Here is a 144179-nt window from a genome sequence, read left to right as displayed (position 1 = left end):
TCATTGTTACACAATCTTCCTCCCAAGTCACTCCACATGACATTTTTATTAAACATTTTAGCATGGAATAACATGGGCTGTCACTTTTCCAGCCTTTGAAGAGGTTCCTTGTTATCTTTTACTCAATTCCTAAGAAAATATCATATATTTAATGGCAGCATTGTTTCCAGGTACTAATTTCTATATCAATCAAGATAGGTTAGGTTATGCTGAGGTAACAAACAAACCCAAAATTTCTGTGGCTAAAACTAAAGGCTAGCAAGGATGCAGAGAACACTTGTATACTTTTGGTTAGTATGTACATTTGTACAGCCATTATGGAGGTTTTTCCTCAAAATATTAAAAATAGAACTACTATGTGATCTATTTATCCCACTTCGGGATATGTATCCTAAGGGAAAGAAATCAGCTTCTCAATAAGATATGTGTTTTTCCATTTTAGTTGTAGCATTACTCACAGTAGCCAAGAAAAGGAATAAATTGATATTCTGTTTCAGTAAGCTTTGGTTTGCTGAGACCTAAAGACCTAACAAGAACAACTTGGAGGAGGAAAAATTTATTTTGGCTCACAATTCAGAGTCCATAGTTGACCCACTCTGAGGTGAGGCAGAACATCATGGTGGAAGGATATGGTGGAAGGATATGGTGGAGGAAAGCAGCTCTGGACATGACAACCAGAAAGCAGAAACAGAGACATATAGAGAGGGAGTGAGCATGCTCTGCTTATCAGGTGCAAAATATAAACCCCAAACATACACCCCTGATGACCTACTTCCTTCAGCCACACCATATCTGCTGACAGTTACTGTCCAGTTAATCCATTCAAGTGGATTAATCCACTGATAAGATTATTGCTCTCATGATCTAATGATTTTACCCCTGCCCATTCTTGCATTACCTTACACATGAATTTTCAGGGAACACCTTATTATCCAAACCAAAACAGAGTCCATCAGCAGATGAATGGCAAAGCACTTTTGCATTCAATCCCTCAGTACCCCTCCCCTCCAAGAAAAAAGAATTGATAGGGTTTTTTCCAAATGTCTTATTCTAACCACTTCATTAGAGTCACCAACATTGTTTATTTACTAGGATCCACCCCAGGATATTGAATTACAGCATGTATAATTATGCTCCCAGAATCAGATTTAACTAATTCTCCAGGGTGATTCTAATGCATGCTGAGAGTTGACGACCACTTCCTGACTTGCTCATTAACTTAGTCACGAGGAACTTCTGATATGTCTCAATGAATATGGATTATGGTAAATCTAGCCTCATCAGAAATAATTATGACCTATAATAAATACATAAGCCCTTGTGTATTTGAAGAAACAAAGCTGACCACTGTTGTTTCCTGAATTACACGGGTTCCACTTTTAATTCTCCAGCTTCACAATGGTGAGGGCGATATGTTTTCTGTAGGAGCTATTCTTTGAATTCCCATCTTTTCCTGGGAAGACAACATGCAGTATCACACTTTCTGGTGAGATGGGGCAGTGGCAGGAACCCCCTGTTCCCAGGCAGTACACAACCTTAGTCCATTCATGAGGATGGAACCCTCAGGACTTAACCCTGCCCACAAGTCCCCATCTCCTAGTATCCCACAATGAGGATTAGGGTTCAACATGAATTTTGAGGATTTTTAACATCATTAAAACATGAATCCAGTCCTTTTTTAATGCTTAATTTGAATTTTTAAAAATAAAATGGGTGTTATGGTTTGGATATGAGGTGTCCCCAAAAGCTCTCATGTGAGATGATACAGGAAGTTTCAGAGGAGAAATGATTGGATTTGGAGTCTTAACCCAGACAGTGAATTAATCCCTCCTGGGACTAACTGAGTGGTAACTTAAAGCAGGTGGCATGTGGCTGGAGGAAGTGGTTAATTGGGGGCATGGCTATGGAGTGTATATTTTGTATCTGGAGCTGGAGTCTCTCTGCTTCTTGACTACTATGATATGAGATGCTCCCCTCTGCCACACACTTTGACATGATGTTCTGCATCACCCAGAGCCCCTGGGAATAGAGCTGGCCTTCTCTGGACTAAGACCTCTGAAACCATGATCCTTCAAATAAACTTTTCCTCCCTTACAGTTGTGCTGGTCAGATCCTTTAGTCACAGCAGCGAAAAAGCTGACTAAAACAATGGGTATCACTTAATTCAATTAATCTATTCTTGAATCCCAAATTGCCTGATGGGCATGTTCTCCAATTCTAGCACTTTTCCAACATTACCTCTTTGTCCACCCAAGATGAAGAAATATTTGTTGAATGAATCATTCAATTTGGTGTTCAAAAATTCTTAAGTAAGGGCAAAAGAATTTGAGTACCTCTTCATCACTAATATAATCATTCTAACTGTGTCATATTTGATCAACATAGTGTAGATGTGAAGTCTCCATCTATCCCCACTAGAAGTTCTCTTCATTCTTTTCCCCTTGCAAAATACAGAACTCTCCTCCTTATGCCAATCAAATACCAGGAACATCATGTGTCTTATGCAACTAAGCCCAAACCCTCCCTTTCACCCAGTGGCATCCAAAACCAGGTTACAGGAGTCACTTGTTAAATATTAGGGAATTTTATAAGTTTGTTTTCAAGTCTTTATGTTAACTTGAAGGCAGCCATGGTAAGAGTATTAATAACATGGAAGTTGGCAAATGGTACAAATTATGCTGGCAAATGCTCTTTTTGATGATTCTGTTTTAATAAAACCAATACGCCAAAAAGGTACTGTTCTTGCGTAAATTTATTGTTCATATAACCAGTAAGAGTTTATAGAATTTTAATTTCTTTATTTTAATTCTCATATAACACTTTGAAGACTCTGCATAAAGAAAAGTGAAGCTAAAATGGATATTATATCTAAGGTTCAAAACAGATCTGGTTTCCATCTGGTTCATGCCTGTTTCTACAGCACTAGTTTATTTAGAAGGTAAATAACCTACAAACCTAAGGCAAAAGCTATCAATTCTTTGCCTGATTCATCCATTCCAGTCTTTCATTCATCAACAAATACTTATTAAGTAACTATTGTGTGTCAGACTCTGTGCCAGGCACTGGGATTACAAAGATAAATAGGACACAGTTCCTGTCCTCAAAGACCTCCCTGTCTATTGGGATAGAAAGATATCCCAACAGATAAATTACAACAGAGTGAGGCATAGAAAGCACTGGGCCCTGGGCCCAAAAGTCTTCATTGTGGTTGGAAAGAAATAGTGTGTGTGTCAATGAACTGTGCTCCTAATGGTAATGAAGATCAGTCCATTGTAGGAAGATGACTTTTAAAACCTCATGGCCTCATCCATCCCTATATATGAAGCTGATGACATGACAATTCTACAAAACATGTCATTACTTATATTATATGCCCAAAGATCAGGGACAAAGGAAAAAAGCACCCATTTTTTCCCTCTTAGATGTACATCCAAGCAATGCAAACATACTATCATTGGTTTCCTTACATCTGCCAAGAGGCAATAAGTCAAATAAATAATTTAGCCCAGCTGAGGCACCACAAGCAAACAAGGCCATCAGTCATCTCAGCTGCATTATTGATTGCCAATAACAAGATACTTGCTAAGACAAATGACTCAGCTATTATACTAGTGAGGTTTTAGCCTATTCAACTACATAAATCATATTGAACTTTTTGTTGTTTTATGGTGTACAAACATATTCATAATAATATTACCCCAACCTTGCAATTTATCTAAGGTGGTTCTTCATATGCAAAAGCTAAATAGGTTATTTGCCCAATTACACAATTTTTCTCTTTCTCCCATTGGGAATTATCACATGCTATTGCATCTACCTAACGGAAAACTACCTGTGTTTATCTTTACTCCTGTAAAACCTAGGTATTGTTTTTGGAATAAAAAAGAAAAAGTACATTATAATGACTTTAATAAAATTAATTCATGCCAGGTTAAATCAAGGTGCAATAGAATAAACATATAGCAATTAGAGTCATAAGGTCCAAAGGTAGCTATTGGTTGTATAAACCTGGACATCTTTTTCTTTTCATCTATCTTTTGACTTCTTTACAAAATCGGGATAATATCACCTGACCTGCCCACTTCATGAGGCGGTTGGGAGAATAAAGAACATGATGAAAATTTGAAAACTTTGTAAAACACTCTTTATACATGACAAAGCTGTTTCAACATAAATATGATCTTTCATTAATTAATTTATCAAGGATAGGTGTATGTATTTGATATTCTCAGCAGAAAGAGATAAAACACTCAAATTAGGATAATTCCAGGGACACAGATTTACCAAGAGACTAGTTACAAAGGTGTGAGAGGGAGTGGAGATGGATGCCATGAGGGATAGTTCAGGAACCCAAGGCCAGAAACGGCATGACTATGATTGCCCCGAGCAGGAAATTATGTAAGGTGGGAGAGGTTACCTAAAGAATACAGAACAGCAGAATTATGAGGATCATGAAGATCAGGCTTCTGGGGAAGAACAATGACCTTGTCTCATAGATACAGCCAACCTAAAGGCCTCCAGTAAAGGACAGAGGTAAGCATTCTCTTCCCTCCCCATTGGCCACACCCCACCAAGGGCCAGCAAAACAATGTGACTCACAGGGATTTGGCTTCTGAGCTAGGTGGAAAAGGGAGGACAGTATATCCGGAGGGAATGAAAGAAATCTAGCCCAATGGGAAAAAAAAATCGGTCATAATTATTCTGCCACTCAAGATATGGACCCCAAAACCATATTCTACTTTTCCTCTCCAAAGCCCCACTTTAGCTTATAAAATTATGTCAGCTTTCTACCATGTCTTTCATATTCGTCAGATATTCATGTCCATTGTGGTGCTAACACTTACATTAAGCAAGAATATTTTTCCAGCAAGTGGCAGAGACCAGCTCAAAATGGCTTAAGCAGTGAAAGGAACTAATTGGTTCACTAACTGGAAACTCGATGCACATGATCTCCTCAGCCATGGTCTGACTCAGGAGTTGATCATCTCAGCAGGAGGAAGTCTGTCTCTGCTCTCTGCATCATCTTATTTCTCAGGCTGCTGACACCCCTTTTGGGTAGTCTCTCTCTCAATAGACATTTCAAGTTGCTTGAGCACAATTAATATAAAGTTAGAAAATTCACGGAAGTTGTTCCTTTTTCTCAGAAAAATTACCAAGGTGGAGTCTCATTGACCTTAATAAACCCAGTCATCGGGTCAGTTCTTTGAATCAACCACTGTGACCCAGATGAAGAAATGTTGTTGTGTCTAGGCCTCGGTGAAGAACCTTTCCCAGGAACCAGTAGATCAGGTATCAGACATAGCTAAGCAGAAGGGAAATGCATTATAGCCCTGACACTGTCATTTCTGTATTCCTCCACAGTGCTAACCACTGGGTCTCTCCCATTCTTGAGGGACTTGACTTGATAAAGGCTTGGTAAAATAATCCAGATATTAATCAGTTTTATACCAGTCCTTGAAATACAGATTGAATTCCCTTCAACACTTAATCCTACCTTAAAAGAGAATTCAAGTATCCTTGATATTTCTGCAAGTTTTTAGGGTCTTCCTCCTTAATATCAGACTCCGTTATTCAGCAGCATTAGAGGCTATCCCTGCCTTGAGCAATTTTGACCCTGAAAAATTCAGTTACTCTTGGTTTCCAGAATACACACACACACACACACACACACACACACACACCCAGCACACATGGTAAAATCTACTCAATATTTTTCTAAAGCTATATGAAGCCGGGCACCATGGCACACACCTGTAATCCCAGGGGTGCAGAAGGCTGAACCAGGAGGATTACAAATTCAAAGCCAGCCTCAGCAAAAGCAAGGTGCTAAGCAACTCAGTGAGACCCTGTCTCTAAATAAAATACAAAATAGGGCTGGGGATATGGCACAGTGGTCAAGTGCCCCTGAGTTCAATCCCCAGTACCCCACCCCCTCCCACCAAAAAAAAAAAAAAAGATATATGAAATGTTATGAGAGTTTTATATAGAAACAATCCACACTACTCTAACAGATGCTTCAAGGAACCCCTCCCAAATTTACCAGCTCCTAACTCTTATCCAGACTTAATTCACCTTATGGCTCCTAGCTCTCCATTCCGAACTTTTCATAGAAAACCAAGATTCCCCCCTAGATCTCCTGTAGGAAAATGACTGACCCATTCTTACCTCAACTTTAATTCCAGTAGACACCCACAACATCAAAATGATGTGAAGTGGGAGCAAAGAACCGCAATTTGCTACCTGCATTAAGCATTTCCAAAAGGGTTCTTCCAAAAAGGGCAATGCTCTTCCTATAAGGAATTCTGAGCAATAAAATGGCTATGAATCTGTGCCAATTTTAGATCTGTATTGCTTCTCATAATCATCTCCTCATACCATATTCACCACCACTGTTTATGCAAAAAAAGATTTATTGTTTTGGAAGGGAACTGAATAATAGGCTTGCCTTTGCCAACACTGCTTAATACTGCTGAGTAGGTGCTTTTTTCTACGCAGAGCAAAAGGGAAGGAAATGGAATTCCCTTTCTCAAAATTAGAATAGACAAATTAACTCCTGAATCACTCAAGTGAAGAGTTTACCAAACTGCAGGCACATTCTATCTTCTGAGAAGAAATGTACAAGTAAACAATAATTATGACTCAGAGCATAGACACTGACCCCACAATGGCCATCTTAGGGACAACAGGAGGGACTTATGATCCAGTCTTAAGGTGTTGGAGGAGATTTGCTGGAGGACAGTTAAGAAGGGCATTTAAGGATGGCTGTCTCAGGCAGAGGAGCAGCTTGTTCATGGGGAGAGAAAGCATGATGGTTCAGAAAACTGCACAGTGTTCCAGAATGGTAGGGAGGCAGGTAACATAATATGTCCAGGAGGACATAAACCTGGACAAGTAAGCACTGACCAAAAAAGGCAGGCTTGGTAAACTGCATCTAAGATTTGGGTTTTATAAAGAAAATAATGGAGACTTCTCACAAAACCAGCTCTCAAATCCAATCAAAGTTATGTTAATGCCTCCTTTCCTCTTAAACCCAAACCAGAAGGGCAGAAACTAGAATATAGTCCCCAAACAGTCAAAATTATTGCATCATGACACAATTGCCTCGAGTATACCTAAGGAAGGATAATTACACATAAATCTGAAGAAAATGTTCCCAACACTACTCTGTTTTCAAAGAACTGCTCTTCCAACCAATCTATACCTTCATGGTGGTCACTGTCTCCGAGGACTGATTAATGGCTGCTGTGTACACAGGCAGCTGTGCTTGGGCATTCCGTCAAATCATTTGGTATTCAGGATAACTTAAGAGTTTTCTTTTCCTTTCCCTTCCAAGAGACAATCAACTTGTCATAAACCATTACCTTTTTCAATATATGTGCATTTCATTTTCTGAAACACACATACACATGCACATAATCTTTCAAAAATAGGTGGCTTCCTACACCAGCAAACACACATGCCAGTTTTAAGTGGATGCATATATCAGAATGGCACTTCCAGAATATACAACAGTAATAATTCCTTATATTTACATAGTGCTTTTTATTTATAATTTATACACAGCTGCTCCCAAAACGGATGTGAGACAGCTACTGCACTTTATAATTTATGAAGTGTTCCATCTTTTGACAACTTTGGGAGGTAAGAAGAATAAAGATTAGTATTCTTGTCAAGAAGAAAAGTAAACTGAGGCTGAAAATCTAAGGTGACTTCCCCCAATCTGATCCCAGGTCTCTGAAAACCTTAAGCTACACTCTTTCAAATGAATTAGGCCATCTTCTCTAGCAACTTGTACAACCATCAGTTCTTCTAAAAACATGCTGAGAAATGGATAAGTAGGAGATCACTATTATGAGAACATATTCCAAACACTTGTACCTCATCTCCATGTCTCTGCTCTCAGTCTTTCCTGTTAAGAATAATTGCTAACATTGACTAGATGCCCAGGATGTTCTCAGTTCTAGTGTAAGTGGTTTATATTTATCACATCATGGAAGCCCTACAAAGTAATTAGTATTAATTCCATTTTAAAGGTGAGAAAGTGATGAGGACATTGAAGTAAGAGAATGGATAAATAAGTTTCCCAAAGAGACCTGTGCCGTAGTCCGGCTGGGCAAAATAACCTGGAGGTGACAAGCAACTTGTGAAGGTTGAAGTGGGAACTGCTTTATTGCGGGACAACAGCAGAGGTATATATACCTAACTGATTACACACAGCTTGACTCAATTAGCATCATCTAGATACAGCAATCAGCCAATAAGGAATCCTCACCATCTTAATGGCTCGGTGGCGTTGCCTCACAAACCACTCCTCCTGGCAAACTGCCAGGTGCCATCTTGACTTGTTTTGTGGTCCCCAACAGACCTGGATAGCAGATTTTAGAGCCGGGTTTCATGTTCAGACAGTCTTAACTAAGGGCTCACATGCTAATCACCAGCTATTCTTTGTCCCAGAAATCGCTTCAGAAGAGATTCATCACAAACAATACATTCTGTGCTACAAAAGAGGTTTACACACACACACACACACACACACACAGTGTAGGGTGCCTCTCTTCCCACATGATTCAGTGGACCAATGACTCTTCCAAATAATCCACCCAATCTTCTCAGGATGCCTATAAACTTTTATAACATTACGTGCAAATGTACTTCCTTCCAGAGTTCTGCTCTCCCTGGAATGCAAACATGTTTCTCTACCATAACCAATCAGACCGGTGTCACCACCTAAGGTGGACAATTTGGCTTGTCTGATAAATTATTTTGAAAAATGAGATGTCTGGAGATTTTGTACTCAAGAATATATATTATCCATATAATGGCCCCAGACTTATTGTGATGCCCCTTTATATTAGTATCTCTGCCACCACCAATCCTGCCTACTGCCATATTGTCTAAATCCTTACCTTTCCATCTACATCCCTCTGGGCCCATGTGCTGTTATCTGTAATTCTAAATATTTACTGTGCCTTACAACATGTATGCTGCTTCTACACCTGTGCCTCTGATTCTTGCTACCCAATTGTACTTGAGATATCGTAACTAAGTGAGGAATTAAGTGATCACTGGAAACATCAAAGGAAAGACTAAGAAGTTAAAGTATAAAGGAAAGGAACAATGTTCTTGAGCAATAATTGATACTAAAATATCTCAGGAGGAAAAAAGAACAAAATTTATATTGGTATTATATATATTTATGTATGTATCGTATCAGGTAGTCCCCATTGCCAAAAGGAAATCAAAACTTACTATGGCTAAAATGTGAAATGACTGAAGAAATATTTTTAAAAATTGGTTGAGTATGACAGAGACTGTTGATTGCCTACCCAATATCTATTCTCTTTTCTTGCTAATTGGATGCAAATTTTGTTGGGAGTCATTATATGCTATATAAAAGAAGGGAGGAAAGAAACAATAAGATCAGGAATAATGATTTAAGATATGTATACATAATGACTTTCCAGTGTGCTTGAAAATTCTAACATGCATTTGAAAATTATAATTCCTTCCTTCAAAGTCACAGGTTTAGGTGTTAAAGTAGCGTATGTACCTTATGTCCCTTCCCCATTCACATCCTTCTCTGAAATTACATTATATTTATATACTCTGTCTAATATATGGATCATTTTCCTAAATATATAGGATATTGCCCCATTATTAGACAAACAAGACAGAGATGTTTTGCAGATCATACTACTACTGATTGATGAAGATCAACCATCACCAATTCACATCCCTGCATATAATTTCTATTTAGGATTCAGGCCTAAATGCCATTAAGATATTCTATCCTTGTAGCAAAGTTTTATGTTGGGCACCAGTTCAAACGGCCAATTTCAAAATCAAATGCATGTGATTGAAAGAAATCTTTTCTAGTTCCACTTCAAATATCCTTGTTTAACTAGCAAAGGAGTAATTTAAATATGAATTGGTATTTCCAAAAGTCAGTACTTACCCAACAAGCCAAAGAGCCATGTACATAATGTACTTTTTATGTAATACCTGGGAAAAAGACAAGAGTGATTAAAGGAAAAAAATGGAAGAACCAGATAGCTTCACTAGCAGTGTAAGATATTAATAATAAAAGAAAATAAACAAAATGTTCATATTTAAATATTTAGAAACCACTGATAAACAATACTGAAAGTCACTGTGTCAAACATTGTGTAAACACTTCATATTGTCTCATCTTTTTCCTACCTATAGGTAAGTATATTTTAGATTGTTCTCCAGCTTTGAAGATAAAATATTTGAAGTTCAATTAGATAAGTTTTCCAGAGTCACACAACTATAAAGTCTAAGCAATGCAGGTATCTGGTTCCTCAGTGAATTCAAGCATCTTGCTATGTACTCTATGCAAACAAAAGAAAATTTGTTAAAAATTATTTTAACAATAAAAATACACTAAAATTTTAGCCAATTGCAATATGGTTTTTAGTGGAGTAAGGATCAAAAGAGAGAAGTAAAAGCATACAACGTTTCACCTTATTTGATAGATCTAGATATTGATGAACTTTAAGGTTGTTAGCAAAATATACATAAATTACATATACATATATAAATCCAATGTAGTTATTAGTAGGATAAATAATAATAAATTAGAAGTCAGAAATGGGAGAAATTAAAATAAAACAGACCATACTGATTTGGTAAAATATAGAAAAGAAGTGAAAAGTAAAAATATACAGATATGGCAGATTGTATTTTCCAAAGGTGGTCACTTCATTATATTTCCCACCTTGTATGTCCTTAAACTGCATGGACGGCATATCTCTGTTGAGGGGTGGAGTCCATGTTCCTTTTCCTTGGGCTTACGCAAAACTTTATAAAGGCGTCACCTAATACAATTCCATGAATATGATTGATGTTCATGACTTCAGAGGCAAGGTCTGGCCCTTTGAACCCAGTCACCATACTGTATGGAAGAGCAAATGACACAGAGAGGCCATGTGAACGAGTCCAGGCAAATAGCCCCAGACAAATTCCCAGCCATCACCAACATCAACTACCAGACATATGAGCATATGGGTTCTCAAATTATTCCATAATTCAGTCTTCAAGTCACTGAGTTGAGAACTAAAGCATCACAGAAGACAGAAAAGCCATCTCTGCTCTACTCTATCTGAATTACTAACCACCTAAACTATGAAAGATGATAAAATAATTATTGTACTAAGCCAGTAAGCTTTGGGATAACTGGGGGTATAGCAATAGATAACTAATAAAGCATAGAAAAAAAATCCAAAGTTAGATTGCAAGAACAACTTGAAACTTATCAGAAATTTAATGCATTAAAAAATTAAACTCACCTACTAAATGAATAAGAAAAAAATCAAAGGTGGATCAAAAATGAAAGAATTACATAAAAAGTAACAGGCAAATAACCCCCTTCTAAAAACAAGATTCCTGCAGCAATACATATATGAATCCACACAGAACTAAAACAAAAAACATACTAAATTTAAAATAATACTTCTTATTAATAGAAAAATTATGCAAGTTATAAAGCATAAATATGTATTCTACTATCAACGTAGTTTTGTAAATATGTTAATATTTACATATATATGTATATATAAGATCATAGAATATACCTAGACATCTATATTCTAATCATAATTATGTTTATATGTGTCATAAAGATGAGAGTATTGGATTTGCTGATATCAAGTAGGTCTAAATGTTCCACTTTGCACAGCATGTGCACACACACACAGACACAATTGAAATGACAGGTAAAAATGTACAAAAGCTAGAATTTAGCATATTACAAAACCACACTGTTAACAACCTCATATGCCTACCTAAGTTGCCATATGTTAGGTAAGTAGATGAAATTACATTGAGATAGCTAACCCATATTTCCAATATTACTTTTATTCCAGCAATTTCCCAGTGAGATAACCCAAAATAAATGAAAATAAGAATACACTGACTCAGACATGACAAAAAAAAAAAAAAAAAACACATAGTCCTTGCACTATAAGCACTTGTTGTTCAATCAGTATTTGGAATTAAGCAATAGACCAAATACCATGTGAGGCACTAAGCATACAAAGGTGAATCTGGCATCTCTAGTCCTTTTGAAGGTTATTGTTTAGTAGAGGAGATAGGATCTGAACAGAGGAGCCATTCGGCTTTGAACTTTCCAATTGTACAAGGATAATAAAGGAAAACAATTAAAATGTTTTTCAGACATTGAGCATGAGACAGCACAGCAAAGTGACACCTGCTTGGGGGTGGGGCATTAATTAGGTATGCCCTATGATTGCTCAGCTTATTGCCTTGAGAAAATTTCCAGGTCTCAGTACAGGAAGGAGAAAACCAAATGGAGCCCCATAATCCTCTTGAGTTGGGGAAAGAGACTTGGGAGTTCGAAGAGACCCTGAAGGCTAGGATTCATCAAGCAGAGCACTAAGGAAGGGACAGTTGTACTTAAAATACTTCAGATATATGCAGAAGGCTCCCCTTAGATATCCACCTGAGCACTAGTCAACACATACATGTGAGGACGCTATTCACAGCCAGGTGAAGAACACCTCAAAGGGCTGAGGTCGTCACCTCCAGAGGGCATATAGTGCCAGAAAGGTTTTCAGTTCTCACAAGCAGGGAAAAAGCACCTCTGTAATTAACCAGGCATGGGATAAGGTACTCAAATGGCTATCGGCTCAGTGATGAAACAAAATTAGTTCTAGAACAGACTATTATGGTCCTGCCTAACAAAGATTCACAGAAAGTCCTACAGGCACCAAGCTAGTTCAAGGTCAATTATCTACACCTCAGGGAAAACAAACAAACAAACAAAAATCTTCAAGAATATTTATAAGGATCCAAAAATGTTCTGAACTTAACAAGGTAAAATTCACAATGTTTGTCATCCAGAGGAAAAAAATTAACAGGAATATGAAGAAGCAGGAAAATACAGCCCATAATTAGACAGTAAAATAGCACCTTTAAATTAATGAAAGAAAAGAACAGTCAACTGCTAATTCTATTCCTGACCTCCTCCAAAAATCTTTTATAAACAAAAGAAGAGACATTTTAGTGATAGAAAAGCCCAAGAATTCATCACCAGCAAATCCATACTATAAAAATATGATTTTAAAAGTCCTTAAGGTAGAAGGAAAACTGTAACAGAAATCTGCATCAACATGAAGTCAAAGAGCCCTAGAAACAGCAAAAATGTGGAGAAATATTAAAAATTTTTCTCTAATTTAAAAAACCTTTCTTTCAAATATCTCATTAAAACAAAATCATAACAGTGTACTAAGAGGTTTAAAACATATATTAAAGTAAAATATATGACATACATAGCACAAGGCATGGGAGGAAGAAAACAAAATTATGCTTTTGTCAGTTTTTATACTATATAAATTAAAGATGTACAATATGACTCTAAAGCAATACCTAAATAAACAAACAAATGGTAAAATGGGATAATAAATATAGTCAGTGAATCCAAAAGAAATGCAACAAAAAGAAAAGGGAAAAGAAAATAAAGAACAGACAGGGAAAGTAGAAGGCAATAGATGATGACCTAAACTTGACTCTTTGGATAATCACATTAAATGTAAATGGTGTAAACCTCCCAATTAAAAGACAAAGACTGTAAAACACTGAATTGTAAAATAAACTAGTCTTCCTACAAGGAATAAACATATTAGAATTAAAAAGATGAAAAAAATGTGCCATGCTAACATTAATTAAAATGAAGCTGGAGGGGTTACAATTATTTTAAATAAAACATATTCAGACATTTATATATATATATATATATATATATATATATATATATATATATATATATATATATATGAGAGAGAGAGAGAGAGAGAGAGAGAGAGAGCCAGAGCCTATAAAATTTCTGGTTGCTGTGCATCATGACCAACATATGATACAGTCAATCTTTTTCTCTTTTCTATTGAGTGAGAGTATACTACTTTGTAAATGTGCTTTTAGTTCACACTTCCCTAATGACTAGTGATATTTTTAAAGGCTTATTTTCCACTTGTGTATCTTCATTGATGAATTCTAGAAGCCAGCCTTTCAGTAGACTCATGTTTTACAGACATTGAAAAAAATTTTCCCTTCAAAGATATTGTTCCAAAAAAATGAAAAGGACTAAAACATATGAATATATATTTTATATATTTTCATATATTTCTAGAATATATGAAAACTCTTATGACTCAATAATAAGATTTTTAAAAACTGAGCATATTTTTTGAAAAACTACTTAACCAAATTGCATAGTGGGAGAAATAACAGAGTATCTTCACTTTTAAACATCCCAATACAAGAAAGATTTTGATATGGTTATGGAACTGAAAAGAAGGCCTGTGTCACTTGAGGTAGATGCCATGAAATGAGGTTGAGGTAGGCAGGGGACAGGATCAACTAGGACTTTAAAAACATTGTGAGGAGTTTTCTAATTGTTCAAGTTTGGGTAACTTTCTTAAATTTTGTGTTTATTTTTAAAAAAGCAAAATTAGAATTTTTTTTTAACTTATAAGACAGTTGACAGAATTTCATGAGTTAATAAAAGTTAAAAGAGTTTACAATGGTCCCTGGAATGTAGAAGAAGCCCTAAAGGACTTGTTCTACAATTTCCACTACAATACATAACAGGTCATAATAACTATTTCATCCTGGTCTAGAGTTTAGATACGTAAACAATGGGATTTACAAATTTATATTTTTTTGTGTTCTGAATGACACATTGAATTCTCAGCTATGTCCAAAATGCTAGCACCAGTGATCAAAAATTATAATGAGACAATGACAGAAAAATCTGTATGGCATGGTTCCTCCTCTCTTTCCTTTCCGGACAAGGAGAGTCTCAATTCCGTTTGTGCTTTGGGGCATTTGCAATTGTTGCCATAGAGATTATTCTGTGACCCTATTGTTAAGAACATCTTCCTCTGCCATGGCCCAAAATGAAAAGGAAGGTATGCTGTTCTTTATATAACTTGACTCTCATGAGTTAACTCAAATAAAAACTCTGAATTTTATTCATTCCATGGCAACTATTTGTCCATTAAAATGACATTTTCTAATCATTTTTGAAACCCATTACATTGCTTTCTAAAATAATTAGCTTGATTATGCTATTAGTACAAATTATACTTGGATAATGAGGAGACAGTTTAATATCATAAGTATCATTGTAACCACCCTCTAGATTGTTAAAAATGAAAAATTTACAAAGTGGTGACCACTACAGGTGTCTGCTTGTTCCTGTTTGTCTGTTCCCTGGCCCCTTGTCAACCATTATGCTGAATTTGGCCTTTATTCCCAAGCATGTCCTGGCCCATTTCCTGTGCATGCAGGCCTCCACAAACAACACATATGATTACATTGCAGATTTTAACTTTGCATAGTTGGCAGCATTCTGTTTGTCTTTGTGTAGCCATGAAAATGTGCCATTCAGATTTCATGTTTTAGTGAGCATAATTACCTGGCTGCCATCATTGCTACCCTCTGATTCCATCCCTACCTTATGTCATACTTCCTACAGGCTGCTCCCAACTGATGACAGGGGCTATTGATGAAGGAGGGCCCACCCATAAGATACAGGATATCTTTCATGGATAACTTTGGTTCTTGAACTCTTACCAGTCTAGCTCCTCTGCATCATGATCTGAAAGCTCCCCCATCTTCTCCTTCTTTTCTCCTCCACAGTCATTTTCCCCCAACAAATTTCTTGTACATATAATCTTGTCTCTGTGCTTGCATTTTAGAGGACTTGAACTAACATAATATTCTTTTGCAATTTTCTTTCTTTACTTAGCTTTATGTTTTTGTGATTTATTCATATAGATACATTTATCTCTAGTTCATTAGTTTTAACCACTGTAAAGTATTCTGTTATATGAATATACTAGAATTGATTTATCCTTGTTCTTTTCAATGGACATTTATGTTGTCTTCGATTTTCTCACCATTACAAGCAATGCTTCAATGGACATTTTAATACGTAGGTCATAGGGTAGGCATTCCTTTACCAACCTATTGTCAATCGATTTCCCAAGTCATTGTATCAATTTGGACCTCTCTCAGCAGTCTATGAGAATGTCCACTGTTCCACTTCCTTGCAATTCTTGAAATCGGTCATTGTTTTCATTTTGTCAGTCTCAATGGAATCATACCCATTGTAGTTCTAATTTGCATCTTCCTGAATATTAAACACTTTTTACATCCTTTCACATTTTCTATTCAGTGATTTGTCTGGTCATAGTCTTTGCTCATTATTAAATCACATCATTTGTATTTATCCTCATGTCTTCTAAGAGTTCTCTGAATACACTGCACAATAATCTTATATCTCACTTTGTTTCAAAAAAACCTCCCTCATTTTATGACAAATACCTTCTCACTTTCTTTCTTATATCTTTTGATGTGGAGATATTTAAATATTTAATGTAGATCATTTATCAATCTTTGCCTTTATAGTTTTGCTTTTCATTTTCTAAGGAAATTCTTCTCCATAACAAATCCACATAGTTATTATCCAATATTGTCTTCTAAATCAGTTCAGTTTTGTTTTTCATGATTTCTTATTTCAAATAGAACTGGTCTTCAGATATAATATATATATATATATATATATATATATATATATATATATATATATATATATATATATATATAAAATATATCAAGAGTAGTTCCACTATCCCTCTTTGCATAATGGGGAATAATCATCTCAGAACTATTTCTTAAAAATTCTTTCCTTTCTCCCTGAATGGGCAACATCACCTGTGTCCTGACTCATGTTTGTATATATATGTTTCTGATATAAGTTTCTTTTAGCATTCCAAGCAGTGTTACTAGCACACTGTTTAATTGGTAAAACAATGGGAAGATTCTTAATAGCTGATAAGTTGAGTACCCTTTCTCCTCTCCCCATACTGAGGACTGAACCCAGGAAAGCTTGACCACAGAGCTACACTCTCAGCCTATTTCATTTTTTTGAAACAGGTTCTCATTAAGTTGCCCTTGCTGCCCTCAAACTTGTGATCCCCCTGCCTCAGCCTCCTGAGTCATTGTAATTACCACCATACTCAGCTGAATATCCCATTTTGATCTTCAAAATTGCCCTGACCATTTTTGGTCCCTTGCTCATTCATTTAAAGTTTAGAATCAACTTGCTAAGGTTGGTAGGAAATTCCAATGGAACTCTGAATGGAAATGGTAGGAATTTGTGGATTAGTTTTCAGAAAAGGAAAGTTTTATGACTTGAAAATTTCCATCACAATTATATTATAGTTCTCTAATATTTGGGTACTTCAGTATAGATTTATAATTCCCTCCATTAAAAATGTATATTATTTTATTTTGATGTTGTAAATAGTATTTTAATATTATTGCCTAACTCTTTAGAGCTGATGCAAAGACTAGTATAAATAGGTTTGTATCTAGATGCTGTATTGAACTCCTATTAATTCTGTTGGTTCCTCTATAACTTTTCTTGGGTTTTATATCTACAACAACAGTAGAATCTGAAAAATAAGGATAATTTTATTTCTCCCTTTTCGATTACTTTACTTTTATGGGATTTTTGTGCGTTATTACACAGGATAGAGCCTATTGTATAAAAAATAGAAATGATGATATGTGCATGTGTGCCTTGTCATGGTCTTTATTTTTTTAGAAGCATTAATTATTATTTATTTGGGTAATAAGAGCTAACATTCAACAGAAGCCTTCAATGTGCCATTTTACAAATGTCATGGTCTTTAAATGAAACACTTATAACATTCTCCCACTAAGCCATGTTTGCTTTCTGTTTCAGTTACATACCTTCACACAGTTAAGAAACTTCCTGTTACTATTGCTAGTTTGCTAAGAGGTTTAATCATTGTTGCTTGGTTTTTACTATCTATAGTTAATATGTTTCTTTTTCATTTCATCTATTAAGATGATACATTAATGAATTCTCTGATGTATTCTTGAAATAAACACAGATGGCTCATCATGTATTCTTTTCTTAAACATGCATTAGTTCATCTTACTCTTTAAAGGACCATTTAATCCTCATGTGTTAATGAGATTAGTCTCTGATTTTTCATTCTTGCATCTATTTAAATATCAAGATTATGCTTGACCCTTAAAATAAGCTGAAAAGCATTCTGTCTTTTTCTGTTCTCTAAAATGGTATGCATAAACTTGGAATTAGCTGGGTTTTTTTTAATTTGTTCTAATCAGTATTTTGACACATTGTACACCAATGGAGCACAACTTCTCATTCCTCTGGCTGTACATGGTGCAGAGTCACTGGCAGTGTAATCATACATGTACATAGGGTAATAATGTCTGTCTCATTCCACCAACCTTCCCATCCCCACATCCCCCACCCTCCCCACATTCCCTTCTGCACAATCCAAAGTTCCTTCATTCTTCCCTACTCGCCTCCCCCATTATAGATCAGTATCTGCTTATGAGAGAAAACATTCGGCTTTCAGGTTTTTGGGATTGGCTTATTTTGCTTCGTTTGGTATTCTACAGTCCATCCATTTACCTGCAAATGCCATAATTTCATTATTCTTTAAGGCTGAGTAATATTCCATCCTGTATTTGTACCACATTTTCTTTATCCATTCATCTGTTGAAGGGCATCTAGGTTGGTTTCATAGTCTAGCTATTGTGAATTGAGCAGCTGTAAACATTGATGTGGCTGTGTCCCTGTAGTGTGCTGATTTTTAAGTTCTTTGGCTATAAACTGAGGAGTGGGACAGCTCAGTGGTTTCATTCCAAGTTTTCTGAGGAGAATTAGGCATTTTACAAAGATGTGCTAGCACTTACCTGTAAAAAGCCATCAGAAAAATATGATGTTCTCTTTTAATTTTTAGATAGATTTTAAATGTAATTTCTTGAATTCTTGTGTACTTATTCAACTTTTCCATTTATTCTTTATTAGTAAGTTATAGCTCTACAAAAATAGTTCATTAACATACATTTAAATTTATTGTTATAACACTCCTCATATTTCTGCTTTACCTATATGATGTTGTTTTTAAATTTCTACTATTTTATGTGACCCTCTCCCTCATTCTTCATCAATCTTTCCAAACTTTATCTATTTTATTATACTTTCCAAATAACCTTATTTAACCTTGAGCTATTCTTTTGTACATTATTTCCTTATTATTAATATATGCTACTAAGTATACTCTTCCATATACTTTGAGTTAACTCATTTTATAACTGAGTTACAAACTTAACTCATATGATTTTGTCTTTTTTCTTTTATAATATAATCATTGAAGGCTGACTATATTGATATAGGTCTTCGATGTACATTATTTTTATTTATAGTCAAGTTTTAATATTCTCTGTTAATTATGCTCTATTCTCTGTTCTATGAATTATTTACAATGATTCTTTTTAACTTTTTAAAACTACATTTAGAATATATGTGAGTATGTATAGATGTACTATAGATTTATATTCTTTTGCTTGGTGTGTCTTTTCCCATCATTTTATTCCAATTTTTTTTTCTATTTTGAGACTAATATTTTGAGTCTGTTTTACACCATTGGCTGAATCTGTTTTAAAATGACAAACACTGGCTTTAACTAGTAAACTCAAACTGCTTATTCTTTATGCCTTGAATTATTTATAGCATTTCATTTTCTATTATGCTTTCTTTTCTGTGGTTCTTTCCCCCTTCCTCCCAAATCTGCCTTTTTAACGCATCTTTTGGGTCCACTTCAATAGTTCAGATGGTGCTGTGGCTGGGGGAGGGAGTTTTTGCACAGTGGGTAAAAAGTTTCATATACAAAAAATGGACAATTTGCAGAGGTCTACTATACATCACAATGCCTATAGTTAACAGCACTGTATTATGCCCTTGAAATTTTTGTTGAGAAGATCTATCTCATGTTGTGTTCTTACCATAAAAAAAAAAAAAGGTCACGAGGAAACTTTTGGCGTGCCAGATATATTTTTTACCTTGATTGTGGTGATGGTTACATAAGGGTGTGTGTGTGTGTATGCTTGTGTGTTTGTGTGTCCAAACTCATCAAATGATATGCATTAAATATGTGTAGGCTTTTTGTAAATAAATTATGCCTCATAAAGCTTTTAAGATAAGATGCTGTGGAAGCTTTCTATGGAATTTGTATTTTTTAAGCAAAAGGAATTTTTAAAATGTTTAACGAACTACACATGCCCCTCTTGCCCACATATTCTGATCTATTTCCAGGAAGCAGTCCACTCTTGTGGATCACTATTTGAAAGGTAAAAATTCCAACCTCTCTCACAAACTTTTTACTTTCCTCCTCACACTTCCCTTTCCAGAGTGAAGCACATCTAACACTGCACAGTGAATCCTACAGGCCAGGACACAATGCCCTATTCCCATTCACCCTGCAACTCCAGGAAGTGTGCATTCAGTTTTGGTAGCAGTTAAGGGTTAGAAGTTGGATTCGGAGCCACAGCTGGACAGTTCTAAGCCTAGACCACTTTCTGATATTCCTGCTTGCTCTGGTTTTTCTAGAATTAAATATGCCTAGAACAATTCCTGTTCTGAACTTAACTCAATGTTCATAGTACCATCGACAGAGCTACATGGGCAGAGGGGAGAGGAGAAATCAGTACAATCAGAAAACTGATGAGATGTTCAGACTTTCGAAAAATAGATCCTGAGATTGGAGCTGATCACTTGAGAATGCCTAGATGTTAGATTTGCCCCTTTGCTACTTTTAAAAAGGACTGAGGAACTTGGCGATGAGACCCCCAGGCTTTAGGAAGACAACAATAAGCTTGAAATGAAGACCCATACAGACGATCTGCAGGCTGAGCAGCTGTGCTCACTAATCAGAGTGTTATTGTGCTCAGATTTCATCAGTGTCATCTCATTCGTAAATTCTCCACATGGATTTGACCCCCCACCCCCTTAGCACAGTTGTCCTGAATGCAGTGTGTTGACCTGCATGCAGTGTGTTGACCTGCATATGTTCTATTATGTTTGATTTCATTTATTCCTTGGTTGTGAAATTCAATTGAACCCATTATTTAGAGCCTGAACAAAGTAGAGAGTAGAAGTTTAAGTCATTTTCAAAGCCTCTAGTTTACTACTTCTGCTAAGTCACTTAAAATGACCGCTCCTAACCACCATATCACTGTCACCCATCACATCTACTGCCTCATCATAAGGAGGCCTCCCTTCCTCAGTCCAGGTTGTGAAAACTCTATATTCTGAATACTCTGGCTTGGGGACATTATCCCTGACTTTTAGGTCTGGGTATAGTAGTAACTTTGGCTGAGGATGTGTTTCTGATACCCACTACACAATTAGTCCACAATTAACATGCACAGTCTAAGCTTCCTCTGACACCCCTTTTGAAATGGTGGACAGATCAGTGAATTCACTAGCAAGCTAAGACTTCAGGTAATAACAGAGGTACCCTGTCCAGGAAAAATACCCACGGAAGAAGCTTGGTGCTCATGCATGGGAGGAGAAAAATGGCAACGTGGGAGAAAAGAAAACTAAAGATAGTCAGATAGTTGTCCCTCCTTCCTCCAGAGAAATCATATCTGAAGCCATGTCACAGATTTTAGAACTGGTCTCCAGTACAACAAGGATGACTGAGCCAGATGAGCCTTCTTTAAGTTTCTCAATGCAGGTTGAAAAAGTAAGATTTGAATCTAATGCTGCAATTTTTCTGCCCTCATGGGCTGGGGAAGAGGATTTAAAACCCTGGAAAGTTGTTAGTATCTGCAATAAATGGCAGCAACTAACTCCATGCTGCTATGGCCTGTTCACTCCTCACCCAAACACTTCTAGCATAATTGTGTGCAATAAGTACTTGTAACAAGTTGATTCTACTAAACAAAACAAATGAGAAGAAATGTTTACCTAGGATTTTGTGGTAGTCTCTCTCTCTCTCTCTCTCTCACACACACACACACACATACACACACACGCAATTGAACTAAAGATTTCATTTCATGGTATTTTCAGTGCTTCGTGGCATACAGAACTATGGATAGAAGACACAAAAACAGTCCTTAAGGAACTAAAATTTCAGTTGGAGCATATAATACAAAATAATACTCTTTGTGTTTTTTTTAACAAGTTTTTGCTCATTTAATATGCATGCTCAGTTCCTTGGTCCATTTATTGATTGGATTGTTTGGTTTTTTGGTGTTAAGATTTTTTAATTCTTTATATATCCTAGAAATTAATGCTGTATCTGATGTGTGTGTGGTAAAAATTTGCTCCCATTCTGTAGGCTCTCTATTCACCTCACTGATTGTTTCTTTTGCTAAGAAGCTTTTTAGTTTGAATCCATCCCATTTATTGATTCTTGATTTTATCTTGTGCTATAGGAGTCTTATTAAGGAAGTTGTGGCCTACTCCAACATGATGGAGATTTGTGCCTACGTTTTCCTCTACTAGACACAGAGTCTATGGTTTTATTTGTAGGTCCCTGACCACTTTGAGTTGAGTTTTGTGCATGGTGAGAGATAGGGGCTTAATTTCATTTTGTTGCATATGGATTTCCAGTTTTCCCAGCACCATTTGTTGAAGAGGCTATCTTTTCTCCAATGCATGTTTTTGGTGTCTTTGTCTAATATGAGATAACTGTAGGTTTGTCTCTGTGTCCTCTATTCTGTACCATTGGTCTACAAGTCTATTTTGGTGCCAATACCATGCCATTTTTGTTACTACTGCTCTATTGTATAGTTTAAGGTCTGGTACAGTGATACTACCTGCTTCACTCTTCTTGCTAAGGGTTGCTTTAGCTATTCTGGGTCTCTTATTTTTCCAGATGAATTTCGTGACTGCTTTTTCTATTTCTATGAGGAATGTCATTCCTCTGTTATATATAACAAATTAGAATAAATAAAATAATTTTTTTTAAAAAAAGACATGCACGATATTGAGAAATAAAAAATGAAATCTCCCAACCAGGAAAAAAATCTCTCCAGAAGGAAAACAATTTTATTATGGAATAAGTTTAAACCAGAATCTAGTGTACATTATAGGCAATCCACTAAGAGAATGCAAGATAGGAAAGAAATCTCACCCCTTTAGAGAGTCAAGCACACACAGACCATTAAACACTTTTACCCCCGAAGATAAACAATAACTAGTCCTCAAGATAGAGGACTTGGCAGCACCATTTGTCACATGTAGTTCATCCTCAATTCTTTTGTAGTTGGTGTGTCCTCCTTCATTTGCTAATTGGCTTTACCAAAGGAAATATAAGCTTCTCATAGGTTTTTAAAAAGAAGTAGTTCTGAAACTTGAAATGAGGCACTGCTCAAGGTAAAGTCCCTATCTTTTCATGAAATCTGAGAGATAAGAGTGCTATTTTCTGTGCTAGCTTTTCAAAGAGATGGCTCTTAGGTCCTTGAGAAAAATATGTCTGGTTTGTAAAGCTGAAAAAGAGGTTAAACTTTCATAAAGATTGACATTTAATTCAAAGAGATGGGGAAGGAACTTATAGATGTCTGAAATAATTACTCTTAGACAAGGCTGGTGAGAATGAGTCTCCTCCTCTATGCTCAAGAGAAAGAAGGTTTAATTCTTATTTACCCTCACAAGGAATAAACCCTGTGCTGATGCTTGAACAATCTAAGGGAGAGCCAGGCTAAGCTTTCAAAGGAAGGGAATGTCAAGTTTCCCATCAGGCTGATGTTTTTAGTGTCTCTCTACAGTCCTGGTACTCTCAGTTCTTCATATTCTCACATGAAAATTCAGATGCTTCTGGCAAAAAAAAAAAAAAATCAGTGTTTAGCTAAAAACAATATTGTACAGATGAAACTCTTATATGCTAAGAATACTTTGACCATTTTTTCCTCATTTTCAGTCTCTAATTAACTGGCACAATCACAGAGTTGCTATTTCAACTCCAATAAGTGATAGCTACTTCCAAGAGGTTTATATTCTGTGAGTGTAACGACAAACCTTATGTTAATCTACTGTATATAATTAAGCATGCATATTATGGGTGATACCATTTAAATACTGAATACACTTTTCACTAATAAAACACAACAGTTTTTATATGAATTATAATGGGAATTAAAAGTTCACTGATAAGAATTCTTACCTGCAGGTGTGTGTGAATGTGTGTGTGGCAGGGGGCGGGGGTCTGGAATGGATCATATTCACAGATTGAAATATAAAGTGCACAGTAGAACATGAGCAGGACATGAGCAAATCATGAGCAAATTGATGGTTTGAAGTAAAGCAGGCTTGCAGTTCAGTCTCAGCTTGCCCACAGATCTGCTGGTGGAATCCCACCCAAGTCATTTCACATGCACACTTCAACATACACACACCTGTTTCTTGGAGCTTGGTTTCTTTATTTGTTAGTGGAAAGGAAAAAATCTATACTATTTGTTTGATGAGGTTACTGAACAGAAAAATAAACTCATAGATACAAGAGAGTTTTGAGAAAAATAAAAAAGTGTGATAAAATGAAATTATTCTCTATTATGTAATAAACCATTATGGATGGACACAAGCTAAATTCTATAAGATTTCAGAGCAGGATTCACATGGGATTTGGGAGAAGGATCAGGGCAGAATGATCAGGGTAGGCACAAAGCCTAGTGTATACCAAGGATCACATTTATTATTAAGACTCAACTGTCAAGGAAGTATTATGATATAAATGACTTTGCTTGAGACTTAAAGATACCTTGATTCTAGAAGAACAGACAATCAAAGGAAAAGAAGCTCCCAAAGTAGTGAATAACTACAGCCAAAGAGAGCACATCATTTGCATGATTTGGATGGTGAGGAAGAACTTAAGAGCCAACTATTGTTGAATACTACCCAGGTCTCAGCAATCTCTGAAGGGACATGAATTCACTTGTCTGGGTGCCTGGGTTACAGCTCCAAGCCTGAAGAGCAAAAGGCCTAGTTATCTGAATTCCATTAGCAGGAATAAAAGGCCAAAAAGGGCCTTCAGGCAATAAAACAGGGATTTAGGGGTTATCAACCACAAGGTAGGACTCAGGGCTGTGTAATAGCCCTAAATCCAGGCTACTTTGCCACGAGTGTTTTTCTTGCCTCCTTCCTAATATAAGTAGTAAAGCATTTAAAAGAAAAGTCTTGTGTGATTATCTTTGGCACAGCAAAGAAGGGAATTGTGAAGACTAAATCTGTCTGCAGCCAAGCTTGCAGAAGAGGAATTCAGAGGAGGCAGCCTGTAGCAGGGGAGTCAAGATGGTTGTCTAGGGCTTGTGACAAAGATAAAAAGGAGGAAAGCACAGAAGGCAATCCAGAACTGGGGAACAGCCAGGGTATCTTAGCAGTGAAGAACTTTGCTGATCCTTATGTTGCTAGAGGGTTGAAGAGGGTCCAGGAACTAATGGTTGGGTGTATGCATAAATGTTGTCTTTCTTTAATGATTCCTAAACCCACTTTATATCTGGAGAGAAGCGAATGCCTACACTTATGAAATCATGCTAAGCCAAGACCTTACTGCTATTCCTCACAACCCCCATAAACACAGTTATTATCCCTAATTTGCAGATGAGGACAAGATTCACAAGAGTTTTTGCAGTATAAAAATATGGGTGTTTGGTGTTTTTCCTATGCTTTATCCTCAAAATTCATCCCTTGCTCACAAAGACTATTATTATTATCATTCTACAGGTAAGGAACTAGGACCAAGTCCTCAGTTATCAAAACTATCATATTATATCAGAGCTAGTATTCCAAATAAGGTTTGCCAACATCCACTTTCTGTTAATTGTCATGAATGGAAGTGCCTAGTTCTAGGAAGCAGAATATGATTGATAACCTCCATTCATAGGAAAACTTGCAAACGCCTTCTGTACTCTGTATCTCTACCCTACGCTCCCACAATGCTGTCCCCAGCCCTCATACCTTATGTACTAGGGTTGGGCCCTGATCCTCTCTTACCATGTGTCACTCTCAAAGTTGTCATGGAAACCAGGAAGTTTCCACTGACTCCTAATAAAAGTTTCATTCTTGTCCTCATTTTGCAAGTTACAGTGTTTTACAAACATAGTTAAAAAATAAAAAAGAGCCAAAAATGGTCCATAGTGGGATCTGCTGACATCAAAAAGATTATAATGGGAAGAGACAGTGACAAAAAATTAATTTGTTCTTGTGACACAGATAATGATAGGAAGAGAAGTAGCTGCAGATCTACTAAAGGAACTATTACAGACATGAGTGTTTTGGAAAAGACAAATCTTTTCCTTAGTTTTATTTTAATTGACATATAAAAATACCTCATGTATGTTTATGAAGCACAGTGTGATATTTTGTTGTATTTATGGACATCATATAATGGTCAAATCATAATATTTAACATTCATCACACCACACATTTATCATTTCTTTGTGGGGAAAACATCCAAAGTCTTCTAGTCCCATGTTTATTACAGCATTATTTATAATAGCCAAGAAATGGAATCAACCTAAATGTTCACCATAGAATGAATGAGTAAAGAAGATATGGTACATATGCACAGCTGTAAAAAAGGATGGAATTCAGTTACCAGCAGCATCAAGGATGACATGATCTCCTTTCTTTACCCAATAAATCTTGGGTAAGTAGGTAAAGTTATTAACAGAGCACCTCATGAAAGAGCTCAAGTATAAGAGTGAAGCTTTGGTGTATTTACACTGGGTAGAACGAAAGATATTGGAATATTACTTGACCTGTCACCTTAAAAGAGTTGTGCCCAATATTCATTTGCCATCACAGATTTACAGAAACTGGTTCTACTCTTCCTAAGAATAAGAACACATCATTACCATCTTCAAAATTTGAAGATGAAGGCAGGGGTGCCTACCTGTGATCCCAGCTACTCAGGAGAATGAGGTGAGAGAATGACAAGTTTAAGGCCAGCCTGGGCAAATTAGCAAGACTCTTGTCTCAAAGTAAAAAGGAGCCAAGAATGTAGTTCAATAGTAGAGCATCCCAGTACCAAAAAAATAAATAAAGTCCATATCCTTGTTAACTTTCTTTCCCTAGGCTTATTAGAACAATTGGTTTGTTCACAGATGGGATAGCTTTTTAATAATGATCAAGTTAATTTAATAGAGAATGGGCAGGCATTGTTCCAAAAGGGAAGGAGAAAGTAAATTTTAAGTTTTCATATGTTGACACAAAGAACAGTCTTGCCTGCCACTTAATTAAACTCCTAAACAGATACTTAAAATATTCTGGCCGTCAGCTTCAGCCTTTGCATTCTGTGATCCATCAGCTGGTCTATTTTCACAGCTCCCTTCCCTGCCCAAGCTTTGATCCAGAAGGATGATTTCAAGTGGTCTGTATTCCTGTCTTTAATGTTTGCTTTCCTAACTACATTGTCTTATTCAGCAGCCTGTTATTTGCTGAGCAGTTGAACCTACTTTGTCTTCAATTAATGCCTAATATCTGAGAAGAGATAGCATGTTCTTTAAATGTAAAGCCACAGGAAAGGGTAATGCAATGGTATTCTGAACAGGTGGCTGAGAAGGTCAGTACCAGCAAAGAAGAAGAAACCAATTGGATAAAATAGGAGAGAAGAACACCTGATCCTTTTTTTAACCTGATCACCAGACTCAATACATGAGCTCTGAGGGCTGTTTACTCTCTTGTGTCAGTTTCCTTGTTCCCTCTGGAGCATACTCACATCCTTCTCAAATTCACACTATATTCCTATCACAGTGGTATCTCCACTTCACACATGAGCAACCTGAGGCTCCAAAGAGCAACTTCCCCAAGGCTGTACAGTCAGTAATGGAAATAAATCTGGGGTATAGATGACCAGGAATGGATGACCACAAAGAACCTGGCCTACCTCATTCTACCACACTCTCTTCCAAATTAAGATGAAGTCTCTGATAAAGATATTCCACTCCCTATCAAGGCTTTTTTGGTCAAAGGTAACATTTCTGGGCAGCTACTAAACCATCAAGATTAGAAACCTCAGCTGGATGGACCAATCTGGATTGTCCTGTTCCTCCTTTGGTTTTAGATGCACACAGATATTTTAGTCCGCTTCTTTACTGTTGTGTCTAAAGGATCTGACCAGAACAACTGTAGAGGAGGAAATGTTGGAGGGCTCACAGAGGTCTCAATCCGTAGAAGGCTGGCTCCACTTCTCGGGGATCCAGGTGAGGCAGAACATCATGGCGGAAGAGCGTGTCACAGGGAAGCAGCTCACAAGGTGATCTGGAAGCAGAAAGAGTCCACTCTCCAGATAAAAAAACATATGCCCCATAGCCACGCCCCCAGTGAATCACTCCCTCTAGCCACACCCCCCACCTGCCTCCAGTTACCATTGTTAACCCCATCAGGGATTAATTAACTAATCAGGTTAGGGCTATTACAACCCAATCCTTTCTCCTCTGACTCTCGAATTGTCTCCCACACGAACTTTTGGGGAGGCACCTCACATTCAAACCATAACAATAGATAAATATACACAAATTCAGATTTAGCCATAGGCATACATATGCACATAGATGGTGTAGATGTAGATGTTCAGAGGTAAGTGAAGAATTCCTATGCTTATAGATGATCATAGAAATATCCAACATATAAGAGGATATCAAATTTCAGCTCTTATATTTTTCTTTTTAAACAGAAATTAATTGTTCATCTTTTATATAATAGATAAAAGCAGAAGTGACATAATATTTGTCAATATCTTGGAAAAGAGTAATAATGGGGAAAAGAACACATACTTTTAAAAAAGAAGTAGAGTGTGTACACCAATCTCTTCTCCTGCTTTATGGACTTCCAAGCAAAGCAGTTATAAGAATTCCTCTAGCTATAGATTTATTTTGCAAAGTCAGTCCCTGAGACCTCAAAGCCATCGTCAGTCACCCACAGATTCTGCCTCCAATCTTACTTCTTTCGAGTCTCCACACCACAATGTCTTGAAATTGTTTTAATGTTCAGCTGTCATTGTGACTTTTGAAACCAACTCATTTCCTTTGTACAAATGAAGGTCAAACACATCTGAAGCAGACAAGCCTATAATAGTGTGTGGCCTCAAACTCTATGTATTATGTGATGAGTCTTTTAGCAGCTTTGATTTTTATCAGGGGCCTAACAGTACAGAGTGGAAAGTTTTCAGACAGCAAATGAAGCAACATCTATTTAGATGTTTATCTCCGTTTAGGAAAAAAGAAAGTTTTCTTTCATAACCCACACATTAGTATGCATATAGTCGTCAAGTCACAGATTACCTGATTGCTTGTCCAGGGGTGACTTGCCGAGTGGGACACAAGGATTAATCCTGGAGTGGTGTCATTAGTTTAGAAGTAAGAAGAAAAATTTATCATAGGGCTGGGGATATACTTCAGTTGGTACATTGCTTACCTTGCATGCATAAGGCTCTGTGTTCAATCCCCAACACTACACACACACACACACACACACACACACACACACAAGCAAAGTTTTGGTAGTGCTCAGGCCTTAGGTTTTCTCACTGATCAAAAGCCAAGGTGGTGTGTAATGATCATATTTTTCAAATTGGTTTCTATTCTTCCTCTCTCTCTATTCATCTGCTCCTCCAAGTTCAGACCTTCAAAGCAGCCATGGCAAGAAAACTCACAGAACTGGACCCTTTGAGGTCCAGTCTCACATGGGATGGAAACAAAAAACAAACAAGGCAAAGTTAATAACAATTCCATATTTTTAAAATCCAAACTGAATAATTACACAGAGACTGAGAACCCTCTTCAGCCAGATTAACCAAATGAAAATGATCTGACCCAGTGAAAGCTTTCACTACTTTTGATAAGATGCAGCACAGGGACAAAGAAGAGGACTTCCAGGATCATAATGATGAAAAACATTCCTTGTCAGAAGTAGGACCGGAAGTTTCTCCTTAACTACAAATGGCTGAGGATTTCATCAGGACCCAGTATTTCAATGCAAAATAATATTTGTGATTATGAAATGATTGGAGAGATATCTCTATTTGTGGTTTACTTTAAAAACAGTTAATTCTATAATATCATTTAACAAATACCCTGGGCAGGTAAGAGAATCCTCCTTAGAGTAACATCAACCTTAACTTTAATATCTTCCCCATCAGGATGCAATAACTTCTAGTTCTGCTAAGAAGTCACTTCCTCTTGCCAAATTTGAAATTCAGATTATCCATTATCCATTATCCTCTAATCAGCAACTCCTTCCCAAAGAAACTGAAGGAGAGAAGAAGGCAGAAGTAAACAGAAACAGGAATCAGCCCTTGATTACACAAGGCTTCAGTGAGTATTCTTAACAAAGGTGACAATAAAGGATTTACAGTAACAAGCAAAGTCCTGCTGTCCTGGGTAATTGTGTCACCAGTCCTCCAAGAGCCAGTGCCTTAAGAAGATGTTCTGCTTTGAGTGTCTCACTATGTCTCCAGAACCTAGCAAAACCCCAATGTCTGGAATGAAGAAAATGCTCAATTCTTCCTTGTTGCACAAATTTAAAAGAGATACTTTTATCTTCCTGACCTCAATTTAATTATGTGGAAAATGTTGGTAGCAAAGGGTTTCATAATATTTTATTAAGCAATTAAGCTTAATTTCTTTTTTAACACTTATGCAGAATCCCAATATATAAGACAGAAAATGTGGAGGGTGAAAGCAAGAAAAATAGCTGAATCCATCCCCTCAGCTACTTCCCATTTCCACAGCATATCCACAGAACTCTAGGATCCCAGGGACTATGATCCTCAAGGTTGTTCTTCCCCATTGTTATATTATACAGTGACCTCCATCCCAAGACAGAATACTATCCTTAGAGAAATGAACAATTGCCTTATGCAGGAAAGGTAGACTTTGACCTGGAAAATGGGAATAAAAATATATTTTTCAAACTAATATTCCACTCCCTCTCTCCCACCTGACATCATGGGCATGTCAAACAAGAGCAGTTTCTGCCCACCATAAACCTCAGGAAAGCTCAGATGTAATCAGCTGCGTTCCTGGTTGTGTAATTGCTCAATATGATTTAGGGCCTGAGATATTGATGATGGTTGCAATCAAACCAAATCAATGGTTTCATTTCAGATGAAGTTTCAACATACACCTGAGGCTAATGTCAAAGAATAAAATTACCTTATTAAGAAAAGGTCAAAGCAAAGAACTTGGGGCTAAGATATGCACAGGGTACAGCTGAGGATGGGAATTAGAGGGAAGAAGTGGGAGGGAGGAGGAGGAATAAGCTCTTCTGAAGTTTGGAGACCAGGATCTATTTTCTAGAAAAGATGTAGAGAGGCATGAGCTTTCCCTGTTATGTGTACTAAACAACATTATTGATAAGAGTCAACACTTATTGACCCCTTGCTAAGTACCAAGCTCAATCATGAGTGTCTGATTCTACTATCACATTTAATTCACCCAACTCTACGAGCTCGGCACACTTTTATTTTTTACCTCCATTTTATGAGAAAAATGAAGCTCAGCTGGTTAAATAAATTCAAGGACATGCAGATAATAAGTAGTAAAACCAGAATTCAAACCTGGGCCTGTCTAAAGTATAAGCTCATTCGTATAACCCCTCCATTCCGAGCCTTTATGGAATCTACTTTGGGTAACAAAGGTACCCAGTGGAATGCTGGCCTCCTCTCATCCTGACACCAAGCCCTCTGAAGTCAGGTACTCTCTTACTGGTAGCTCTATTTCCATCAACCCTACCTTTTCCTGCCACTGATCTTCTGCCAGAGCCAAGTACAATGGCTTCTCAAAAAGGCTGGGAAGCCCTTTCTTGTTCCCTCATTAGTTCCTCACTTGCTTAGTTTTATCAAGCAGATAACAACCACACATACAGCCACCTGAATTCATCCATTAAAAAGGATTTAAAATGCTATAGCTGGTATGCCAATTAGATACTCAACTGAAAGATAACGGTATTGAACCAGCCTGAACATAAAGGTAGCATGGTATAGGATATGAAAAAAATAAATAAAAAATCAGTTCAAACTCCAGCTCTGCCATGCAGAGCTAGATAGCATGGAAAAACCACCTAAGTGCTTTCAATTCAGACTTCTTATCTTAATAAGGGCAATTCTGCCAGCCTGTGTACATTAAGAGAGTCAAATGAGATTAAGTGAGCCTGTTTCTAACCTTCAATGGATGCCAGTGAACGGGACTGCCATTCTTGAGGTTGGTGGAGCACGACACAAGGCATTCAGCCTTGAAAATAGGCTGCCTCACTTTAAAACTCAACTTCATCACTTAACTGCCTTTGACCATGGGCCAATTTATTAATGTCTCTATCCCTTGTCTCCTTAACTACAGAATGGCTATGGTAGTGGCAATACCACATAGGGTTGTTAGGAAGAGTAAATTCCCTGACCAGGAGGCACAATGCTAACGAAAACTTATTAAGCTCATTGTGTAAGGTGTTATATTTACTTTGTAAAACATCGTATAACCCATGGTACATATTCTTACATATTCATATATCATACGTTAAAACATTATCATTATCTATCCTAACAGAGTACTGTTTTGCAATCATTTCAAAACTCATTCCATTGCCAACTCAAAGAGAAAACTGTTGTAACACTTCTTATAGAGGGGAAGGCAGTACCACTGTCTGGAAAGTCATCACATGCTAAAGTTTCTCTTTTTCCTCTCTTCTCTGCTCCTTTTTGGCTTTATGTCTCCTCCTCTTTGATGAGGATGCTTCCTTCATCTCTCTGTAGTCTCATTATTCTTAGCTTGATCTCTGGAACAGACCTGGGATTCCAAATGCTCTCTCAGTCCCACCAAGGGTGTTTTACTCTTACCAGTTCACCTTCCACAGCCACTTGCTCAATTGATCTGTGTCCTGATTTCATAATCTACAAGGGAAAGAGTGCCTCATTGGCTCATTTTTGAACAGACATCCTCACCTGGTTCAATAGGGGGTGGTATCACATGAGAACTGGGCTGCATTCCGGGGCAGTGAAGGGTCAGGGCCTCTTACAAGTCAACAGCAAGGGTGTCTCAGGTTCAGACCCTCGGAGATGGGCCAAGAAGTGTACACAGTCTAATCTGAGCCAGTCAGCACTAACTCCCTGCTCTGGCTGAAAATCCAGGGCAAAGGCCAGCCTGGAACTTAAGCAGGCATGATCCTAGGGCTTCTGCCACGTAGAACCCTAAAAATGAAATAAATAACTACAATGGAACAAAGATGGAAAGAAAAATCCTGATATCACCTGAGCCCTTACACAAACCAAAACTGTTGCCAGACCTACCCTGACCCTTTTGATGTTGTGGACCAATAAACAATTAAAGCAGTTAAAATTGTGCATTCTCTAACCCAGAAAGAACCCAAACGGATAGAACTGAATTCAGTCAAATGAGCAGTGACTCTCCAATTGTGACAACTGACTAAAAAGAAATGACAATCCAATTGTGGTTTTTCCTTTCAGCCAGTTTTGAAATACAGCTCCGGTCACTGACATTCACCAGCTGGTGAAAACGCTAGAGCAAACACATGTGACAAATGAAGACAGATCCTATGTCCATGTCTGGCTGAGGCCACAGAGTTGTTAAGGAAATAGTAACACCATGATGTACAAAGCTGAGACGAATGTGTAAGTAGTGGTTTATAATAGTTGAATGTCTTATGGGAAAACCATGCAATAGAGGCTGCTAAGGGGATTTGCAGGTTGAATCCAACAACAGGGAGAGAAGGCACCCTTGGTCCCAGGTGTAAGAGCACACCCAGCTCAAGCAATAGTCCCTCCTCACTCCTGAAGTCCCATTAAAGCAACAGGAAAGGGTTATTTAAAAAGGCATAAACCTAAGAGGACAAATAAAATGGAAGGAGAAGCCACCACAATATAGTATCCTAATTACAGAAACTGGAAAACCAATAAATCAGAGGAAAGTGATTTAGCACAACCAGGGGAATTTAGCCAACAGTAGGAAAAGAAAAGAAGCATGTCATTTTATACCTCAGGATCCTCCAAAAGACAAAGAAACTAGCACCCTGGGTATCTTTGGAAGTGTGGGCAAAAGTGGGTTTAAAAATAAACTGGAAGATTTAGCTGAATGTATATTTAAATAGCAGTTAGAGCTCAATATTTCCTCGCTTATCTCAACACAGAGGTAAGGTTTGTTCTCTGAAAATGCTAAACAATGGGGTGTGGAGGTTCAGAATCCTCAGGTGTGATGAGCCAGGGCTATCATAGTGAAATAGGGATGTGGGAGAGTAAAAGCACACAAAATGAATTTTGAGGCCTCAGTTTTTGTTGGTTTTTTTTTCGCTATACCTACCTCTTCCATGATGCTGGAAGCCAGCCACATCCCTTCTAGGCAGGGGGTACTGGTACTTGCTTTACTGTGGAAATTGACCCATCCAAAACAAGAGACTGGAAATGTGAACAATGGAAGTTCCCCAAGGAAATACCCTAGCCCTGTATGGAAACCCAGAGTTGACAAGCCTCATTATACACAGAGCTTTCTAACCTCTTTCTGAACGTCTTACTCCTAAATATGAGCAGAGAGTCAAGACTCACCAACTAGTAATGGTGTGCCTCCAAAATAACTGACAGAAACTAATACAAATGAAAAAAATAAATAAAACTTGGATGAAGAATAAGAACTGATGGTAAGGGAAGGACTGTTGAGCCAACCTCTGGCTTTCCAGTCATGGGTCTGGAAGAGAAAATATTGCATTGATGTGTGGTACAAAATGTGAGAATATTTTAAACATGAGAAAAGAAACTCTTAAAATAAAAATACCAGATGAGAAAGGAGAATAACTCAATAGAAAATTGAAAAATTGGAAGGAAGCAAGAAGGGAAGAAAACAGGAAATAGAAAAATAAAAAGAAATAGATAGTAGAAGATCCATACAGTGGGCTCAATTATAGAGAACAGACTTTCTAAAAAGAAAAAAGAGAGACCAAATATAATTGGGGAGGAGTAATAATTTTTAAAAATGGTGCACAACTACAAGAACAGGAAGAAATACATTTTTACAGAGCAAATGGGCATCATGTGACCAACATAGGAAATAAAAACCAAAACCATTCCAAGGCCTATCTTCATCAAGATTGGGGGCACTTAGAATAAAATAAACATCTTGAAATCTTTAAGAGGGAAAAGAAGGAAAGTTTTTCTATGAAGACTCCAGAATTAGAATGGCATTGGACTTCCACAACACTGCAAGCCAAGAGGAAGACATGGATTAAGGCTTTGAACTCAGGAGAGGAAAAAAATCATTTCCAACATGGCATGCTGCCAAACTGTCAGAAAGCGTGGATATTGTACAGTTTTTTCCAAACACACAAGTTCACCAGAATTAGCTTCCTGCGCTCCTTTCCTAAGGAAATGATGGAGGCCACACTTCACCAAATAAGAAAGCAAACCAAGAAAAAGGTACATGGAGGCTTTAATGAAAGAGAAGGTAGACTGCAAGGCTTGGGAAAAAACAGACTAATAGTGAAAGAGGATCCTAGGGTGACCATTGGGAAGCAGATGGGCCAAACTAGGAAAATCTTTATAGAAAGAAGACTAAAACTAACTCTCTATGTATTTGAACATAGTCATAGGAGATGGCCTCCAATGTGTGATCTTAGACAATGACTGAATGAAACAGCAGAACCAAAACAGACCACTAGTCCAAGGGTAATTGGGTGGGAAAGTAAAATAAATCATGTCTGTCATGTGGCTCAACTGTGACTAGCATTTCTATATTCACAGCAGTGTAAATGTCTAATAATGACTGTTCCATGTAAACCTTCCATAATGACAATAAGTACAATTCTGATAAAGCACATTGGAGAAGAAGATGCAGAGATTAACAAGTGCACAGGTGGGCAGAGGTCAAAGGGAGTTCAGTCTTCATTGTGGAAAATCAATAGTGAATTCCTAAAAGTGTAAGGTAAAGTCATTTCAATAAAAACATGTTATTTAAACATATGGAGGTGAGTGTCAAGAGAATCAGCTGAAATAGTTGAAATTGGAGAAAGAGAAGGAAAAAATGATTAGAGCAGGTGACACTCTAAGGACATTTTTTAAATAAACGATGAACCTTTCAAGTAATGGAGGCCATATTTATTCTACTGCTCAAATTGATTGCTGGGATGAAGTTTATGATATTAAAATATTTATAAATATATATTTAATTCACACCATCTCTACTAGGAACCATAATGCAATCTTTAATCAGCATTTTCCCTAACATTTGAAAGGCAATTATAAGACTATATTAACATTCATCTTACACAACTTCTTTAAAAGGCTCGATTGTTTAGTACGACTGCTAAATCATTAAAGCAAGTGCACTGTGTGATACCATAAACGGAACTGTTCTGAATTCACCATTTGCTTTTCTAAAACATTTTCCCAGAATTGGAGCAAAGGAATTACCTAATTATCAAACAAGAGCCAGATACAATTCTCTGATCAGTCTGTTATCTTGGAGAGAATATGGTCTCCCTACACTGGTCAAGTCAGTCATCAAATACCCCACATAAAACTAAATTGTCTTCATCAAATGCAATTTTTATTTGAACTTTCAAGACATTTTCAACAAGATTATGAGAGAAGAAATAAAGTAAGTGGGGAGAGTCAAAGAAATAAACTTTTACTACAATAAGTAGTTGGCTGTTAAGCTAGAACACTATGGAAAATTCCAGAGGGGATCTTCACTGCAGCCTATGTTCAACTTTTTTTTTTTTTTAATTTTTTATTGTGGGTTGTTCAAAACATTACAAATTTCTTGACATATCATATTCCACATTTTGATTCAAGTGGGTTATGAACTCCCACCTTCACCCCATGCACAGATTGCAGAATCACATGAGTTACACATCCATTGATTTACAAATTGCCATACTAGTGTCTGTTGTGCTCCACTGCCTTTCCCATCCTCCACCCTCCCCCCTCCCCACCTCTCCCCTCCCCTCCCCTCCTCTCTCTCTACCTCCTCCACTGTATAACCCTGAGGGTCTCCTTCCATTACCATGCAATTTCCCTTCTCTCTCCCTTTCCCTCCCACCTCTCATCCCTGTTAAATGTTAATCTTCTTCTCCTGCTCTTCGTCCCTACACTGTTCTTAGTTACTCTCCTTATATCAAAGAAGACATTTGGCATTTGTTTTTTAGGGATTGGCTAGCTTCACTTAGCATAATCTGCTCTAATGCCATCCATTTCCCTGTAAATTCTATGATTTTGTCATTTTTTAATGCAGAGTAATACTCCATTGTGTATAAATGCCACATTTTTTTTATCCATTCGTCTATTGAAGGGCATCTAGGTTGGTTCCACAGTCTTGCTATTGTGAACTGTGCTGCTATGAACATCGATGTAGCAGTGTCCCTGTAGCATGCTCTTTTTAGGTCTTTAGGGAATAGACCAAGAAGGGGAATAGCTGGGTCAAATGGTGGCTCCATTCCCAGCTTTCCAAGAAATCTCCATACTGCTTTCCAAATTGGCTGCACCAATCTGCAGTCCCACCAGCAATGTACAAGTGCACCCTTTTCCCCACATCCTCGCCAGCACTTGTTGTTGTTTGACTTCCTAATGGCTGCCAATCTTACTGGAGTGAGATGGTATCTTAGGGTGGTTTTGATTTGCATTTCTCTGACAGCTAGAGATGTTGAGCATTTTTTCATGTACTTGTTGATTGACTGTATGTCCTCCTCTGAGAAGTGTCTGTTCAGGTCCTTGGCCCATTTGTTGATTGGGTTGTTTGTTCTCTTATTGTCTAATTTTTTGAGTTCTTTGTATACTCTGGATATTAGGGCTCTATCTGAAGTGTGAGGAGTAAAGATTTGTTCCCAGGGTGTAGGCTCCCTATTTACCTCTCTTATTGTTTCTTTTGCTGAGAAAAAACTTTTTAGTTTGAGTAAGTCCCATTTGTTGATTCTAGTTATTAACAGGAACATACCTCAATATTGTAAAAACAATCTATGCTAAGCCTCAGGCTAGCATCATTCTGAATGGAGAAAAACTGAAGGCATTCCCTCTAAAATCTGGAACAAGACAGGGATGCCCTCTCTCTCCACTTCTGTTCAACATAGTTCTCGAAACACTGGCCAGAGCAATTAGACAGACGAAAGAAATTAAAGGCATCAAAATAGGAAAAGAAGAACTTAAATTATCACTATTTGCAGATGATATGATTCTATACCTAGCAGACCTAAAAGGCTCTACAAAGAAACTATTAGAGCTAATAAATGAATTCAGCAAAGTGGCAGGATATAAAATCAACACGCATAAATCAAAGGCATTCCTGTATATCAGCGACAAATCCTCTGAAATGGAAATGAGGACAACCACTCCATTCACAATATCTTCAAAAAAAATAAAATACTTGGGAATCAACCTAACAAAAGAGGTGAAAGACTTATACAATGAAAACTACAGAACCCTAAAGAGAGAAATAGAAGAAGATCTTAGAAGATGGAAAAATATACCCTGTTCATGGATAGGCAGAACTAACATCATCAAAATGGCGATATTACCAAAAGTTCTCTATAGGTTTAATGCAATGCCAATCAAAATCCCAACGGCATTTCTTGTAGAAATAGAGAAAGCAATTATGAAATTCATATGGAAAAATAAAAGACCCAGAATAGCAAAAACAATGCTAAGCAGGAAGTGTGAATCAGGCGGTATAGCGATACCAGACTTCAAACTATACTACAGAGCAATAGTAACAAAAACAGCATGGTACTGGTACCAAAACAGGCGGGTGGACCAATGGTACAGAATAGAGGACACAGAAACCAATCCACAAAACTACAACTATCTTATATTTGATAAAGGGGCTAAAAGCATGCAATGGAGGAAGGATAGCATCTTCAACAAATGGTGCTGGGAAAACTGGAAATCCATATGCAACAAAATGAAACTGAATCCCTTTCTCTCGCCATGCACAAAAGTGAATTCAAAATGGATCAAGGAGCTTGATATCAAATCAGAGACGCGCCGTCTGATAGAAGAAAAAGTTGGCTACGATCTACAGTCGGTGGGGTCGGGCTCCAAATTCCTCAATAGGACACCCATAGCAGAAAAGCCTATGTTCAACTTTAAGAAGAGATTTCATGATGCTTTCTCTACACCAATATCACAAATCACTGAGATCTCTCTCAGAATCTTGGTGAACTTCCAAAGAGTTGCCTATCCTGAAAAGGTAGATTCCTGATTATTTCCAGGCACCAAGACTGAAAATATATTGGAGTCATCTTCACCTTTAGCCCACCCTCTCTATGCCTTTGGCATTCCTGGTTGACACCATCTTTCAAATCACTTCCTCTCTATTCTCTACTACTATTTCTCAGTCCCAGATCTCTATCGCTTCCCACTTAATCATTTCCTAATTACTCTCCCTCTAACAGTGTCTGATAGCCACAAGTAAGGTCCCAATGTTTCTCTAAAGTCCAAATTCTTCAGGCTTGCATTTAAAATCATCCTCCATCTGTGTGTCATCCACAAAGCTTTCTTCCCACTAAATCCTCCCCTGCAATAGAATGTAAGCTATATGGCAGAGATTTGAAGCTGCTTCATATACTATAGGCTCTCTAATGCCTCTTAGTCAATGCTCAGTAAATATTTGTTGAATGTCAGAATTAATGTGGCCAACTCTCGCCTTATACTAAACAAACTATTGCACCAAAACACTCATCTTTGAAGCTCTGATTCCAATAATACTGAATCTTTAAAATTCTCTATACTCTTTCAATAATCTGTTCAAACAAAACTTACCCATCACTACCATCTATTATCAGAAATTTTTCATCATGCCTGAAACTCTATACCTATTAAACAAAAACTTCCCATCCCTCCCTCCCTCTGCCAGAAACCTATTCTACTTTCTGCCCCTATTAATGTAACTATTCTAGGTACCTCATAAAAGTGGAATCATATTGGTCCTTTGTGTCTAGCTTATTTGACTTGGCATGATATTGTCAAAGTTCATCCATGTTCTACTAAACATCAAAATTCCATCCCTTTTAAACAATAATAAACATTATTAAATTATTACAATGGAATAATATTCCATTGTATTTGTCACATTTTATTTACCCATTCATTTTTTTCAATTTTTTGAATTCATTCCTGCCTTTTAATTTCTAGGGTAATGCTGCTATGAACACGGCTATACAAATTTCTATTTTAATCGTTGCTTTCTATTCTTTGGGGTACATACCCAACAATGGAAATTGCTAAATTATAGGGTAATATTAAAACCAGAGTTTTGAGATGAAGCCCAATTCTCTGCTTCTGCCAGTGGGTAAAACTGGCGTTTTTCTGCTTCTTCTGGTAGGTGAGGTCAGGGTAAGGCGCTGGCCTCTGCAGCCCAGCAGTGTTGCAGCTCTTGATGATGGGCTATGCCCTTCAATGTTGCAGTAGCAGACTCCAGACACTATAAATTTCTTCTTCTTATTGTCTCTGAATTCGAAGAATGAATGCAACAGACCAGGATGAGTGAGTGTAAAGGTTGGTAGGATTTATTGAAGAAAAGGAACAGAACTCTTGCACTGCAAGAGCAGTCCCATCATAGATTTTCTCCATGGCCAGTGCTAGTCTATGGGTTTATATAGCATTTGGTTCGCTGCTATTGGTCGAAACTTATGCTAATTAGGGCTTGGAAATGTACTGACGCCATTGTTCAATTCTTGAATCCCAACTTTGATTCAAGCCTGCCCACTTCCATTTTCTGGTAACAGATCAGTAGTGGGAGGTTGAGGTCCTCTGATGGGGCTGCAGCTGAGGAGCGTGCTTTTACAACTGCATCCCCAAATGTCCAGGTAAGGCTGCTGCCCAAGGTGATCACTCTGGCTCATTGCACCTTTGGCTGGTGGCACCCATATGGGGTGGTGGGCAGCGGTTAGGACCACCACTGTGCTGCTCCACTGCTCCACTGCTTGACTGCTAATTTTCGGCAAGAACCAGTAGTCCAGCTGAACCCCTGGGCAGTGAGAAAGCCGCCGTGTCAATATTTCATTTTCAATTTTTTGAGGAACTACCATAGTTTTCTCCACCGCAGCTACATCATTTTACATTCCCTCTATCGGTACACAAATTCTCAGTTTTTCCAAACCCTCACCACCATTTTTTTTATTCTTTGCTTATTGTTTATTGGAGTTTTCATAATCGTTATCCTAATGAGAGTGAATCTCTCATTATGAATCTCATTATGGTTTTGATTTGCATTTCCCTAATGATTGGTCATTTGTTTATCTTTCTAGAAATGTCTGTTCAAGACCTTTGCCCATTTTTAAACTGGTCTATTGTTTTTTGTTTGATGGTTTGTTTGGTTGGTTTTAATTGCTGTTGAGTTGTAAGCATTTCTTTTATATATTCTGGATTTGAATCTTTTATCAAATAAAAGATTTTAAAATATCTTACCCATTTTGTGGGCTTCCTTTTAACTCTGTTCACGTCGTCTTTTGGTGCACAAATTTTGAAACTTTTGATGATGTCTAATTAATTTACCTTTTCATTTGTTGCACTTACTCTTGATTTTATATCCAAGAAATCAGTGCCAAATTTAAGGTCACAATGATCTTCCTGTACGTTTTTTTTTCTAAGAGTTTTATATGTTAATAAATCTTTGATTTATTTTTAATTTATTTTATATATGGCATAAGGTAAAGGTTCAATTTTATTCTTCTGCATGCAGATATTCAATTTTTTGAGCACCATTTGTTAAAAATACTGCCTTCTCCACATTGAATGGTCTTGATACCTTTTTAAAAATCACTTGACCATATGTGTGAGAGTTTATTTGGGATTCTCTATTCTATTTAGTTGAGCTATATGTCTATCTTTGTACCAGTCCTGCCCTGTTTCAATTACTGTAGTTTTGTAATAAGTTTTGAAATCAGGAAATGTGAGCTTTCCTACTTTGTTTCTCTTTTTCAAGACGGTTTTGATTATTCAGAGTCTTTTGAGAGTCCATGCAGATATTAAGATGGATTTTTGGCCAGGTGCAGTGTTGCATGCCTGGAATCCTAGCAGCTTGGGAGGCTGAAGCAGAAGAATCTGAGTTTAACTTCAGACTTAGCAAAAGTAAGGGACTTAGCAACTCAGTGAAACCCTGTCTCTAGATAAAATACAAAGTAGGGCTAGGGATGTGGCTCAGTGGTCGAGTGCACCTTTGTTCAATCCCTGGTACCCCCCCCCCCCCCCCCCCGCAAAAAAAATATGGATTTTTATATTTTTTGCAGAGGGGGGTGTTCTTTTGAGGTATAACTGACATGTTGAAAATGTATTTCTATCCATGAACATAGAATGCCTTTTAATTGATTTGTTCCTTCTTTAATTTCTTTCAGCAATGTTTTATACTTTTCAGTATAGAAGTCATTTATGTCTTTGGTCAAATTTATTCCTAAGTACTTTTTAATATTGTTGTAAATAGAATTGTTTTTAAATTTTCTTTTTCAAATTTTCCATCACCACTCTACAGATGCGATTGATTTTTGTACATTGATTTTGTATTCTGTAATTTTACTGAATTCATTTATAGGTTCTAGCAGTTTTATGTGTAATATTAAAGGTAATGCTGTGTTTATAATTTGTTTTCTCTTTTAAGTTTGTTTATGTGTTTTCCTTTTACTCCCAGATTGGATATTACTTGAAACTATAAATCACCTTTCATTGTATTTTCTATTCTACTGTTTTTATGTACACAAATGCATGAATAATTTTTATAAGTCAGTATCTATTTTAAAAGAATATTTATGATCTCAAATTTAAGTCCACATTCTAAGAAGGGACTTTCTGGCATTGACTAACAGAAGATGCCTCGATTGTATTTTTCGTAGACACCCTCTGGTCTCCATATAACATATTTCAGGAATAGAGGATGGGGACAAATAAATAAGACATACTCTCTTCTAGATACAATGCTTATTTTCATACTCACAACACCTCCCAGATGCCAATGAGGCAGGTATTATTCTAACAATTTCCCTAATGAACAGAAGAGTTTCAGAGAAGTTAATTGAGCTTACACATTTAGGAAGTAGAGAAGCCAGAATCATATGGGGGAAACTACTAAGCAAGGAGAATCTTTGGGGTTTGGATGAGTAGAACAAGGTAGAGAAGATGGCAATTTGGGGTCTTGACATCTTTATCATGAAGTCATAAAAGAGAAAAGGCTAGCTCTTTCACTCCTTACCCCACAACATTGAAAATGTGTGATTCTGAGTTGGGAAAAGGAGAGAAATCAAAGTTGTGTTTAGAAGGTATGAGAGTACAAAATCAGCTCCTTTTCTTATATGTGCTGGGCATAAACATGAAGTATTCATGGGAAGAGCTAAAGTTGCATCATCCTGGGAGTTGAGACAGGGGCTGAGAAACACCTCTTGGATGTCAATGTCAAACTAAGTGGTGAATAAAAGTTGTTCAAACTTCTTCAATATCAAGAATTCAGGTTACTCTGCTCCTATGGAGCTCCATGGACCACAAGTCAATACATTCAAACCTCTGGTGTGTCTGACTTTGAGGCCTGCTTTTGCTTCATCACACAGACTTAAGACTCATTATTTCCTGGAAATTCATCTCTCTCATCAAGATACTTAATCCTCAAGACATTTCCAAAAGATAGAATCAACCATACTGTAGCATGTATTATTGAACTTTGCAAAACCAATAGTATTTTTGTTGCTCCCAATAGTATTTTCCTTTATCTCTGCCTACCTTTTGCTCATTTAACAGCAACTTCAAAGGAAAAGAACAAAATAACAGCATTAGTTTTATAGTTAATATAGCACCCTGCTATCATTAATGCTTAATAAATACTAAATAATATGCTTATAAAGGCTGAATATGAACAACTGCTTATGGATCACAGATCTTTTATATGAAAAGTTTTCATTATATTTGTTCAACTGTTAGATGATGCTTCTAATTTTTTTTCAGTTGTGAAATGAATGATCACAGAAGAGAATTAACTGACAATAACAGATTCTGAGGAATACCGTCTATTGCTCAGTCCTGTCACTGTCTAGACTCAACATCACATTTGTAATTTATATATTTTTCTCCTCATTCATTTTCAAGGTCACTTTTTTCTTCAAATGTTTGCTTGGAATGGATAGGTTCCCTGTGCATTTATGCGTATGTGTGTGTGCGCGCGTGTGCGCACACATGCACATGCACATGCCCATTTGGAGATGGAAAGAAAGTAGAAATTAAATATTCAATCTATGTCCAACTACAATCTAAGAGAACTGTTGTTTGTGATCCAAAAGGTATAGATAAAATGAATTTTGGTAAACATCATATGTCCCAATCTGTTTTTTCAATGATGAGAGTTTCTTATACCCAAAGCCAAACTCTCAACAGAAAGACTTAGGAAAACAAAATTCTAACTTGCAATGAAACCATTTTAACATTTTGTATGCTTTGTAAGTTTTCTAAGTTTCTCCTTCCTTCAAACTACTTGTTTATCTTTGATATTTTTAAAATCCTGACATTTAAAAGATAACTTTGCACAAGAACTTCACTCATTTTCCTACAAAAAAATGTTTCTTTCTTGTCTTGAAAAGTGCCAGGGGAGAATTTGGAAATCAATTTTACATACAAAGAAAAAGTTCCTGATTCTCAAGGGGAAAATTGAAGTTTTAGTGTCTTGTCAGTACTGAAGCTCCCCGAAAACCCCAGAAGGCTGAGCTCTCTACATTGCCCTTCATTTCCAGGAGAGATCATTAGCTACCTTTGCATTTTAGAAGTATGGCAGGTGGAAGCTTCATAGAGGGTATGTCACAATTTTCCAAACCCAGGTGGAGGACATGGCTGTCACTGAAAAGCTCTGCTGAGACTGTGAGCTAGAAACCATGTGGTACTAAGAAGGAGGTCTGGCAGAAACTGATTTCTAGGAGAATCCCTATGCTTAGTTCAACAGGGTAGTGCTCTCACTTCAAATAAAAATAACAAAAAAAGAAGCCTGCACAGAGGTGCTGAAGCTTCCAGGAGGGGTTCTTCTATAGGGCTCAGTTTGAGCCTTTTCTTCTTTTGGATTCTTGCTTCAGAGGGAGTAAGGCAGTTCCCTGGGGCTAGGAACTGTTTCACAGCACTGAAGCCTGGTGGGGTTGGGGTTCGGGGTAGGGGATGTGAAGACAGTAGCAACAAAAGCTGTGGATGGCTGATCTGCAACCAGGGGGAGAGTGGTCACCAGAGCAGCAAGTCAGCTCTTAACAGCCTCCACGTTTATCTGAGGACCCACGACTCACAGATTACATGGCAGTGGCTCTCTTCCGGCCTGTTTGATATCTTCTGGTTTGTGGATCTCTTCTGGTTTGTTTTTCTGGTTCATTCCTCTTGATTGACAACGACAGGCCAAGAATGGTACTCAAAACTGAAAATGGAAAAGGAAGACAAATAGAATGGTTTAGTTGGTTTGTTAGTCGTGTGGCTGAAGCTAAATGATAGGCTTGATTTCCAAAGTTAGCCAAAGAAGAAAAATATTTTAATATACAGGGAAATTGAATTGTATTATCTTAGAATCTGGCAAAGAGTATGTGCATATGGGGGAAAAAAACAAATGTGTTAAAAGCAACGGATCATTGAAAAATTCACTTTCTTCTTTGGAAGATGATCATCTGTTAATATTTTGGGTGTCAGATGATCTCATTTACTCATACAATGGAATCATAGATTGAAAAAAAAATACCCTCAGCATTACTGAAAGGAAAGGGAGGTGGGACGAGGATAAGTCAAAAGATAAAAAAGCATTTTATTGCTTACAATAAATGAACTTTGTCTAAGCATTTAGAAGCTCCCTATACATCATCAAGGGAAAATGCTCATTCACTGTGTCTGTGTGTTGTTCTGCTTTCCACACTCAGTTTATTTTTTAACTCTATTCAACTGTGTGGTTTATTAACTGTGTTTGTTTTGGTTTGGTTTTTGTCTTTAAAAGTGTTCAGTTCAGAATACATCCATGAACCCAAAAGGTTAGAACCTGTAAAAAATACCATGTCCTCCTGGGTCAGGTTTCCCAGCTTTCTGGGATTCCATCTTTCTAATTCTAAGTATACATGGCAGCAACTTCTTAAAGCTGATGACCTCTCAATGGAAAAGGATTTACCTTGAGACTGAATCTGAACAAAGACCTGGCAGAACTGTAGAACCTAGTCCAGTTCTATAATTAACTGGCAAAGTATTCTCCAGTCTAAACTTCAAAATTCTCATTTTAAAAACAGGTAGTAGTAGTCTAGGTGACCTCTAAGATCTACCCATCTCTATCAGGGGGTCATGGAATTTCCAAAGCAATGTTATTGTGGTTGGTAATTTCAAACAAACCATAAGACTTCAATATTTTAAAAAAATAACAAAATTCTGGGAAGACAAAACAATGCTATATCGACACAAACTCCTTCTATTCCACAATATATTCTTCCCAGGGATTCAAAATCATTGTTCTGATGCAAGAAACTCAATGTCAAGAATACCTCTGCCTTTGCACTCTGCATTTAAAAGGTTTGGATGCGTTTGTCCTGGATCCTCTGCTCCTGTGCCCCTTGTTGCAGTGACAAGTGTGTTATTGATTGTAGCTTTCTGAAAACGAAAGGAGGAAAAAGAGACTTCTGTTCTCCCATCCAACTGCCATAAGTCGTGCTTTCATAACCAACTTCCCTGCTTTTCTCTGCCTGTGGCCCAAGCACAGACACAGCATTTATATCTGAGCAGGAAACTGTCTCTTTTTCTTGGCCCTAGATTTCTGAAAAACAAAATGTTATTTGCAAAACAGAGAAAAAAATATACCCTGATAGACTTATTTTGATCCAAGACTGAAAGCATGCCTAACAAATGAAAGGGACTTGGTGTGATTTAGTGTAAATGCCAGCAGCAGAAACACAACTGTAAATTATTCTTTTCCAACCTGCTCTCTGAGGCTCAAATTGCTGTTTTGCTGTCTGCATCTTTAATGATGGTTGATACATCCCCTGGGAAGGAAAATACTGATCTCTTCTATCTTGATTTAGCAGCTGAGATGATTTTATATATAGGTATGTATAAAATCATGCACACACACACATTTAGCAGTTACTGAAAAATCAAGGAAGGCAAAAGGAAAGGTTATGAGAAAGAAAAAGTTGGGTTCAATTTGCCATAAGTAGTAAATCACTTCCATATACAAGCAACTTCCTCGTCTCAGCTATTATTTAATCTGCTTTGGATTTAAACAATAAAGAATTCTGGTACTTATGACAGGTTCTTGTGCTGCTGTTGTTTTAAGATCAGAGCAGTTTTATGTTTCTTGTAGTGATTTGAAAGGAAAATTATTTGACAAGACAAAATGACATCTTGAACTAAATGGTGGGATAATGCAGGTAGTGGAGGCATTTGTAAATAACCTGGGATGGTATCCTGACACTTCACATCAGGTCTAAGTTTACACCCTTCAACTCACAGGTAAGTCACCTGACCTATCAAGGTCATGCATCTGGGTGAAGTAGCAGATGTAGGAGGCAAGAAATTCTTCCCAGGCAAAAGGGGCTGAGAAATGCAGAATGGTTGGAAATTAATCAGAGAAGGAGAAGGGCCTGTGTGCTCTCCTCTTGTACAGAGATGTAGAGATACTAAATATCATGGTTGTGTGTAAATGAAGATAGAAGACATTACCAGCTGCACCTGTGAACAAGAAAAGTTAGAGAGAGAAAAGGAAGTGTTTTACAAGAGAATTCTCCAACAAACGACTACCAAACTTTACATCTTATGATGAAATATCATAGAAATAAATGTATAATCCTGAGCAATATTTTTTAATCTAAATACTTTTCTACAGGGTGGGGCAGACATAAATGTTGTTGCATCAATTGAGAAAAAGAACCTTCTGATGTTAAGATATGCATCCTGCTCCTGGGTTCTGTTATAATCAGACCTTTCTCCCAATGATGTGTTATAGCGAGTACCACATGAGACAAGCTAAATAGAATTCAGAAAACCTGGAGCACAATCAAAGAAAAATGACCAAGATTGTTGTAAACTCCACATGATGAAATGAAATAAAATCTGGCGGCAACGCTGTAAGCACGTGCCCATACACTGTCTCAGCTCACCACTTTCCTGTCCCACGTTCCCTCTATTTGGGGGGGGGGGGATGGTGAATAGGTCTCAACTTGTTAAGTGATGAGTGTGTTCCTAGAATGATGTGACAGTGCTGCTGAGGCTATAAGCAAACTTGGCCAAGGAATCAATTAGCAGTGACTGCCACAGTCACAGAGCCAGGAGAGGCCGCACTGAGCCCAGGTATTTATCATCCCTGCCTCATCAGTTACCTTCTCTGTCCGACCAGCAGAAATCCAGTCCTGGTCCTTGGGCTCACCTTCACCTCAGCCTCACAGTGACCCCCTCCGTAAGAACCCTGGTAAATCCTCCTGGACAGGACCCAGGCCAAAATGACCACCATAAAGTCGCCTTTAACGAGCACCAGCGAGACTGCAGGCAAATATTAAATTCTGCCGCTCTCCTTCAGTGCCCTTCAAATGAATTAGGAGAAGCATGTCTGAGCTGGTGCCACATGTAAATTGTCTTTCTGCAGACAGTAGGGACTGAATTCTAATAAGTTTTCCTGGTCCCTGTGAATTTACTCAGAGCAATCCAGCTTTAAAAGATAAGGTGACCCTTTGCATAAGATAGGTGAGAGAAGCTCAGACCTTCTATAGTCTCCATGATGCCTGGTCCCCGTCCCTAGACCCTTTATTCCCAGCCTTCCACTCATAAGCACCGTAAGTCCCAATGCATGGATCCTGGAGAGGCATTAGAGAAAAAAACCATGTGGCTCTGTAGTTGATGGGCCCCTAATAAAAGTGGATATTAAAGAGACTTAAATTTCTGTTCTCTTCATTAAATTAGGCTTGTTGGTCAGGGTGGAATGAGTCAAAAGGCAAGGGTTTGAGCTGTAGTTTTATCAGATAAAAATCTTAAACAAATTTAATCTTATTAGAAACTGGAGCACAGAGTGATAAATACCCTTCACATATAGGATTGTTTGGGGGAAATAAATAATGAATCTCTTTAAATTATTTTTGCTTTGTTTTAAAATAATAGGTGATCAATGCAAAAAGTCAGAACACCAGAAGTATGTATTAGAGAGAGTTAGAATAAATCTCTTTTAATCCTACAATCCAGACATAGCCACCATGAGCATGGCCTTCCAAAATTCATATTCCTAAATTAAGGTATCCCATGTCACTTTTCTCCCCATGGTGCTAAGGATTGAACCCAGGGCCTTGTGCATGAGACACAAGCACTTTACCAACTGAGCTATATCTCTAGCCCCCTGCATGTCATCTAAGTGGACTTTAAAGCACTTTTTAATGTTAGCAAATGCACTGCATAAGAATGAGGTTTTATTTCCATCATGAGCCCTAATCCTGATGAGATGACAGAGATTGGAGGACATTCGTGAGTTATGGAATCCCTGACATGTTACCAGCAACCGCAGAAGTTTCTTAAGTGTTTTATGCCTAGTGTATACCCATGACTACTACATAGAGTTTGATCCCATATCATCAGCTGGTCTTTTTATGTAGTTTGTCACACATGGGTCACTTGTTATTGTGGATGAGTTAAGGTGCTTCTCCTTGTTCTCGCTCCTCTAGAATCACACATCTGACTTCGCCTTGTTGGAGCCCAGCACTAAGCTAGTGAAAGGGATATAAAAAATAGAACTAAATAAGGTCAGATAACCCTTGCAGAGGCAGGACCTATGAGACCCCTGCCCTATATTGACCCATTGGAGAAAATCATAAGCTACCCAACTGCAGCAGATTTACTAAAGGGACAGGAGAGCTACACCATGCTTTAGATAAAACTGTTTTGCATCTCCACTTAATTCTGTTCCTTTGCACATTGTGTTCAATCACACATCCCTGAGAAGGCTTATTCCTTCACTGGCTTACAACTTGCTCATCTTTGAGTGGCAGGGTGTAAGGGGGGAGCCATGATGTCTGAGCTCCCTGTAGAGGCTAATGGGGGCGGGTGAAATCACTGTGATCCTTTCTAACCCAGATGCCATGATTGTGGCTGCAATCTGCTTCAGTCCATAGATCGCTTCCTTGAGAGTGGACTCACATTGCCTGTCAAATAGAATCAATTAACCAATGAAGTTATAATCATCCACAAGGGTTTACCTAATTAGGAATACAAAATTAAGTTCAATGTAGTTCCTTGGCACTGACCCTGACACCAATCCAAGAATAATAAAGTCTTAAAATCAAAGACAGGACTGACCATTTAAGCCGTGTGAACATTTACCCAATTAAGATAGTTTTCTATGCACATTTACCATCAATTCAGAAAAAATAAAAAAACCTGTTTAAAATGGCAAAGTAAGGAATCAGTGAAGTTAGGCAGAACTACCTTTGATGTGCATATGGGCACAGAAGTCGGGACATTTTACAACCAACCTACGTAGGCAGGATCCCTCTTGAAAATTGCACAGACTGACCATAAATTATAGGAAATATTATGGTCTCCAATGCCATGAATGGCATTTATTAGATTTCCTAACTCTCCATCAATATTTTGTTTTTTGTTTCCTCAGTTTTATTTTTGTAATCCTCAAAAATAGCAAGATCCCTACTTTACCCTAGAGAGACTGCCGAAGTGAATCCAGTTATGGATATCAACAATTGGTCACATGAATAGATGTTTTCACTTCAAAACACCAAAAAACATTTTTTTCATAAAATTAACTCTTTAAGATCTCTTTGTTTGCAACACATGCACATTGAATTGAATAAGTGTAGAACCACCAATTCTGTTTAACTTAACATTAAGTCAATGAAGATTTTTAGATTGGATTGTGTGAATTTTAGTTATAATATTAGACTAAAGGGAAAAGACATTTCAGGGTTTATCCTGGATACAACTATGGGCTCATCTACTTTCATTCAGCATTCTAAAGTCAAATGACAGGAAAGCAACCACTTTTTGAATAATAACATAAACATTTACTTTTCATTTAGTTCCTACTTTTAACCAAGCACTACAGTAAGCCCTTACAACAGCCTTTCAAGATTAAGTATTAATATTTCCATTTTTAAGATGAGCTTCAAGAAATTAACTAGTTTTGCTCAAGAATTTGAAGCAAATAGATTGCAGACCACAATTTAAGCCCAGAAGGCTAAAGTTCATGCTCTTCTCATCTGTCAAAAGAAAATCCATTCTTTGAAATGGGTATTTGAATTCCCCATATCTGATAAATTACTGTTCTGCCTTCTGCAAGGGTGGAACTAGTAGTGGCAGAGAGTAAAGCATCTTGTAATTTATCCTGGACGTGACCCCATCTGTAAAGAAGAATTTCTCCTCTTTTTTGGCACTTTCCGGACCTTTGAACTGATTCTGGAAACACTAAGGCTGCAGGGACCTCCTTGCCAGAGTCATCATTCTTCAGTCTGGGAAGTACTCCTTGGTGAGGATCTCACCAAGTGTTCTGAAGATGTGGTCACCAGCCAAGCAGCATCAGCGTCACCAGGGAACTTATTAGGAATGCAAATTCCAGGGTCCAGCTGCAGGCCTGCCAATCACAAACTCTGGGGATGGAGCCCAGGAGCCTGTGATTTAGCCCTTCATGGGATGCTGTTCTTAAATCAAGTTTGAGAACCACTCATCCACAGGAAGAAACTACTCAGATGCACGCCACTCCATGAGTCTCTGGGATACTGAGAGATCCTTCTGTGTGATCCATGCTGGAAGCATTTATCAAGCTTCTGAACTGAAATGATTACAAGAGCACCAGGTCTAAATTTGTTTGTCTATTTTTTTTTCCTTAAACATAAGGACTTTAATTAATCAAAAGGCCTATGTGGAGCAAGATCCCTACTTTACCCTAGAGAGACTGCCGAGGTGAATCCAGGTATGGATATCTGTAAACACAGCTACAGATGCTCTCTCACACACATAAACACTCAGATACACAAACACAAAGGAAACTCTGGCAGTTTCAGGGCAAGCCTGAAATTTCCAAGAAAACTTTGTATAGTCAGAGGCAGTGCTTGATTTAAGAAATAAGGTTTCTGGCCTAAAAACAGACACATGGACCAGGGGAACATACAGAGAGCCTAAAAATAAATCTAAACCTATACAGTCAATTAATTTTTGGCAGGGACACCAAAAATGCACAATAAGAAATTCCCACAAGAAATGCTGAGAAAACTAGATTCAGATCTGCAAAGAATGAAATTGATCCCTTATTTTATACTGCAGACAAAAATCAGCTCAAAATGAAACAAAGCCCTAAATATAAGACTTGAAACCACAAAACTCCTAGAAGAAAACATGGGACAAAAGCTGGGGTTGTGGCTCAGTGGTAGAGCGCTCACCTAGCACATGCAGGGCCCTGGGTTCAATCCTCAGCACCACATAAATAAATAAATAAATAAACAAACAAACAAACAAATAAATAAGTTTTGTGTCTAACTACAGCTAAAAACTAAATATTAAAAAAAAGAAAACAGGGGATAAGGTTCTCATTGACCTTGGCAATGATTTTTTGAATATCACTTCAAAAGCTCAGGCTACAAAAGCAAAAATGATCAGTAGAATTATATCAAATTAGAAATCTTCCATACAACAAAGGAAATAATCAACACTAGGAAAAAGGGACCTACAGATTAGAAAAACAAATTCAAACCATATATCTGAGAAGAGGTTAATCTCCAAAATTTATAAAGAACTCTGTTATGGTTTAAGATATGAGGTGCTCCCCAAAAAGCTCATGTGTGAGACAATGAAAGCTTAGAGGTAAAATAATTGGGTTTAGAGTTTTAACCTAATCAGTGCACTGATCCCCTGATAGGGATTAACTGAGTGGTAACTGTAGGCAGTAAGGTGTGGCTGGCTGGAGAGGATGGGTCATTAGTGGGGCGCAGGTTTGGGATACACATTTTGTTCTTGATGAGCGCTCTCTCTCTCTCTCTCTCTCTCTCTCTCTCTCTCTCTCTCTCTCTCTCTCTCTCTCTCTCTCCTTCCTATTCAATGTCCTGAGCTGCTTTCCTTTGCCATGAAGGTCCACCATGATGTCCTGCCTCACCTCTGGACTGGGACCTCTGAAACCATGATTGCCAAATAAACTTTTCCTCCTCCAAAACTGTTCTTTTCAGGTCTTTTGATCACAACAGTGAAAGAGCTGACTAAAATAAACACATATAATTCAAAGGCAAAAAAACACATAAATTGATCTTAAAATGGACAAAGGACCTGGATAGGCATATCTGCAAAGAAGACATAAAAATAACCAACAAGTATATAAAAAGATTACTATGATCACTGATCATCTGGGAAATGCAAATCAAAACCATCATGAGATATTACCTAATAACTGTAAGATTGGTCTATTTTTTTGAAGATTTTGCATTTTATTGCAATACAAGTTCCTTAAATTATAATATTCAGACAAATAACATAGCAGTGGTGCTTTTAATTATTTTTTATAGAGTACAATTTTTAATATCTCTGTTTGTAAAGTATGTTGACACCAATTCATGTCTTCATACATGTACTTTGGATAATAATGTCCATCACATTCCACCGTCATTGCTAACCCCCTGCCCCCTCCCTTTCCCTCCCACCCCACTGCCCTATCTAGAGTTCATCTGTTCCTCCCATGCTCCCTTTCCCTACCCTAATATGAGTCAGTCACTTTAGATCTGAGAAAACATTCGCCTTTTTTTGGGATTGACTAACTTCACTTAGCATTATCTTCTCCAACACCATCCATTTATCTGCAAATGCCTTGATTTTATTCTCTTTTATTGCTGAGTAATATTCTATTGTGTATATATACCACATTTTTTAATCCATTCATCTAATGAAGGGCATCTGGGTTAGTTCCACAGTTTAGCTATCATGAATTGTGCTGCTATTGATGTGGTTGTGTCCCTACAGTATGTTGTTTTTACGTCCTTTGGGTATAGACCGAGGAGAGGGATAGCTGGATCAAAAGGTGGTTCCATTCCAAGTTTTCCAGGAAACCTCCATACTACTTTCCATATTGGCTGTACCAATTTACAGTCCCACCAGCAATGTATGAGTGTGCCTTTTTCCCCAGAATCTCGCCAATACTTATTGTTGTTTGTATTCATAATAGCTGCCATTCTGGCCGGATTGAGATGAAATCTTAGAGTAGTTTTGATTTGCATTTCTCTAATTGTTAGAGATGATGAACATTTTTTCATATATTTGTTGATTGATTGTATATCCTCTTCTGAGAAGTGTCTGTTCAGGTCCTTGGCCCATTTATTGATTGGTTTATTTGTTTTTTTGTTACTTAGCCTTTTGAATTCTTTATATACTCTAGAGATTAGTGCTCTATCTGATGTGTGAGGGGTAAAAATTTGCTCCCAGGATGTAGGCTCTCTATTCACCTCACAGATTGTTTCTTTTGCTGAGAAGAAGCTTTTTAGTTTGAGTCCATCCCATTTATTGATTCTTGGTTTTAATTCTTATGCTATTTGAGTCCTTATTAAGGAAGTTGGGGCCTAATCCCACATGTTGAAGATTAGGGCCTACTTTTTCTTCTATTAGATGCAGAGCCTCTGGTTTAATTCCTAGGTCCTTGATCCACTTTGAGTTGAGTTTTCTGCATGGTGAGAGATAGGGGCTTAATTTCATTTTGTTGCATATGGATTTCCAGTTTTCTCAGCACCATTTGTTGAAGAGCCTATCTTTTTTCTCCAATGCATGTTTTTGGCACCTTTGTCTAATATAAGATAATTGTAATTTTGTGGGTTAGTCTCTGTGTCCTCTATTCTATACCATTGGTCTACCAGTCTGTTTTAGTGCCAGTGTCATGCTGTGTTTGTTACTATTGCTCTGTAGCTTATGGTCTGGTATAGCAATGCCACCTGCTTCACTCTTCCTGCTAAGGATTGCTTTAGCTACTCTGGGTCTCTTATTTTTCCAGATGTATTTTCTGATTGCTTTTTCTTTTTCTGTGAGGAATGCCATTGGGATTTTGATCGGAATTTTATTAAATTTTATAGTGCTTTTGGTAGTATGGTCATTTTGATAATATTAGTTCTGCCTATCCAAGAGCAAGGTAGATCTTTCCATCTTCTAAGATCTTTGATTCTCTTCTTTAGGATTCTGTAGTTTTCATTGTATAGATCTTTCATCTCTTTCATTAAGTTGATTCGCAAGTTTTTTTTTTTTTTGAGGCTATTGTAAATGGGGTAGTTTTCCTCATTTTCCCCTCAGAGGATTTATCACTGATATTTAGAAATACCTTTGATTTATGGGTGTTGATTTTATAACCTGCTACTTTGCTGAATTCATTTACTAGTTGTAGAAGTTTTCTGGTGAAGCTTTTTGGGTCTTCTTGTATAGAATCATATCATCAGTAAATAGTGCTTATTTAAGTTCTTCTTTTCCTATATATATATCCCTTTAATTTATTTCATCTGTCTAATTGCTCTGGCCAGTGTTTCAAGAACTACGTTAAACAGAAGTGGTGAAAGAGGGCATCCCTGTCTTTTTCCAGTTTTTAGAGGGAATTCCTTCAATTTTGCTCCATTTAGAATGATGTTGGCCTGGGGCTTAGCATAGATAGTCTTTACAATGTTGAGATATGTTCCTGTTATCCCTAGTTTTTCTATGTTGAGTTATGTTTCCTGTTATCCCTAGTTTTGAACATGAAGGGGTGCTGCATTTTGTCAAATGCTTTTTCTGCGTCTATTGAGATGATCATATGATTCTTTTAGTCTGTTGATGTGATGAATTACATTTATTGATTTCCTTATGTTGAACCAAACTTGCATACCTGGGATGAATCCCACTTGGTCATAGTACACGATCTTTTTGATGTTTTTATATTTGATTTGCCAGAATTTTATTGAGAATTTTTGCATCTATGTTCACTAGAGATATTGGTCTAAAGTTCTCTTTCTTTGATGTGTCTTTGCCTTGTTTTGGAATCAGGGTGATATTTGCCTCACAGAATGAGTTTGGAAATGCTGCCTCTTTTTCTATTTCCTAAAATAAATTGAATATTATTGGTATTAGTTCTTCTTTAAAGGTCTTGTAGAACTCAGCTGTGTATCCATCCGGTCCTGGGCTTTTCTTGGTTGGTAGGCTTCTGATGGCATCTTCTATTTCCTCACTTGATATGGGTCTGTTTAAATTGTATATATCTCCTGAGTCAATCTGGGCAAGTCATATAACTTAAAAAATTTGTCAATGCCTTCAATATCTTATATTTTATTGGGGTATAAGTTCTCAAAATAATTTCTAATTATCCTCTGTATTTCTGTAGTGTCTGTTATGATATTATCTTTTTCATCACGTATGCTGGTAATTTGAAGTGTCTCTCTACTTCTTATGGTTAGCATAGCTAAGGATCTTTCAATTTTATTTATGTTTTCAAAGAACCAACTTTTTGTTTTGTCAATTTTTTCAACTGATTCTTTTGTATTGATTTCATTTATTTCAGCTCTAATTTTAATTCTACTGCTTTTGCTGCTGATTTTTTTCTTCTTTTTCTAGGGCTTTGAGATTTAAAGTAAGGTCATTTATTTATTGACTTTTTCTTATTTTAAAGAATGAACTCCATGCAATGAACTTTCTTCTTAGAATTGCTTTCATAGTGTCCCAGAGATTTTTGATATGTTGTGTCTATGATCTCATTTATCTCTAAGAATTTTTAAATCTCCTCTTTGATGTCTTCTGCAACCCATTGTTCATTCAATAGCATATTGTTTAGTTTCCAGGTATTGGAGTAATTTTTATTTTTTGTCATTGATTTCCAATTTCATTCCATTATGATCTGAAAAAAAAAATGCAAGGTAGTATCTCTACTTTTTTGTATTTGCTAACAGTTGCTTTGTGGTATACTATATGGTCTATTTTAGAGAAGGATCCATGTGCTGCTGAGAAGAAAGTATATCTGCTTGATGCAGGTTGAAATATTCTATATATGTAAGTTATGTCTAAGTTATTGATTGTATTATTGAGTCCTATAGTTTCTTTATTCAACTTTTGTTTCAAATATCTATCCAGTGGTGAGAGAGGTATGTAAAAGTCACCCAAGATTATTGTATTGTGATCAATTTGACTCTTGAACTTGAGAAGAATTTGTTTGATGAACATAGCTGCACCATTATTTGGGGCATATATATTTATGACTGTTATGTCTTGGTGTATGGTTCCCTTGAGCATTATGTAATGTCCATCTTTATCCCTTTTGATTAACTTTGGCTTGAAGTCTACTTTGTTTGATAGGAGGATGGAAACCCCTGCTTTCTTCCATTGTCCACGTGAGTGGTATGATTTTTCCCAACCTTTCACCTTCAGTCTCTCTATGTCTTTTCCTATCAGATGAGTCTCCTGGAGGCAGCATATTGTTGGATCTTTTTTTTTTTTTTAATCTAATCTGCTAGCCTATGTCTTTTGATTGGTGAGTTTAAGACATTAATATTCAGGGTTACTATTGAGACATGGTTTGTATTCCCAGCTATATTTGTTTATTTTTGTTATTTAACTTGGCTTGATTTTCTTCTTTGATTAGTTTTGCCTTTAGGGTACTACCTCCCTTTGCTGATTTTCATTGTTGGGTTTTTTTTTTTCCTCTTCATGGAATATTTTTCCAAGAATGTTTTGAAGTGTCAGTTTTCTAGCTATAAATTCTTTTAACTTTTATCATGGACGGTTTTCATTTCATCTTCAAATCTAAAGCTTAATTTTTCTGGATACAAGATTCTTGGTTGGAACCCATTTTCTTTCAAAGCTTGATATATGTTGTTCCAGGATCTTCTAGCTTTCAGGGTCTGTGTTGAAAAATCTGCCATTATCCTAATTGGTTTTCCCCTATATGTAACCTAAATCCTTTCTCTTGTGGCTTTTAAAATTCTCTTCCTCTTCTGTATGCTAGTAATTTTCATTATAATGTAACTTGGTGTGGATCTTTTGTGATTTTGTACATTCAGGGTCTTGTAGGCTTCTTGAATTTTGATTTCCAATTCATTCTTCATGTTTGGAAAGTTTTCTGATATTATTTCATTGAATATATTGTTCATTCCTTTGTTTTGGACCTCTATGCCTTCCTCTATCCCAATAACTCTTAAATTTGGTCTTTTTATGCTATCCCATATTTCTTGAATGTTCTGCTCATGGTTTTTTACCATTATCACTGTGTTGTCTATGTTCTTTTCAAGATTATATATTTTGTCTTCATTGCCTGATGTTCTATCTTTCAAGTGGTCTACTCTGTTGGTGATGCTTTCATTTGAGCTTTTAATTTGGTTTATTGTTTTTTTCATTTCAAGAATTTCTGTTTGAGTTTTTTTAGAACTTCTCTCTTCCTGTTGAGGTGATCTTTTTCTTCCTGTGTTTATGTAGCTCCTTGTTGAAGTGATCTTTCGCTGCCTGTATTTTCTCTCTTGTATTTTCCTTGACACAGAACATTTTAACCATGTACATCCTAAACTCCTTCTCTGTAATTTCTTCTGCTGTGGCTGCCAATGATTCTAATGATGTGGTGTCTTCATTTGTTTGGGGCACTTTCTTCCCTTGTCTTTTCATGTTGCTCATGTGTCTTCCTTTCCAGCTTTATGGGTCTAGATTGTTATTGTTTTTACCCTATAGTTTTGTAGTGCTCTTGTAGGGTTCCAAGACCTCTCCTTTGTGGGGAAGGACAATGTTAACAGATCCCAATATCAACAATATACCACCTATGAACAATTAGTTATTATTAAGACGTTTACAGTTTAGTCTCAATGTACAGAAATGTTGGGTTCAATTATTATCTAAAATATAATCTATAGTTTTGTAAAAAGGTTTAGTTTCTGACAGTGGACAATGAACTGAGGATGGGGCATTGGACAATATGCTGAGGAGGTAGGATGTGATGGAATAGAGTTAATATATCTAAGGAAGTGTGAAGGAGAAATCTAATGAAGAGACTTAGTAGCAAGAGAATAGATAGGAAGTAATTTAGGGTAGGCAAGTATATAGGATGACAGTAGAGTACATAAAACAAACACACATATGTATTTAGAAAAATAGATGTTAAAAAAACACATGTTAAAACAGTAAAATTTGGAGGGGGAAAGACAAATGAAAGAAGAAAAAGGAAAAGGAAAAATGGGCATATACAACCCCTCTATTTTATATTATTTAAATGACTCAGTCCTCAAAGTCCTATTTCATGCAAAGTTCTTGGTTTCACATATGGTGGGATGTGAGGGCCAGAGGATAGAGGGGTAGAAGAGAAAAAAACAAACAAAATACTTGAAGGAAGAAACCAGGGTTGAAGCTAGCTTTAGAGATCCATATCTTTCTTGCTTCTCTTCTCATCCAGTAGGTGAGGTCGTCTGTTGTAAGCTGGTGTCTCTGCCCTCCAGTTGGTGGAGATAACCAGAGTGGAAAGACTAGTCCTGGTACAGGGCACCTGGATGCGAGAATGGCACCTGCCAGTCCCTGCAGGGAGACTGCACCTCATGGGTCTCTTTTTGAACGCTTGTATGACTTGAGTGCCAGATACTATCTCCCTCTCTTGCCGGGAGATTTCCCAGTTCCTGGTCTCTCTGTTAGATTCCAAACTTTAGCCCTGTCTCCCTCTCTCCTAGCAGTTCCCAATTGAGGAAACTCTCACCCAGGGCTCCCGTGGGTGGCTCCCTGGTTGCACTGCACACCTGTGTTGGGCAGCTACTGTGTTGGGTTACCGCCTCTGGGGAGGGGGGAAGGTTGGAAACCTTTTACCTGACCGCTGGAGATCTGATCTGGGAACTGCCCCCAGCTAATAGGATGAGATTGTTGAGCCAAGATGGTGGCGGTCTGCTTTCTGCGCTGGGGTGTCTGGTGGAGTGAGGGAAGCCTGGTGGGGTGGGGGGAGCCGGGCGAGGATGTTGTGCCCTGGGTAGGTAGCAGCTGAGTGACCTGCGTGGGAGCGGAGCGAAGTCTTGGTGATCTGCTCCAACGCCAGCATCCTACTCGAACACTGAGGCCTGCAGCCCTGCACAGGGGCACAGAGCTGGTGATTTCTGCAGAGAGCAGCTGAATAGGGCTCCTCTAACACTCTCAGGGACACAGTATTCTGACTAGGTGAAATCTGGATCACAGAACAACACAGAATGCTGCCTCCCTCTGGCCTGCCATTTTGAAAAAAACTCTGTAAGACTGGTTATTAGCTAAAAGGCAAGAAATCACAGGTGCAGTCAGTGTAGAGAAAAGGGAACCCTGTACACTGTTGATGGGAATGTAGATTGGTAGAGTCATGATAAAAAAAATAGTGTGGAGGCTCCTAAAGGAATAAAGAAAATAGAACTACCATAGGACTTGGCAATTCATCTTCTGGGTACATCCCAAAGGAATGAAATCATCACTTCATAAATACATCTATATTCCCATGTTCAGTGCAGCAATAGTTACAATAGCCAAGATATGGAAGCAACCCAACCATTCACTGGCAACTCAGTGGATAAAGAAGCTATGTTACATAACTATGATAAACACACACACACACACACATTATTTGGCCTTAGAAGGAAGCTTCTTCCATTTGCCACATCATGGTTGAAACTGGAGGATATTATGAAAAGTGAAATATGCCAAACACACAGAAAGAAAAATTTGCATGATCTCACTTCCATGTGGAATTTTAAAAACCAAAAGTCTTATATAGAGAGATAGAATATGAAATGACGGTCACTGAAGATTGGATGGGTATGGTGGGAATGGAAAATGCGGGTCAGAGCAGACAAACAAATCAAGAGATCCAGAATGAGGACTGTAGTCAACAATAGTCCACTGTGTCTGGAATTTCTCTCAAGTGAATAGATTGTGGTTGTTCTTGCCCCCAGCCACACACACAAACAAGGGTCTATGTGAGATGATACAAACACTAATTACTATAATAAACATGTATAGCTATAAGTGTCTTGCAACACCAGGTTGTGTGCATTAAGTGTACACAAATTTTATTTTTTTTTAAAGATATAAAGTGACTCTGCCTCTGCATATACCAATGTAGAATGGAAAGAGCTTTTGCCTTCATGCCATCAGTGTTTCCAATGTCTATGCCTGGAAAAGTATCATCTCTGAAAGGTAAATGGCCTCTCTCACTCTCAATATCCTCATCTGTACAACGGGAGCATGAACGATTATTAGGCAGTTTGCACATGCTGAGCTTTGCAATAAAGCTTTACATTCTCACATTTCACGGTCACGATAGCCCTTTGAATTAGATATTGTGGGCCCTCTTCTGTAAGTTTGAAGTTCAAAGACATTGAAGGATTTTCCTGAGATCACACAAAATTTCAATGATGGAATGGAATTTAATCATCCTCTGCAATTCCAAATCCTGTGCTCTACATCATGACGCTTCTTGTAGAATTTCTACTACTTCCATCATTCTCTCATATGAGGACTCAAATATACCTTTTCCTTTCTACCTAAAATTTTGGTCTTTTCAGTCAACATGACTTATTTTGAATTGCATGCATAACTAAGTAGGTCACACTTGCGATCAAAATTTTCTAGATGTTTAAAGACATACAAAAGAAGGATGCCTTTCATATGGATATTTTGGGTAAATTTAAATATATGTAGTACTTGCTTTTATACCCTTTACAGATTTGAGGCCACTTTGCTAGGTTGGACATCTAAAAACAGGCAACAGTCTTTTTCAACAATTACCATTGGAACATCAGAGATGACTTAGCTTGGAGAGAGGAAAAAGTAAGAAAATGAGCAGCACTTATTTTATTTTGTTGTTCTCCAACTTAACCCAAAACAGCTTTCAAACTTTTAAAATATCATTTCCTACTGTTTCATCCTTATCTTGTGTCCTTGCTATCTATCACTATGAATAAATGCTGTTGAATAATCTAATGGGGGAAGGAATGAATAGAAAAACTGGACAACCCGCCCCCCACCTCCTGCCCCCTTTGCAGATAAATTCATGCAGTGAGATTATTTTGCTCTTACTTAGATAAAGCCACTGATTTTAATATAAGGATTTTAATGGGGAGAATATTAGGCAAAACAGATGACATTGGAGCCTCAAATTTAAGAGAGGTATTGCTGGATTGTGGCTGAGAAGCACAATGAACTTTAGGGAGTGTGAAGATTCTGGGCAGATGGGAGTTCTACAAGATTAGAAAGAGGCTAACTCCAGCCAGGCTGTTCCCTATTCTGCTCTAAGCAATGAAAACGTTGTCCTGAAAGACAGGCATGAAACCAAAAAGGGGTCTTAAAACATCTGACACTAAAGAGCAAGTAGAGTCTGCGCCTACCCACGTATTCCCAATACCTAACAGGTCTTGGCACAGAGCTGTCCCTGAGTACTGGCTTGTGCTTAAAAGTCACCATCATACCTGTTGTTAACCAAGCATTCCACTCTGTGCTGGATGATTAGCTGCATTGTCTCCTACCCTATACATTTTTAAGCCCTGCTGTTTATTTACACAGTTGCTTCCAAAAGATTTTCCTGAAGACACATAAAAATAAGATGTGACCATTCAGTTTTATTGAAACAAGGTATATTCTGCTACTGGAAAAGTAGCATCCAACATCAGACTTGTAACAAAAATAAAATTCATAGGTATGTACAATAAACTCTGGCAACTCCAGCTTTACTCCAAAAAAAATTCAACAAATATGAGGCAGCATCCGTGGTCACCATTCTGCCAGTTGTTCAGAGGTTGAGTGAGTTTGCACAAATGGTAAAATCACCTCCCAAATGATTTGGGATTCTTTCGTGTGCAAAGTAGGAATGGTTTTAACATCAAAACTCTGCAATTTGTGTGAAAGAATATGAAGTATGAGTGCACAAAAATCAAAGACAGGCAGCAAAATGATTTTAAGAATTAAAAGCTTCATGTAAGAATTTGACATGACCCACTTCCAAGCAACCTGCAATCAGGATCTCATCTGGACCAAAGACATGAGGATTTACTCCAAAGGTGAAGGGGAAGACAGAAGCAGATAGGTCACATTGGTGAAAACTGGCAGAGAGACATTACTATTGTTAATGAACAGCCCATAGAAAAAATCAAAAGTTGAGTTTTACAGAGAAAAGCTTTATTCAGTGGTCAAAGAACGGAGAAGAGGGAGCTTGGCTCACAAGTCAGCTTCTAAGCCCAGGGGGTTGAGGAGTTGTAGATAAAGGACAGGAATAATGAGGGAGAGGGAGAGGCTAATAAAGGGGAGAAATATTCATGTCTTTTCTGGGTTTAGGCAGAGATCTTCCAGGAATCCAAATTTCCACTCCTTTTATGGTATGGTGTTTCCAATCATGGGGGCCAGTTGTGAAATTATCCTAAAATTGGGGGGAGAGAAAGAGACTAGGTGAGACTAGGTCAAGTATAAAAGTCTTGGACAAAATATTTCTCAAATGCTCAACAGATTCTACTAAGCTCTGCACAATCCTACCCAAACATTAAGGCAAAGGAAATCAACACAATGTGAAGACAGATCCCAAGACTGCTCATCCCATTTCAGTCTGGAGGCCCAAGTGAAGAGTCAGTGTTTCAGGAAGAGCGACCTTCAGGATCCTGAAGAGTGACCTAGGCAGGCATGCTCATCATAACCCAGACATCAGAGGTTTGATCTACAGCAAAGCTTGTAAGAGACTAATTTGTACTGCCTAGATGTGTGACCTACAAAATTAGTGCTTTCAAGTCAATTCAGAGCAAGTGAAGCTACAGGGTTTATTTAGGTTTTTCTTCAGTAACACTATCATCCCAATTTGACAACTGAAGAAACAGATTTGCAGGTGGGAAATAATTTGCTCAAAGGTTCACAGTTAATATGTAAAGCAGACAAGATTGGGCCTGAAATTAAGCAACAACACCCTGATCCCATAACACCTAGAAAAGCAAATGGCTCCAGGGTCCAAGAAAAAGATTGTTAATGAACTGCTAAGAAATGAGCTTCATATTGGTTTCCAACATGCATATTCAAAATAGGGATGACTGGAATCAAAATATTTTGAACACATGGGGGAAAGCTTATCATCATGGTGTTGCCAAATTATCTACTTTCTTCCTTTCTCCTTTACTGTTCAACCTCCTCCCACCTGGCTCCACTCTCACCCACACTTGGGTATCAACTCTGTTAGAAACAGGGCTTATTAAAGGCACAAAGGGTGCAGAGACACCCAGCTAGCCTAGCATCCTCTTTCTAGTCTAATCAAGCTAAAAGACTTGCTTTTTTCCTTCCCAGAAATATAGTACTTAACTCTTTCACTAAAAGTATAGTCGGCAGAAAAAATAATAAAACACTTCCTACAACAGCAATGGCCTTCATGATTACTTTTATTAGCTGTCAAACTGCCAGATAGGATGCTGGGGCATAGAGTCCTCTGTTGTATCTGCTAGGGGCAGTAGAGACAAACAACAATTCTCGTCCTTGAAGCCTCCCAGGTGATAGTCATTAAGAGCTTGTAGCCTAATTACTCCCTTATCCAATATTTTTATTTGTTATGCAAAACATTGTTCTCACCCAGCCTTTGGTGACCTCAAGTAACAGGGAAGAAAAGGGTTGAAAATTAATTGCCCACGAAGGTCTTTCATCATGGATTACTTGCTGGTGATCTTTTCCCTGGATGATCTAAAGGCTGATGGGGTAGGCTGTAAGCTGTGTCTGTCTCAGGAACAAAAGGAGGAAAGAGCTGAAGGAGGATGTAGTGTGGGAGGAGATGGCTGGAGAGTAGAGGGAGAGTGAAAGAGTCATCTAGCTTTGAGGAAGGACAGGAGGGAGGCTGGGATGAATGGAAGGAGGGCAACATTGATTTCCTGGGCCACTGATGGATTTGATTCCAGATGGGCCAGTGCATTTGGTAATTTTTAAAAATGAGTCGAGGGTGGTTCTAATATAACGCTAGGATTGAGAACCATGGAAAGGGAATAACAAAGGTGAAGTACTAGAAACCCAGAAAATGTGGAAGGCGTGACTTGGGGTTAACCACTCATCAATAACTCAACCTCCCTAAGTAATCTGTTGTATGATGTATAAATGATGTGTTTATAATACATAGAGCCACGGAAAGAGATGAGAAAGTGATGTACCACTAAAAGAATAAATTGAATCTTGGAGGATCTCAGAGTGAGGAGGAAATTGCACTGCTGCCTTGGGGCAAAGAGAGAACAGGGGGAGGCTTTTAGAGGCATGTGGCAATGTCATCCGTGAATAAGAATATTCAGATGAATAGGAGACCCGATTCAAATTAGTGTGCATTTCAAAGGCCACAAATACAAATATTAAAAATCCAATTTTCTTATATTTTTCTTACTACTGCACTTAGTTTCTGCCTCAAATATCTATTTTTCTGCCTACTAATAGAAATTTTATCTAGTGATTTCCAGGTGTACTCAATCTATTCTGGGTAAATGCAGTCAATTTAGGTCTGAGATTGGGAAATTCAGGATTTTAAGACCTTAAAGGACTGTGCACTGGGTGGGGCTTCTGTAGCATCAGCAAGTTGAAGTGAGGGGTGGATGAGGTACATGCCCACGGCCATCTTTGGTGCTTTGTGGTCTTCTATGGAGATCACTCTACCTTTCCCATCTTGGCTGCTTGACCCTGCCCCATAGGAATGCTTGGATGTTCCCCCATTCTACCCTCAGAGTGCTGCCGCCTTGGTCCCTGTAGTGCTTGGACACTGCATCTTGCTTTTCCATAATGACTTTACTGCCATCTCAGAATCAAGAAAATCAAGATCTTGGCTCCTTTTCCTGGGCTTCACCCAAGAACTTAGTGCAAGTCATTTCTGCCTATGAATTCTTTCCCAATATTCACTGAGGTTTCTATCACTTTTCTTTTGATGATTGGAGATTCTGGAAGTGAGGAGAAAACAGAGACTCATTGGAGCCCAGGTCATGGCCCTATTTCTTCTGGGTGTCCCACGAAAAGATCCAGCCTTATTTTACTTCCAAGGATGGGGTGGTCTTACTTCTTAATTAGTTACTCCCAAAATAAGCTTTGGCTTTTGATACTCAAAGAACAAAAGCAAAAAGGAACAACAAAAACAAAAAGTAGTTTCTTGCAACACACACACACACACACCTTAAATATCTACTGTCTCTTCCTTAGACTTCAAAAAATCAGTTTTTAAATAAAAGACAAGCATTAACTCACTTATTTTTTTTTCTACATTAAGCATGTAACCATACCTAGAGGATATAATGAGGGGAGAGGAGGGGTCACTACAAGGTATTTTCTTATTAAAAACAAAAAAGAGGGGTACACATGCCTGTAATCCCAGAGGCTCCAGAGGCTGAGGCAAAAAGACTGCAAGTTCAAGGCCAGCTTCAGCATCTAAGTAAGGTCCTGTGCAATTTAGTGAGACTCTGACTTAAAATTTTAAAAATAAAAAAAGGGGGGGTGGGGGTGGTGCCTGGGGATGCAGTGGTAAAGTGCCTCTGGGTTCAATCCCCAGAACCCAAAAATAAAATGAGGGGAAAAGGGTAATATTATATGAAATATTATTAATTATATAACAAAAATCAAGCAAGAAAAAAAAATCTGATCTGATATTTAGAAGTTTCCTCTGGTGCCTACTCTTGGTTCAAACTGAATAATATCAAGTTGCTGAACCAGATGCTGAGCTGGGAAACAGCTCTCCTACCTGAGCCAGCATTTGCATGTGCCTCCTTTGCTACATTGTCCCAGCCTCACCAATGTTGAGAATATTGAGTGGAGTTATGTGAAGAGCTCTCCAAGTCCTGGTTTCCCCGGTGACTCTTTCTGGAGATGTTTTTCTCTCTCTTATTTAAGCCCTTGTCTTTTATGATTAAACAATCAGCAAGTCGGTAGCCATGGGGTGCCCTTCCTGTGGGACATTGTGAAATAACTGCATGCACCCGCTGGAAGGCCAGGGTAATTTTGTTCCGTGGGAAGAGAACAACACATGCTTGAGCTGCGACAGAACAAATGTTTGCTAATTTTCTGTTTGGGGATTTTCAGTTTTCCACTTGAGTTGCTGCTGCTGAAATGAGAGTTTTCACATTTTGAATATGCCATAATTTATGCAGGAGACATTCAGTAATGCCTCCACCTAATGCCAACTGTAAAATTAGCCAAATATCCTTGGGTCCAAAAATGAATGTTCAAACAATTGCTAATTGAGCTGTTATCAGCTCCCTTTTTTCAGGGACAGAAGCCCTCAGTAAAATAGATCCTCAGGAAATTGCGGACATTTCTCATGCATACTGTCTTGCATAAGAATGCTATCTTGCTTCAGAACAAAAACACTAAATGCCAAGCATGAAAACTTTAGAGAAGTGATGTACCAATGGGAGAAGAAAAACTTACCAGGAAGAGTAAATGGCTACTCCTACTCATCATGCCTTCTTCATTCCAACCATCTCCATCAGTTACTTAAATCCATTTGTCTGCTTAAAATTGGAAAAATGAGAGATGATGCCCAGTTGGGGAATCCCAAATCACTTGAAGTCAGGCCTCTTCAGTTCTTGTCAAATCACTTCTCTAATGGTTACTTTAAAACATTGTATAATAAAGGTCCAAGAGTATTTGCTATTGGAACATGATGTTTCCCTCCTACAGCCATGGCAACCATCAAAATCAAAGTATGTCATACTTTTTCATGGAGCCCAGACCTGCCCCACAAACCTAAAAGGTGTTTATAAGCAAGCAATGATTACATCAGATGTAACAGCTTGCCATCCTAAGTGTACTGATATAACAAAACTATGCATTAGATCTAACTTCAAGATGTGACCATCATTAACTGCTTTGAACTCTACCTATTTTTAGTCTCCATACTAAAATCTTTTTAAAACAAAGCGCAGGAGGACTTCCAATGAGGATGGAAATATGAGACCAGTTGTTTCAGTTAGCTTCTTCCCTGCTGTGACTAAAAGACCCAACCAGAACAATTATAGAGGTGGAAAATGTTTATTTGGGGGCTCACAGTTTCAGAGGTTTCATAAGAGTCCATAGAAGGCTGGATCTGTTCCTCAAGGCTCAAAGTGAGGCAGAACATTATAGTGAAAGAGCATGGCAGAGGGATGTGGCTTACATGATGATTAGGAAGCAGAGAAAAAGACTCCACTCCCCAGATAAAAATGTATACCCCAAAGCCATGCCCTAATTTCCACCTCATCCAACCACACCCTACCACTTCAATCACCACTCAGTTAATGCCTATCAGGAGATTACCCAATCATTTCTTCTCTGAACCTTCTTGCATTGTCTCACACATGAGATTTTGGGGGACACCTCACATCCAAACCTAACACTGGTCATTCCACCATAACAGTTAACTAACTGGAGAATCTCTATGAGGCAAATTCCTTCAGGAATCTAACAACAGGTAGAGCAGTATTCTAATTATTGAAATAAAGGAAACACAGGATGTGAGTCCATAGCCCACCAATTTGTCTGGAGGCAATTTCAGAACCTTTCATTCCAGGATGTAAGGGGTAAAAGCAGAGTGTGAGCTTTTCACTAAGAAGAAGGAATCCAATAGTTGTGTCACATTAAACACCTATAATCTGTGGGAAAATAGTTCCAGACACAGGAAGTTGAAAAATAGGGAGCCAGAGATCTACATGGGGATTGTCATCAAGTTCTTGTCCTTGAATGTGGCTTTAATGTAGCTGCCATATATTTTTGTCTTGTACCCAAATACCAATTATCATTCTATCACTATAGCAAACCCAACGGATTTCGACTGGTCTTATGAGCTCCCCTCTGTGTAAACAAGAGTAAAGAATCAGGGTGCTGGTATAAATTACTCATGTCCTTTGGTCCTGCTGAGGTACAATTCTGAATTTACCATTTCCATCTTAGGTGTGATGGCAGCTAGGCCCTCTGAATTATCACCTGGCAGGTCCAATCAGTTCCAGACATTTGGCCATCAAATGCCCCATGGCCAAGTGTTACTGAGCTCTCTGTCAGCAAGTCATTCCTCAAAAGGCAAATAATTCTTTCTTGAGAATGAAATCAACCTTGCTTGTGTCTCCTAAGGGATTGCCTACATTATGTTTCTCCCATAAGGGCTTGCCACAAAGCCACTGAATCACTTCTTACCACCACACCTCTCTGAGACCATAATGGCTTGTTGGATCATATGCCCAAGCAGCATGGTTGCTTACACTGCAGTCCCAATCTGCTAAGGAGATACACTCAAATATTGAAAGATTCCATGTCATGCACTACAAGGAGTTGTTGTGTTGGATGTGTTCCTTTCAGAACCAATAGTATTTAATGGGTACCTCCTTGTATAGGAAACATAAAGCATTAATCCCTATCAGGGGATTAATTCACTGATAGGGTTAAGGCTCTCATAACCCTATCATTTCACTTTTAAACCTTTCTGCATTGTCCCATACATGAATTTTGGGAGGATACCACATATATAAAAAATATCAAATAGCCACAAGCCAGCTAAATGAGGCATGATTAATATGTTCTAATAATGCTATATGCCCTACATGGTAGCTTTGATCAAGATTGTAGCTTAGTTAAGCCTACCCTGGTCTACACTATAGTCATCCATCCTCTTTGGAGACCAACCAAAGAATTAAACCAAGATATAATAGGAATTACTACACTTGAATTCTTTAGGTCTTTAAAGGGGGCAATCATCTCTGCTGACTCCTAAGAATGAAATATGGTTCTGCCTTATTTTTTGTTGACTATCTAGACCGCAGGTGGGGAGTTCATAGATTTATACTTGGCCTTTCCCACTATAATAGCTCTCATCTCATAAGCTTGTAATAAGGGTTGTTTCAATTGCCACCTTCATCACTTTCAATAATATGTGGTTACAAGAGAAATGGAAAATGACCAAAGGGTTTGTCTATAGACACAGTGGAGCCATATGAGCCAGACATTGGCCAGGACCCCATTGTTGCCTCTATTTATATATAATCCCCAACTAGTGATGCTTTCAGGTTCAGGTATCAATGTCAATGTACACCTGTGTCCCATCTCTAGAAATGTGTGGATATTCTCCTTTCCTCTGTGAATAGTCACTTGAGTAATAGCTATATGTTCCTTTTGGAAAATACTTTAGGAATTACAATAGTATAGACTTGGAGAAGGTTTCAGGTACTTCTTCCTAAGGAGCTGGCCACCCCAGGGACCAATGTGTCCATATATAAAAAACTAACTTGGGTCTGAGACAGAGCAAGGGACTGTCTCTTTTTATTGGGGACCTCAACTCCCTTCAACTCCAGTTTTACATTTTTTGGTTGTACATATTAAGCACACTATAACCTCTACCTCATCAGCCTGCATTAAACTTCTTAATGAGTCTGCTGTCCTTCACATAAGCACACTGTTGATGGTGTTGGTGAATGGTGGCTCCTCAGCCCTTTCATGGACCGTAATCCTCTGCTCTTTTTTCAGAAATAGCACATTACATATCAATTTATCATATACAAGTTATCACATTATGTAGGAGTTCCCTCAGCCTCTTTCTTTCTCTCCCCTTTTCCAGAACAATTTATACATTCCACTGTTCAGTAGCCACCCTCACCCATGGTTGTTTAGCCAGGCTTCTTGGTATCCCTCTCATAGTGAATTGGCTCATTCCCTGAGGTCTCCGCCCAGTTGTCAAACTCCACATCCTAAAGCAAGCCCTGAGTCATTAAATTCTATCTCATTTTATTCTATCTCACATTCTATCTTCTTTAGTCAAGAACTCTGAAAATATAATACCAGGAGTACTCTCTGGGCTCCTGCCAGTATATACTAGTATATACTCACAACTCTTTCAATGTATGACTAACTTTTCTTTGGAAATCACAGAAGTTTTAATCATTTAAGAAAACAGATTGTATCTTTTACCATCTTTTCCCATATTTCCACGAATCATTTCCAAATTTATTCTTTCTTTCTCTAGAGTTGGAATACACAAATTTCTACAAGTGTTCAAGCGTCATACAAGCACTACTGAACAATGTCAACCAACTCAGACTGAGGGGCTTGGAGAGAAACACAGCAGATTGGAAATCAGAAGAGTTGAGGTCTAATGTTGTCTTTGACTAGGTCAAATTTTCTCAGTAAAATCTCAAATTGTAGGGGTTGAACTTTCTGCATATTGTCTCTAAAATATGCCTAATTCTAACATTTTTATAGTTTGACAGTATTTTCCTCTAGATAATCTCACTGTAACTAATCTACTGTATCTCCAGATTCCTGAAATTTTGAAAGGTGAAAGGTTTTAAGGTACATATAGATTATTTCAGTTTTTCAACATGTGCCGACATCAAAACAAAAAAAAATAGTCTGAATAGAGCAAAGAATGTGGAAACTTCAATTACTTAATATTAAAAGATATTGAGTACATTAAGTTGTATGAATAGAGTTGGGGAATTGGGTTATCTTTTTTAAACCAAATATATTGAAGATAAATTAGAAGCTATTTTTTTTTTTTAAGTTCAAACTCAAATGTCCGCAAGGGGCAAATAATTAATTTAGATCTGTGACACTGACCTAGTTTAAAAATAAAGTAGGAGTTAAAAAGCTGTGTTTGTCAGCTTTCATTACTGACAAAATGCCTGAGATGGTCAACTTATAAAGAAAAAAGGCTTATTTGGCTCACAATCTTTCAGGTTCTAGTCCATGAGTAGTTGGTCCCATTGCTTTGGGCCTGGCAGTGCATGGAGTGACAAAACTGCTGACATCATGGCCAGGAAGGACAAGGAAAGAGGGAGGGACTGGAGTCCTCTAAGGACATACCCTCAATAATCTGAAGACCTCCCACTATGTGCCACCACCTACAGGCTCCACTGTCTCTCAAGAGCATCACCCTGGGAACCAAGACTTTGGGGAACACATGGGCGTTTGGGAGAAAAGTCCAAAGTAACTCAGCCCAAGGGAACTAGCTCTGTTTTTTAACTACCCAACTATAGTAGTGCTTAAAGGGCATGGTAAATGCCCACTTCCATTGTTAAATTGCATTTTAAAGTATTTTGTGGTCATATCAAGTAACACCATAGCAAAGTCTGTTTAGTGATCCCTGAAATTAAGTATAAAATCATTAGAGTTAAATACAAAAAATTCATATACATGCATCTATTTATTTCTTTGTGTGTGTGTGTACATGTGCATCTCTCTCTCTCTCTCTCTCTCTCTCTCTCTCTCTCTCTCTCCCCCCCCCCACCCCCACTCCTGTTTCTCTCTCTCCCTCTCTCTCTCATCCACAAAACCCTGGGGTAAGCAATGCTACTATAAATAAGAGATAAAAACTGAAGGCAGAAAAGGAACCATTAATAAGTTTGACTCTCTCAATATTTAAAATGTCTAACCGCAAAAGACTGTAAACTAAATTGTAAGTAAAACAAAGTAACTTACAAATAGTGTTTACTGAAAAACCAAAGGTTAACATCCAGAATATATAAATAGCTTCAAAAATCAGTAAGTAAAAGACAAGCACACCAAACACACCATGAGGAACAAAAGGTGCAAATTCTACACACTAGTCACTCAAAGAAGAGGAAATGAAAATGATAAAAGACATACAACCCCACCAGAACCGAGGGACGTATACATTAAGTCTATAATGGGAGAGAATTTTTATCAAAGGAAGATTGATCAAAATTATAAAGGCTGGTGGCTGCAAGTGTTGAAGAAGCCATAAGGAGACATTTGTTTTCATACTCAGCTGGTAGTAATAGAAAGTGGCTCAACATTTTCTTTGCGAGGGGGTACTTTTTGGCAACAACTATAAAAAATTAAATAAATATACACTTGGACACAAGTATCCCACTTGTTGGTATCTAACCAGAAAGAAAAGAAAGAGGGAAGGAGATGAACCACTCTACGCAGCACAAAGAACAAGCTGGGACAGCCATCGCAGCATCTACTTACATGAAACCTGTGGCTGCTGAGGTTCTAAGCACTTCTCATCTGTTAACTTACTGAGTGCAAATATGGCTCATTTTCACATCAAGAAATCAGGAAAAGTCCAAAGTACCTCAGCCCAAGGGAACTGGCTCTGTTTTTAACTACACCAAGCTGCCTCTCCATGCCTATAATAGAAAATATTTGAATCTAAATATCCACCAATAGAGGCATAATTAAAGGACACATGCATATTAAGTGTATTAAGTGAAATTACATTTGTAGGGAGAAATTGCACAAAATAAAATTATACATTCCTTACAGGCACATACACACACATAACATGCACATAGATAAATAGAATATCCCAAAAGTATGCAACAAAATGGTCCAAGTAGATGTCTTAGGACAGGAGATCCTGATGATGTTCAAAATAACTTTCATTTTATCTGTGATGCTTGAATCTCTTTCTACCTGAATGTTTTCATAAGTTCCAAACCAGTTTACTAAAAAGTGAGTATTTGAAGATTTTTATCAATTTGGATGACTTCTTTGAGCAAGCAACAGGATTTCTCCTACTCAAATAAAATTCTTGATTCAAATTTGTACTTTAAAAACTGTTTTACTGCATTCTGCCACTTGCAATTGCAGAGTTTCTCACACAGATTTTAAATCGTGCCAGTCTTCTGATATGCACAAACCATTCTACAGAAACAGGGAGTCCAGCAGAGTAGCATCCCAACCTGCAGATATTTCTGGAAGGAGGTGATTCCATATCCAATCATCTACTCTGAATAGTTTACATCCAATCATTCTTTGTAGAAGAAACAGGATCAGAATATTAATTTCTAGTCTTGGCAAAACCCAAATCCAAGTTTGGTCAACTCAGCCTATACAGAATTCAGAGCTTCAGACTAAGGAAAAGACTGAGTGTTTTTGTAAGGCATTATTACAGTACTCATGGCATATTCATGAAGACCATTAAAAAACAAAAGCCAAGATCTTATTTCCCCACAAATAAAACACGAAGCCCTAACTAAGAGAAAAGGCAGGCAGCTGGTAAAGAGAATGCATCTGAATTATTCAGCTAAAGAAGAAAATTCACATTACTTTGTTCATCAGATTTTCATATAAACAATTAATTTAGTATGCAAAATAAGCTGTAGGGCACAATTTGTTGTAAGGTTTTCTTCCATACTTTATGTATCAGTTCCTAAATTAAAAAAATACAATAAAATAAATATGCATAAGTGTGTTGAATAACTTCAGTTTATTGAGTATCTTTTATGTGTTGGCATTGCCTTAATCACTTTTATGGTGTTTCTAATTTCTTTGAATTCTTACAACTTTATAAAGTAATATTTTAATCTTAATTTTATGAAGGGATTGTGCTCATTGGTTTTTTTTTATAAATTGCTAATTATGAATAATGCAAAGAATCAAATAATCTATTGATACCCGTCTTTTTGGCTTTCCATTGAATAGTAGACATGAATTTGATTCAAATATGAGGGTAAGAAATTTTCTATTTGCTTATTTATCTTAAATTAAATATTCTTAGTTAGAGGAAAATGTAATTTCAGTTGATCAGGAAAGAAGGACTGGGGGAGTCCTGTACCTTCCTAGTAACATATAAGAATCTGGAAGTTCTTATACTGTACAGGTTAATGGAAAAGTCCCTTTGGTTTTCAACCCACAGTAGCCTGACAACATGCTGCTTTGCCCATATCTACACAGTTCCTTGATTGTGGGTAATACCTGTGCTCTTATTCTAAACTTGGACGTAGAAGTCATCATCAAAGCCAGAAAGCTGACAGCCATGTGCTGTCCTTCTAGTTATTGCTCAATGAGCACAGCTAGTGACCTGGTATGCTGCAAGAATGCAGGTGTCACATCCCACCCCATCACTTTTCACAGAATTTACCAGTTTGCATCCTTTCCCTGGCCTCAGAAGAAGCTCCCCACACCACTCCAGGCTACCTCACTTCTTTCATATCTGATATTACTATTGACCTTTGACTACTCTGCAACACAGCAACCTCCCAGCCTGCTGAAGAATCAGCTCTGGCTGCATTTGAAAGTTAGCAGGAGGGGGACCATCTAAATGTTTGTCCTAGCTTGAAGGAGTTTGGGACTTATCTAGCATTAGTTCCTTCTCTAGACATGAATCGTTCTATAATATTCCCAACCAGAAAGAAACATGTTCACTCTTTCCTTTAAGGGATTTTTCAAATAAGACTGAATGAATCTGTTAGCATTCCGGAAGTCTCCCTCTGCACTCCAAGTGTAGAAAACTTGGCCATGATGCCTGAACACGAGAACCTCACTGCTCGCCTTTGCCATGGTTCTAGAAAATACCAGCTGCTGAGCACTTGTTAACCAATTTACAAAGGGAAAAGAAAAGAGCAGGGCATCCTGAGTGTCATGTGAAAAGAAAGTTTCAGCAGAAAGTCATTCTGAATAAAATCACTAAATGTTTTACTCACTAGCAAAGTCTCTAACCTCAAAATGCAGTCTCAACAACTCCCCGAGATAATGATGGAAACTGGCTCCCTTCCTGGCTGGTGCTCCCTATCCTTGCATTTTCCTCTTCACTGTCTTTCTTCTAGTACTTGAGAAATCATTCCAAAAATGTTTCTCTGCATTAGCATACCTCAACAGAAGCTCCAGTGATATTTTATCACTCTTGGCATACGACAGGATCCATCCATATAGATGATCTTACACATGTGTCCAGATTTGAGCGAAAAAGGCAAAGAAAGCAGCATTCATGGAGTGATGCCGAGCTCCCAGACGATGAAGATTCATTCTTCAACTAGAAGCCACTGGACATTGATTTGGTGGAATAGAGTCTGAGTTATAATATTATTCTTTTGTTATTTGAGAAAATGGTTATAAATTATTTGGGCATTACACTATGGAACATAATAAGTGTTTCTTGATTAGTTGGGATAATTATATGTAATTTAACTGTGTTAAATCAAGCCATATTGTAACAATGCTATGGGAATTATTTCAAGGGAACTTCTTGGAAATGGTCTTATAGTACAAAAAAATCCATCCTTGATATGAACAAGTCCTCCTTATTTCATTATATGGAATCTTCTGCTGCCTCATGCATCATGACATGATTTTCCCCAGTACAATTGAGTACAGTATAGGAAACTGTTTCTCTAAAGCCCATATCCTGGAAAGAAAGAAGAAATCTGATGGTTGGGTATGAGAATCCAGGAGCTTGGTCCAGGGACCCTGTGAATTTCCTTTACTAATGGAATGTATAAGTCACCTTTCTAGGGTTTTTTTTAAACTAAACTAGCACTTACTATTACAGGAACAATGATCAGCTCCCCATTTTCTTGGTGCCTTCCAAGGACTCTGACTCTTCTCTTTGTAAAAGTTTTGCTGGTAAATACAAATTTAGTTGGAGGTAATTCATATAGATTCATCTTTCTGTTTCCCCTACAACCACTGGGGTTAGGGGAGAGACAATTAAAAGCACATCTAGGATAAGTTGCAAAGTTTTTTGTTGGTGGTGGTGGTGGTGATTTTTTTAAAAACATATTAAGGTTTTGTAAACATGAGCAGGAGCACAAAGTTGAATAAGACTGGTGCATACCTTCAAAGCAGTCACAGTGCAGGGAGGAAGGCAGTTGTGTAAACAGGTCACTGCAGGATGGACTGTGCTATAATGAGGGCTTCACAGCCCCATGAAGCCCACGACTTCAATTAACTAAGCTAGAGAGCCAAGGGCTCTTGTCATTGAGAACGGAAGTGACAATTTATGATCTATAACCAATTTAGCACCGCCATCTCACCAGCTCCCACCCAACCTAAAAAGAATTTTGCTAAATGACCTGCCTCATGTCCCACATGGAAAGGAAGCTTTTGTTCAGAAGCAGCCAGGAAGCTGCATGGGGCTTTTTTGGTGGTTTTTTTTTTTTTTTTTTTTCCTTTTCATAGAGTCATTATCATGCCATTCCAAAGACAGGAAATAATAGATCCATTTCTTCTAATGGCGAGACAGCGTACAGCTTAAAGATGGTTTATTAGCTTCCAGCTTATGATACACAAGAGCTATTTGGGTACATAACTCACCTCGCCAGTCCAGAGCCAGCTTCATAAACCTTGGCAGCACCTCTTCCCCCACCTTTTTGACTAAATAGGAAGTTACTGTACAGTTACAGCCCTGTTATATATGATGTTAATAAATGTGCCACACGGACCGTCCACTCTTTTAAGTAACTCTGCTAACCCGGACACATTATCTGAGATTTATATCTCTGCATAAAGTCCAAGGGGAATGCAGGGAAATGGTTACAGATAGACCTAGACTGGCTCTCTCTGCACGACAGACACAGTAGGAGAACTGTTCAGAGGTGCTTGTAAAGGACAAGAGAGCACAAAAATAACAAAAACGAAAGATTTGAAAGAAATCTCTGCTTTGGCTATAAAATTCCTTTTCTTGTCTTGATGGAAAAAAAAAATCCAGTGAAACTGAGTATATCATATCCTTTCCCAAGCCTTCAGAACCTATTTTGAAGTTCCAGTTAGTGAACTGAAACCTAGTATTAAATTATTTAATATTTGTTAAATGAATGAGCAACAACTTAGCCGAGTTTAGAGAACTGTCTGTGCTCACGGCTCTATTTCTTGACTCCAGAGGGGGTGACCAGTACCTACACTGTGTGCGATAATTATTTATTTCATGACTAAGGGAAATAAATGGCAATATACATTACTATTCACTGGTACTGTGCAGATTATTATCCAGCCCTCTATTTGATCCTGAAAGAGGACAAACAATATATATTTTTTTGCCATTTTATGAGAAAAAAGCTCAAGGTAAAAATAAGGGAATTGATTTGGATCAATCTAAATAATGAATTATTAAAGCAGAGAGAAACAGAAAACCTGAAATTCCACAGCTTGAATTAAATAAGATGCCCCAGGCACATCTGACAGATGACCATGCGGGGATGGACTTCTGTAGCTAAAGGAGTAGCTGAGGACCCTAACTTCCAATCTAGAGGCACATCATACAAAGAAGAGTTACTGATATTGGACCATCTTTAAGTTATGTTCTCTCTAGTGGAAGCCACCGTGGTTTCTTCTCCCTCAAAGGCATATCACAAGTCAGGCCTGCATCTTTGACATTTTGCTTTCAGAGGATCATGATGTCTTCACCCTCCAAAGTCCTCAGCTAGGCCCAGTATGTTTTTAAACATTTTTAATCCATAAGAAAAAAAAAAGATCCATACGCACAGAAGACTCATAGCTTTAAAAAACAATCTATTCAGGGATGGGAATGTAGCTCAGTGGTAGAGTACTTGCACGCACAAGGTCCTGGCTTCGATTTCCAGCACCACAAAAAATAAATAAATAACATTTTTTTAAAAACGTGATCAAAGTCTATCCAGGTTACCAACACCCTTTGCAGCTTAAAATGTATGATAAACACACCTATTCTTATACAGCCCATGAGCTAAGAATAGTTTTTATATTTTTACACAAATGCGAGAAAAAACAAGAGAATCACATTTCATGACAAATGAAAATCAAGAAATCAAATTCAAGGGCCCATAAATAAAGTTTTATTGGAACACAATCACACCCAGTGTTCACAGGTCATCCATGGCCATTTCACACACAAGAGTAGAGAAGAACAGTGACAAGAAAACAGACCCAATGACCAGCAAAGTCCGATATATTTCCTCTCTGGCCCTTTTCAGTAAATTTGCTGACCTCTGAATGATATACTATTAGGATCTCCCTGATAGCAGTAAGAGAAACCAAAGTTTTAAAATCCTAAGTAACTGTACACCCAGGTTGATGTCAGCATTTATTCGTAGCTAAAACATGGAAGCTACCCAAGTATCCACTGACGGAAGACGGATGTAAGCAAATGTGGTGTGTGTGTGTATATGAGTGTGTGTGTGTGTGTGTGTGTGTGCACGCGCATGCGTGCACACTGAAAATATGAGCCTCAACAAGGAAGGAAATTCCAACACATGCTACAATGGGAATAAACCCTGAGGATATTATGCTGAGTGAAATAAGCCAGTCACACAAAGGTGAATCCTGTATGGTTCCGATGTCTGAGGTCCTTGAAGTATTCAGAATCACAGAGATGGGAAGTAGGAGAGTGGTTGCCAAGGACCTGGGGGAGCAGGCGATGGAGAGCTATTGCATAGTGGGTACATCTTCTTTTTCAAGGTGAAAAGAACTTTGGAGAAGAATGGGGGTGATAGATGCACACAGCATAAATGTATTGGACTGTATGTTTAAAATTGGTCAAAATGATAAATTTTATAGTATGTGTATTTTGATAAAATAAAAATGGAAGGGAAAAGAATCTAAAACATTCTTAAAGTTTTCATCAAAATCATGAATATTATGGTTGTTGACTAAAAAGATAAATATTTTAGAAAACTTAAGTAACTTGCTTTTGGGGACTTAGTAAGACTGGGGCCAAATTTTAACTTATATCTCTATAACTCCAAAACTTACGGAGCTCTCCTAGCAAAATGACAAAAACTGCCACTTGCAGAGTGCCTACTTGTCTTAATACCTGATCCTACAGGTGCCCTTCTGGGGAGAGTGATTAGCCCCATCTTACAGATAAAAATTTAAAAGAAATGATGGAATAACTTGACAAATTCTCAATGACTGAAAGTAAGAGACAGAGCAAAGATGCAAAGTCAGGCATTCCAGATTTCAAAGCCCATGCTCCTGGAATAAAGAATATTTACAATGGAGAAATCTGTAGACATCACCTTAACCAAGTGTCCCAGTTAATATTATCAATTACTGGGCCAAGGGACCTTCTGATGTCAGTTGCAGACATGTCACCTGTGAAATGTTCCAGCCAGCGCAATTAACTGAAAGGGAAATAGTTAGACACATTCACATTAAAAAAAAAAAAAATCTGCCAACAACCAGCATTGGCTCTTCAAGAGACTCATAGACATGAAAAACAAAGAAATATTAGGGAACACGGAACTGTTGAAATCAGAGAGGCATAAAACAAAAAGCCAATGTATGACCCTTGACTGGATTATAGGTCAGAGGAAAATACATAAGACAATATTGAGACATTGGATAAATTTTAATATGGATTATGTATTGGAAATAGATTCATTTTACTGATGAATTTCCTGCTTATGACTGGTATATTATAGTTATGCAGAAATGTCGTTGTCCTTAGCATATAGTCCTGGAAGCATTTATGCCAAGATGTCTGCAACTTACTCTCAAAAGATTCAGCACACACAAATAATGAAGTGTGTGTGGTGTACATGTGTTGCTGGAGTTTGGATCTTGAATGTCCACTAAGGCCCTCATGTTAAAGGCTTGGTCTCCAGCCTATAGACTATTGGGAGGTGGTGGAGCCCTTAGGAGATGGGGTCTGGGATGGTGTCTAGGTGGAATCTAGCAGGAGGTAGTACCTACATCATTGGGGTTTGCTCTTGAAGGGGATTGTGGAATCCCTCTCCTTCCCTTTCTCCATCCCTCCCCCCTTTTTTTTTCTCTCTCTCTCTCTTCCTCTCCCTCTCTCTCTTTCTTTCTCTCTCTCCCCCGCCCATGACTTGACCATGAGGTGACTGGGGTTTCCTAGCATTGCCACCATGATGTGTGCTTCACCACAGGATCAAAAGCATCAAGGTCAACCAATCAGGAACTGAAACCTCCAAAAGTGTGAAACAAAATAAACCCTCTTTTCTTGCTAAGATGATTATCTCATGTAATTGTTACAATGATAGAAAACAGACTAAGGTGTGTGTGTATCGGGTGTGGAAAGAGAGAGAGAGGATGAAAAAGGGAGGGAGGGAGGAAAGGAGAGAGGGTAAGAGGGACCAGGAAATAGAAAATGATAGCAATTGATGAATCTGGATGAAGGGCCTGTGGTGTACTCATCTTGCAAATGTTCTGTCCCCGCAGCTCTAATTGTGCCACTCACTGTACCATTTATGCTTTAAACTCTTCTCCTAAACACAAACACAGGTTGTGTGTGCTTCTGAAACAGAGAAAATGTACCTTTGGATATCAGATAACCAGGCAGTGGTCAAAGGACTTCAGTTCATTCCCTACAGGAAACTTGGATACTTTGAGGATGCTGAAGTTTCTATTCAACTTGTCATACTGTGCCATTTTAAAACCTTTAAGTACAGCAACCCCTCTTTCCATGAGCAATTGTCCAAAGGCATCTGTGTTTGGAACACACACAGTCAGGCTGCTATAAGTGCCCGTTAGCCTTCAAACGTGAAATGTCCTCCAAAATGAGTTACAGCAAAGAAACACGTACTACCTCAAATGAAAAATAGCAAAATATATCCAGAGTTCAGAAGGCAGGAGTTGAACAAGATGATCCCATTTCATGCTACATTAATACGTCACTCTAATTTTATATAGGAATGAGCCTTTATACTTCCCCTTCAGAATTCTGAAATATGTAGGTATCCAAGCAAGTAAATCTATTTTATAAATGGGGAGGGGGAGAGTAGACCTGCAGATTAGGAACTTGTCTGAAGTTTTTAGATCAATGAATATGAAAGAGACTGGATAGGGGGGGGTGATGAAAGAGAGTGAGACAGAGACAGAGTGAGAACGATTACTATATAACTCAATTGTTGGAAAAAGATACAGAGGAGAGAAAGTCACAAATCCAGATTGCTACTCAACCTGTCAGAAACGCCTGGTGCATACAATTGCTTATCATTGTGCTGCATGAATTACCACCTGTGTCTTGATTATTGCACACTCTCATTGTGTACCTCCCAACACGGTAAGAGAGACTCACTCACAAGTTTGGACCGTCAGCCTTTTGTTTTCCATAAGTCCAATCTTGAGATAGATTCTCTAGAACTATGACTCACTTTGGGAAGGAAGGAACAGAGAATCCAACTTAAATACCATAGCTGGTAGGACTTGGTTAAACATAACTCGTTTGCATGTTGCCATTCAAGGCAAATCTCTACCAACATTTAAATCACCTTGTCTTTCACACAAGCAGGGAAATCAATTATTCCTCCATTGATTTCTACTGCAATCTCCTAGAAAACTCAGGATGTGACTTTTAATAATAATCATCATCATCAGCGATATCACCATGGGCCAGCAGCCCTGATATTCTTCCATTTGATAGATTTAATGAAACAGTAGAGCATATTGATGTTTCTTTCCACCATCAATTTTTCTAGCTATTGAATTTCACCCTTTTTCTATCTTCCCACTTCTTCAAATTGTTAAGGTCATTTTCAATTTCAATCCTGTTTCCAAGGCATTAGCCAACACATCCAACTTGCTGTCAATGGGATGTTTAATAAGCACACTGATTCCACTACCCAAGGAATTAATGAAATTTCTAAGTACCACAAAGCGTCTTCTCTCTCCACTTTCAAATCACAATGACCCGTTGACAAATACTCTCAATTTGAGCCAGCTGTGTACTTAACAGTAAAATGAGCTAAACCCTATTTTTGCAGTTTCTTGATGAATATGACAAGCCAGACTGAATTTTTAAAAGCTTCTAGAGGATAATGAAGGGTTGAAACACATCCATTTGCCCTTGTCTGACAAAATAAAGAAGAGCAACTCTATCAGGTGGTCTACTTAGTCCTTCAGATTTTTGTTGTTGTTGTTCTTGTTTTTATTTCTAAGACCCATGAATTTTTAGGTATTCTCTGAGTTACCAATACTAATATGTAGGAAGAATGGATGAGTTTGGAGACAAACACACTGGCTTGGCTGTGAGGTGTCCCCCAAAAGCTCATGCATGAGACGATGCAAAAAGGATTAGAGGATGAATGATTGGATTATGAGAGCCTTAACCCAACTGGGGATTAATCCCTTGATGGGATTAACTAGGTGGTGACTGGAGGCTGGTAGTGTGTGAATGGAGGGCATGGGCATTCAGGGCGTGGCTTTGGGGTATATATTTTGTATCTGGCAAGTGGAGTCCCTCTTTCTGCTGCCTGATCATCATGTAAGCTGTTTCCCTCTGCCACACTCTTCCACCATGATATTCTGCCTCACCTTGAGCTCCAAGGAATGGAGTTGGCTGTCTATGGACTAAGACCTCTGAAACCATGACCTCCCAAATAAACTTTTCCTCCCCTAAAATTGTTCTTGTCAGGTCCTTTAGTCATAGCAGTGAAAAAAGCTGAAACACACACTTAGGGCTAAACCCTCTGCTATGTGGAACCACATGGAAAAAAAAAGAAAACGAAAGGAAAGAATAGCTTTTCTTTTGTCCCCCTGTGCCTCTGTGTCCTCATTTGTAGAACAGATATAATTCTTCTTAGTTTTTAACACTGTTTCAATGGCTAGCAATGTATCTTTTTCCAAAATATAAATTCAATAAGAATCTGGTCTTCTTTTGTCTTACTTGAAAGAGGTGTCTACACTATAAAATTCCATGGGATTCAAGTGATAAAATGGTATAATGGATTAGTGTGAACTGTGAGGGAAACTCTCTCTCTCTTTCTCTATCTCTCTCTCTCTCTCTCTCTCTCTCTCTCTCTCTCTCTGCTAGTGGATGTCATGCATTTGGACCCGTTCTGGTTGTTTTCCTACAAACGGGGAAGCTGATAGTGCAGGACAGTGGTTCAGGCATGTCTGAAGGTCAATCAGAGTGAACCTAGCGAAGCAACTTAATTGTGGGCCTCAGAAAACTCTCTTAAACTCTCTAATCTTATTTTCCTTTCTAAAAGAGTAAATTATAATAGAATCTGGCTCACAGTTTTCTTTTAAGGTTTTCTTTTGAGAGTTGGGTTAGACAAGATTTGGAGCACTTAGTATAGTCTGGCTCATGGTAGCATTCAATAAATGATGGCTGCATCATGATAATGTCATACAACCTTAGTAACCCTCCTCTGAAATGCTCAAGAGTCTTAAGTGTTTCATATTATTTTGGATTTCAGAATAGCTTATACAAATGAGATATTATGGGGATGGGAACCAAGTCTAAATGCAAAATTTGCTTATGTTTCAAAAACACCCTGTATACATACATTGAAAATATTTTCATACATTTTTAACAGTTTTGTGCAGGGTTTGAAGCATTATAGATCTTGGATTTTCAAGCTAGAGGTGCTCAACTTTTCCTATTAGAACCTTACCCAGGAGCAATGAATTATTTTATATCAGCTGTTTCTCAACTTCTCTCTGATTATATAGTACATTTCATGCAAATGTGAAGTAGGTCTGTTTTATTCAGTTTTTAAATCCTAGAACAGTGTTTGCCACATAATACATGATCAACTGAAAGTATTGCTTCAATGAGATAAATAAGTGGATGCATACCTCTTTGATCCATGCCAATAAGTCTAAGATCCAGAGCAACTGTTCATTGATCCAATCTATTCTACTATTATGACCACTATATTTGCTTCCTTAACTAAGGCTTTATGATTTTTCAAAATACATTAGAGTTTTACACAAGAAGACTTTGGGGTTACTCTTCTAGACTTCAATAGCATGATATATTTTCTGAAAATGTCAGAATTTTTACACCAAAAAAAATCCACAAAGGTTTATGTTTCAAAAGGAAGTATACATAATTCTGAAATGATTTCTTGTGTGTCTTACATAGCCGTGATTCTCAAACTCTCATCTATTTTTTTTTAACTGACAGAAAAGAATGATTGTCCCTAGGGGATCCAAGAACACAGATGAAAGTACTCCCTCCCACACATGTACCAAATATCTATGAAGTGTCATATTGTATCACGAGGACATAATCAGATGCACAAAAATGCAGCCACAAGGGTTCACACCACATAGTTTGTCATACTTGTGAAAAACAAGAGCAATCTAAGTGTTTGTACAAATATAGAACTATATGAACTATGGTTTGCTCCAATTATAACTTCTATGTAGTTATAAAATTTTTGCATATAAATTTTTAAAAAATTTTTGTATATAATATTAAAATATGTAAAAATGTTCTCAAATTATATGATTAAAAGAATTACCACCTACCTCTGAAAGAAGAAGAGGTCCATACAGTTCAGAAAACAAAGTTTCTTGAATATCCTTACCAAATAGTATTTAAATCTGGGGATCTCTTGAATCCCAGCAAAGTGATATTCTTTCACCACTCCTGTAGAAAAAAATTCAGTCTGGAGGCCCAGATTTGAAAAGACTCAATTTGAAGACACCTGATTTAAATGAGGTGACAGTACTATGGCTAAAAACATGTGAAATTTTGAATACTGAATCATGAGGTCCCCAACCTACTTTCCTCACCCACTTCCAAAAATGCTAAAGTCTCAAGTCCTTCCAACTTGGTCTTATGTCTTCACTCAGCACTAGTTTCTTCAAAATTCTTTGTCTCTGCAAATTTCAAGTTTAAACAAGATCTCAGAGGGAACGTTTAACCTACTAAAGGAAAGAAGTGTTCTAATCACTGAATTAAACTCTTTACAAACAACTTTTATAATCTTCATAAAGGTTTATAGCTTTGTTAGTGCTGATTCTTAAGAAGGTATACCTGGAACTACTGTACTTGTTATTAATTTTTTAATTATATGCTTCACTGCAAAGTAGCATTTCTTAGAATACAGTCCATAATTCACAGTCTATATTAAAACTCATTTGTCTTTTCCCAGATGGTTTGCATTAAAATCATTACCTTAGGAGACTCTACTATAGTGGTTCTCATTCCCTACATGGTGATGGATGAGGTACTCCACCTCCACCCTAACCTTTTCCCCAACTCTCAAGTATGAATTAAGAACCTAAAGAAGTCTTTTAAAATTATACATTACAACTCTTCCCCCCAAACTCTGTGAAACTATCATTTTTTCCCAGTAGAGAATCTCCACACAACCTCACATGGATGAAATAGGCATGCAAGTAGGGGAAAGAGAAAATAAAGTAGGAATTACATCACTATACAACATAGACATCTGACTGGAATGAATAATCCTGTCAAATTTGAGTTTTGGATAGCACCAAGGAGAATTATTATTTTTTCCACATTTTTCATTGGTGCATCATGGTTGTACATATTGATGGAATTAGTTGTCACATATTCCTAAAGGCACACAATATAATAATATAATTTCTCCAGTGTCATTCCCCAGTACTTCCCCCTCCCACCTTATCTCCCCTGCTTTGTCCCTTTCCTCATCTGATCTCCCTTTTGATTTTTTAGGACATCCACCCCCATATTTGTTTATCTTTTTCCCTATCTTCTGCATATGAGAAAAAACAGAACCCTTGACCTTGTGAGTTTGACTTATTTCAGTTAATATGATGGTCTCTAGTTCCTTCCATTTTCCTGAAAATGCCATAATTTTATTTTTCTTTATGTCTTACTAAAACTCCATTGTGTGTGTGTGTGTGTGTGTGTGTGTGTGTCACATTTTCTTTATTCATTCATCTGTTGATGGACATCTAGGCTGGTTCCATAGTTTGGCTATTGTGAATCATGCTGTTATAGAAAATGGGCATGCATGTATCACTGTAGTAAGATGACTTTAATTTTTCAGGATAAATATAAAGAAGGGAGATACAGCTGGGTCATACAGTGGTTCCATGCCTAATCTTTTGAGGAACTGAGGAGGCTTGACTTCTAAGGCCCTGTTACATTTAATAATTTCTGTAGAAATGGTGCCCAGTCTACACAGGGATTAGCACATTACCAGGTTGGGCCAATAGCTCTCCAGATTCTGTGAAGGCATGGAATCCAGCCAATCAGAGTGCTTCCCTGGAATTTTTCAAAGTAAAACTAAGATAAAAGACACTCATCTACTTTGGCCATGAAAATACATCATATGAAAGCAGAGATTCCAGAGAACATGCATATTACTCCAACAATAAGCCAGGTTTAAAAAAAATGAAGCTGGGACACAGAGAAAAATGGAATTAAGAAAGAACAGAGAGACTTCTTAATGAATGTAGACCAGTGTTACAGGCAAGGCTAAGAATACCCCTTTTGCCTTAAACCAGTTTTGAATTAGTTTGGATTGAATTGTTGCTATTTCCCATTGAAAGAGTCTTGCTAATATCAATTCCAGTTTACATCATTAACTCTGGAAGAGTAAAAATCAGGTTTGATAAATATTATGTGGAATATACTATTTGAGTAGTGGTGGCAGCAGTGGCAGTGATGAAGATGATAATAATAGCCAAGCTCTCTTTACTTAACTACTCCACAGGCATAGCTTCAGTATCAACAGGCTACCTGTGTTAATCAGATTTCTACCACTATAACAAAATACCTAAGATGATCAATTTGCAAAGAGAAAATGTTTATTTCTGCTTACAATTTTGGAGGTTCCAGTCTATGATCAGCTGACCCCATTGCTTTGGGCCTTTGAGGAAGCAGCACAACATGGTAGGAATTTGTGATGTAGAAAACCTCTCACCTCATGACCAAGAAGCAAAAGAAAGTGAGAGAAGGGCCAGGGTCCCATGACCCTGGGAGAACACCCCCAATGACCTAAAAGGCCTTCCACTAGGCCCCACCTCCTAAAGACTTCACACTTCTCAAGGGTACCATCCTGGGAACCAAAACTCCTAAATGGGCCTTTGGGAGTCATTCAAGATCCAAACTATAGCAGTATCCATCATATGGGTACTATAATATCATTTCCATTTTTATACTTGAGGAAACTCAGGCACACAGGTGTGAGCTAACTTTCCTAAGATTATTGCAATTTAAAAAGTCACACAGCCAGGATCTGAAGCTAAGCTCACTGGCTTCAAGTCCCCACTCTAACCCACCACCACATTCTTCCCCATCATGACAAGCGAGGTAGCTTGTATCCTCAAAATTAAAGCATGGAGCCCAAAATTGCTCTCAACTTCGAGAGTGGTTTGACCTTCTGAGCATTCCACCTGCTTTGACATTTCAGATCTCAGTGAAAGGAGCTTCACTTCACTACTGGAATTTGCATGTAAATTTCTTGGAAAACACTCTGGGGAAACAGCTCCATCTGTAAGCAAATGGAACATGATAAATGATGACATTCTAATGGGAAGTGCCTGACAGAGGCTGAAAACCCTGACCTATTGCTGCTGGACTCATGATTTAACCTAGATCCAACCACTCCACCCTTGACCTTTCTGGGCTCTTGTTTATTTCTGATTTAATAAATGGTAATTTTCAATATTGCCTCAAAAGAGAAAGAGGGCATTTTTGAGGCAATGCATACAATTCTTCATGTTTCTAAGATGCTTTTAACACAGAAAATATTTTTAAAAAGCTTTCGCTCTCACTGCAGTGACATTAGCTGAACTCAACTGAGTGCTTGCCATGTGCCAACACTATGAAAAGTGTAGGCATTAAATCCTTTAAGCTTCACAATAACTAAAGATACTATGATTATCCCCACTCAGCAGATAAGGAGACAGGGATGGGGCATTTAATTTACTTGGAGATGTTCATGTAGTATGATGGTAAATTTTATATGTCAACATGGCGAGTCTATGATGCCCAAATATATGGTAAATCACCTGTCTTGATGTTTCTCTGAAAGTATTTTTTAGGTAAGATTTACATTTAAATCAATAGACTTTGAGTGAAGCAGACTACCTTTTATAATTTGGATGAACCTCATCTAATCAGTTGAAGGCCTTTTAAGAGAAAAAAGATGCCCAAGTAAAAAGGAATTCTGCTTCCAAACTCCTTTAGATATGAGCTGCAATATCAGTTGCTCTCTGGATCTATAACCTTCTGACTTTCTCTGCAGAATCTACACTTGTCCACCTCTACAATCACAGAAAGCAACATATATATATAGAGGAGAGAACACACACACACACACACACACACACACACACACTTCTCTACAGAACCCATATTGATAAACATAATAACTGAAAACAATTTTGGTTTTGAACCAAGACAATCTGACTCCAAAGCCCATCCCAAGCTTTTCTTCAACTAATAAAATTGTCTGTAGCCATTCTCCTGCCTTATGACGAGGACTTAACTGATGTCTCTGAAAACTGACATTACCTTTAGTCAAAAAAAAAAAAAAAGTGACGCAGTCCATCATTTTCTTCTAGAGGATTTCTCTCTCTCTTGCCCATAATCTTGATACAATTAAACTCAATCCAATGTCTCTAAATCCCACTCCCAACCTTATGTGATCTGGCATCTCTCAGCGTTAAATCACACTGTCTATAGCTATGAGTTTACCCTACCCTCTTCCAGGTGCTGGGAAATTATAAATAATACTGCCCTAAGATTTCAAATCCAGTTTCAGTGTCATCTAGCTGTGTGCAGGGGTGCATGCCTATAATCTCAGCTACTTGTGAATATGAGGCAGGAGGATCTCAAACTGGGGGCCAATCTTGACAACTTAGTAAGATCCTGTCTCAAGATAAAAAATAAAAAATAAAAAAGACTGGGGTTGTAGCTCAGTGTTAGAGTACTTACCTAGCATGTACGAGGCCCTGGGTTCAATCCCTAGTGCTGGGAGAAAACAAAAGAGTCAATCCAGGGAACATGTCTCTTGTTCTGAGAGAAAGGGCAGGCTTGATAGGGAGCAGAGTGAAAAGAGCAACCTTTGAGTCAGGCAGATCTGGGTTCAGATCCTGACATCAGCACAGACTTACTTTAACCTTGAGCAAATTGCCATAAGTCTCTGAGCCTCCTTTTCTTACCTAGGAAATGGGGATAGCTGTGCCTGCCTTTAAGTGTGAAATTGAAGGCAGAGGAAGCAGCAAAACTACAGTGCAGGAAGGTATCCAGGAAGTTGAGCTCTTAGCCTTAGCAGCACCGTCACCTCAGAACTTAAAGCCTAACGTCTCTTTCCTAGCTCGCATATACTCAGATTGTTGTTGTTTGGTTATATTTCATTGGCATCTCTGTGATCTGGGGTAAAGGCTAAGTCCACAATTATTCCATCTTCTCTCTGCCTTGTGGGCATGTCACATAGAGTGCTTTCAAAAGCCTGGAGCTCTGTTTAGAGACCACAAAGAGCGGGTGAAGGGTAGAATCAGAAAATCAATTTTGCTTCAGTCTAGGCAGCCTTTTTGTTTAATGTTTCTTGAACACCGTAATGGTTCTGTGGAGCTGATGACAGAGGGCAGCAGAAGCAGCAGCCCAGTTTCAAAGTAAGCTTGTCTGTGGCAGCTAAACCGGCATTCCAAGGAGAGCAGTTTCCTTACATTTGCATAAAAGATGCCAAAGGACCAAACTCAGGTGAGCACCTGTGTGCTGGGCTCTGGGCAACATGCCTGCTGTCTCCACTTCAGCTCTGTAAATACGTTTGCTTTGTCTACGTCATTGTAAAGTTGATCCATGGTCCTTATAAAATATCTGGAAAAACAAAAAAATGTAGACCAAAAAAATGATATTTGTAGTCTCAGGAATTGAAGATGACTTTTATCAATATTTCAATAATTTTTTTCTTCTCTTATATCTATTAATTTAGAGGACGGCTGAAACCGTAATGTGCGTGTGTGTGAGTTTGTGTATCACATCACACTACAGATTCAATCAATCAGGTAACACCCTGAATCAGGGGTCAGCAAACTATGACCTGCAAGCCTGGTTTTGTAAATAAAATTTTATGAGGACACAGCCATGCCCATTCATTTACATATTGTCTATGGCTGCTTTCATACCACAGTGGCAGAACTGGGTAATAGGGCCTGTATAGTCCTCTGTTTCAGTCACCTTTTTCACCAGTGGGACACAAAGACCTGACAAGAACAATTTTAAAGAAAGAAGTTTATTGGGGGAGTCATCATGGCTTCAGAGGTCTCAGTCCATAGATGGCTGTTCCATTGCTCTGGGTTCAAGGGGAGGCAGAACATCGAGGTGGAAGGACGTGGAGCAGGAATGCAGCTCAGAACCTGGCAATCGGGAGGCAGAGAGAGCTCCATCACCAGACACAAAATGTGAACCCCAAAGGCATGTTCCCAGGGACCCAGGTCCTCCAGCCACACCTTACCTGCCTATAGTTACCACGCAGTTAATCCATTCAAGTGGATTAATGCACTGGTTAAGACTCTCATAATCCTCATTTCACTTCAGAACCTTCTTGCCTTGTCCCACACATGAGCTTTTGGGGGACACCTCAGAAATAAACCATAACATCCTCAGGGTCTAAAATACTTACTATCAAACTCTACAGAAAATGTTTTCCAATCCCCTCCCCAGAAAATATGCCACTCAATGTATGGGCCATGAGGTGCAATGAGATCTTAACCTCCACCTACTCTTTGTGTCCTTACATCCTAACCAAGGCTCCATACGATCACTCTGTGTTGGGGAAGCTTATATTCCCAATGAAAAATCGATTCTTCCTCTACTCACCCCTCACACTGCTTTGTCTCTATTTTGCTAAACACCTTCTTTATTTTTTAACCATATATATTTATTTTGTAAAGTAACTCTCTCTCAGCTATTAAACCGTCTTTCCCACATCACTGAGCTTAATGTCTAGCACATAACTCAGTATTTATCTACACAACAAAAATTCAAGCTATGGGCCCCACTGTAAAAGAACATACAACCTAGTCAGTAAAAATAGCACCAGGCACACTGAAACAATTCCGTTTGCTTTCACTGCCAGAATTTTTAAGAGAAGAAAGCTGTGGGTTGAAATGGTATGACCAGGGCAAACTTCCTGAAAGGGCAGGGAATGAATTGGGCCTTAAAAGGTGGTTTTAATCTGTGTAGATAAAAAAAATAGATAAAAGGCAGCAATAAAGACAGGAGAATGCAAAACACACAGCTTCGTCTAGTACAGTGAAGAGTGATCACAGAATGCAGGGAGCTCAGGCAGGAAAGAAAAACAGTGCAGAGAGACTGAGTATGGTCAGAAAACCTAGGACAGGACCTTGAAAAGCCACCAAAACTCACTAAAAAGGAGCCTGGGCTGAGTTCCCAAAACAGTAATGACCAACCAGCATATGCCTTAGTTGACAGCCCGTTTAGAATTCTACCAGGGAACACCATGGGTCCGTTCTGCGTGTTAATGAGCATCATTTGTGAAATACTTGAATGAGCCCTGTCCCCAGCACAGAAACACACAGGAAGGTGAATATGAACACACTCACCCTGTGGTCTCCCAAGGGACGTTGTACATGATCTCCTTCAAGGCACACACCACGCACTGTTGTAATTGCCTCCATTCACATTCCCCACTAGGCATAAACTTCTCCAGGGTGTCTAAGTAATGGACTTTTAATTGTAGGAGGAAAAGGCCCTTGAGAGCTAGCTGAAGAGTGAAATTTATCTTAAGGCTGTTGCAGCCGCATCCCAAAGACCACAAATGGAGGGGGTGGGGTGGTGTTCAACCAGTCCCCACCAGAAAGGGGAAGCCCCCAGTCCTCCTCCCTGGGGCCTTCTGCACCTTTGTGTCTCCTAAGCTCTCTGCTGCTCCTCCCTTCCCTCTGAAGCTCAGCTTCCTTCCCAAGACAAGCCACATTTCATGAATTCTAGAATTTTCCTTTTCCCACAATTAACACATACAAATCGTCCCAATTTCCAGTAATATATAATGCAGTTTACCAAAATGTGTTGGGACTGTGAGTTTCCTCAGGTGGGAAACACAACACCCAGACTTGGGAAGGGTGTCACTGCACTAGAGGAAATTTAGGTTAAACCACTGAGCTACATCCCTTTTAATTTTATTTATTCATGTAAAATTTTGAGACAGGGTCTTGCTAAGTTGCTTAGGGTCTCACTAAGTTCCTGAGACTGTCTAGGAACTTGGGATCCTCCGGCCTCAGCCTCCCAAAATGCTGGGATTACAGGTGTGTGCCACCATGCCTGGTTTAGAGGGACTTGTTTTCCCCTTTCTTCTTCTTTTTTGTATTACAGCTTTATGGTTGGTGAGACTTTCTTTAAAAGAAAAGCTCCATCCCCAAAAAGTGATTCCAAAAGTGACTTTAAGCATTAAGCCTTAAGAACATCATAGTGGTTAGTTTTACTTTTATTTTCCTATTTATGAGAAACAGGTAAGTATAAAATCATGAAATATGAGAAAAATGTGGCCAAAGTCATGTAAAGAAACACTTCTGATAAGCATAAAATAAATATTCTAAATGATTAAAAGGCATTATGCTGTGGGGAAAGTGGCAGATTATTTTTTCCTGAGTGGTAGACTTCTAATTGACAATGTCTTTTATCTAACTAAGTACTGTATTTACCACTTCCTCATGACTCCCCGGTACAGAACTCAGGGAGTTGCCAGGTATTTAGGCTACAACTCTCAATGACATTGAAGTGCAGGCTGAATTCTGTCTGGCTGCACCAATCTCTATGTTTTCTTTTCAAATTCCCTGGAGAGGTGGCACACTTGTCCCATTTTCAGTGAGGTGTTGATCCCAACTGAACCAACTAGAAGAAAGAGAAAGGGGGTGCAGCAGGGCCTGGGGGGCATTTAGTGTACAGAGTAAGGATCGTGTCTTTGCCATCCATTGCCATAGAACCACTCAGTATAGAACTCAGGACTTGTTGAAGGAGTGTTATTGCAAGAAACAGTGGCAGTTTGAGGGCCAAGTAGGCATTAAAAAGCAAGAAAGAGACACCAACTAGTAAGTGGGGGTTTTCAGGGGCGAGAGAAAACTGCTATCAGCTTAATATATGTTATTTTCACCACTAAATTCAGGGAGTTTTATAGGACCATGACTACCATGATCACATTCAACATTTGGAAATATTTCCCTTATATCCTGTTATATGCACCTATATAATATCTATACAGGGTATCAGCAAACTGGAATATATCAAAATCACCACAGGTCTTATTAAAAACTCTTGCAGAACCTCCCATCAGATAAATTAATCACCGGTGATGTGGTCAGAGACGTTGTGTTTTTGAAATCCCCCAGCTATTTCTGATGTGCTCTGATGGTTAAGACCGAATGAGTGAGGCTGTAAAAGAATCAACATAATTTATGTTGGTGAGGTTGGAAGTCTCTGTGGCATTCAAACCAAACTTTCAGTTATTACAAAGACTGATATTTCTGGGTAAAATAGTCTATTTGTTCTGACATTAAAGCCCAAAGCAAAGAGGAAGAAAACATAAGAGGACAAGGTGGAGACACAGTCAGGAGCCTAAAAAAAAGGAAAGAAGTGAGTCCAGACCAGAAACAAATGAGGCAGATCACAATGGCCAAGTGACGGGAGGTTAGACAGCAGCACCAGGCTCTTTTTATTAGTACGATAACTATAAGGATGATGATGATGGTGATGCCTCTTTTTTTTAATAAATTATCTTTTATGGACCTACTGCAGATCTTTTCATAGGCTCATTTTTTTGTTTTATTTCATAAAGCCCCAAGTATAAATAACCACTATAACCAGCTCTTATTGTGGATTCTCCATAACTTCCCCTATTGAGGCTGAACACCTGGAAACTTGGAAATCTACTCAGAATCGCTGATAAGAAGAGTTTCAGTAAGATTCAGCCAGGAAATGTGAGTGGTCTTGGAGACTAGCATGGGGCCAACGTGGTTTTGCTCGAGGATCACCATTTAGGAGTTACAGACAGCTGAGGTAACTGGCAGCAGTTTACCTGTACCTTTTGCCCTTTAGGGTTCCTGAAAGCCTAGAATGGCCTTCCTGTCCTCTGCTTCCTAGGTTATTCAATGTAGTGAAGTCCTTCAATCCCTTTTATTAAATAATGGCTTCTATTACCCTAAATTTACTCAGCACATCCTCTTAAGTAGTGACTTTGAAACTTCCCTGTAAATAAAAATAACTTGGAGAGCTGGGTAAAAATTACGATTTAGCAGTTCTGGAATGAGCCCAGAAAGCTTCATTTTTATCCAGCATTTGAGTTGACTCAGTAGTAGAGAACCTGAAAGCACACTGAGAAACACTGCTTGCATACATAGACAAGGATCCCTGTGCCCTGTGGCCTTGATCACACTTAGTAAAAAATTTTCTCATGCATAGATCCATTGCTTTAGGCAATCAGCACCATTTGCACCTATAAGTCAAATCCAAGCTGATTCCTATGTGAAAGTCTAATCATCATATTCTTAAAATTGCTCACTCACCAGAAATAGTGATGGAGCAATTAACTTATCTATGAGGTGTAATAAAGTTTACAAACAAAGAGCACAAGGTTGGACCTGGGATCCTCATGCCTGGCATGAAATGGTAACCCTTCTGAGCCTCAGTTCAGTTATCTGTAAGTAGCATCCTCACAGCATTGATTATCATATGCAGAGCAGGATCCATGTCTAGCTTTCCTACTTACATCCTAAAGTCCCTAAAGGTAGCAACTACATCTGATACATTTATTGTTTTATCATCACTCCATCTGGGGGCAACAAATAGTTACTGAGCACCTGATATGTGCCAGGCTCTGAAGGAGATAAAAACAAAGGGCACAAATGCTAAACCCAATGTTTAGAAGAGTCACTGCTAAAAAATATAAATAAATAAATAAATCGATGTTCACACGATTTTGTTCCATAATAGCATCAGCATTAAAGGTAAGAGGCTTGCTTATAAAGGGCAGGTAGGCAAACTGTAAAGGACACACCACGGTAGGTTAAAACTAATCCATCATATAATAATAGTGGACGCCTGTTATATCAAGGTATAAAAGTATGGCATGAAAGAAGAAGTTAAATCTCAACATTTCAGCTGACCTACCTGGTCTTTTGTGGCTCAATACAGCGGCAAAGGAAGCATAAGTGGCAGAAAGTGATCTTACTGCCACTCAATGGTAGGTAGCATTATTAATTTGGAGTTTCCATTTCTTGTTTTCTATCGGTGTGAAATGCTTCCCTGGTCAGACTTCCAGCACCTGTAGGGTAACCCTGGACACTCATTAACTTCCCCGCAGGAAACACAGCAGCCATTCACACCCCTCCTGGTGTCCTGAGTGAGTGGCAGCTGGACATGATAAAAGGCTGCCACTCCTGGGTGTCTGAACTGACCTAAGCACTACAGATGCAGGAGGAGAGGAGACACCCCGTGTTGATTGGAAGAAACCCCTGTGCCCTCCACAGCTCCCAGCATGTATAAGCAGACACCAAGAGAGATGGCAGAAAGACTGTTTGTACCTTCATGCACTTAAAATGGCTGGGAAATATTTGAGCATAATTCACCTCCTACAACTAACCATTCTGATACAATTAATTGCAACATGCTTTTCCAACACAGGGATCATTTCCTAGAGTGATTTTATATCTTACCTCAATGAGCAGAAAAGGTAGAATACTTTCAAGTTTCATGTTCAAGATGCTTGAGTCCCAGAACTGGGTGCTTTTCTGGTGACTGACAGTGGACCATGACACAGAGGGAGGGACTCCTTGGACCTTAAAGTGAAGTCTAAGCCCTTCCAATCCAGCAGACAGAAGGCATTACTTTTTGGCGGTTACTTTTTAATCTTTTGAATTTTATAAATATGTCTTCATTAATCATTTTGCACATGTTATCATATTATATTCTTCATGAGAATGTTATGAGGCAGACCACATGTATTCCCTGTGTACAGAGGAGGAAACAGGGACCCAAAGTGAGTTGCAGGCTTTGCTCTGACTCCAGAGTGCACATTCCATCACTCCCAAGCTGCTGGAAAGGGTTTCATCTGTGGAAAGGGTTGCATTGAGTTAGAGCAATCCAGAGAGTAAATATTTTAGATTTTGCCTGCTATCAGGTCTCTGCCTGGTACTGTACTCCACTCTGCTATTGTAGAATGAAAGCAGCCACAGGGGCCAGGGAAACAGGAGGGCAAGGCAGTGTGCTGATAAAATTCCACTTATAGGAGCAAGCACTGGGGTATAGTCCACCTGCACATTGCGGTCACAAACCCCTGAGTTAGAGGAATGTGAACACAAAGAGATAAAGGCTATCAGGCTCAGCAAAAGTGACCTTTATGACGTTGTTAGGGGTTTCTGTGGGCAAGGCCCAGAAGACAATTTCTGAACCTCCGACTCTAGGTCTTGCTGTCCTGGTGTTGTAGTTTGGATCTTGAGTGTCCCCCACAGGCCCAAAGTGGTAAATAAAGGCTTGGTCCTCAGCATGATGCTATAGAAAGGTGGTAGAAACTTCCAGATGTGAAAGGTGTTTGGTCATTGGAAATGTGCCCTTGAAGAGGAAAGGAGGACCCCACCACTTCCTCTTCCTCTCTTTTGTATTCCAGCCATAAAGTGAGCAGCTCTGCTCCACCACGTGTAATGTACAGTCAGCTCACAAGCCCCCAAACAATGTGCCAACCAGCCAAGCTGAGAGCTCTAAAACTGTGAGCCAAAATACACCCTTTTTCTTTATAAATTGATTATCCCAGGAGTTTGTTATGATAACAGAAAGCTGACTAAAATACCTGAGTAAGGCATGACAGGAGTAAACACTGTGCATTTATCACTGAGAGGAAGAGAGAGAATGCAGACTTGTCAGCCACTCTCACTGCCAGGACTCCGTGTCCTAACACAAGACTTCAAGTGCTGCCATTCATTACCTCCTCGTTGAATTCCCTCAGTACCCTTTGTCATAGGAACCCAACTTAGGTTCCCCTTCTCTCTGCACTCCCTCCCCTCCCATGGATTGTTAGTGATGCTAGAAAAATAAAACTAAATAGCAAAAAACAAGTGGAAAATTAGAACACGGTCTGTTGGTAAGAGTAATATTAGTGAGTAGATGTGTATAAATATCGTTTACCATTTGTGTAATGACCATGCAACATGATAACAATTATGAATATTGATTGGGAGATAAGAACTTTGTTGCAAGTTGTATTTGATTACAACAATAAGCTGTGTTCATACCCTCAGCTTCCACACTTTGTTACACATGAAGCATGAATGTGTCTGCTCACAATTAAGTATCCACGATACAAAGCCTCAGTCCCCACCCCTAGTTTTCTCTTGTGTTTTTCAGATAATCCATATAATGTCCACATTAATAAAAGAGCAAATCTTCTTGGTATGAGGCACGGCATTGTGGTGTAAGTGGAACACTGGGCTTGGAATTAGAATATTAATTGCAAACCATTTATCAAGGTGTCGGGCACAGGACTAAACAGATTGCATAAATTATATCGCATTAACTTCAACAACCTCATAATGTAAGTGCTATTATTATTTCCATTTTACGAATGAAGAAACTGAGGCTTGTCCTCACAATAAGTTTGTTGTTGCTGTCCTCGTTGTGGCTTCCATGACAAGTGTGGATGTCACCTCATCATGGGAAAAGTCAATTTTTTATGTTTTTCATGTCTCCTTTCACAAGAGCAGGGATCTACATAAACCACATCAGGGCCGAATGGTGATGAGATGGTCCCAGAAAAGCCCTGATGTGGTTTATGTATGAGAAAGCTGAATGATCAGAGGGGGTCAGAATGTCAGCCATGACGTTCCTCAGGGACAGAAAAGGAAACAGTTTGGGGCAAAGGATTAGATGTGCATATGGCAACATGGGTAGATCTTAGAAGTGCTATTGTTAAAAATAATAAGATGTAAATATTTGACATCATATGGCTTATACAATTTAAAAGAATACTGGCTACAAACACAAGACCTGATTTATTTCTACATTTCTCATCATGGTGAATGTATTTTATTAGTAATCCTCACATAATAAAAATAACTCCCCTAAACAAATAATAAATAGAATTGCATGCACATAAACCAGCAATGCATGTTTTGGAAGACAACAAAGAATTCTGGAATATATAATGAGGATGATTTCTATAGCAATCACAACGACGACAACAACAAACTTATTGGAAGACAAGCCTCAGTTTATTCATTCATAAAATGGAATTAATAATAGCACTTACATTATGAGGTTGTTGAAGTTAATGCAATATAATTTATGCAATGAAGGGATGGAGGTAGAGAAGAAAAATAAAGGTGAAGAAAATAGCAGGGGTCTTGCTAGGAGTGATGAGGATCATGAACAATGAGCTAAGGAGTGTCATTATTCAATCCACTGAAAGTGAGGTACAAGAAAGAAAACAGGGAATTAAAGAAGAAGAGAAAATACCCTTTATCCAAGAGAAGGCCAAGCAATGAAAATGATTATTAAAAAGCTTGTATGGGAAAAATGGGGTGATCTAGTCTGAATCAGCCACATCCACCCAACACCAAAACAGTGCAACGTGGACTTCTAGGAAATAAAGAATGCCTGTGATGTAGCCTTGACAAAACAAGGGCACAGCCATGGGCAATGCAAAATTACTCTTATTGAGCAATGATCCTGGCCCAGCTATATTTTCTCAGGGATAAACTGACAGCTCGGTAATAGATTGAAGAGACATAGCCATTAATACATCCACTGGGCTAATCCATTTCTTAAATTAACATTGTATAAAATTAAATGTCACACAAACAAGATATACTTGTTCATTAAATATAGTTGAAGAGAGGGAAAGGGTAGTGATCTCTGAAGCTAATGGGCATCCTTAATCGGGTCAGACATATTGAAAATCTTTGTGGCATTGGATAATGCAAATGGAGGGAAAATTGTGTCATGTCCCAGTTGGATATGAAAAATAAAAACAGTTACATCATAGCCCAAGGGGTGTCTTGGCTCCTTCTCAGGTTTCTGATCCACATGTTTGATAACCTCTAGATGAGTCACAAAATGATTCAAAATCCAAAGACTATTGAATGTAGAAAGGAGAGAGAAAAAAGAGAGATTATTCTCTCACACAGTTCAACTGACTGTGGAATCTTAAGGATTCCATCTGCTTTCAAATATATGCCGGAAAACCTACTTTCAAAGTATTGCACCCTACTATGGCTGTCACCTTATACAACCAGGAACATCAATGTGACCATGACAGTTCATAGGAACTGCTCAAATTCACAAGGGATTACCAACATCTGATGGACTACCTGAATGTAGATTCTAAATAGGTGTTAATATTGATAATAAAGAGAATGACTTTGGATATTATGGGGCTGAAACACCTGTAGCTATAAGGTTTACCCATTCACTAATTGGAACAAGACTTAATTCCTTATCACCATCATCTCATCTATCCATGAGGTCAAGAATATTGCATCAATACAATGGAGTACAGGGCTGAAGGACCCCAGTTTTCAGGAAAGACAAACCTGGAGCTAATTCTAACTTTGCCACTTTACCTGTTGTGTGATCTTGAGCTAATTCCTTATCTTTTCTAGGTCTTAATTTCCTCGTATGTATAAAAGGAGAAATAATAATACCATAGTTCAGAATTAAATTAAATAGAACATTTACACTTGTCCCTCAGTAGACATGAGGGATTGATTCCAAGACCCCATGCATACACCAAAATCTGTAGATTCACAAGACCCTTATATGAAATCATGTGGTATTTGCATATAATCTACGTATACCCTCTCACATACTTTAAAGCATCTATATAATACTTATAGTACTTAATGCAGTGTAAATACCATTTGAATAGTGCTATACTATATTGTTTAGGGAATAATGACAAAAAATTAACCTGTACATGTTTAATACAGATGCAGTTATTTTTCCCAAATATATTCAATCAGCAGTTGGTTGAATCCACTGATGTGGAACCCAGAATTATGGAGGGCCAATTACAAATGTTTATTATAGATTGTTCAACACAGTTAAGTACTTAATAAATATTACAAAAATTAGCCCACCAGAAGACTCCAAAGGATTTAGTCAGGTAGCATCTATTGATCATTGTCTGCACACCAAGGACAGGGCTGGATGCAAGGTACAGAACAGGACAAGGCACGGATCCTAACAGCAAGCTTTTTAGTTGTTTGAATTGCTGCTGCTAAGACCATCCATTAACTCCACTAAATTCTAAATGCTCACTGGTAATAAATCAATGTGCCTAAAAGGAAGGACGTTTTGTTTCCTGCGCCAGACTCCACAATAACAATTTGCTAGCAAGCTTGTGCGTGAAAATTAAAGAAGCAGAGAACAATTGAAAATAAAAGGAAAAAATAATTATTTTAAGAAAGCAAGAATTTATTAATTCTAATGAATTATCACTTATTATTGCACAGCATATGTCAGGCTCTGGGTTAAATACCTCACGCTGAATGCCCCCTTCCACCCTATGACGTGTCCCATTTCTGAGAAAGCTGTGACAGTTGAGACTTAGAGGGTTTGGGAATGTACCTGAGGACATTTGGGAGATATATGTGGTAGGACTGGAATTCAAGCAATATGTTCTCATATGTGGTGTCAGATTCTTGTAATTTTGGCAGGAACTTAGCTACTCTCTAGTCCAAATTCCTTGTTATATAAAAGAATAAACAGGCCAAGGAATGCAAAGTGACAAAAATCACTCAACCATTTAATCACCACACCAGGATTCAAACCTGGTTTCTCTAACATGGTCAGGGCTCTCCCATTAAGCCACCTTGGGTTCCAGTCTATTTAATCAAGTCCATCCTGAAGAAAGAAGGTTAAACAGACCTGCATGATGAGAACAAATATTCAACTCGAGTTTCCTCCCACAAGAGATTCCCTGCCTCACCAAAAACACAGGCTTTGCATAGAATTGAACAATCATAACTCTGGGCTCCAGATGAGGCTAATGAAAGAAGGAAAATGCAGGGCAGAAGGACCTCCCCTGAATGGGTCCACAGGTCTGCACTCAGAATGCTAGAGTGCTCATTTCTCCATTTTCTGTTTCTATACTTAATACCTTGTGAAAGGTTTTTTTGTTGGTTTGTTTGGTACTGGGGATTGAACTCAGGGACAGTCGACTGCTGAGCCACATCCCCAGCCCTATTTTATATTTTATTTAGAGACAGGGTCTCACTGAGTTGCTCAGCACCTTGCTGTTGCTGAGGCTGGCTTTGAGCTCTTGATCTTCCTGCCTCAGCCTCCTGAGCTGCTGGGATTACAGCATGCACCACTGCAGCTGGCAGAAAAAGGTATCTTAATCAGCAGGTGGTTTACAAGATCCCTGAACCTCTGAGCTCTTTCTTTCTAGCCACAGGGGCCAAGAGATGAGACAGATAGGTGACACCAGTAAATGATGTAGCTTGGGTGCCAGACAATGGGACATAGTAGAAACTGTCCCAAAATGGGGTGTGCATGTTTTACGCCACAGAAGAGGGTGAGCATGCCCCTTGCTTCCAGAGGCAAATGCAAGCCCACATTTCCAGGTTTTCTAATATTAAAGAAACAATGTCAATATGTGATTTTATGTAAAAAAAAAAATCCAAACACTTAACCATAGTATTAAATGAAATCTAGTTTGTAGATTCCCAGATTTTGGACTCTGCTGTGTGTACTTTGAGCTCTCATGCCTGCCAGAAATTAGGATTCCTTAGTCCCTCCCAACAACATATGTCACCTATGGATTTATCCTTTGTATTTTTACATTCATTTCCAAAATTCTTCCGTAGTAGAATATAAACTCCTTGAAGACACAGGTATTTCTTAGTTCCAAGTTTCTAGTATGTAGCTGGTGATCAGTATTTAAAGAAAGATCTTCCTTGGAAGATGAAGCTGCTTTTGTGTTCTTTACATTAATCAATATATATATTCCTTGAACACCTTTCATAAATAGCCAGGGACTGTGTCAGCTCTAGGGCTACCGTGGTGAAAATTTAGATCACAGATTCTGAAACTCTCCAGATCTACCAACACCACAAGGAGTCTCCTACCCCATATAGCATGTACTTGTATGTCCTTTATTGTTTAGCAATTATCTGGAGGTTGATCAAAGTTAATGACAGAGTTTAGTGAGAGTGTTAGTAGTCAAGTAAGTTACACAGAAGAAATTCAGGGTTACACAAAATTAAACACATTTATTAGCTGAAGAACTCTTGAGAGACTGACACATGCTGATATGTATCATGAATCTCCAAAAGTGTCAATTAAGTACTAGATGCTTTAGTTGTTGAATTCTTTTGACCATGGAACCCTTTGGTTCAGAGAATCCTGTAGGTCTGGTGTTCTATGGAAGAAATACTAGAACCCTCCAGTACACCGTGAGTGGCAATGATCAGCCTCCTCTGTTCCTTTGAACCTTGCTGCATGATGGTGTGAATACACATCAATTTTTTTGTTTGAATCTCCATTTGTTACCTTTATCCTACATAAGATTTCTTTAAACCTCTCTGAATCTCAGTTTCTTTATCTATATTAAATGAGGTTTTATGACTTAAAATAACTTGTCAAAGAGTCAAGGATAATAACCAGTTCATGGAACACACTGGTGAATGCTAGTTTTATTTCATTTCTTAAAATTTTACTTTTAGTTGACAATAATTATATATATTTATGGGATATGATGTGATGTTTTGGTATATTTAGATCTTGAGGAATGGCCCAGTCAAGCTAACATATTCAGCACCTCGTCTATATATCTTTCTTTTTGTGAAAATGTTTAAATATCTACTCTTTCAGCAATTTTGAAATACATTATTATTAACTACGGTCACTATGCTGTGCAATAGATCACTAAAATCTATCATTCTTATCTAACTGAAGCTCTGTACCCTTTGACCAAATTTCCCCTTGCACTACCCTCCTTCCTTAGACTTGGGTAACCACCATTCTCTTCTCTACTCCTGATTTTGACATTTAAAAATTATTCACATAGACAGATCATGCAGTATTTGGTTTTTTGTGCCTGGCTTATGTCACTTAGCATAAAGTCCTCCAGGTCAATCAATGTTGTTGACCTTGGCCTGATATAAACTTCTGCCTAATTTATCAAATTTTTGTAATCCTGCAGTAAGTACTTCTCACCCCTGTTTTTCAGCATTAAGGCACATCTTACACAGAAGAGTTCATAGTGCAGATTCAGATGAAGGTTAGAGGAGGGAAAAGAACACCAAATGTCTTTGATGACTTTAATTAGGCTAAATAAGAAAAAGTGTCTGCACTTACCATAGCTTAGTGAGTCCAAGATCAGGCTCTGCTCTCAGGTTTGGATGATCAATCTGGATGACCTTGGGCAAGTTACTTAAATCCTCTGAGCCCATTTCCTGGAGTATAAAATGGAGCTAATCATGCCACTCCAGGCGGTTATTGTGAAGAAAATGCACAGAATGCTTTACCTACTGCATCTGGTAAACAATAATCACTCAATAGCAAGCTGTGTCTGGTTACCATAATAATCAACCCCAACACCACAGTAGCTGGACATAATGATGACTTATTTCTTTCTCTTACTGCATGTCTCTATGAGATAGGCAGGGGAGATTTGCTACCATCCTCACACAGGGACTCAAACTGATGGAGCAAATTCTAATTCAAATGTTGCCAACCATCATGCCAGAGGGAAAGAGCTCTCAAAGGCTAATACACCAGCAATTAAATTCGTCATTTGGAAGTGACACGTGATGTTACCACTCACCACTCAATGTCCAGAACGTCATATGGGCTCACTCAACAACAAGGTGGGCTAGGAGGTACAGAAGATAAAAGGAAATGTTCACTTAACAACACTATATCATATCGTATCAGTGCAAATATATCGCGTCAAACAAAATATCACATTAGTTGATATCATCCAGAGCTTGAACACAGTAGGAACCTCATGATATTTGATGATTGGTTTAAAATGCCCAGCAGAACAAGAGGACAAGGTTTACTGGTTCATAGTCAGCACAATCATCAGCATGTTCACAATCAGACACGCTGTAAGTAAAAATATATGAAAGCTTCAGCAACCATAGCAGAGAGCCTGCTCAGAAACAGGAGCAGACTTGCTCAATTCATAGTATGGTAATTAAAATAGGTGTGGCAAACACTCTTGAATCTCAGTTTTGTTACCTTTATCCTAGGTCAAGTCCCTTAAACTTCTCTGGCCCACATTTTCTTCATCTATGTAAAATGAGATGCTGTGGCTTATTATATCATACATGCCAGAGAGCCTAGGACAAAACTCAGCTTACAGAACACTCTTGTCAGTGCTAGTTTCGTTTCATTTAAAATTAACCTAGGCCTGATATAAATGTCTTCCAAATATAGTAAACTCCTTCACAAAATCTGCAGAAAACTGCAAAAGTACCTTCTCTGATTTTGAAGATCCTGTTTCTTTGATAACAGCATATTTAGACAACTTTAAAAAAAACTGAAAGAATGATATCTGTAACTCACAGTAAATCTTCAACTAAATTATTCATGCTATTTGTTTATAAACCGCACAACCAGTCAACCATGAAGTTTAAATTGGAGAATCAATTTCCCTGAAAAATATTTTAGATTATATGGAGTTGTCTTGGAGAATCTGATGGCTGAGGTGATGGATTGTTTTAATGACCTCACTCACATAAAGAGAGCATTACAGAAGGACTAACACAGGCACTGTCCTGAATTACAAGCACAGGAAGACATGAAGAAATGGGCTTCCCCCTCTTGGAAGCATCCTCAAATTCCTATTATTGCTCCACAGTTTTTACCTGCAGATGAAATATGCTAGAAAGTGCAGAATTATCACACAAAAAAATGTGATCAGAGACATAATTCAAAATTAATTCAAACCTCAGATTTGAACTGATCTAAGTGTCTTAGCACTTTTAGAAATTTATCTGTCATAAACTCATCTTCAAGGAAATCATTGCTCAAAACTCAGCTGAAAAGAAATGATCCAAATTGTAGTGCTTTCTGAAAAATGATTATTATTTTAGCAGATATGAATGGTTGTTTGTCCAACTTCTATTTTCTTCTCTTCCCTCCTAACAGAATAAGAAATTGTTTTCCAATTTTTTTCCCTAGCCACTTCTGTTCGTGAGCATCAGGGGTGGCTTCTCCACACTTAGTTGTTCACAGCGGTTCTCTGTGGTCAGCGGCAGAACTACCAAAATACATTTTTTTTGTATGATGGATGAAGGAAAGGGCGTGTGACATGAGAAGTCCATTGAAGGGTCTCCAAAAGAGGTGGACTCATTCCTGAAAATAAGAAAGTCCCCTTGTTCTACAGACGTGGTCACATGCAGGTCTTACCCTGGAACTGCTTCAGCCACCTTAATTCTAGAGTGAGGCAGCTATGGCAGCAAGGAGAGATGAAAGAGCCTACTTCCTGAGGACATCCTTGACCCACTTGACCAGCCACCCTGTCATCTGTCCTGCTTCTGGACATCCTGGTGTGAGACTAATGGGTCTCCTAATTGTTGATGCCAATGCAAGTTGATTTTTCAGATGATGACAGGACAGAGCACCCTAATACAAAGGTCTGAATAACAGGAGTGTGGTGGACATGGCTAGGAACTGTCCACCATTTAGTCTCCCTTTCTACCTCACTAACATCCCTCCACATGTAGGTTAAGGAAACCCAATTATGGGTACACAGTCATTTCTAGACAAAAAAAAAAAAGTATGTGTGGGTATCTGTTCTTGGGCCTTATAAGAAAGCTATTTTTGTCCTATTAAGAATATTTTTTAAAGGAAAGATGTCTGTCAGTGTGTTTTGCCCTTTGCTGTTTTGGGTTTTTTTTCCCCTTTTATTTCTTCTTAACATATGGACTTAATGCCCAGAGGCAGAACACCCAACACGCTCAGGCTGGCAGAACAGTCAGTCAGAGGGAACCCAGGATGATGGTGCCTTCCTAAACCAGCTGTGCTCCTCCTGAATGACCCTCCTACTGACTCTCTTAGCCAAAGAGGAAAAGAAACTTCTATTTGGATAAACCCAATAGAGGAGTTTCACTTATGCATCAATGTAACCCTAATAAAATAGAATAAGCCAGTTATGTGTCTGCAAATAACCCAGAAAAATAAACCTGAGGAGGAGCGTACTGCGTGGAGGGAGGTGAGGGATCTGGAAATGGACTTCCTGGGTTTGCAAGCCCGCTCTGCCTTTCTCATGCAGTGGGAGTTTAGATAAGCTGCTTAATTTCTCTAAGCCTCCATTTCCCAATTGGTAAAACTGAGATGATAATAAAATAAATCCATTCCAAAGAGTTATTATGAGACTTTAATGAGACAATCCACATGGGAAAAACTGAGCCTGGAACTCAGCACATTACTTCATCCAAGAAACTTTGAACATACCACCATGCACCAGATCCTGTTCTAGGAACTCAGACCTGGCAGTGAAAAGCCAGGTACATACATTCTATTCTGGAACATACATTCTATTGAGAGTAAATGGATAATGGACAGGAAAGAAAAGCCTACCGTTTGTGAGACAGAGACGAGAGCTATTCAAAGTGAACGCCATGGAAGAGAAATGGGAGTTGGCAGGGGAGTGCTGTTATTTGGGGCAGAGTGAGTAAAGAATGCCTTACTGAGAGTGATATCCGTGTAAAAACCTGGAGGAGATGAAGGGGTGAGTCACGAGAACCTCTGGGGTAGACACTCTAGGCGAAGGGAAAAGCCAATGTGAAGACCTGGCCCAAGAGCTTTCTTGGTGGGTTCTAATCACAGCAAGGAAAACCAGGTGGCTGGAGCAGAGCAAATGACAGGTACTCTAACAAGTCCTGAGAAACAGCCTATTCCCTCCCAGAGGCTCCTCTAGGGGTTTCACATTCCAAATCCTTCCTGTGCCATCAGAATATAGAAAGCATAAGAAAAGACTGAAAATGCTCACAATGACATTTTTCCCCCACAGAGACACCCTCTCTACAGAATATTTTTGAAATGCCAAATGGTTAGCTAGTTACCTAGGGCTTCCATAACAAAGTACCATAGACTGAATGACTTAAGCTACAGACAAATTTATTTCTTGCATTTCTAGAGGCTGGGAAATCTAAGATCTAGGAGCCAGCTGACTTGGTTCCTGGTGAGGGCTCTCCTGGATTGCAGGTGGCCATTCCCTCTGTGCCTTTGGGTGTTCCTTGATCTATGCATGTGGATTAAGAGCTCCCCCCACCCCCACCCCCGCCTTTTCGCTCTCTCATACATACACAGAATATCTGGCCCTGTGTCAGGGTCTATTGAATGCCCTTAGCCTTGATGTCAGGTCACATCATGAAGTCTTCTTGGGAATAAGTAAGTGGGGAAGATCTATGGCAGAGAGAAGGGATGCACAGGACTGTGTAGGTAGAGAAACAAATTACCTGCAGAGCAAGAACAGGACTGAGTAGTAGTCTTTAACTACTAGGATAAAGATGCATTCTCAGCAGTACATGGATTCTTCTTGAGAAGTGTTTAACTTCATTTTTTTTTAAATTTAATAATCCAAACAGAACATTCATGCATATTCTAGACCATCCATATAACCCTTTCAGGATCTGTTGTCTATTCTGCTGACATCAAGGAGTGCTTTGTAAAGTTATAAAGATAAAGAAGAGAAGTAGACCTCATGCACGTGATGCACTTGCTCCAGAGGAAGACCAGATGATGCTGTGACAGTCTATGCAGTGCTAAGAAGAGAGAAGAAAAATGATAGAAGAAAGAAGTACTTTCATCATGTTAAAGAAAACAAAAAATGCCACCAGACTTGAAGGACAGCTCTAGAATAGTCAGCATTGCTTTTATAAGCATTGGCTTCACTCATTTAAAAAAAAAAAAAACATTATCCATTGCATTAAATTGATGTTAATAACTTGAATTTGCTGGTTTTGCAGTTTAAACTTAATGAATACTTTTTTTTTAATTTTAAAGATTTAAGACATAGAAGCATAAGATATTTTACCTACTATATGTGGTATAGTAATAATAACATTTTTATTTAGCTAACACTTGAATAGTCCTTAAAATAAGCCAGACACTGTTTCAATGGTTGTACTTTAATTCACTCAGCATTCATAAACTACCTCCTGAGGTTGGTATCATTATTTTCAGTTGAAGAAACAGACATAGAAGGGTTAATCGCTTCATGCATGACCAGTAGGCAGGTTTTCAGAGTCTAAAGCCCATAGCTTTCCTAACTTTCAATGTGGCTCTTCGATTATCTAAGTTTTACTCTTTCTTTTAGGTATGATCTTTTCCTTACTCAAGTTTCAGATACACTGGGAAGGCACTGCTAAGATCATTCAAAGCATTTATTATTATTCCTTCAATTTACTGTTATTTGTATTTTTTCTTATTCTCCATTCACTTCCCTGAGACTATTTCTTTTCCATGACTCTATTTTTATCTTTTTCCAACACATTCGGATTCATGTCTTAAAAGTCCTACTAGTGATGTCAGAGATGTATAGAATTCGAAGCTACTATCTCTTCAACACCCTTTATGCCTGCCTTCACTGTAGAGCAATGATAAAATTTGTGAAGGACTGACTCCACTTTCCTGTTCCTGAACTGACATCTGATTGTTTAGCCTGATCAAGATAAACCCATATTCCCCTCTACAGTCACAGGCTCAGCTAATTCAGTATATGCCAGTTGGCACATAGCAATATTTTACTGTGGTTCTGAAACAGAATAATGGACCAATAGGTGTGAGGGCAAGTTTGAGGGACCTGCCAGAAGCCAGTACTTTCTCTGTGACTATGGTAATGTGAGCATATGAAACCTCCAACTGCTACAGCCATTTGGCCACCACATGGAAGTCAGCCTTGGAATGAGACTCCCTGCAAAATGCAAATCAGAGACTGAGAAACAGGGCCACTGATGACATTGATAGACTACTGAGCCAACAATATGAAGGCCAGCTTTTCTTTGCACTATACATTACATGAGACGACAAACTTACTATTCATCTAACTTGTTGGATCAAAACACAGAGTTCTGCAACCTACTTCCTAGTTGGATGAACTTGTAATGGGTTCTAATCATTTTACCCAGTACTAGTTTCACATGATTTTCATTTGCCTGTTTTTGAGAGGGGGTTGTGGTTTATTTACAGTATTCTTTCCCTGTTATCTATTACATAAGCCAAAATTTAAATAAATTAGGGGAATTAGAGTGCATATTCATTTTTTAATCACTGTACAACATACTACGTGGCTCAAGACAATACAACTTATTGCCTTACTGTAGGCAGAAGTCTGGTACAGGCCTCATTGGGATCAAGGGGTTAGCAGGGCTGCACTAATTTCTTCAGGCTCCAGGATAGAGTCCATCTCTTTTGTCTTTTCCAGTTTCCACAGGCTGTTCACAAAAGCTCTTAGCTTTCTTCCTCCATCTTCAAAGTCAGCAATGGTGAATTGGGTTCTTACATCTCAATCAAGGTGACCCATCCTCAATCACTCCATCTTTTTCTCATCATAGCCAGAAAAGCTTCTCCACTTTTAAAGACTCATGTAAATAGATTGGACCCACACAGATAATCAGAATAATCCCATATCAAAGCCTTTTTTGCCATATAATGTAAAATATTCAAAGGTTCTGAGGATTAGGGTAGGACTGCTTTGGGAACATTGGTATGCCTGACATATCCTCTGACTGAAATAATCACTAATACATTTGATCTTCATGATAGATGACCAAAACATGTGAATGATTCTATACTTAATTCTGTACTTATATTTAAAATTGTCTGTCCTAGTAAAATTTTACCACCAACTAACATTAACTGAGAAGCTATTATATTCCAGGCACTATTCTAAATGCTTTGTATTTGTTAGCCATTTAATCTTCACAATACCTCCCTGATCTGGGTGTGCTACCCTACTCTAATACCTGCAAAGTAAGATCCAGAGAGGTGAGAATGATTTACTCACTAGATAGGGATGTATTTGGGCTTTCAACTCAAGCAATTCAGTTTCATGTTCTTAACCACTGTGTCATAATCTCTCTCAAAATATCTTGTCAATGGAAGTTCTATTAAAATAGCATCTTATTAGCATGAATCATTGCCTACTAGCTACAGCTCCTATTATGTAGCTATAGTAAGACATCAAGACAGCTTTCATCCTTGAAGCAAACAACAATGAGCACCTCTCCCATACACGGTCCATCTAAGGAGTCACATTTTTATGGAGACTGTTCCTTTCCCCATAACCACAAGAGTAGACTCCTCACCAATTTCACAGTGCTGGCTCTCAACACTCTCCATTAGCACTGCTAAGTTTTGCCTCAGAAAGTCTCCCTAATTGCTAATGGCACCCAATTGTGTGGAAGATATATTTGCCCATAAACTTTGGTTCTGAAATTTCAGGGTGGGATCTATTTGTTTGCAAACAATTATTTATTTTGATCAATTGAGTTGATTGGCGAATTAAGACACAATTCAAGATAGTCTACTGTGGACCGAATTATACATTCCTAAAATTCATTTATTGAGGCCTTCACCACCTACTCTGTACAAGGAATTGCCCTCAACCTTTTATACGTGATTTCTACCAAAAACCTATCTGTCAATTTTTCATTCCTATAATGAAACACCTGAGGCAGGCCACTTTATATGGAAGTCTATTTTGGCTCCTGGTGGTGGAGATCTGATGTCTAGGGCCCTCAGCTGGTGGTGAACCTCTTTCTGGAAGAGTTCCAAGTTGGTACAGGGCAACTCATGGCAAGAGACAGGCAGCATGTGTGTCTGTCTGATCTCTCTCACTGTCCTCTCACAGGATTCAATCCTAGGGCTCCACCCTAATGTCCTTATCTTATTCTAATCACTTTCTAAAGGTACCAGGTGTAAACATCATAAAAGGACTAAGTTTCAACTTTCTTACATCTCACAGTGGGGACTGAATTTGAACACAAAGCCTTGGGGTTTTGGGTGCCAAACAGTACCCAAACTAGAGCGATCTACACCTGCATGTTTGTGTTCTTTTAAATTTCATATGTTAAAACCCATAGAAGGAGGAGAAGAGATTTGGTCATGTGGGCAGAGTAAGAAAAAGCTGTTCTTAACCACTGCCTTGATCTTAGATTTACCCACCTCAAATTTCAGAAACACTGGAAGGTATTGATAAGATCATTCGAAGCATTTATTATTATTCCTTCAATTTCCTGTTATTTGTATCTTTTCTTATTCTCCATTCACTCCCCTGGGACTATTTCTTTTCCATGACTCTATTTTTATCTTTTTCCAACACATTCGGATTCATGTCTTAAAAGTCCTACTAGTGATGTCAGAGATGTATAGAATTTGAAGCTACTATCTCTTCAACACCCTTTATGCCTGCCTTCACTGTAGAGCAATGATAAAATATGGGAAGGATTGACTCTACTCTCCTGTTCCTAAACTGACACCTGATTGTTTAACCTAATCAAGATAATCCCATACTCCCTTCTATAGTCACTGGCTCTTCATAACTTGACAACTCCTTGATGTCAGCACAATGAAACAGATCCTGAAAGGGTGATATGGGTGGTCTAGAATATGCATGAATTGTTCTGTTTGGATTATTAAATTTAAAAAAATAAACAATTCTCAAAAAGAATCCATGTACTGCTGAGAATGCATCTTTATCCTAAGAGTTTGAGAGACACTACTCAGTCCTGGAGCCTACCCATACCCTGTGAGGAGGAAATTTCTGTTGTTTACAAGCCACCCAGTCTAGGATGTTTTGTTATAGCAGCCTGAGAAAACTGAGACAGGAATGGTCGGAAAAGAACAAAATGGAAAGAGGAAAACAGGGAGAGGGTGGGATGTGTTTTCAATCAATTTTCTAAAGCAAAGCAAGTGTTTGTGGAGAAAAGAAAAGATGCCTGTGTTGTAGATCTGAATTCTTGTCATGTTAATAAATGGGCCGTGGAAGCAGCTGGCTGTGCCCTTATCACTGCCATGGGAGCTATTTACGCTAATCCTTTCCCTTGTAGCCTGGCTGGACAAGGATGAAAATCCGCAGCATCAGGTATTAAAAGAGACAGAGGAAGCACACAAACCAATTTACAGGGTTTCACTTGACCAGTTTTCTTCATTTGAGTCCTATTAGCTCTGATAATGTATCCTCACTATTAATCAGCCAGGGGGAGCGAGGTAACCTCCGCATGTGTGGACACGAGTGGGCACACATCAGCCTTCGGCGCTGCTGAGGGTCCCAGCTTCCCACAGAGAAACTCAGAAAAGGCAAAACAACATGGAAAATGATCGTTTCCGTCTCAGGAAGCATGTGAGAAACCTAGGGATTGAAAACTCCCAGGAAAGCATCCAGGAAGGACACCCTGGTAGAGGTCCTCCATGGCTCTGCCCCTCTCTTGCTCTCCGTGAGTAAGGAAGTTAGTGTCTCTGAGCCTCTGTTTCCTCAACTTCAAAATAAGGGGAGATGCTCACTTTGTAGCTCACTCTGCACAGGAGTTGTGAGGATCAGTGAGGAATGAATGTAAAGGTCTTGGACAAGAAAGCATTCAACAACAATGACAGTAAAAATAATTAGCAATTGTTAACAGTGGTATTTTTCTAATTCCTTGCTTCCTAAATGGCCATGTTCTATTATTTTAAGGAAGCATCAGAGGACCAGCAATTTGGAAGCACCTGGATCCCTTTCCATGACCTTTCACCTCAAACACAGTGCCCAAGTTCCCCTTCCTGACTCCCTCTCTTCACTGAAGATTCCCTCTCCTAAGATGCAAGTGGCCTAGTCCATGTACAAAACACTGGAACCGTGATGTATCTTCACATGAATTCAGGAACATGTTCTATCCTTCCCATACTGTGCTCTTCTTGGATGGCATCTCTCAGCTCTCTACCTCTTGATCCTCTCCCAGGTTCCTGCCCACCCAGCATAAGGGGAAAGTACCCACTGGTTATATCAGAACAGATACATTCACTCCCCACCACCAGGAGCGCATGTTCTTGCTCAAGGGTTCCCATTCACCACCTCAAGGTTGAACCAGGAGCCCTTGAAGTGGAAAAGTTTGCTGGCTTGTGATTAAGGATGTTCTATTAGTCATTAGCCAGAAAAAGCAAGTGATTCAGAGAGGGAAAAAAATGTGCAAACACAAATATTAGTCAGAAAAGAATAGAGACCTCATAAAAAATACATATATTGCTAACAAATATGCCAATCCCATTAATTTCGCAAAACAGTGAGACCTAGTAAATGTGTACAGAGTAAATGAAGAGCTTTGGCTTGAACCAAGTATAACACTGGCCCAGACAAGCTATAGGAGCTGGAAGAAGATATTTAAATCTTCTGAACTTTAGAATCTTCATTTGTAAAATGGGGATGGTAATATTTATTTCATAGAATTCTTGCAAGGATTAAAGATTATTGGTATCATTATTTGGAACACACTGCTTGACCTAGAGCAGGAGCCCACCTGGGGGTATCCTTTAGCCAAAGCACTATATTTTACAGCACTTTTGTTTTCTAAGACATTCCAATTTTTTTCTTAGTCATTTCTCATAAATCCTAAATAGTTATTCAATAACTAGGACATGTGAAAACTATGATGATAGAATTAAGTTTATCCAGGATAGAGGTAAGGAAAACCAGCTTGAAGACTCTATCACACAGAAAGATGAATGTAATTTACTGATAGATGCAGAAGCCTAAAGAACCCAGAGACATTCTCCATCACAGGATATGACCAACTATGAGCTTAAGAACCACTAATTTGGGTAAAAATGCTCAGCAGGTAGTTGAATAGATAGATCCAACATTTGGAAGCCTAGCTCCAAATTCTACAAAGCAATTTGGAGGCATCTACCAATAGCTATCCCAGGACAGATCACTCAACAAAAGAATACAGAGACAATGAAGCAGAGGATCAAACACTATAAATGACAATATTTAAGCGTTAGGTGGGGACAAAGTGATGGACACAGGAAGATGTTTCAATGAAAAGAATTAAGGACCACTCAGTATCCATTGGCTTTGAGCTTTGGGTCACTCATTCATTCATTCACTTATCCAAGTGATACATATATATTGTGCTCACTCTGAGTCAGGCCCTATGATAGGTGGGAGCACAGTAATGAAAAGACACCCAGAATTTGCCAGCATGGAGCTTAGTGGGTAGGAAACAATTCAGATATAAACAGGAAAGTAAGCAGGCTAACCAAGAGATCTTTCAAAGCATCGATGGAGATAAAAGAGAGAAGCCAGATTAAAGGTATATGAGAAATGATGGCACTGAAAGTAATCTCTTCAATAAGCTTAATTATAAGGAAGGGAGAGAAGCCAGGAAATACAGGGGCACAAGGTTGATGTTCTAAAAAGATTACAAGCATTACACGGCTGTGGGGGACTTCTGAACTTGAGATTCAATTATTCTTCCATCAATGCCTGGGTTTCTGTAAATCCAAATAATAGCACAAGTCCTGTCTACACTGCCTGTGGTAGAAGCAGCTGCCTGAGCAGATTGGCTGTCCTTTGGTGTCTTCAGAGACCAGGGGCCCAGGCTGTCTCCCCAGGGTCCCTGTACAGCATATGTTCTCTTCTGCACAGTGAGAATATCTGCATTAGCCTAAGTACATACAGCAGGCCCTGTAATTAATGTTCAATACGCTTCACACATTAGCAAATATCACTGTGTCCCCTATGGAACTCCAAGACATCTGGTAGACTCGTGCCTCCCTCAAGATTCTACTTGTTTCTCTTCTAGTCAAAAGGCAGGAGTCACATACTCTTAACTTTGCCAAAAGACCTAGTGAGACCTGTCTCCACACACGGGTTTGGACTTTGACCTCACTTTGTTGACTAGTTTAATTCCTTAGAGTTCAAATGCATGATTCTCAACTTTTGTCTCTCTGAGTTTCAAAGTACTAGGTTAGGAAGGTTGAAGATCCACTCAAAGGGATTAAAATGTAAATGCCAGTTTTAAAAATACATACGTTCAACAATGAAAGAAGCTTTTATTGTCTCTGCTTCCTTTAGTTGGATTTCCTCAGACTTTGCATCAGGATTTGGATTTAACAGTTTTCTGTACTCATCAAGCTCTTGTGTAGACAATACTAGGAAAAGATTGTCTTCTATTTCAATGCATAGGTGACTCAGCCTTGGCCTGACACTACTTAAATCTTACTTGCCCAGATGTACCCTACTCTCCATTTTCTTCATCCAGGTGGTCCAGTTTTCAAATTCCTTCATAATACCATATTTCTTCAATTGAACAGCTGACCTATGAAAATTTGCTGGTTCTCCAATATACCACAACACGTGGGTTACTTTTGCAATTTAAGCTCTGTGGCAAATAAAAAATACTTGAGAGCTCAAAACTGGAAAAGAGATAATTTACTGGATATATTTTGGTTTAAAGACAGAGATGAAAGAATGGGGAATGAGGAAATTGTTGTCCCTCAGAACATAAGGACCTACAGCTACCTATATAACCCTTAAGGCACCAAAAAAGATCCATTCAATGAGCTTTCCCAAGACAATGCCAACTTATGTTTGTTGTCTAAGTGTCCTTGTGCTCCAATGATAGCATCCCTTTTACTCTCAAGTGTGTCTGAATTTGAACAATAAATTCTTAGACAAAGAGAATCACAACCCTTTCAACCAGCTAAATGCTGGAATTTTTTTTTCAATTTTTTAGTCAGTTTTAAAATCATATAACTGTTTTTTGCAAATTTACAGTTCTCCAAAACATGGGTTAATGGAAGCCAGAACCTCTGGGAAAGAAATGTGAAATTTTCAAGTACAAGAGTACATCCAGGTACAAACAAGCATAAAGAAACTAACTGCCTTTTGATGCTGAGACTAGCTCTTATTTCTAATGCTTCCCATTATAAATAAGAGCTGAAAGACACATTCAGAGCTTTAGGTCCACATTGCCAAAATAAATCAAAGTTAAAGATTTTATGAGACTCTAAGGAACACAGGAAGGTCTAGGGAAGAAAACTCTCGTATTTTTTTCTAATTATTACTATTGATTTTAATTTTTTAGAAGGAGTCTTAAGATTACAATAGGCACAGGATCAAATTCTGTATGTGATTTGAGACAAGGCTAAGTGTCTGACCATATCCATTTTGCAGGTTCTGATTAGCCTGAATCAGACTCTAGCACTCAGGATAATACCCTTATTAAACAGATATCCCATACCTGCATGGGGGCCAGAGAATGGAGTGCTGAATGCTGATGTGGGATAAAACCCTTCAGGCAGAATTGAATTGCCATTTTGTGCATTTGAACTTATGGCTTTCTGCTTTGATTGTCTTATGAGCATCCTTTCTGTTTTGTGTCAGTTTTTGACCACAATTGCAGCTTTGAACCTTTAAAGAACATTTATTCACTCTTTACTTCCCCCTTCCAAACATTCCCAAACATGTGCATGGGACTTCCTCTACTCTCCCTAGTGGTTTCTCAATTCTATGGTGAACCAGAAGGACTACTATTTCTCATTACCAGGTGATTTTTTTGAGACAATTGGATTCTTTTAGCTAAGCAGATTTTATTATGATTTGCATATGAAATCTCATGATCATCTATATCAAATGCTTCATGAATGTCCAAATACACATTCTAGGCTCACCATTAATTTCATACCCTTTTTTATTTACTAATAAATTAATTTTTTTTCCAAATCATTTCCTTTGATATACATGCATAGCATTTCCTGTTCTCTATTAACCTCCCTGCTACACCAGCTGGTAACAGACCACACCATTTCATATGACCAGAGGCCCATGCTCTGCTTTTCTGTTTAAAGAATTCAAATGAAAGTGAACTAGAAGGTGCAGCACACGTGAAGGAAATAACAATACTTGCTCTGCCCCAAAGAAACTCAAGTAACAACACAGTATCTGCCTACAAGTATATGAAGGCCTGTCTAGGTATAAAATCAAGAGGTGAAATTGAAACTAAGGATCAAGAACTGTAGTGGCAGAACATACCTCAGTGTTTTTATTCAATCACTTGGCAAACAATCATTGAGCACTTTCTATATATAAAGCAATATTTCGGACCCTCAGAACACATACAGAAGAATTCCCTCAGGTCCCTGCTCTTGAGTCCTTTACAATATATTATGGCCACATAATGTATGGAATAAATAGAACTGTCCAGCCCTGGAATGGACCAAGCCACACAGCAAGACACAGTAGGGCAGTAGGTTGGTACAACAGGGAACAACTGAATCACCACCTAACAGTTTTTTGTGGAAAAGATTCCTATATTGGAGAGATATTCATTTATTCTCTGTTTTATTTCAGAAAGAATTCTCAGTCTGGATTTTTTTAAACTCTTAAGCCATGTGTTTCATGAGTAAGGGAGATATTATTTTTGCACATTCTTTATCAGTAAGCCAGCATCTTCTCCAGAAATCCCCTTTCATTGAGGACCTACGCAGAGATGAAGAGTAGAATAGAGAAGAAATTGAAAAATAGTCTCCCTCCATTGTTCCTATGAAATGTGGGAAGAGATAGAGGGGGAAGGTGATGGGGTCAGAGGCAAAGGTGTTCACTTTCCCTTCATTAGACTGGAAATATAATATTACAGTAGTTGTGAGACATCCTCAGCCCCTGGACAGAAAATGGCAGAATTCTGCAGGTTAACTGGGGGGAGGCAACTATGTCTCTATAAGTCTCAATCATAGCCAACATGCTGAAAAATGTAGTTTATCAAAGAAAGTTATAATTATGCTGGGTATATGCACTTGGGGAAGCACCATTGGAATTCCCAGTCTATGCATAACATGCAGGAGCTATAGAATGGTCAGGTGTCTCATCGAGAGAACTCCGAGATGTTAAATAAGCAGGTAAAGTAACAAAAGCTTAAGACTGAAGGAAAATTTCCACAGTGAATGGAGTGGCAGCAAGTGGGATAAATTGCCACAAACATGGACTCCATTGTCCTGAACCAGCATAAAGTCTCAAAGCATCAAATAGTACCAGCGGGAGACCAGCACAACCACCACATAGTCCAAATCAGTAAAACTCCATGGGATGCCTAGTAGTGATCAGACCACTTTTTTTTTTCTCCAATAGCACAGACTAATATGAACCTTTCAAGTACCAGAAACTGACTTGGAGAGAGGTCAAGGAACGGGAGAGTAAATCTGAAAAAGTGACTGTCTCCAATATAGTCAGAACTTCAAAAAGGAGGCTACTGCAACAGGAAGAGACCAAAATATTATCACCAATTGGGTGAGTTCAAATCCCACCATCACGTTGCTACCTTATAATTATAAAGCTGTCCAATCCTCTAAACACACAAGAACACCTATACCCTAATAATGCCCAGTGAGATAGGGTTCATAAGAAAGATTTGATTCATTTAAGAAAATTAAATGTTCTTATGTATGTAAGCAGAAATGTGTCATTTCTTGACCCCACTACAAATTCATAGGCATATATCCACTCCTGGGAAGGCAGCTAGTTAGGCATTGATCTGAAAGAGCTTTCTAGGAGAAAAACAACTCAGGTTCTCTTTTAGCAGGGACATTGAGAAGCCACTACATAAGTTCAAATTGTTTACTTCCATTCTCTACAATGATTACTTTCTCAAACAGGATTATTAGCTTGTTTTAATGCTGTATTTTTATCTCCTTCATGTTCTTGAGTTTTAATAAGTCTTTTCTATACTCTGTATCCTTATTAATTTGCATTCTGAAGAAGTTGATGACTCTTACATTGCTGTACTCATTGAACCCCCAAACTTATTTTTTTTATGAAATATGAATTTCAGCAGCACAATAACTGAAAGAAATGTATATGTTCTTTCCACACAATATCTTCACATGTTCTGAGTATTTGCATCTCTGCACAAGTCTTAATCCAAGATTCTCTTCATTTTAAGACATATCTCTGGTTTTCTGCAGAAACCATAAACTACAGACCTTTCTTTCTTGTATGAGAGGTTGCTGATATTAGAACTCCACATGCAATTATCACAATAGTAACTCTACATAGGTAGTTGCTGCCTAGATTTGTCTGGTCAGATGCATTATAACAAACCATCAAACCCCAATGTGTAAAATAGATAAGTCGTAAGAAAGACTTTTGCCAAAATCTGTCCCAGGAAGCTATCATTTCATTTCCCAATGAGGAAAAGAAGGGGAAAAAATTAGCTCACCTCTCTCAATTTGTCAGTTTGTATTTTGGGTGATTTTGATGGGAAGAAAATGTTGACAGGGCTGTTAGAAACCAAGGCTATCACCTCCAGATGGGCTGGAGGGAAGGGCAGAGTATCTGTGTGCATAAAGCACCGAAATGGTAACATGTTCCTCTGAATCCTCTCAGCCTTCCCCAAACAACCAAATGCACAGAGAAAAGTAGCAATGGTCAGAATGAGCTACAAAACCATCCACGGAGTCCCTCTTTATCTTTAACAGAGAATGAAACTGGTTAGAGGGGTTAGTTTTATTTGCACCAGGAGGTGATGGGTTAAACTGCTAAGTGAGGCAGAAGATTTCAGGGTGCCTTTGAGTCCAGCCAGCACACATGCAATCAATGTTTCTTTTCTTACGCTGGTTATTGAAAGACTATTAAGTCTCTGACAAGCTGTATCAAACACCAAACAAAACCCTGAAAGATGGCAAGATTGAAAGGGGACTCAAAGCAGCCTCTCAATGCCTAAAGCCCAAAGTCTTTGTTGGCAGAGTTGCTTCTTTTCATCGGGAACTCAGATCATAAGTTGTTTAAGGGCTGGGAAAGGTGTCAGGAAGACAGCCTACTTCTAAAGGCAGCCCAAGTCTGGGATGCAGGTGTATGAGAATTCCATCAGATTGCTTACACTCACCCCAAAACCTTTAGAGCAACCTGAACACACAGAAACATAGACACACAGACAGACAGACACACACACACACACACACACACACACTTGAAGACCTGATACATGATCATTCACAGAGATCTAAACCAATGTCTAAAAGATGTCTTCTCTCTAGATGAAAAATGGAAACTACAGTTCAGGAAAAACCTTCTCCTTTTTTTTTTTTTTCTTTTTTTTTTTTTTTCCAATTTATTATAGATAGACCACATCAAAGTCCTTATATTTGACCGCTGAACTTTTGCTTATGGAAAAATTGCTTTTGCTTTTGGAAAACTTGCTTTTACCCTGTCTGGAAAAAGGAGAAAAGAGAGGATTATTTTTACTTATTCATTTATGTCTTTTTAGTTGTAGATGGACACAATACCTTTATTTTATTTATTTATTTTTATGTGATGCTGAGGATCGAAACCAGTGCCTCACGTGCTAGGCGAGTGCTGTACACCTGAGCTAAAACCCCACTGCTGAGAAAGACTTTTAAACTGAATAAAATGCTACAACCAATATTGTTGGGCTTGGGAATGTGTGATTTTTTTTATTAAGAGTACAGCTAACCAGGACTTATTTCATGATATGACAATTCTTGTCCCTAGGATTCATGAGGAACAAAATAAAACCCATAACTATTTGTCAAAATATTAAGATATTTTATTGGTTTCATGACATCCTGCATCCTGGGAATTAAAGCAATTTGCTAGACCAACAGCAACTTAGAAAGAAAAAAGGCATTCAAGAAGATGATTTTATGAGTGAAAACTTCTGAAGTCCCAGGCACCAATTTTGCTCTACTCCAAATTCAGGATCTTATTGAAGACTTGCTCTTATACCTAGATTCATAATGGAGGAAGAGGCAATTATAGTTGAGAAAATCTTGCAGAAAGGGAAAGCAATCTTTATTCTTCATTTTGGAAAGTTTTCTGTTGTTCTCTAATTTCTCAATAGGACATAACAAGGTCCCTCGGTGTCCCAAGAATCTTCAAAAAATCTTCAATCTACATACCAAATAGAAGGAAGAATGAATTTTTTTTTCCAGAGTAACATTTTAATTCAATCAGCTTGTATGGGGGGGGGGGCAAATGAAAGAGAAACTTTATACCATCCAAATCAATAAGAGCTGAGGAAGAGATTGAGGAAAGGGTGTCAGGTTTGAATGCTTCTATCTGACTTCTTAAACTTCTATATATCAGAACTCAAGCTTTTGTTATATGAATTTGCATTTGCTCAGCAAAATCTAATTTGAAGAAACTTCTGCTTCCATCCATGAAGGGAATAGACTTATCTTCTTACCTTATAAAACTAAAATAAATATATAAACAGATAGATAGATGGATAGATAGATAGATAGATAGATAGATAAAATATGAAATTAGAGTTTCACACATTGGATAATTGGCAAGATAGGCCACCAAAACATTAAAAAAATAAAGGAAAATAAATGAGATGAAGCTTACAATTACCCAGGCTTACTGCCTGACAGTGATAAGGGGTGGCAAACTTCCCGAGTTGAAGAGACAGGCTTCATAGCTCAAAGTAGATGAGGTAGTAGTAACCAGAAAAGAGAGTATTCCACAGAGAGAGAACTCCAGAGATCCACAGTATCTGAGTATCTCTCTCACTAATGACCAGCAACTGCGTGTAAGGACACAACCCAAGGCGTTAGGAAGAGTTACCAGAAGGATCAAAGGAGATCATTTTGGGAGCTCACACAGGGATAAAGGTAGTTTGCATTCCCGTCAGAGTGAAAAGACTAACAGAGTACCAAGCAGTGTCCCCAGAAAAGTATTACACAGTTTGGGGCCAAATGGGCCCTGAATGAAATGCCAGTTTAAAACAAAGTCAGAAAATAATCAAATTATTCCCAAATAACCTAACTACTGCACTCCATAACAAAGCTCCCAAAATACTTCAGGAGGTACCAGAACTCATCATCCAACAAAGTAAAATTTACAATGTTCAGCATCAAGCCAAAAACATCCAGGCAAACAAGGAACATAACAAAAGAAACAAAGCAAGAAAACACAATGGGGGGAGGGTGATAAATCAATACAAATAGACCCAAACTATAGAGGTGATAGAATTAGCACATAATGACTACAAGCAGCTATTAAAAATATACTCCAGTGTTCATGAAGGTTGAGCAGAATTGGAACATTCCAAGGAGAAATAAGACATATATGAAAAAAAATCAGTCTTCTAGAGATAAAAATGCAATATCTTAAATAAAAAGAACACTTTGTGGAAATAATAGCATTTAGACAATATGGAATCATTAGCAGCCTTGAAGACATGGCAATAGAAATTATTCAAAACGAAATGAAGAAAAGTAAAAAGAAAATATTCTCAGAAATAATAGGCAAAAATTCTCAAAATTTAATGAAACTTACAAAACCATGGATCCGAGAAGTTCAATGAACCCAAACACACACACACACACACACACACACACAAACACATACACTCTCTCTCTCTCTCTCCTCTCTCTCTCTCTTTTTCTCCTTCTCTCTCTCTCTCTCTCTCTCTCTCTCTCTCTCTCTCTCAGAAGAAAATCATACCAAAACTTAGCGTAACCTAATTGCTCAGAATAGTGACAAAGAGAAAATATTAAAAGAAATACAAAAAGACTCAATGGGCACAAAATAACAGAAGAGCAGAGATAAGAATGACAGACTTCTTATCCAAAATAATGCAGACCTGAAGACAGAAGGGCAGCATCAAGGAAAAAGCTGTCAGTTAACAGAGACCTCTTTCACTAACGTCAAAACGAAGACCTTTTTCAAACATACAAAAGCTGCAACAATTTGTCACCAACAGAGCAAAATGTTAAAGGAAGTCCTCTTCACAGAAAGAAAATGATACTATATGGAAGTCTGGATCTGCAAAAGTAATGAAGAACACCAGACATCGTAAGTGTGTGGGCAAATGTATGGCATGTTTTCTTGTCATTCAAAATTGGTGGAAACGTGGATGGGTAATTTTATTGCATCAGTTACCTGCTGCTAAGTAATATATTACACCAAAACTTCAAGGCCTAAAGCAACTCCTTATCTTTTCTATTGGGAATGGGTCATCTAAATAGTTCTGCTATTCTAAGCCATTCTTGGCTGATCTTGGAGGGCTCACACTCAAGAATCTACAGTTAGCTGGGAAGCCAATTTGGGGTGCTAATCAATTATTACCTCAACTCAAGTGACTTAGCTGTGCTCCCTGAGGTCTCTCATCTTCCAGAAGACTAACCTGACTTATCCTCGCTACATGGCAACTCTACACCTGAGTAACCCCAATATGCCAAAAGACAAGAGGTGCACTTTCCAAGGCTCTGCTTCTATTACATTGGCTAGCCTCTCATGATCTAAAGCAAGTCACATGGGCAACCTCAGAGTCAGAATGGGAAAGACTGCAATTATTTTTAATTGGAGAATAAAGGTGTGAAGACATTAATTGGGGATGTTAATGAAATCAATCCACTATGCACATCTACTTTAGTGCCAGTGGATGAATCTACCAACCTAGATAATCCATGCACATATTCATATACACTATATAATCTACCTAAAGGTAATAGAGTTTCCTCTACTTAGATATTTTTTAAACTATTATTGCTCATGATAATATCAATACTTTGGGTAGCAGAGAGTTAAAGAGACAGGAAAAAAGTAGAAGAATAGATACAAAAAGAAAGAAACATGAATGTATTGTGGAAATGTATTATGTTTGCAGCACATTAGACCTGGGATAACAGAGAAAATTGAGAAACGCAACAAATAAAGCAGACAGGGAGATGGTGAGTCCAGAGGGAGAGAGGGGCAGGAAAAGAAAAATGTCAGTCATCATAATAAAGAGACTGATCGTGAAACACAAAGTTTCTCTGGCCAAAAAGTTTACTTTATGCTTTCTTTAAGTTTTAATATAGAGCAGCTAGGTGAAATTACAAAGTGATTATCCTGGGTAGAAGTCCAAAGTGACAACCATGAAATGGGCTATGCTTAATACGTAAAGGAGATTCAAGCTTTTGTGCTGAACCGTGATCTCCAAAATAGGGTTTGACATCTCTGCTAGCTACTAGTTTTCAGAGGTGAAAAGGGAAAAGAAAGGCTTCAGTACCTAATGTTTCTGTGAAGTAGTAATGAGTCTGGTTCCTTCTGCACCTCACTTATCTACAGAGCCCTAATCCCACAGCACTCCTGCCAAAGTGAGGTAACATGGATTCTATTGTCAACCTTGAATAGAAAATATATTTAATTGTATTAAATTCAATTAGACCAAAGTTATGCTTGAGTGGTACAGACAATGCTATTCATTATTACACCTAAGAGAAAATGTATTTAATTTTCTAGTGAAGTGCTCTTATACAAATTGAAATTGGCAACTTAAAATATTTTAAAAACCAAATTATATTTGGAATCCTTTGTTTTTTATGTTAAATAATATGGACTTTATGAAAAAAAACCCTGCTGTTCATACTCTTCTAAATCAAATTCATTTGTTCTGGTATTGGATACAGGAATTCCAAGAGGAAAGAGAAACAAAAAGAAGATGGATGATGGATGGATGGATAGAAAGAAGGGAGGAAGGAAGAAAGGAAGGAAGGGAAGGAGGGAACATGTATACATAACATAATCTCCTTTGGGATATACATAAGTAATCTTTACTAATCTATAAGAAACTGTTAATGACAAAATTTCAACAATAGAACTGAAGGTATGACAACAAACCTGGGTAAGCAAGCCTGGGCTATTCGATTGCAATATCTTGAGTCCAAGTGAAAACCCAAATCACAAATAAATGATTCCTTGGAGAATCATTTAGTGATATATCTGCACAACAACATCATTATTATTTGCTAATATTCACACATGACCCACATCTATATGTAGATAATGCTTTTTTTTCAATAATGTATATTTAATGATACACTTCATTTTGAAACCCCTATTTTCAAAGGGAGATCATATATTTTTTTGCTGAAGGAATTGGCAAAACATCCATATTCTCACACCAGCCAAGTAGTTAATTTGTTGTTACATGCTTTGATAAGGACATATAAAGATAACATAGTAATGTGACTGGAAAGGGAAGAAAACATAATAGTTTTTCAAAATAATTGTTAAATCTTAAATTCTTTAACAATATTGAACAATTAGTAACTTCTTAAATGTTATATGAAATGTAGAGTCTGAAATCTTATCAATGTGTATTTTATGTTCTGATATATAAAAGTCTTTCATTTATTCTGAAAAAAATAATAAATCTGGATTCATATCTATTCATAAAAATTGTCTTCCAATTTAAAAAAAAATACTACCCAAAGGCCAAATCCAAACTACTGCCTCTAAATTTTTATAAATATTTTATTGGAACACAGCTATACCCATGCATTTACATATTATCTATGACTCCTTTTGTGAGTCGTTGTGATAGAAACCACATGGTCCACAAAGCTTAAAATACTTATTATTTATCCATTTACAGAAAAAGTTGGCCAACTCCTGGTTTAGTGGAAATAGCATCTCACTTTGAAGCTAAACAAACCTGGATTCCAATTTTCCTCTTGCTAATTGTATCTCTGAGCATCAATTTAGTCCTATTCTTTTCCAAAGGGAAAAGGAGAACTAATAATAAGTACCTTGTAAGGAGCTGAGAGGATAAGGAGACAAGTATCTGGCCAAGAAGAAAGCAAGAAGTATTACCAAGCACATTTATAATTAAGGAGATAAATACAAAAGAAATAGCTAAAAGATGGGAGCGGGGGTTATAGCAAGTTGTAGAGCACTTGCCTAGCATGTGTGAGGCACTGTATTCAATTCTCAACACCACATATAAATAAATAAAATAAAGGTCCATCAACAACAATAAAAACTTTTTAAATAGCTAAAAGAAAAATGTTTGATTCTGGGTATTGTCAATTTTAAATTTATAAGAAGACTATTTTTAAACTTTATCCATAAAACTGTTGGACTTTTACTACTTATTTGACTAAAATTTTTTTCTTTAAAAGACATGTCTATTGCCAGGTGCAATGATGCATGCCTATAATCCCAGCGACTCTGGAGGCTGAGGCAGAAGGATCACCAGTTCAAAGCTAGTCTCAGCATAAGCAAGGTGCAAAGCAACTCAGTGAGGCCCTATCTCTAAATAAAAATACAAAATGGGGCTGGGATGTGGCTCAGTAGTTGAGTGCCCCTGAGTGAAATCCCTGGTACCAAAAAATAAATAAATAAATAAATAAAGAGAGAGATGTTTATCAAAGATATTTTAGTATGGTATTTGTTTAGGAATCAGTATATCCAGCATTGGAACTCACAAGTATGTGGACCCTTACTGTATGATAAAAGTGTCACAGTAAATCTATGAAGAGAAAAATATTTTATATAGATGAAATTAATATTTAACAGATACAATTAATAATTTAGCCTTATTATATAATTAAATAACAAAACAAAAAGATGAAGTCACTTCCTATTTTAAAAAACTGTACTCCATTAAGGCCCTAAAGAGGAAAGGAAAACTACAAAGTTAATGAAAAATATTAGATCTCTGTGGTTTAAAGGCTAAGACAGACTTAGGCAAGAGCCATCCAAATAGATGGATTTTACTTTAAAATGAAATGATTTATAGGATTTTCCAAAATAAATGATCAAGATGATGAATTTTTATTCTATTAATTACAACAAAAGCAAGAGAAGAAATGAGTACACAAGAAACTGCTGCAAATCAACAAGAGGAAAAAGATAAGAAACTCATTTTAAAATAAATAAAACATGTTAGGAGGTAATTCACGTAGGGGGAAATCCAAAGAGATGTTCACACTCCCTAGTGATGAGGAAAAATACAACACAAAGCAAACTTTTTCTACTTAAAAGCCATTAGGATGTTAAAAATGAGAAAGGTGATAGAGCATGAGTTGCTATGGCTGAGGAAGACAGGCACATCACCCACTCCTGGTAGAAGTGCCAACTGCTACAGTTACTCTGGAGGGCAGCCTGGCCATGCCTGACAAAAATACTTTATATATAATCAGAGATATGATAAATTATTGTATAATGGTATATTAAGAATTGTAATGCAAAAAAAAATTAATTAATTAATTAATTTAAAAAATAAGAATGTATGAATCCTATGACCCACTTCTGCATAGGCAGCCCAGAGAACTTCTAGCCCAGCTCAATATGGCACACATACAAATGTATGCTTACCCACAGAGAGAGGTGATCTAGATGTCTCCTTCACCAGGGACACTCCTAACACCTAATTCCTAGTTGTTACCCTTGAGTGAATGTTAAAATTTGTCAAGTGCTTTCTGTGCATCTGTTCAAAACATGTGATTTCTCTCCTTTTTTCTGTTGATGTGGTGAATTACATAGACTGATTTTCAAGTGTTAACCTAATCTTGAACATTTGAGCATTATGTACTTATCCTCTTTATACATCACTGGATTTGATTTGATAATGTATTGCTTAGGGTGTTTTTGTTGTTTTGGGGTTTTGTTTTTGTTTGGTTTGGTTTGGTACCTGGGATTGAACCCAGAAGCACTTAACCACTGAGCCACATCCCCAGCCCTTTTTTATATTTTTTTTTTATTGTGGGTTGTTCAAAACATTACAAATTTCTTGACATATCATATTCCACACTTTGATTCAAGTGGGTTATGAACTCCCACCTTCACCCCATACACAGATTGCGGAATCACATCAGTTACACATCCATTGATTTACATATTGCCATACTAGTGTCTGTTGTGCTCCGCTGCCTTTCCCATCCTCCCCCCTCCCCCCTCCCCACCTCTCCCCTCCCCTCCCCTCCTCTCTCTCTACCTCCTCCACTGTATAACCCTGAGGGTCTCCTTCCATTACCATGCAATTTCCCTTCTCTCTCCCTTTCCCTCCCACCTCTCATCCCTGTTAAATGTTAATCTTCTTCTCCTGCTCTTCGTCCCTACTCTGTTCTTAGTTACTCTCCTTATATCAAAGAAGACATTTGGCATTTGTTTTTTAGGGATTGGCTAGCTTCACTTAGCATAATCTGCTCTAATGCCATCCATTTCCCTGTAAATTCTATGATTTTGTCATTTTTTAATGCAGAGTAATACTCCATTGTGTATAAATGCCACATTTCATAGCAGCACAGTTCACAATAGCAAGACTGTGGAACCAACCTAGATGCCCTTCAATAGACGAATGGATAAAAAAAAATGTGCCTTTTTTATATTTTATTTAGAGACGGGGTCTCAATGAGTAACTTAGGGCCTTGCTAAATTCCTGAGTCTGGCTTTGAACTCGAGATCCTCCTACCTCATCCTCCCAAGCTGCTGGAATTACAGGCATGTGCCACTATGCCCAGCTTGATTAGGGTTTTTGCATATGTTTATGAATGAAATTGGCCTATAATATTATTTTCTTATATAATTGTTTTCTGGTTTGAGTATCATGTTACACTGTCCTCATAAAATAACTTCATTGAAAATTGGTATTATTTCTTCTTTAAATAGTCTTTAAACTAGGCTTGAGATTTTATTTATGAGAACATTTTAATTATAAATTTAATATTCTTCTATTAGTCTTTATTATCTAATTGAAACCGCACTATTTGACCAACATGATATAAAAGCTTATATTATTTACCTCATTACAATTCTTTCATTTAATTTGATTTTCAGTTTCATAGGGAGAAAATTTTCATCACTAATTTTTTTAACATTTCTTCCTTTCTATGTAAACACTTATAGCTATAAATCTCCTCCCAAGTATTATGAGAGCTGTGGCCCACAAATTTTGATGTTGGGTTTTAATTTTCATTCGGTTAAAAACATTTTTAATTTTGTTTGTTTTTGCTTCTTGGACTCATAAGTTATTTAAAAGTATGTTTTTCATTTACAAATATCTGGAGATTTTCCAGATATTGTTCTTGCATTAATTTTCATATTAATTCAGTTGGGGTTAGATAGCATACTCAGAATTATATCAATGACTTCCAATTTTTTTAAAACTGGTTTTATGGCTCAGTATATGCTCTTTTTTTGGTGAATGTTACTATGAGTTGAAAATGTGTATTCTGCCATTGTCAGGTATTGCATTCTATAAATACCAACTAGATTGGTTGGGTTTATAGTTCTGATCAAGTCTTCTTTATCTTTACTTCACCATTTATTGAGAAAAAAACATGGACTCTTCAACCATAATTCTTTCTTTTCCTTTTTTAAAATTTGTCTTTTTTTAAATAGACATGACAGTAGAGTGTCAAATATAATTCTTAATTTGTCTATTTCATCTTTATTTTGATCAGTTTTTCTTCACGTATTTTGAAATGCTATTTGGTCCATTTTGTGTAATCTTTCTTAATAAATTAATCACTTTATCATCATAAAATATTCCTCTTTGTTTCTGGCAATAATCCTTACTCTAAGGAATATTTCATATGATATTAATATAGCTATGACTTTCTTGTATTTAGTATTGGCATAGTATGGATTTCTTTCTTCCTTTTATTTTTAACCTGTCTGTATCTTTACATTTACTGTGCACCTCTTGCATACAGTATACAGTTGGGTTTTTTTTTTTTTTTTTTGGGGGGGGGGTTATAGAATCTTAGAATCTCCTTTTGTATTCTTATCCTAAGTTTTATTTCAGCACATACTATAAGCATGTATCAATGAATTTCTATTATTTTACTTTCATAGTCAACTATCAAATAAATTTTAAAATAAGAGGAAAATTTTTAATTTGCCCACCAATTACCATTTCCAATGCTATTCTTCCCTTTATATAGATTCTGATTTCCATCTGTTTTTTAAATTTTTGTTGTTGTTGTTGTTGTTTTGTCTTATTTTGAGATGGGGTCTTGCTATGTTGTCCAGGCTGGCCTTGAACTTGCAATTCTCTTGAATCAGCCTCTTGAGTAGCTGGGTGCCACACTAGTGCACCCAGCCTTGGGTTTTTAAATTTTATTTGATTTGGTGTTTGTGTGTGTTCCTATGCAATGCTCTACCACAGAGCTAAATACCTCTAACTTCTTCATTGAGTATCATTAATGTTCAACTTGAAGGACTTCGTGCAGACCTTCTGGTGAATAATTCTTTTAACTTTTGTTTTTCTGAACATGTCCTCTGTTGGCTTTTATTATTTTCATATTTGAAAACTATTTTTACTCAACATAAAATTCTAAGTAACATTTTTAAGTACTTTAAAGTCACTTTATTGTCTTATGGTTTGCACTTTTCCTGAAAAGTAGAAAAAAAATTCTCATTAATTAGTACCCTATATATGCTGTGTTAACTTTTTTTCTGGATGATTTCACTATTTTTTTTATCTTTTTTTTTTGGGGGGGGGGGGGGTACTGGGGATTGAACTCAGAAATACTCAACTACTGATCCACATCCCCAGTCCTATTTTGTATTTTATTTAGAGACAGGTTCTCACTGAGTTGCTTAGTGCCTCACTTTTGCTGAGGCTGGATTTGAACTCATGATCCTCCTGGCTCAGCCTCCCAAACCAACGGGATTACAGGAATGCTCAACCATGCCCGGCTCTTTATCCATGTGTTAGTAGTTTGACCATAATGTGAATTGATATGGTTTTATTTGGGTTAATCCTATGCACTATTTTTGAGATTCATAAATGAGTACTTGAATTTTTTAATCAATTTTTAATTTTTTTCCACTTTGATATCTTTTAAGATTTTTTCTGTAGTGAAACCACCATCTTGACTCATTTTGCGCTTCAAAATTATATGCACTTCGAACTAGTTAATAAAGCCTAATAAGTTGATGAAACTATGTTCATTTACTTTTAGCTTTTCATCCTTTAGCTTCACTTTGCAGTTTATTTTGCCCTTTTCCACTAATTTACTTATATTCCATCCTGCCATGATTTATCTGGTATTAATCCTGTGCAGTATTCTTCAGATATATTTTTCATCTCTAGACTAATTATGATCATTTAGATCCCTCTCCTGTCCTCCATTTTTAGGTCCTCAACTCATTAGGATTCTTTTGTATATTCCATTTCATTATCAAAATTATTTTTACTAATTATAAGATTTTTATATTTCCTTTATACCTTTGAATATATTTAAAGCAAATGTCTTAAAGGGGATGTTATCACTACAGAAAAAAAATCTTAAAGATATCAGTGTTTAAATTTTTCAAAATTGACAAATAAAATTGAGGTATCCTGTTAACTTTTCATTGCTGTGACAAAATACCTGGGAAAACAAATTTAAGGGAAAAAAAGATTTATTTTTGTTCTTGGTTTTAGGTTTCAGTCCATGATTGGCTGGCTCTGTTGCTTTGAGCCTATGATGAGACAGAACATCATGGCAGAAGGACATGGTGGAGCAGAGCTGCTCACCTCATGGTGGCCAGGAAACAGGGTGTAGTGGCCAGGGATGAAAAGTTCCTCGCCATGCCCCCAGGGTTCTACTTCCTCCACCTCCTACAATTTCCAGCACCTCCCCATAATGCTATCCTGCTCTGTTTCGGTCATCTTTTTCAGCACTCTGATCAAAAAACCTGACAAGAACAACATAGAGGAAGAAACGTTTATTTGGGGCTCCTGGTTGTAGAGGTCTCAGTCCATAGGTGGTCAGCTCCATGACTCTGGGCCCAGGGTAAGTCGGAACATCATGGCAGAAGGGTGTGACAGAGGAAAGCAGCTCAGGACATGGCAATCAGGAGGCAAAGAAAGAGAATTCCACTCACCAGGGACAAAATATAAACCTCAAAGGCATGCCCTCCGTGGTCTGCTCCTCCAGCCACATGCTATCTGCCTACAGTTACCATCCAGTTGATCCATATTAGTGGATCAATCTACTGATTAGGTTAAGGCCTTTATCACCCAATCATTTCACCTCTGAAAATTCTTGCATTTTCTAAATCATAAGGTTTGGGGGACACGTCCTATCTAAACCATTACAAGCTGCAAATCCCTCAATGGATTAAACCATTGATGAGGTCAGAGCCATGATGATCACCTCTGAATATGGCTGCACCACAGACCAAGCCTTCAACACATGAACTCTGGAGCACCTTGCAGGTCTAAATCTTAACAACTACCCATTTATAAATCTCAAAAAAATAGCAAGCTGGAGTAACCCAAATAAAACTGTATCAACGCACATTGTGATCAAGCTCAAGAACTGATAAGAAGAGTATACTTATCTGAGAATTCTATTATATGTATAATTTAGGGATCAGTTTCTAGAAATTATTTTTCTTCTAGTTATGGAACACATTTTGTGTTTTTTATATGTCTCATATATTGGTTATAATATTGATATAACAAATACTATATTTTTATGCATTTGAATTTCATTGTTTTCCTGAATGGAATACTGGGTTTTGTTCCACCCAACAAAATATCTGTTTGTAGGCAGTTTGATCCTTTCAAGTCTTGTTTTTGTGATGTGTCAGAGTAGTTCAAAAGTATTATTTGTTCTAGGGCCACCATAGTCTTTCGTTTGGAAAATGGCCTTTCTATGATCCCTACTGAATGCATAGGGTCACTATCCTCATTTGTTGGATCTCAAATGTCTCCTAACACTAAGTAAGTTCAGATCAGGTGAGGCTCCCCATACCCAACACTTGTCATTTACTGAGCCATATGGAGTCTTATTCTGCAAGTTTACAGATTACCTTTAGGACAAGGAGTCAACATACATATTTCTGACTATCCTTCCCTACGTAACTCTCTTCAGCTCAGCATTCCTCCTATTCCACAAATTCCAATTACCAAACGCTGAACTCTGAATTATCAGCTTACTGAGACCACTAGGTTCTGGGACTTATTGTTCATGCCCTGAAGTCTTAGAGTGTTTCTGGGTAGAAACCGACTGGCTTGCATGTGGTATAAATGTCTCATCCTTATGGCATGGTTACCATATTCCCTGTCATTTTAGATGCACTTTCCAAGGTCAGCTTAATGCAACCCATTTGCCTTTTCCTGTGCTAGTGTAAAAGCTCGAGCCAGATATTTTTCATCAAATTCTGCCTTTTAAGCACATCATACCATAGAGAAGTCCATTTTAAGTTGTTGTTGTTTTACATTTGGCATTCTTCCTATATTTTTCAGACTGAAGTTGGTTTTAGGATAAGAAGATGAGTTGGAGACAAGCCTTCCAGGAGGTAATTAATCACGTGTAATCAGCACCTATGGCCATTCGCAGAAGGTGAGAGTCAAGTGAATAAAAGAAGTGACTTCAGCATCCTTTCAGGGTTATTGCAAATCCTGCTAAGGTTACACTCATTAAAATTGCTATTAACTTTCCTTCCCCATCAGGATAGTTAATTAATTCTTCCTCATATTTTAAGATTAAGGCAATTAAGGAGAAAAATTAGAGTTAACATGTCCATACATGGGGTAAACGGATTTCTTTAGGAAGTTGTTAATAGACCCTAAAAAGGGCCTATGAAAATGAAATTGTTTTAAATTTTTCCAAGCCCACAAGTTAAAAGGCAAAAATCATCAGTGAGCTGATATTTTATCCAACCTTATGCATTTGTTATGAACTGCTTTTCTGCTTCATTTCCCTAAATAGTATTTTTTTAGTTTAGAAGTTTCAGATTAAAAAACCTAGTTTATACAATTAAGGCAAAATTTTAATGAAAATAAACAAAATTATAAATACAAATACCTAGAACCTCCCCAGGACCTAGTAAGGGGTACACGAAAATTATAAATCTGCTGTTATTGGCATCCTCATGAGCAAATTGCATTCTTGTAATATTCCACAATGTATGCAAGGGCATCAGACTGTATACCATTTTACTATCAGTGATTTTGTGTTATCTGTGATTAGTTTACTCATTTTCTCCAGATTTTTTTTCTGTAGCATCTCTATGACCAGGTTGAATACTAATCTTTGGGTGTAAAATAGTTAATATTTCTAAAGCAATAGGCTGAGCAATTTTTTTTAAGAAACCCATTTAGTCTTGCTGGCATTTTATGAAGTAGCTATCATACCAGATTTTCTATATTTTATAGAAAGGAACACTAAGGCATGGAGAGGCACATCACCAACCTAAATGATGGAAACAACCCATGAGTCCAGAGCCAGGTTCCAGACCTGGGGTTGTAAACACCGTTTTCTCCTACTGCTTGTTTGTTCATGGATGGAGTCGTGAGGACATACATGATTCTAAGTCGTGTCCTGAACACCAATGTATTACAAGTGTCTGTGTCCAAGGACAATTTGTCAAATGCTATTTACCTGGTGCTATGTGCTAAGAGCCCATGAGATCCAAACCAAAGCTCCAGAGAACAGAGGGATTTCTCTACCTTTATCCTAATGCTCTTATCAGGTCCGAGTTGGAATGGCGATGGGAAGGAGCTGAACTAGAAAGGACAGAGAAAGAGGTTTCGGTGAGAGGCTGCTTTGAAGAATCATCTGTGCATGTTCACTTTTTGGAGCCTCACGGGAGATGTCCCACTGTGTACATCGAGGACTCAGCAAATATTTATAATACCAAAGACGGAGCAAATCCAATTGATCTCTACTTGTGCTACATGGTCCCAGTGATTCTATTAAAGCTAGAACTACTGCTGGATGTGAAAAGATGACCCTTGGTATGAGTCAAACAAGCAGATGCAGATAATCAACGCCCCTCTTCTTGATTCACTTAGTGAAGTAATAAGAGTTGCAATTATATGGTGAATACTACATATAAAAATTCATACTTATAATTTGGGGGGGTTACCAGGGATTTGAACCCAGGGTCATTAACCACTGAGGCATATCCACATTTTTAAAAATATTTTGAGACAGGGTGTCACTAAATTGCTTAGGGACTTGCTAAGTTGGTGAAGCTGGCTTTGAATTCACAATCCTCCTGTCTCAGCCTCCAAGTCAGGGGCATTACAGGCATGTGCCACCTCGCCCAGCCCTACTTACAATTCTGATGGTTCAGATAAAATAAATCTGAGGTGAGCCCAGCTATTTATATTTTTTAAAAGCATCATAGAAATTTTTTATGTCCAGCCAGGATAGAGAGCTACCTCAGATGAGAGAGGAGAGAGTGTGTCCTGGCACGGGAAGCAGAGGGCTGTGGGGGCACGTAAAGGAACAACCAGTCTGGTTTGCTGTAGGATGCAGATGACTTTTTGGTGGAAGTGGAATTTAAGCTGAAACTTAAGGATAAGGAGAGTTAAGTAGCTAAGGGTAAATACTAAAAAGAAAATAGCATATTCGAAAATTCACAGGGCCTGAATAACAATACCTGACAGAAGCCAATTATGACTAGAGCTTTGCATGACTAGGTGGGACAGGTAAGGTTGGTGGTGTGAGAGGAGGTACCAGTAAGAAGACCCAATGGGAGGGCGGGTGTCCCACGTTCATGCCTGAGCCCTCTTACACTTGTGGACTACGAGAAGAAGGCCGGCTTTTAGTGGTTTCAACCAGAAGAATGAACAAGGTGTATTCAATCTACTGCTGAGGAACTGCCCCCACCTTTCAGGTTGCCCACCTGTGGCTTGCCACATATCTCAGAAAAACAAGGTCTGTCTGCTGCCTGTGGCTCACGGAGGTGTTAATGGAAGCTTTCTTGACTTTCTGCGGCATAGACCAGCAACCAGTCGTGAAAAAAAAGAAAAAGAAAAAACCATGTGTCTCTCTTAAAAGTTATGCTCAAAAATTTTCATATATTCATTCTGTTTCCCTATCTGCTTAATGGAAATTCCTATGCTGTGCTCATATCTGTATTGGAAGCCATTTGGGGGGCAGAAATATTCATTTTAAAATTAAATTTTAATTACACAAATAATACATGAACATATCCTTTATATAACTTCTTTGCCCATCTTGATTCCTTCCTCAAATGTAACCACAGCCACCAATTTATTGTGTCTTTCCATACTTTTTAATATGTATTTAGAGAAACTACACAGCATCATTTTATGTTTTTTTTAATATACATAAATAGCATAATACTGGGCTGCTGTTTTTTCCACACAGTTTTTCACGGAGATTGAAAAATACATTATTCAAAATAGATGCCTGATAAGTAAATAGCTAATGAATGAATCATAATTTCAAAGATTAATCATTTCGGGCTCCTCGGTGTCGTAGAAGACCTAAGTTTGAATCTTGGCTCTACTATTTACTGATAGTTTGACTTTGGGTAAATCACAACTTCTTTTAAGCCATTTCTTTACCTTTAAAATAGAGCTGGCACTACTTAGCTCATAGGATTATTATAGTTAAGCACCAAATACAGCGTCTGTTCTAGAAAAAGCTAACACGTCAATTTGATTTCCACCTTAACTTTATTCACTCATAAGTAGTGGTACAGCATCTCTGTCCTTTTAATCAGATGGGAGGGTGAGAAGCACAATCTTCCAAATGCCTCTTGGAAATGTCCACTTGGGTGTCCCCATCAGTATGACCAAAATCACGTTCACTGCCATCTTGTCCCATTCACCTCTCCAGCCGACTCCTCTTCCTAAGGGCCTCTGTCTAGGCTGCATGTCTGGTGGCCTCATCTTTACACCTTGGGGATTCATCATGCGTCCTGGTCATCTCTGCAGTTTCAGTCCTTGTTGTGGCTGTCATGGGTTAAAGTGCTTCACTCGTGATTAACCTCTCAGTTTCCAGCATCATATACACTAGCTCCCAATTCCTCATTAGCCCTAATTACCAAACACCCTTTCCACTGTTCAAAGTAAGACTCAGCATTCTCCGGGCATTGTAGCATCTGGCACCCAGTAGTGTTTCCAGATTTGCTGCTTCTTCCCTCTGTTGACTCTATCAAGTCTCTGGGTCTTCCTCTCCTTGCCCTGAATATCTCAAATACTCTTTCTCCCATCCTCATCTGTACACATTCAGTTCCACCAAGATAGACTACCATATAGTAAATTCAAACACAGAATTTGGTGCCAAATTGTGATCATCACCTTCCTATTACTTTAACAAAAAACCTGAGATAGTCAATTTTGAAAAGCAAAAGATTTATTTTGACTAACATTTTTGGAGATTTCAATTCATGATTGGCTGGTCCATTGTTTGGGGGCCTAGCAGCATATCCTAGTTGTAGCAGAGAAACCTGTCACCTCAACACTAGAAGCAGAAGGGAGGAGGGATATGGGGCTGGGGTGTGATAATCACCTTTTAGGGCATGCTCCCAAAGACCAGAAAATCCACTAAGCCCCACCTCTTTAATGTTCCATCATTTCCCAATAGTGCCATGTGTAAGGACCAAGCCTTTGAGTGACACTTATCCAAAGCACAGCATAAACACACCTTAGTTCACATCCTAGTTCTCTTCCCAGGGAATGGTGTAACATATCTTTTTAATATCTCTTCTTTTGACTTATTAAACAAGAATAATAATAGAAATGACTTCATAAGATTTTAATGAAAAATTATGATCATGTATGTTGGCAATTGGGAAGATAGTGATAAAAGGATACAAAATTATATTTATATAGAAGTAGTTCAGGAAACCTATTGTAAAATATGGTGACTATAGTTAATAACAATACATGGCATTCTTATAAATTGCTGAGAAAAATTTCAAGTGTTCTTACTACAAAAAAATAAAAATGAAAATGAAAAGTGTGTGAGGAACTACATATGTTAATTAGCTTGATTTGACCATTCTGTAATATTTCATAAAATATGTTGTACACAATAAACAGATATAATTTAAATACATAAGGGAAAAATAATGCTATGCATCTATGCACTCCTTCATGTTGCTAGATCCTTCCCTTGAACAAATAGAGTTACATTAGTCCACACACAAACCACCAATCTGCAGCATTGACAATGGAAAGTCAAAAGAAGAACTGCCCCCTTCCCCCATCCCACTCCCAGCCCCCTGGGGTGTGGAAGAGCTCACCTACAACCAAGGAAAAGATAAAGTATATAAACAGCTGGGCAGAAGACTGGTGCTAGCCAAACTGCTACCATCAATCTATTCAAAATCGACTTCAAATGGCATGGCTTCCTGTGGTCCACCCTGATTCCTTCAAGATATACATCTTTCCTGAACAGCAGGAGTGTTCCAGTTGTGCCTCTTTTGAGATAATTACCATTGTATACTTCATTTCCCTTGATCATAATTTTTCCAATCCCAAACTGCAATTGGTTGTTCAAACCATAGCATAATCATGCCTTAGTTCAATTCCTAGTTCTGTCCCCAAAGCTATAGCAGTTGTATAAGAAAGACTCAGAGAAGTAGTTTAGATGGGAAAACAGATGTTTCTAAAATATTTTGAATTTTTATGAGAAATATGGCACAGACCACTTGAAGTAAGAACTCCAAGAGAAACCTCAAAACACAAGGGACACATATAAATTGCAGCTTCTTTGGGAATAGAGTCTAGCTTCCTTTTTGAGATTATCAGTGATGTCCACTGATATGTATGTATTTAAATTATATAAAGGACAGTCACAAAATTTATATGAATGAAAACCTTTTATGGCAAAAAAAAAAAAAACTGCAATACCCTAACTCTAGATCTTAAATCAGATGGTCTTTTCAGGGCCAACTGTGTCTGTTCAAGTCCTCTATTTAATTGTTCAGAAAATAACATTAAATTAAAAAATGTTCAAAAATGGGGCAGATGGAGAGGCTTATCAGAGTGTGGGTTGGAGAAGAAATTTATTTTCACAAAGCTTCTCAGGTGGCATATCCCATAAACTTCAATGTTCCCAGTGACCCTTTAACTTAACGATAATTGCAGGCAGAGCCCCAGGGCCCATTGCTGTGTGGAATAGGATTTTAACTGAATGGTTGGTAAAATTTTCTATCATCAAAATAATCTGTCTTTGTTTGACTAAGTAAGATTTAACTTTTGTACACTAAAGTGTTTTTTAAGACCATTAGTCAGAGACCATAACAGAATTTTAAATGTTACCTTGACTTTCTTTATTCTCTGTACTTTCTTTTTACAAGCACAAAATGGAAAGCAATGCTTAGAATATTCTGCTGCAGATAGATATGTCTTGCAACATTTCATTTCATAGAGAAAGTCTGTTTCCTGGAACAGAGAAAAGAAAGCAGCAATAATCATGGTGTAGTGATAGAAATATTTCTGAAAAAAATATGTGCCATGAACTAATCAGGATAAAAACCTTTGGTAGCTAAAATTAGCTGGAAGTTATGCACATTGTTCATAATGTATAAGTGTATAATCCCATGAATAGTGCTCCAAATTGTGTGCATGTGTGATTTGAGTCTTCTTACACTACTGAGCAATACACGCTGCATGTATTATTACATAATTTAGCATGACAAATTTATGTGAACCACATCCTATAAAATACTGGGTGTTTTCCTCAATAAATGATTTCAAATAGAAATCCTGGGAAAAGAAAGAGCCACCTTTAACACTTAGAACTAGGCTTCAACTGAGTCTTCAGAGGTTAATGGAGAAGTATTCAAAGTACCTTAGTTTGTGAAGCCCTACCTTCCATGGATGGAAAACACGACAGAGAGAGCAACTTGGGTATTAAAAAAAGATCCTGCTAATAAAAAAATTAAAATTCCACCCTGGGAAGGGCTGCACTGATCATTGTGTGGTAAGTGCCTGATCCTTCCACTTTATTTTTGACACACAGAAGAGTAATTGCAGTTGAGGACAAAAACCAGTGAAAACCAGCTAGGAGTCCTTATGGGATTTAAAGTTTTAAATAATAATAATAATTATAGAAGTTTTCTTTGCTAGGACATTTAGAAATGGCACACACACACACAGGTATTTTATTTCCTAGAATAGCTGAACTGTAGATAAGAGCTTAGATATCTACACTATTGCTAAAGAAAGAATCACAACTTAATATTTAGAGCAGAAAGTATATGTATTTGATTGTTGATAGAATGAGAACATTGATGTGAAAGGTGCCAAGTTGTATTTAAGTTTTTATAGTCCCATGAATAGTGCTCCAAATTGTGTATAAATGTTTCATATGTTAGAGATTAGATCATTGTTATGCTTCTTAAAAGGTAATTGCATTTTTGCAGAATAAAAGCATACTTTTTGAGCTAAAAAGAACTAGAAAATTACCTAGTCTAACCTTTTCATTGTACAAAAGAAAGAAAGGAATTTCTGCATCTTGGAATGTCGTTATGTAAGGTTGTCTTGGTAGAGGTAAGGGTAGAACCAGTGGGTCTCCTAATTTAGGGAGCAGAATATTATCATCAAGTGATTTTGTCTAATGCTTAGGTCCCCTTCTATGAGACCTGTAAATCATTAGCTGTGTGACCTTGGCCTCAGTTTTCCCCTATAATGATGACAACTGTGTTTACCTGAGAAGGTTAATGCATCAAAGTTACATATATGCTCCACACATTTACCATAATGCCTGCTGCATAAGGTGTCTATACATATTGCTATAACCGATTGTTACTACATTGTGTTGAAATTCAAACCTCCATCAAACTTACATGGGATGCTCACCATTGAGATCAGTGTTTCTCAGTCCAACTTCATGGAAGACTGTCCTAAACAGCTCCTTAGAAACATAGACTTTCTATCGCAACACAGACTTTTTATCGGAAAGTCTAAGGAGACACTGAGGGACTAGGGACTTTATAAAACAAGTTCTTCCAGAGAGTTTTGATGTAGTACAGTTGGTGCTGCTTCCCAGATGAGCATTTGAAAACCACTGGGGAGATGACAGAGATGTGGTCCAGGAACATCTCTCTATCCAAGAAGAAATGCAAAGGGTTACCTAAATGGAAAGCTGAGTAGTTCAGAAAAAAATAAGAAAGCAATAAAAATTGGCCTCTTAAACTAAAGGAGTAGTAAATATCATAGCTGTCATCAAAACAGCATATGAAAATATTCAGAAATTCTGAATGTGAAGCTTTATGCCTACTAGATTTTTATAGCTCTGCTTTTAGGCCCCCTCAAATTCCTGCCTCTCCCACCAGAGTTTTGGTATGGGACCTAGTATTAACCATTATTTGGATCTTGTCCCTATCACAAAAGACACTATTCCAAGTCATTTGACATTCTGAAGCATACTAGGGGCATCCTAGCTGTTGGAAGTTCTGAAAAGAACACAGATCCCAAAGTTGACAATTAACAGTTTAAAAAAGACAGAGGCAAGAGATCGAATTACATTATGTGAATGTACAAGTTTGACATAATACATCCACTATTATGGATAATTACAATGCACCAAATTAAAAAAAAAAAAAGACAGAGGCAATGCAAACAACCTTGTTAAATTCGAGCTGAAGCAGAATCACATTCATAAAGACTCAAGACGGGAAATACATTGAGAAGGGAGACTTAGATCTCTGTCATTCACCAAAGAAAAATAATGAGCACCCTGGGCAAGAAGGAAGCTCGGAAATGGAGAAGGCATGTTCAGAAGATCAGGCCCAGACATGCCCAAAACATCACCTCACCACCCACGCTGCATGCCCATCAAAAACCCGACAAGGAGGCAGTGGTTGTCAGCAGAGCTGGGTAAAAGGGTTCAGATGGATCTGAAGTTAACTTTCAGCAAATTCTACACAGCCCATGGTGATAGGTGAAGTCCTGTGTTTCCTAATCATATTTTGGTGGTTTTTACTAAGATCTGCTTTTTAAAAGAACTGTAGCCGGTATCGTGAGGGCATAACCTGAATTAGGAAGGCCAAGTGCTGTCCCCACTCACTAAACTCATGTGACAAATGGGTTAATAAGAAAAGCAGCATCCAAGTACTCAAACAGGACCTTTTCCATCTTAAACATGCCCTGATACAATGCCTTCTCTCAACCTCCTTCCACCTCATAGTGTTGATCATAGGAAAAGAACATAATAGGCATAAAGAACAGACTGGCTTGTACATGTCACATTTGTGCCCGAGGGATCAAACTCCCTGGAACTAGTTCTATGCCAGATGCCAGAATGCAAATGATGTGTAAGTGTGAAGAAGTCTAGTGGGACAAAAAAATTACACTGGAGCAAATGGAAAAAAAAAAATCTAGAATCTACTTCCAGGCCACCTGTAACTTTTTGGATGGTTCTTAATATTCAGACAGTCTTCACTGTCCACTAAATTAGAAAATTAAAAGAGATCATTTGGGGGTTTATTCTAGCTCTGAAAAATCTATGACAAACTGATGGAAATTAAAGTTCAATGAATCAAAACAATTTAATGGAAGGTTTAGTAACATAAAAGTTTACAGTAGGCAAGGAGGTAATTTAAATAAGGGACACTGTCCCATAAGAGTTGTGGAGACTATGGCAAACCTGAGGCAGCTACTACTGAATGTCACCCTATTTTTCCCAGGTAAAAGACCTTATGTTGTAATATTGTCTATAAATACAGATAACTGAATATACCTATATGTTACATAAACAATTTATAGTTGAAACCTTTCCACAAAAACCTCACACACACATGCCTTTGTAGAGGGACTGCTATCATATATTTTAGGAAAAAATAGCACCAATTGTACCCAGATAATTCCAGAATGTTAAAGAGAATGGAATACTTCCACCATCGATCACAAAACAACAACTTCTAAACATAACTATCCCTCTCGATCATAGATACAAAAATTCTACACAAAGTAGTAAATCAAATTCAGCCACATATAAAAGTGACAAAACATTATGCGCATGTGAGGTTTATTCCAGGAAAGCAATCACAAGATTTTATTTTACATTTGAAATTCAAGCATTGTCATTTACCATATGAACAACCTAAAAAATAAAACTATGTGATTTTCTTAGCACAGGTAGAAAAAGCATTTTACAAAATGCAATTTCTATTCTTGGCCAAAAAAAAAAACCTCAGAAAAAAAATTGAGAGAATTTCCTCAATAGGATAAGTGCCATTTATGAAGCCCACAGCTAAAGAAATACTTAATGATGAAAGTTTGGCTATTCTCCTGCTAAAATTTTAAGGGAAAAAATAAGGGTGTCTGTTCCCACCCCTTCTATTAGTTGAGCTGTGTAGTTACTAACCATTAGATTAAGATAGGAAAACGAATAAGTAACATCCAGTAGTAAAATTGTCTATACAGTATATTCATTATCCATGGGGAATGTTCCAAGACCCCTGACAGATGCAAACCCTACTTACACTATTCTTTTTCTTATGCATATTCATTTTCTATGATAAAGTTTAATTTACAATTTAGGCACAATAAGATATTCGCAAAAATAGCTACTAATAAAATAAAGTTATGTGAATGTGATCACTCTCAAAATACTCTATTGTACTCTACTCACCATTCGTCTTCCTGTGATGAGATGACACACTGTCTATGTAATAAGATGAAATGAGGTGAACTACATAAGCACTGTAAGACAATGGTAAGCAACTATTGACCTTCTGATAATACGTCAGAAGGGTTTACACCTTGTTTTTCTTTTTTTTTATGAATTTGAAAACTTTCACCTTTTTTATTAAACTTTTACAGCTTCTCTTTTTGGCATATCCAAAGAGAATGCCAGTGTCACTACTGTTATGCATTAGGACCATTACTTAGTAAAATAAGGGTTACCTGAATGCTTATTACCATGCAATACCTTGACAGTTGACCTTAGATGGCTACCAAGCAACTAACAGGCAGGCAGAATATACAGTGTGGAGACGCTGGACAAAGGGATGATGATGTACATTCCAGGTGGGATGGAGTGGGATGGCATGAGAGTTTATCATCCTACTCAGAATAGCATACATTTTAAACTTATTATTTCTGTAGTTTCCATTAAATGTTTTCAGTCTGTGGTTGATCACCAATAGCTTAACAGTGGAAAGCAAATCCCGAGATAAGGAGGGGACTACTACACTCACTGGCAGCATGATTATCTACAGAAAAACACCAATGGAATTTACATTCAATAAAGTCCTTAGAACTCCTGGTCAAGTTCTGCACGGTTGCATGATACAAGTCAATATGCACAAATAAATTGTAATTCTATGTGGTAGCCATGAATAATCAGACATTGAAATTGAAAAAGCAATAACATTCGTATACCATCACAAAGTGAAACATTCAGGGATAGATTTGAAGAAATAAATGTAAGGCCTATAGCAAAATATTACTAACAGAAATTTTAAAAGATATATAATATGTCTATGGGGTGGAAGACTCCTTATTTGTCAAATGTCAACTCTCTTCAAATTTGTCTATAGATTCAGTGCAATCCCAACCAAAACTTCCAGCATATATCATCAGGTTATAATTTGACAAGATTCTAGCAATTTACTTTGACAAAAAGAAACAAAATTTTAATTTGACATAATTGATTTGACAAAATTAACACAGAAATTCAAAGG

Source organism: Marmota flaviventris, chromosome 9, assembly GCF_047511675.1.
Source record: "Marmota flaviventris isolate mMarFla1 chromosome 9, mMarFla1.hap1, whole genome shotgun sequence".
Taxonomy (NCBI): Eukaryota; Metazoa; Chordata; class Mammalia; order Rodentia; family Sciuridae; genus Marmota; species Marmota flaviventris.
This window is presented reverse-complemented; position numbering follows the sequence as displayed.